Raw genomic sequence first — 144,179 nt, 5'->3', positions numbered from 1 at the left:
ACGACAACGCCATACGAGTCGGTGTAAGCTCACCCAACTCCAATTTCTCATACAACGAATATGGCATAAGATTAATACTCGCACCCAAATCCGCCAATGCTTGACTCATCATATCACTTCCGAACGTAAATGGGATTGTAAACACACCCGGGTCCGATAACTTTTCCGGACCAGATTCAACACTACCGCCGAACAATCCCCGCTAAGTGGAATAGACGAAACCTCTCCCAACCGATCTTTTCTCTTGAGCAAGTCTTTCAAGAATTTCGCATACTTTGGCATGTGTTGGGGGCTTCAACAAACGGAAGATTAATCTTCAACTGTCGGAACATATCCAGAAAATGCCCGTATTCCCTCGTATACTTTTGATGCTTGAGATGAGCGAGATACGGAACATGGGCAATATCAATATCGGGTTGTGGCCAAAATTCAACCGGCTTTTTCTCAACTTGTGGCTCAATAATTGGTGTTTTAACTTGTGACTTACCTGGAGCTTCTATCTCGATCTCTTCATCAACCACTTCCTCTTCTTCAACTCCAACCCTTTCTTTAACAACCTCAGGACCCAAAACTCATCCGCTACGAGTAGTAATTGCTTTCAGTTGAGCAGCCAGATTCGGCTGAGTAGAACCTGAAAACTATCCTTGAGGCCTTTCATCGAGACGACGAGCAATATCACCAACGGACCTTTGAAGGTTAAGCAAAGAGGATTGTTGATTCTTGAAGATCAAATCGTGTTCGGTGAACTTTTTCTGTGTAACTAGATCTCTCTCCAAGAATTGCTTCATTATCTCCTCTAGACGTTCCATTCCTCCATTAGAATTATGCACATTTTTTGAACATTAGTACCATTGTTATTATTATTATTATTGTACTGACCTTGTCCTTGATTATAAGAATTTTGGAAGCCGTATGGTACGCCCACCGGACGCCAATTGGAGTTGTTCTGATTTGGATTCTTGTAGGTGTTCCAATTCTGACCAGCAATAAAATCGACCTGTTGATTCATCACGGGACACTCCAACGTACCATGTCCACCTCTACAAAACTCACACTTGTCCACCTTAGTCTTAAGTTCCTTCACCTCTCTAGTTAATGATTCCAAAGCAGCAGCCACAGTAGTATCCAGATTAATCTGGTGTACACCTCGAGAAGATGAGGATGTACTGCTAACGGGGGTGGAATTCCCGCATTGTGGCCCTTTGGAGTAGTCCGATTGAGCGAAGCTTTCAAACATCTCGTTGCATTCGGTGACATTTTTTCTTGCCATTAAATTACCTCCCACAGCCGTGTCAAAACGAACTTGGGTTTCGTAGGTTAGCCCATTGCAAAATTTTTCCACAAGAGCCCATGGCGTAAGACCATTCTGTGAAATACGGGCAAGCGGGTTCTGAAAACGTTCCCAAGCATGGCAATATTGTTCATCTGGCTCCATGTGAAACGAGTGAATCTGATCACGAAGAATAGCCGCTTTAGACAGTAGGAAGTATCTCTTTATAAATGCAGAACGTAGTGCTTCCCAAGTGGTGAACGTGTCAGGCGGCTGAGTGTCGAGCCAGAAAGCAGCTTTACCTGCAAGTGAAAATGGAAAAAGATGTAAGAAAATAACATCTTCAGTAGCACCTTGTAAATTAAAAGTTTTCAAAACGCGGTAGAGCCGGTTAATGTGTGCTGGTGCATCTTCGTCATCACGTCCATGAAACTGATTAGTTTGAATGATATTTTTCATGACGTATGACGGAATCTGCCACGAGTTGGGATTGTTTATTTCGGGGATGATGATGCATGATTGGTTTCCGGTTAAGCCATCGAAGGCTTGAGTAGCAATTGTCCTGTCGTCGGCCATTTGAACTTCTGTTTGACTTCTAGGACTTTCTGGTGGTGAACTGTGTGGTGACGATTTTGGTGTAGATGTAGCTTCTGATGGTTCTTTCTCTGCTGACGAGCTAGCCTCGGTTTTGAACGGAGAAAAATCTAGATTATCCAGCGGTGGTCCTTGCGAACGAAGATGTGGCATATACCTGAAAAACGCAACAGGCCAAGTAAGTAGACTAAAAATAAAAACTAGAACAAAAATAAACTAAAATTTAATTAGATTCCTACGACTCAAACGAAAATAAAACAAATAGCACGTATGTAGAAAATAAGTCCAATTAAAGCTAATAACGCAATCGCTAAGAGTCCCCGACAATGGCGTCAAAATATTGATGTGCTAAATGTTGTTATAATATTATTAACTAAAATTATGCCAATCTAGACACTAAGTAATAATTCTAGACCCTTAACTTAACTAAAACTACTAACCGGCAAGTGAACTGGTAGACTCTAGTACAGCTAAGTAAGTCCGGATATCGAACACACGAGACTCTTTAAATTACGAAACTATCAAACAAGACTCAACTACAAGACACGACTATTTAATAATAATAGTTGAGGGGGAATTTTTAAACTAATTAATAAAAACCCTAAATAATAATAATTAACTATTAATTAAAACTTAATAATGATTACTTAACTAAACTAATTATTAAACTAATAATTAGTTAATTAAAACAAACCCTAATTAATAAAATAATAATAAAACATAATCATTGCCTTTAAACTAATTAATTTAATATATAACTTAACCCTAATTTAATTATAACTAGCAAAAGTGCCCGCACGTTGCTGTGGGTTCACGCAAGTTATCTTTTCGTTTTGGTTTGTAGTGTTTGGTGTGGTATGTAATGGGTTATCAGTGCGAGCGAGCTGCCACGTGTACATATGGTTTGGTGGATTTTTTTGGAGGGGTTGCGCACTAAAATATCAACATATCCATATACATCGGATACATCGTATTTTGTGAAATATTTGTTAATAAAATAGGTTTGTATCGGTTTTGTGAATTTCAATCAACATAAAGGATTGAATGTGTGTTAATTGGTAAGTAGTTAGAGTTGAAATTTAATCGGCTGATAAAAAATGTTCAAATTAAGACCACTAAGTTGTCGGTCAACGAATCATAGAAAGGGTAAAGTGGTGGACATACGTGATTTTATTGTGCACATGCATAATGGCATATACATATATCTATTGGATCAATTGTGTTATAAATTACCTGGTACACAAGTTCTAGAAACAACTTTTATTAACACAATGCGTTCAATATATTGTTTTTGTAACTGTGTACCGGCCACTGGGTATATACCAAGAATGATCTTAAGCTGTCAACAAGTAAACAATAGCTAATATATTATGACAATAAGAGACCACCAGCATAGCATGGGCAGTTGACCACAGAAAATTCAACGTAAATTTTGACTTAAAAATTCAAAATTGACCAAAAAAATAGTTTTGATCATAAAAAGCCAATGTTAATACTGAAATGACCATTTGTTAAAGTGACACCTTTTGACCCACCGATCCAAGCGTACTCTTTTAAGTTGACTCGTTTCGAACCGAACCAAATCGACACTTTTTCATCATGACTCGTCACAAAGCAAAAAATGACATCAGAAATTTTTAGTTTAACATATACCCATATTGTACTTCCAAAAATTATATGTTGGTGATAAACATATAAAGAAAATGAGTGCTCAAAGAAACAGCCAAAGTGATAATATTTGTGTGATGATGAATGAGAGCGTGAAAATTATAAAATTGAAATTTGTATATTGACTTTTAAAAGTCAAACTACACAATGTTAAACATATATCCCGTAATGTAAAGTATGAAGCCAAATATGGCACAATTGAAACTTAGATACTAACAAACTGAGCATCATACTCATCTCACCAACTTCTCTTCTCTGATTCAATCTATCTCTATGATTATTCCATAAAAACAATTATAAGACTTTTTAACTTTTTTTAACATCTTCTCTGATTCAATCTAACATCAACAATATAGTTATACATATTTTTTTAACGGTCTAGCCGGAAAGTCATATATGTTTATAGAACCATGCGAAATCACATCTGAGTCAATTAAAGTCAAACTTACCATAATTATCACAAATGGTCTATAAAATTTCTTTTTCCAATTTCTTTAAAATGACAATAATACAATTTCTTCATAACCAGTCTAGCTCTCTGTACTCTTCAGAAACAATATCATACTCCTTATTATGATCACTTGAAGTATGGGATTCCATCATAAAGAATTTACATACCCCTGATTATGGGTGTCCAAATACTCGGACCCGATTATCCCGACCTAAACACAAATAAGATAATTAGGGTCGGGTTAAATATGATAAAAAATTATAATCGAGTCATTCAGGTTAGCCCGATTAACCTATATTATTATTAAGGCCGGGTCACGGGTTCGTGTTTGATAAAAATCACCATATCAGTTTGTAAGCGAGCCAAGACCGATGCTTGCTCCAAGAAGCCTTGTTTTTAAACGATCCGAGCAATCCAACTTGGTTTGTAAGCGAGCTAAACCAAATTGGGTTGTAAACAAGCCAAGACCGAGGCCTGCTCGAAATCAGATTGTTTGCAAATGAGTCGAGCGGAGCCTGCTTCATTTGTAAGCTAGCCAAACTGGATCGAGTTGTAAACAAGCCAAGATCAAGGCTCGCTCATAATCGGCTTCTCTTAAATGAGCCAAGCTAAGTGTGCTTGGTTTTTAAGCAAGCCGAGCTGGGTCGGTTTGTAAACGAGCCAATACCGACCTAAGGTAAGCTTAGCTTGTTGGCTCTCACCTACTAGTATCGTTTAGCTGGCTCGTTGGCTTGATTGGCGGCTTGTTTAAAATTTTTTGAAGATGGAGGTGTTCTACAATATACAAATTAAAACACAATATGACATATTACAACAGATCGAATACAAAAACAGCCCCTATAGAAAATTTAAACCGACACACAAATTTATGGTGACTTAAAACAGCCAAGCCAAACAATATCGTTGTGATTAGATTTTGTACTTTAACCATCTAGAAAGGTTTGTCGTGATCTCGTACTGCATAGAGTGAGTCCTGTTCTTGAATCTCTTTGCATTCATCTGTTACCAAACATGCCACATTGAAGAGAAAATAATCAAACCAATATACGCCTACCCAATTGGTCATCCGGCTCATTCTCCACCTCCAAAAATTCTCAAATGAATCCAGGCCCGTTAACCCGATTAATAGTTAACTTAAGCAACCCAACTAAAATATTTTTAGCTTATGTATATATTCAAAATAGATTTTGGAAATATATGTTAGCTTCTGCATATATTATATATTTGTTGGCTTTTGTATATATTCAAGATTGATTATACTTATGTATTCTACCATTGTCTTGTATAATTTGAAACATTAGTTGTTCAGATTGTCTGATGTTTCACCAATCTATTTATGTTTTTCTTTGAGTAAAAGATAAGGAGGAATATTATCGATTGACATGAGTTTTCTTATAACGGGAAACCACTGCAAGAATTTTAGTAAAATAAAAACATTTTTTGGGTTTAGGTTGGCAAATTTTTTATAGTTTCTTTTAAGGATAATTGTTCAGTGATATGATTAAAAGAGTTATACTTATTTGTAGCCCATTGTTTAAAAAAAAACGAAAAACTAAGCAAAACATTGTAGGTTTGTTACAACCCAACTAAACCGAAACCCGAACTCGATCTGTAATAGGATTGGGTTGCGGGTTAGTTTTTTATTTAAAAAACATGAATAACCCAACATGATTAACCCAAAACCCGATCGGGTTGACCCGATCAACACCCCTACCCCCCAATGCAATTCAAAAGGTTTAGAAGTGCAGTTAGATCCCCACATAACACCTTATGATCTTTTCAAATTTACATAAGAGTGTGTCTTCCATAAAAAAAGTCAATTTTAATTGTAATCATGTAGCTCATCATCCTACTTATTAGCTATAGCAAAATGGCGGCAAAGAAAAATCCAAGAAAGAGACAAAGATAGCGGACTAACAATGTAATCAAATTTCGGATATCGTCTCTGGTTGATCCATATGAACTAACAAGGTCATTTAAGTGTTTTGATAACGCATTAAAGAAGTATAAACTAAGACACATACTGCCTTAAACGAAATTTAAATATGAATTCAATCTGAAGATGTATCTTATAGGTATTAAAAGATAGTCACCAACATTTCTAGATATTAAAAAGATAAAAAAAATATTTACCATGTTTGCATTAATTTATAATAAATATTTCTTTTCATTACATAAATAAACACCCTTGTCCCAAGATTTGAATGAAAATTAAACACCTCTACCCCAAGATATGAATGAAAACCAATCAAACAAAATAAATATTTAAATGTGATAAGTCTACTATAAAAGTAACCTCCCTATAGTCATAGTATTACATTAGAATGCTAATGAACAAACATTGAACAAAAACATATTCATTTTTTTAACAAACGAACATTAGTAAGAAAATCCCCTAAAGTAACAACAATCACACATCACAACCAACAACCCTATAAGCTCTGATGTGAATCATACACAATCACACACAAACCCATTTCAATTCCTCGCCAACTCCATCCATTGATGAACAACCACAAAAAAAACTACTTCTATGTGGGTGTGAGTTAACCAATCATATTTGTTAATAGCAAATAATGGTTGATGGCGACAAGCTTCTACCCAGCAATAGGAAGTAAATAGCACCCGATATTTCATGTTTAGAAATTCTCTATGTGTATGATATGTGGCTGCTATAGCGCCCGCTATGGATTCTATTGACAACTATGTATGTAACCAATAATGTTTACATTCATAATAAGGTAATCGTTGATTAAATATTAAATAAATGTAAACTTGCAACTTTTTAAACATCTCACTTGTAAACTCAAAATATACTACCAATTATAATAAAAAGCACAGGAACTGAAACATAAACGACTTTGTAACACACAGGGTGATAGAGACCTATATCTACAAGGAGGAGAATGGCATAGACAGAATGCATGCTAACATCCAACTTAATATAGAAAGAAACTAAAAAATTAATTCAAATAAAATTAAAAAGAATAAATAAACACATGTAACAGAATGAATTCCTACCCTCAAAAGAAATGCAAAACATACACTTGAACGGGCTTCCATAAGTCGGCATGAAGAAACAACTGATTTACTCGTTGACCTCGTCAAGTTCAGATCCTGAAGGATCTTCTCCGGGGAGAATATTAATAATCTGCGACACAGGTAAATTGATTTCCTCATCTCCATACATCCGCTTGAGAACCTGGCCCCCATTGTCGAGTGCCTCATTCACCGCTGTAAATGGTGGTTAACTTATTTTCCTGGCTGTAGAGAATGCTTTCAAGATCATTAAGCGATTTTCAGCTTTTGATGCACTATCTTTTTCAACCTGGCCATCAACCAAACATAAGTATTTACATATTACATATAAATTTATAAGCCAAACAACATTTGTCATCTATTAAACCTCCAACTTCTCTAATATTCTTTGTAAACACAGTGCCTTTTTTTATCATAACTCTTACCTTTTAGGCGCTCCTGATCTTTGCGATCGTTATCGATGCTCTGCAACTCCTCCAATTCCATGCTAATTCTTCCGCGACACCATTTCCATGTTCTTCCCTTCACAAAGCTTCTTTCGTCCCTGTAAACAATTAAGTATGAGCAGTTTCAGAACCTTGTTTGAATATAATATTAATTTTTAAAAGCATATTTTAGTGTTACTCTGCAACTTAAAGAAGTCTTGTTTAGTATACAAAATTCATCTCTGCAACATTAAAGAAAAAATTAATAACCGAAACATTTATCATCCAGTTTTAAGCATATATTAACAAGCAAGTAAAGAGAGATGATATAAGCAGATGGAATGAAAGCATACATGTTTCGTGATGGGATGGTTGTGGTGTTGGAACCTATGATTGCAAACTTTGGTGATAATTATTATAGGAAAAAGGTTGGCGGTTAGTAATCTTGAATGGGCAGTAAGCTTTTATTGCATCATTATTAACACCAATTAACACCTATTTATGCATGCATTTAATGACAATACGTTTTAATATGACTTTAAGGTATGAATTTAAATACATACTTGGTATTGTAAAAATACGAACAATAATTAATCTATCATGAAGATGATAACTCTTTTGGTGTGTTGTTAGTTGGTAATTAAATAGGTGTTAATTGGTGACTTCATGATGTGTGGGTTTTATTATGAATTTAAATACATACAATATAAAGAATATAAGATGAAAAGACATGTCATTTATTATTAAATTAGTAATAACCTAAACAAACGATATTATTTTAAAACCAACAATAGATATGACTTGTGTTTTAGCGCTTTAAAAACTTGGGTTGACAATACTCTCCACGTACACCATGCCTCGATGCCCGTGAAACCAACTGACTGGGTAGAAGCATTCCAAGGTGTTGGTGTCGTCTGTTATTTCATAGATCTTCCTTGTTCCACCCATAACAAACCATTTGCCGTTTGTCATGTAGTGTGTGATGCCTAGCCATTAAATGGGTTGTGTTCATATTCTATATATAAAACAATACGTTATATTTTGAAAGTTATAAAAATAATATACAGTTATATAAACTACTCTTAATGGTTTAAGTGCAGGCTGTGGATGAAGTATAACCATGTGTAGTAGAATTTTTAAGTGTTATGACCAGGAATAATTATGTATTTATGAAGTAATGTAGATAGCCTTTAAATTAATTTTATAGTAAGGTGTTGTATAAAACCATTTGAGTGTGTGTTTTTTTTCTAAAAAGATTGTTTTAGCAATTTGCGATCAGTATACTTCGTATGTTGTATTAACGTCGACGTTGATGTATATCGGTTAATGCATTATTCGTCTTCTTTTATCCAACTACAATATATGTTTCTCGGGGACTTACCTCTAAAATCTATATCCGGATTGTTAGTATGTCTATATTGTATCAAGTATACATAAAAATAATGGTACAAATATTCATATGCATCTGAAGAACAAACAAGCATATTAGGGGTGTTAAAATGTTGCCGACTGAAACGGTGCGTACGGTTGGCACCTGGCCGGGTTAGTGACGTGTATGAGTAATCATGGTTCCCCACTCAATTGGCACGTTGGTTGGCACATGGCCGGGTTAGGGACGAGTATGAGTAATCATGGTTCCCTACTCAATTGGTGTGTTAGTTGGCACCTGGCTCGGTTTGGGACGTGTGTGTAATTACATTTCCATACTCAATGTTTAAAATCGTGTTTGTTTTGTTTTCAAGGTTTGATTGTTAAACGGTGCGTAGGGTTGGCACCTGACTGGGTTAGGGACGGGCATAAGTAATCATGGTTTCATACTCAATTGGTGCATCGGTTGGCACCTAGTCGGGTTAGGGACGTGTATAAGTAATCATGGTTCCCTACTCAATTGGTGTGTCGGTTGGCATCTGGCTGGGTTAGGGACGGGTGTGTAATTACAGTTCGATAGTCAATTTTGAAATCGTGTTCTATACCTGATATATTTTGGGTATACCTTGTATTTTGTTTAAAATTACTAATCTAAATTTTATATAATTTTATTACCCTATAAATTTAAAAATATGAAAACTAAAAGTTATTGGGTTAGTAGATTTCTTTTATTACCCAATTACAAAAAAATTAAACAAAAACCGTTTAAGGTATGGTTTGAGTAAATGAGTATGTATGTTTCAGATAACTGAGTTAGATATCATCTATCATAGCCGTTTCATATTTAATTTTTTAATATCATATCATGCACAATCCCACTATCGAATAACAGACCTCACAATGTTCATTTGTCAGGGGCTTGATTTGAAACTTGAACCGGAACTTAGTTTTTGCGTGATAATTGTAATCTTTAAAATATTGGTACAAACGTATAGATCATTTCATATCAATTAAAAAGTTAATCATGTCAATCAATTTATATTTTATTTTTGTATGTAACATTAACAAACTTTTATGTAACTTCTGTCATGTACATCTATTTACATGCCAATCTTGATATATAACATTGTCAGTAACACTTATTTGCGTTTCTTTTCCTTCACACCTCCACTTGGGATCTTTTTCAACATTTCAGCATCAAATCTCTTAAACATTTTCATCGCATCTTTCCGTCATTTGCTAATAAGATGATCGATCTCCTTCTCATACTCTTCGTACAATGTCGGTAAAGTCCCAAGACATATAGCACCTACATTCAAAGAAACCGCTCTATCATAAGATCAACTTCTAACGTATAGCGTATGTTTCAAAACTCCAAAGTCAAAACCGACGTTGAGCTTTCACAATATTCATGCATTATATAGCATCTTATTCCTTAGCCCAAATGGCCGCAACATTTCCTTATTACATCCTTCGAACCTAGATAAATAGTGTATAGAGAGCATGATAAGTAGAGAAAATGGAGGTTGTTATTATTCGTTTGTATGTATGTATGTATGTATGTATATCTAATACAAGCACAATAAGCCACTATATATAAGCTAACAAAGTTAATAGAAACATAATGAAACATGGGAGTTAAGAATGTGGATAGTCACCATAATAATAACATATTTAAACCATAACCTTTTGTTTTCTAAAGAATTGAAGAGTAATCTCACAAAAAGTGAAGTTTCAAAATGTTGTACTAAAAGCTTTAAGAATTGGTGGATACATTGACAAATTATTTTTCTTGCCCTATTATGAAATGTCGGTTTTGTCCTTCGCATGCAATTATGAAAAGACGCTTGTTCCTTTATATATAATATAGATAATAAACTAGTAAGAAAACTTAGATTAATTCAGATGATAAAAACAACTACCTAGGCTAGAATCCCCAAAAATACGGTTATTAATTAACTGGAAAAATTAAGTTATGGAACTGGGATCATAAAATAGACCCTTGACAGAAAACCCGAACAGGACCCTTGAACCTCAAGAAGACGCCTATGGATTTCTAACAAGTTTTAAGACTCACCAGTTTTATGAATTAAACTTCCTTACGGTTATTTAATAATTTATGTCTAAGTATCTTTAAAACGAAATCCTACCTTACAGCGTGGAAATCAAAGATAGCAAAGCAGACTCAATTGACTTAATAGACTAAGCTGACAATCAAACCTAGACGGACTCCTTACGAAGAACTAAATCTAGCAATCCTGATCAACAAAGATCTATCAATAACCTATCACCTTACAGCTTTCTAGGCTAGCAGCTCACTTTTATCTGTTTAGTTAGTTTTATTGTTTCTATGATTTTAATCGATAACAATCATAAACTAGTCAAGAACACAGTAAGGTGTTGTTTGTTTTTTAAGACAAAAATTGTCTGCAATCTGATTTCATCTAATTTAATGTCTGCAACTGAAGATGTGGTCTAAAGGTCTGCAATCTGAAAATATAATACTGTTTTTTTTATAAATTGGAAATCGTCTGCATAAGCTAAAAATTAGTTACCTATCATATATATTACAGTAGATAAAAGTCACTTAACGTTTGTAGACTGCTAAAATAATTGGTAGTGGTGTACGAACTATGAAAGTGGGTGGTGGTAGACGATTGTGGTAGGCGGTGAACGGTGGGTGGTGGGGATGGGCGGTTGTGGTTGTGGTTGGTGGACGGTGATGGTGGCCCACAATGGGTGGTGGTGGTGATGAACGGTAGTGATGGATGGTTGTAGCGGGTGGTGGTGGTGGCGGCGGACGGTGGGTGGTGGTGGTGGTGGCGGTGGATGGTGGTGGCGGGTGGTAGTGGCGACGGACGGTGGGTGGCGGTGGTGGATGGTGGTGGTAATGGACGGTGGTTGTGGCTGACGAGGGTGGTGGTGGTGGTGGTGGTGGTGGTGGGTGGTTAACGGTGGAGGTAGTGAGTGGTTGACGGTGGTGGTGGCGGACGGTGGGTGGTGGTGGAGGACGGTGGACGATGGTGGTGGGTGGTGGTGGTGGTGGCAGACGGTGGGTGGTGGTGGTGGTGGGTGGTGGTGGCGACAAAAGGTGGTGGCGGGTGGTGGTGGCGGCTGACGGTGGGTGGTGGTGGACGTTAGACGGTGGTGGTGGCGGCAGAAGGTGGTGGAAGCGGCGGATGGTGGATGGTGGTGGTGGCGGACGGTGGGTGGTGGTGGTGTTGGACATTGGGTGTTGGTACTTGGTTTGATGTTAAGAAGTGTGAAGAAGTGTGAATATGGTGAAAAAAGCTTATTTTTTAAGACTATAAAAGTAATTTTCAGATCTTTTTTTTTCTTTAAAACAAACAGTCTTCAAGAGCTTATGTCTGCACGCCCGTAGACACTCCTTGCAGACCTTATAAGAAAAACAAACATAACCTAAATGACCTAACAAAACCCTATCCAATGAAACAATAAACAAGGGCAATGTGAAACAATAAATCCAAGTAATAAAACCAAGCAATCATACGCATCAATTAATTCAAACTCAACAATTTACTTAGAACATAAAATCCATAACGAACAAAATCCCAAATAAAATCAAACCGAACAAAGGTTCATCACGACCTTGGTAGTTTATGGAGTTTAGCCTAGCATCATATAGTTTAAATCAAACAAAACAAATAAAATTGAAAACATGGTGAAAATATAAAGAACGGGAAATCAGAGATGATAAACCCGTAATCTTCAATCGCGAACGTCCAACTCTTCACCGGCTGTTCTCGTGCCTTCAAAATCACCACAAGACTCGAAATTATGCTCTCAAAAACTCCAAATTCGTCTGGTGGTAGCAGGGTATGTTCAGGTTTAAGTTAAATATGTTTTTATACCGAAAACAAGGCCCAACAAGTAACAAAAACGAAATAAAATCCGATCAGGTATTAGTAGGCACCGCGCGACCAGGATATGGGTTCCTGGCCGCGCGGCCCAGTGTGTCACAATAAGGGGGCGGTCAGAATGGCCCGGTCTGATCGATTCTCTGTCCGGTTCAATCCTGACGCGTTCCGGATCTCCGTTTTGGCTCTTTTTAACTCGTTTTTCGCCCTTTTGATCACGATCAACTTCCATTGCCTACGAAACATAAAAGTGTTAGTAGTATACAAATCTCGACTAAAAACAGACAGAAACTATTAAAATATTAAGTAAAATATGCACGGGAAACATAAATATTTAGCATTATATCATAAATGATTTAGGGTTTAAAGAGTATCTATACTCCCTAATTCCATGGACCTTAGACCCATTTTCATTCTATGTCCATGATATAATTCTATCTATATTATCCTACCATCCTTATATCGTTATTTTTATTTATTATTATTTTTCTAGTAACTAAAATTAATTCTTTCGGCGTAATTAATATTTAATATTATTCATGGAAATTCCGTGATGTTACATCATATGATCGTGGTAGACTCACTCAACTATTATTCAAATGCATGTGGTCGGTTCTCCGACTTCTAAGCATGACTAAGTCTACTAGCCATTTTGTAATTAATCTACAAACGTAACCTACAAGCATATCACTTACTAAAAATAAATTGAGTTTCACGATATCGAACCTTTTAGGGATCCTAGGCGGCAAAATATCTTTCAGTATCCTAATAAAGATTTTGACCCACAACAATACCTTCTAGGTTGATTTCAACTTTTACATTGTTTAAAAGCACTTTAAGAAAAAGAGAAATATTACAAATAACTTATAATAATTTTGGTGTGAAGGGTCATGCTATTGTCCCGTTTGTAGTTGATGACTAGTAAAATATTAAATACTAGGTTAGTGTCAAGGGTAACACACGGTTGAATAATATAGAAAACGTCATATATACATATATGAATTACATAATTAACATTATAATTTTATAAATTATAAGGCATTACATAATGAATATTAATGAATGGGTAATTTCATGATTGAAATTAAAATTACCGCTCTAACATTGTTGTTTTTATTAAAAAAACAAAGCATTAAACAAAATAAAAGCATACTAATAAAAACTTTCATCATCTATTAGGTAATCTTTAGGTAATGAAGCGTATGCTATAAGCCTCAAAAAGTATGCAACATCCAAAAAGTCTTGTTTCTTTGACAAACATTGGAATAGAAATACATATACAAGATGATAAATTCTAAAACAAAGAAAATTAGAAAAATAATAAGTTATAAAAGAATACACCTTCAATATATAAAGTTATAAAGTTTGAACATCCATTGATTCCGTAATATGAAAATTTATAAAACATATCAGTTTCAAAATTGATGCATCGTCTAAATGGCTATCAAATTCGCAACCTGAAGTTTGCGTAATGTGTCATTTAGCTGATATCATGCACATTATGCTAGACTATTTTGATAAAAGCGGTGATCATAATTCCCATTTTAGTAATGATTATTGGAGTAAGTGCTACGCGCAACCAATGTTACAAAAAAATTGCTTTTGTCCAAGGCAATGAACAAACGTCAATGACTGATTGCAGATCCAATAATCATTAAAGCAAAAGTTCATATTTGCATGTTAGAATATGTGTTTTTATATGTTGTAATATAATTTCACATTAGGCCAATAAGTTATAATACTCCTCCCTATTACAATTGGTTTCGGTATGGAACCAAATACATCCCATGTATAGTTTCTAAAAGTGTGGTATACATTGCAATTACTCCACCACAATGCACAAATATGAGACCGGAAGGTTGGAAATATATGTTGGATATGAAAAAGTATTGATAATCATGTATTTAGAGTCATAAACATGGGATTCGTTTACGACTCAATATTGATTTTTACTTAAACAAAATAATATTTCCAACATGAAGGGGAGATAACAAGCAGTTGGAAATCAAAAGTTGTAATGAATTATCATATTGATCCTCAAGTCAAAAGTGTAAACCAAAAGTTCAAAAGATAATTCATTTACAAGAACGAATTAACTACCAGATGCATTCGTTGGCCTAAATAGAGTGACTGTCTAAGTCACATATAACAACTGCTAGTGCTCCAATTAATTTTATTTATGACAAACCATAATGTAAAAAGTAAAGGAAATAGAAGAAGGAAAATTCCATCCCACATTGGTGGAGGAAAGAAAAGGAGAGGACTCCACCATGGTATAAATAGGAGTGTAATTACTTGTCCCACATCGCTAGATTATAAAACTAGTGAGCTCTTTATAAGAAAGAAAATTCATATGTTAATGTTCTTATAAGACATATCACACCCGGTGGTCCTAGCGGAGGGTACGAAGCACCCGAACGCGCACGGGCACGTGACTGGGCTCGGGCGAAGTGCGATGGGCGCAATGCGGCGCTTTGATGGCACACTTTGCACTTCTTAGTATTTTTGTGGAAAATTAAGATTTTTCCTTCCATCGCGATACGCGACATGTTTGGGTTAGCCTCATCGCATACCGCAATGAAGTGGAAATTATCCGATAAATATTGCAGCGTAGCGATACGCAATGAGTTGTTAAAGTCACACATCGCGTATCGCGACGTGGAAGTTACGCAGATGACACGTTTCATGCCACGTGGCGTGCCACGTTGCATGCCTAGGGCTAACTCGACCAAGATACGAGATTCTTCGCGATACGCGACGCCCATTGTGTATGGCCATCGCGTATCGCGACGGGGTCCAAAATCTACTATAAATAGGAAGTGAACGGGACATTCAAAATTGCTCAAAACTTCTTTTCTCTCTGAACTCACACACACATATAAGTATTTTATAAGTATAATACCCAAGTTATCGTAGCGATATCCTATACGATCGAAAGAAACATACACGAATCCAAAAGCTCTGCCTATTAAGGTAAGACATTGTGCCATCGTGTAAAGTTTCTAATCTCGTTATTATCGTTATGATTATTGGTTTATACTAATCTAGGTATACTACATTGTGCTTATCCTAGGTGTTTAATACCAAGAGGCGTTTTCTTTAATTGTAAACTTGCAAGGTGAGACGTTCGAGTTTTTATAAAACTCACATTTGCGTGTGACAACTATTTTCCGACATTGTCATGATAATTTCAAAACCTATAAAACTCATGGCAAATGACCTGAATGTATCCAAATATATTTTTAAAAGTATTTAAATACATTACAGTGATTAAGTCTTTGTAGACTTACGGGATGGTTACTACTAGTATTGTGGGGTTTTGTATACAAGGTTTGCCTACTGGGCTATTACACGTTACTTATTGGACAAGTGTTAGCCAATAAGTAATATGACCACAGTCATAGATACGATCGAGTTACAAGTAACTTTCGGTAATTTGTAAGCAGGCAGATGTAAAAACATCTTAATGATGTAACTGTAAAATATGTCATTTACAAATGAATGTACTCACCAGTATTTTTTGCTGATCAAATAATTTAAACATGTTTCAGGTGACCTGTTAGAGACCAAGGAATGATGCATGCGGGCTTCCAATTTAAATAAGTGGCTTGTCGCCAGAATAAAGAAACGTGTTTTGTAAATTAGGGTTTAACCTTATAAAACTTATTTTTATATTAAAAGGGATTAAATTCTCGGTTTATCATAATAATAATCATGGTGTTTTATAACTCTGATCATTTTTCCTAACTACGGTTCTGATGAAATTTTCTGCTGCAAAATAATTTAATAAACACCGATACCACCAATCAATGTTCACGGCTTCCCTCCTGGGGTATAAGGGTCGGGGGCTGTGACAGCTTAAGTGGTATCAGAGCCACTAGTTTAAGTAATATGGGTATTTTAATAATACCTAATCTTAAAATTAAGAGTTAGGAAATGCATGCATTAACCTGTGTGTTAACCATACATATAAGATTTTAAACACACGTGAAAATAAATACTATTTTCGTTTGGAGTTCGTTGTTTTATTGTTTTTGATTAACAGCATGAGTGAGCTAGTTGAAGCTTTCGAAAACATAGTTGTTAACACTGCGGGTATAGAAGAAGGAGAATCTAGTCAACAACACCCTGAACCCATGGTCTTTTAAGCACAGCCTGTAGAAAAACCAAAACCAAAAAGAAGAAGAAGGCTCAAAGACTGGCAACGGGGGTTGAGAAAGAATAAGAAAGGAAGAACCACACAACCAACTCAACAACAACTAACTCAGCCACAACCAACTCAACAACAACCACAACCAGTTGAACCACCACCAACTTTACCACTACCCCTGTCAACAATACCAATGGAGGAGCGACTAGGCAGATGCCTAGATGAATGTGAAATATTTCAACCGATATTCAACGATATGGGTGCAGCAAGTTCCAGCAACCCTAATATGCCATCCCAGGACCCAAATAATACACTGCTCTCTGATGATATTATCAGTCAAGCTCAACTAGAAGAATGGTGGACCAATGATTGGCAATATCAAACAATGATGAACAACCCGAATGCACCATTCCAGGCTGAAACCTCCAACTACCCCAACATGACACCGGAAATGGCGGCTAAGCTCCGCCATTTGTAAGACCCCGTTACCGGTAGCCCTACTTTCGTGTTGGATTTACTCATAAACACAGTTCTAAATATCAGAGTTAATTAAAACATTTACGCGGAATATAAAACTTTCATAAAACATTACATAATTCATAGCTAGTCTCAAACATTCTTTGTCTTTCAACATTAAAGCATTAAAATTAAAGCATCATAAGTCTTCAGATGCCAGACTCTTGTTCAATGCCACGTGTCTCCTCAAGCGAGCTGCCTCATCCTACTCACCTGCGTGCATACTAAAAGTCAGCTACGCTGAGTGAGTTCTAGTTAATCATACACTATACAATACACATAAACTCATATTCTTTCATTCATACTTTCATACTTTCTTACTTTCATATCTTACGTTATAAAAAGCATTACGCCCTACATTCCTCGAGTATTATTAGGGCTCGGTACCCTCCTTCCTCGAGTATTATTAGGGCTCGGTACCCTCCTTCCTCGAGTATTATTAGGGCTCGGTACCCTCCTTCCTCGAGTATTATTAGGGCTCGGTACCCTCTTTCCTCGAGTATTATTAGGGCTCGGTCCCTCTTTCCTCGAATATTAGTAGTGTTCGGTTCCCTAGTTCTCGAATATTAGTAGGGTTCGATTCCCTCTTCGTTACCATACAACCATACATCATACCTCGAGTATTATTAGGGCTCGGTACCCTTTTCGTAACCATACAACCATACAACCGTCATTTCCTTCTTTTATTAACTTTATCACATTCATACACATAAGCATACATATCATACTTACCTTATACAAAGCGCTACAACCTGACAGTACGTGCAATATCCGAAGATCGTTCACGTACCATCAAGCAATCATTCATACATATCATATCATTCACATAAGGCATACACTTATCTCTTAGGATAAGCGTATTAACAAACATATCGAGTATGCACACAGCCCCGAAAACATAACACATAAATGGGGCTAGAAACTCACCTGAACACGATTACGTTCACTGTTAATCGTAATCCCTTTCTTCAGTTGTGCACGGCTGACTGTATAACAAGTATACGTATCAATTAACTATCACTTCTCATAATGTATTTCTATCTTTATATGACCCACAACGAACGGGGGTCCTGGGGCAGCGCCCCTGGCAGCGGGGTCTAGGGGCGGCAGCCCCTAGCAGGGTCCAAGGGGCAGAGCCCCTGGCTGGGGTCGAGCTGCCAGGTCAGCTTGGAAAAATTTTATTTCCATTAACTGTCTTAACACATTTTTCATTAGATTTTTAATTTATTTTCTAATCGAACTTGACTTTAAGCGAAGTTAAACCTTAGGCGAACTTAGCTTTAGGCGAAGTTATCAGGCGAACTTGGCTTTAGGCGAAGTTAAACCTCAGGCGAACTTAGCTCTAGGCGAAGTTATCATCAGGCGAACTTGGCTTTAGGCGATGTTACCAATTAGGCGAACTTGGCTTTAGGCGAAGTTACCAGCTAGGCGAACTTAGCTTTACAGCGAAGTTGCCGTCAGGCGAACTTGGCTTTAGGCGAAGTTGTCATCAGGCGAACTTAGCTTGCAGGCGAAGTTCATCAGGCGAACTTAGCTTGCAGGCGAAGTTAGGCGAAGTTGCCCAGATCAGCCGCTGTTTTAGTTTCTGACCAGCATTTCGAGCTATTTTAACACCCTTGCTATGGTTCAACATCACCCACTACGCTTCCCGACCATTTTCGGTCGTATCTACACTATAAAACTTGGATCTTTAAACTTCAAAGATCAAGAATCATACCTTTCTTGAGCGTGTTTGGATCTCGGTTAACTTGTTAGTCACAACTAGTCTCTCTCTCTCGCTCTCTCGGATCTCGATCTCCCTCTCCCGGCCGCCGGCAAAGTTATGGTGTGTGGTGTGTGTGTTTTGGAGTGTTAGACAATAATAAGATAGAATGAAAGATATTTTGGGTTTAGGGGATATCTATATCCCTGAAATCCCATGGATCTAAGGCCCATTCTCATTTAACCCATCTCAATTAATCCAAGTCCATGACCCGCTCCTTACCCGATATTAATTAATTACGCGAAATCACTAAACATAACTTCCTTTACTCGACATTAAATTTTAGGATGTTACACCATTACGGGGAAGAATAATTGATACCGGGAATAGAATAAGAAATATGGGGGAGAACTTAACCTGGAAATACTACGACCGAGAACCATACATATAACCTATATATATAATATTTATATGTTCATTATCGTAATTTCGTTGATAAAAAAAAGAGTGTATGTATGTAAGAAAAGTGTGTAGTGACGCATATATGTATAGTGTGTAGATGTAAAATATAATGATGCATATATATATATATATAAAGAGTAAATGTCGCAAAGATCGACGATTTTGACATATTCTGTGCCTATGTGTTATTTATGCTTATGTGTTATTAATATCTTGCTTACCTTATTATTTGATTACGATATTAATAATTCCTTTCTCATATGTAATTCAGATGTCGAATGAGCACAATCACGAAAATGAGTATAATCACGAAAATGAGCACAATCGCGAACATGATCACAATCGTGAAAATGAGCACAATCACGAACATGAGCACAATCACGAAAACGAGCATAATCATGAAATTCATAATCAAGAAACTCATCTGAATATGAATGCTATTGAAAATATGATAGCTCCGAAAATCACTGAAGCAATTCCTTTAATTGTTGATGCCATTAAGCAACCTGTGTCTATAATTAGGCATAAGACAGAGAGTAATAAACAAAAATCCAACACTTAAGCTAGTAATAGTGTAAATGGAGGAAATAGCAAACCAATACCCAAAAAGTCAAAAGTTCACGGTTTTACTTACAAGGATTTCTTGGCCTGTAAACCAACCGAATTCTCTGGAAAAGGACCTATTTCAGCACTACGTTGGTTAGAAAAGACAGAAGCTATTATAAGAATCAGTAAATGTGCAGAAGAAGATAAAATATTATATGCTTCTAACCTCTTCATTAATGAAGCAATGGAATGGTGGAACATGGTCCTCCAGTCAAAAGAAGTCACATAGTTTATACTATGATTTGGGAAGAGTTTAAAAAAATAGTAGAAAGGAAATTTTGTCCTCCTCATGAAAGAGAAAAGATTGCTACTATGTTCTTAAACCACAAGATGGAAGGTGTTAAGTTTCGTGAGTATACGACAAAATTCTTCGAATATGCAAGAATGGTTCCAGATTTGGCTTCGCCAGAATCAGTACTAATTTCTCGTTATATTTGAGGATTAGTAAGTGAAATCCGTGATCTGGTAAAGTCAGCTAGACCTCAGACTATTGAAGAAACAGTTGAGCTAGCAAATACCCTGACAGACGGATTAGTCCGAACTCAGGAAGAAAACAAAAAGAAAGATCTAGCCCAGAAGATTACCCAACAGTTTCAGAAGAAAGGAACAGGGCAATCCTATGCTCATCCTTTCTGTAGAACTTGCAAAAAAAGGCATTCAGGAGATGCGCTTTTAAGAAAACTAAGTATTGCAGTTATTGCAAAATGGCTGCACATACAAATGAAGAATGTAGAAGAAAGGAAAGTTGTGTTTGCTATAATTGCGGAGAACCTGGCCACATCCATCCAGAATGTCCAAAACTGATAAAGGTGCCTGACAAAAAAGCAAAGAACACAGATGGACCTAAGAAGAATGCACGAGCTTTTCAGCTTACTGCACAAGAAGCAGCAATGATTCCAGACGTCATTGCGGGTACGTTCCTTATTAATAACGTTTACGCTAAAGTATTGTTTGATTTCGGAGCAAACCAAAGTTTTATAAACACGAAGTTTTGCCAAGGCTTAACTCAACCCTTAACCAAACAACATCAAGTCTACACGGTAGAGACGGCAGATGGAAATTCCATTCATATTCATGAAGTACTTCAAGAAGAAAACATAAATTTACTAGGCCACCAGTTTAAAGCAAATTTACTCCCAATGAATCTGGCTTGATTCGATGATATATTAGGAATGGATTGGTTAGCAGCCAATCATGCTCGAATCCTATGTAATACAAATTCTGTTGAAATTCGCACGCCAACAGGAGAAATTATTACAATTCAAGGAGATAAGATGCTCAAGCCTAGAAAGTTTATATCAGTAATGAAAGCATTAAGCTATCTAAGGAAACAAGGCGTAGTATATATGATATCTGTAATCATTAGCGCCAAAGGAAAAGAGCTAAAATAAATTCTGGTGGTATTGGAATATCCTGATGTTTTTCCAGAAGATTTACCTGGACAACCGCCTGATTGTGAAGTTGAATTTAAAATTCATATAATACCAGGAATAGCGCCAGTTGCTAAAGCACCATATCGATTAGTGCCAACAGAAATGTTAGAATTAAAGAAGCAATTAGATGAATTGCTAGAAAAGAGTTTCATACGCCTAGCTCATCACCCTGGGGAGCACCAGTACTGTTTGTCAAAAAGAAAGATGGGTCAATGCGTATGTGTATCGATTATAGAGAATTGAATAAAGTCACAATTAAGAATCGGTATCCCTTACCGAGAATTGATGATTTAATCGATCAAATCCAAGGAGCTCGATATTTTTCTAAAATCGATTTGCGCTCAGGATACCATCAATTAAAAGTGCAAGAAGAAGATGTTCCTAAAACAGCTTTTAGAACAAGATATGATCATTATGAATTTACAATCATGCCATTTGGTCTAACTAATGCACCAGCTGCATTCATGGATATGATGAACCGAATATGTAAACCATATTTGGATAAATTTGAATCGTTTTTATAGACGATATACTTATTTATTCCAAAACCAATGAAGATCATGTCAAACATCTTCATACACTTTTGACACTATTGAGAAAAGAAAAGCTTTACACTAAATTCTCGAAGTGTGAATTTTGGTTACAAGAAATACAGTTTCTAGGACACTTGATTAACCATGAAGGTATTCACGTGGACCCTTCTAAAATAGAAGCAATTACTAATTAAGAAATTCCTAAAACTCCTACAGAAATTCGAAGTTTCTTAGGATTAGCGGGAAATTATAGACGCTTCATTCAAAATTTTTCCCGAAGAGCTGTTCCGTTAACTAAGTTAACGTGTAAGAATGTCAAGTTTGAATGGGGACCTAAGCAAGAAGAAGCTTTTATAACTTTGAAGCAAAAGTTAACAAATGCCCCAATACTTGAGTTACCAGAAGGAACTGAAGATTTCACAGTTTGTTGTGATGCTTCTAAATCAGGATTGGGATGCGTATTAATGCAACGTGAAAAAGTTATTGCTTACGCATCTAGACAATTAAAGAAGCATAAATATAATTATACAACACATGACTTAGAATTATGAGCAATAATTTTTGCCCTAAAGATCTGGACACACTATCTATATGGTAGTAAGTTTACTGTATTCACATATCATAAAAGTTTAAAATATATCTTTGGGTAAAAGGAGCTTAATATGAGGCAAAGACGTTGGATGGAAATTCTTAGCGACTATGATTGAAAAATCCTATACCGTGAAGGTAAGACAAATATAGTAGCCGGTGCATTAAGCATAAAAGAGCATGAGAAACCTAAAAGAGTGCGAGCTTTAAGGTTAGAACTTCAAATCAATTTAATTGATGAAGTAAAGAATGCTTAGAAACAAGCAATAGAAGAAAATAATATTGCTGATGAGAAAAGAAATTGTACTATTGATCTACTTGTCAAAGAAAATGATGAAATTCTCCGAATGGGGAACAGGATCTAGATACCAAATATAGGAGGGTTATGAGAAAAGATTCTCGAAGAATCCCATAAATCCAAATACACAATGCATCCTGGAAGAGATAAAATGTATCAAGATTTGAAGAAAATATATTGGTGGATAGGAATGAAAAAGGACATAACCAGTTATGTTTCATAATGCTTAACTTGTTCACAAGTTAAAGCAGAACATCAAAAACCATCAGGATTACTTCAACAATTAGAAATTCCATAATGCAAATGGGAATTAATAACAATGGATTTTGTTACCAAATTACCTACCACAAGAAGAGTTAATGACACAATCTGGGTGATTGTGGATAGATTAACAAAATCAGCTCATTTCATACTAATGAAAGAAACTTTTAAAATGGAACAATTAGCTAAGTTGTATGTAGACAAAGTTGTCTCGTTACATGGAGTTCCATTATCTATTGTATCGGATCGGGATAGCCGTTTTACTTCTCATTTTTGGAAAAACTTCCAAGTAGCTATGGGAACAAAATTAAACTTGAGCACAGCATACCATCCACAGACTTATGGTCAAAGTGAAAGGACCATACAAACATTGGAAGACATGCTAAGGACATGTGTAATAGATTTTGGTGGGAATTGGGATGACCATTTACCACTAATAGAATTCTCCTATAATAACAGTTATCATACAAGTATTAATGCTGCCCCATTTGAAGCCCTTTATGGACGAAGGTGCAGAAATCCAGTGTGTTGGGCAGAAATAGGAGGAAAACAATTATCAGGTCCTGAAATCATACAAGAAAGTACTGATAAGATAAATCAAGTTAAGGAAAGATTAAAGACCGCATGAGATCGTCAGAAAAGTTATGCGGATCATCGACACAAACCATTGGAAGCTACTAAAAGTATCTCCATGGAAAGGAGTAATCCGATTCGGTAAGAGAGGAAAGTTAAGTCCAAGATTTGTTGGACCATTTCAAATTCTCAAACGAATTGGGCCAGTAGCCTATCAGCTAGAATTACCAGAGGAAATGTCAGGTATACATGATGTAATTCATGTAAGTAAATTAAGAAAATGTTTAGCTGATAAATCACTAAAAGTACCCCTTCAAGATATAAAGGTAAATGAAAATTTGAAATTCGTTGAGAAACCCTTGCAAATTGAAGATAGAAAGATCAAGAATCTCAAGCATAAAAGAATAGTTCTGGTTAAAGTAAAGTGGGATTCAAAACGTGGACCAGAATATATTTGGGAATTGGAATCCGAAATGAAATGGAAGTACCCAAACTTATTCCAACCAAATCTCGAGGACGAGATTCGAAATAAGGAGGGGAGACTGTAACAAACCATAAAATAAAAAGTAAAGGAAATAGAAGAAGGAAATTCCATCCCACATTGGTGGAGGAAAGAAAAGGAGAGGATTCCACCATGGTATAAATAGGAGTGTAAGTACTTGTCCCAAATCGCTAGATTATAAAACTAGTGAGCTCTTTATAAGAAAGAAAATTCATATGTTAATGTTCCTATAAGACATATCACACACAGTGGTCCTAGCGGAGGGTCCGAAGCACCCAAACGCGCACGCGCACGGTCTCAGGCGAAGTGAGATGGGCGCAATGTGGCGCTTTGATGGCGCACTTTGCACTTCAATCTCGAACGTCCAACTCTTCACCGGTTGTTCTCGTGCCTTCAAAATCACCACAAGACTCGAAATTATGCTCTCAAAAACTCCAATTTCTTTTGGTGGCAGCAGGGTATGTTCAGGTATAAGTTAAAGATGTTTTTATACCGAAAACAAGGCCCAACACGTAACAAAAACGAAATAAAATCCCATCGGGTATTGGTAGGCGCCGCGCGACCAAGATATAAGTGCCTGGCCGCGCGGCGCGGTGTGTCACAATAAGGGGACGGTCAGACCGACCCGGTCTAATCGATTCTCTGTCCGGTTTCTTCCAGACGCGTTCCGGATCTCTGTTTTGGCTCTTTTTAACTAATTTTTCGCCCTTATTGATCACCTCAACTTCCATTGCCTATGAAATATAAAAGTGTTAGTAGTATACAAGTCTCGACTAAAAACGAACAGAAACTATTAAAATATTAAGTAAAATATACACGGAAACATAAATATTTAGCATTATATCAGAAATGATTTAGGGTTTAAAGGTATCTATACTCCCTAAGCCCATAAATCTTAGGCCCATTTTCATTCTATGTCCGTGATCTAATTCCATCTATATTATCCTACCATCCTTATATCTTTATTTTTATTTATTATTATTTTTCTAGTAACTCAAATTAATTCTTCCGGCGTAATTAATATTTAATATTATTCATGGAAATTCCGGGATGTTACATCATATGATCGTGGTAGACTCACTCAACTATTATTCAAATGCATGTGGTCGGTTCTCCGACTTCTAAGCATGACTAAGTCTACTCGCCATTTTGTAATTAATCTACAAGCTTAACCTACAAGCATATCAGTTACTAAAAATAATTAGAGTTTCACGATATCGAACCTTTTAGGGATCCTAGGCGGCAAAATATCCTTCAGTATCCTAATAAAGATTTTGACCCACAACAATACCTTCTAGGTTGATTTCAACTTACATTGTTTAAAAGCACTTTAAGAAAAAGAGAAATATTACAAATGACTAATAATAATTTTGGTGTGAAGGATCATGTTATTGTCCCTTTTGTAGTTGATGACTAGGAAAATATTAAATACTAGGTTAGTGTCAAGTGTAACACACGGTTGAATATTATAAAAAACGTCATATATACATATATGAATTACATAATTAACATTATTATTTTATAAATTATAAGGCATTACATAATGAATATTAATGAATGGGTAATTTCATGATTGAAATTAAAATTACCGCTCTAACATTGTTGTTTTTATTAAAATAAAAACTAAGCATTAAACAAAATAAAAGCATACTAATAAAAACCTTCATCATCTATTAGGTAATCTTTAGGTAATGAAGTGTATGCTATAAGCCTCAAAAAGTATGCGACATCCAAAAAGTCTTGTTTCTTTGACAAACATTGGAATAGAAATACATATACAAGATGATAAATTCTAAAACAAAGAAAATTAGAAAAATAATAAGTTATAAAAGAATACACCTTCAATATATAAAGTTATAAAGTTTGAACATCCATTGATTCCGTAATATGAAAATTTATAAAACATATCAGTTTCAAAATCGATGCATCGTCTAAATGGTTATCAAATTCGCAACCTGAAGTTTGCGTAATGTGTTATTTCTCTAATATCATGCACATTATGCTAGACTATTTTGATAAATGTGGTGATCATAATTCCCATTTTAGTAATGATTATTGGAATAAGTGCTACACGCAACCAATGCTATAAAAAAATTGCTTTTGTCCAAGACACTGAACAAACGTCAATGATTGATTGCAGATCCAATAATCATGAGAGCAAAAGTTCATATTTGTATGTTAGAATATGTGTTTTTATATGATGTAATATTAATTCACAATAGGCCAATAAGTTATAATACTCCTCCCTATTACAATTGGTTTTGTTATGGAACCAAATACATCCCATGTATAGTTTCTAAAAGTGTGGTATACATTGCAATTACTCCACCACAATGCACAAATATGAGACCTCAAGGAAGCTTGGAAATATATGTTGGATATGAAAAGTATTGATAACCATGTATTTAGAGTCATTAACGTGGGATTTGTTTACGACTCAATATTGATTTTTACTTAAACAAAATAATATTTCCAACATGAAGGGAGATAACAAGCAGTTGGAAATCAAAAGTTGTAATGAATAATCATATTGATCCTCAAGTCGAAAGTGTAAACCAAAAGTTCAAAAAATAATTCATTTACAAGAACGAATTAACTACCAGATGCATTCGTTGGCCTAAATAGAGTGACTAAGTCACATATAACAACTGCTAGTGCTTCAATTAATTTTATTTATAACAAACCATAATGTAAAAAGTAAAGGAAATAGAAGAAGAAAAATTTCATCCCACATTGGTGGAGGAAATAAAAGAAGAGGATTCCACCATGGTATAAATAGGAGTGTAATTACTTGTTCCACATCGCTAAATTATAAAACTAGTGAGCTCTTTATAAGAAAGAAAATTCATATGTTAATGTTCTTATAAGACATATCACACCCCGTGGTCCAAGCGAAGGGTGCGAAGCACCCGAACGCGCACGGGTAGGGGCCTGGGCTCAGGCGAAGTGCGATGGGCGCAATGTGGCGCTTTTGTGGCGCACTTTGCACTTCTTTGTATTTTTGTGGAAAATTAAGATTTTTCCTCCCATTGCGATACGCGACAGGTTTGGGTTAGCCTCATCGCGTACCGCGATGACGTGGAAATTATCCGATAAATATTGCGGCGTAGCGATACGCAATGAGCTGTTAAAGTCACACATCGCGTATCGCGACGTGGAAGTTACGCGGATGACACGTTGCATGCCACGTGGCGTGCCACGTTGCATGCCTAGGGTTGACTCGACCAAGCTACGATCGTTGTGTATGGCCATCGCGTATCGCGACGGGGTCCAAAATCTGCTATAAATAGGAAGTGAACGGGACATTCAAAATTGCTCAAAAAATCTTTTCTCTCTGAACTCACACACACATATAAGTATTTTATAAGTATAATACCCAAGTTATCGTAACGATATCCTATCCGATCGAAAGAAACATACACGTATCCAAAAGCTCTACCTGTTAAGGTAAGACATTGTGCCGTCGTGTAAAGTTTCTAATCTCGTGATTATCGTTATGATTATTGGTTTATACTAATCTAGGTATACTACATTGTGCTTATCCTAGGTGCTTAATACCAAGAGGCGTTTTCTTTAATTGTAAACTTGCAAGGTGAGACCTTCGAGTTTTTATACAACTCATATTTGCGTGAGACAACTATTTTCCGACATTGTCATGATAATTTCAAAACCTATAAAACTCATGGCAAATGACCTAAATGTATCCAAATATATTTTTAAAAGTATTTAAATACATTACAGTGATTAAGTCTTTGTAGACTTACGGGATGGTTACTACTAGTATTGTGGGGTTTTGTATACAAGGCTTGCCTACTGGGCTATTACACGTTACTTATTGGACAAGTGTTAGCCAATAAGTAATATGACCACAGTCATAGATACGGTCGAGTTACAAGTAACTTTCGGTAATTTGTAAGCAGGCAGATGTAAAAACATCTTAATGATGTAACTGTAAAATGTGTCATTTACAAATGAATGTACTCACCAGTATTTTTTGCTGATCAAATATTTTAAACATGTTTCAGGTGACCTGTTAGAGACCAAGGAATGATGCATGCGGGCTTCCAGCTTAAATAAGTGGCTTGTCACCAGAAAAAAGAAACGTGTTTTGTAAATTAGGGTTTAACCTTATAAAACTTATGTTTGTATTAAAAGGGATTAAATTCCCGGTTTATCATAATAATAATCATGGTGTTTTTATAACTCTGATCATTTTTCCTAACTACGGTTCTGATGAAATTTTCTGCTGCAAAATAATTTAATAAACACCGATACCACCAATCAATGTTCACGGCTTCCCTCCCGGGGTATAAGGGTCGGGGGCTGTGACAGCTTAAGTGGTATCAGAGCCACTAGTTTAAGTAATATGGGTATTTTAATAATACCTAATCTTAAAATTAAGAGTTAGGAAATGCATGCATTAACCTGTGTGTTAACCATACATATAAGATTTTAAACACACGTGAAAATAAATACTATTTTCGTTTGGAGTTCATTGTTTTATTGTTTTTTATTAACAGCATGAGTGAGCTAGTTGAAGCTTTCGAAAACATAGTTGTTAACACCGCGGGTATAGAAGAAGGAGAATCTAGTCAACAACATCCTGAACCCATGGTCTTTTAAGCACAGCCTGTAGAAAAACCAAAACCAAAAAGAAGAAGAAGGCTCAAAGACTGGCAACGGGGGTTGTGAAAGAATAAGAAAGGAAGAACCACACAACCAACTCAACAACAACTAACTCAGCCACAACCAACTCAACAACAACCACAACCAGTTGAACCACCACCAACTTTACCACTACCCCTGTCAACAATACCAATGGAGGAGCGACTAGGCAGATGCCTAGATGAATGTGAAATCTTTCAACCGATATTCAACGATATGGGTGCAGCTAGTTCCAGCAACCCTAATATGCCATCCCAGGACCCAAATAATACACTACTCTCTAATGATATTATCAGTCAAGCTCAACTAGAAGAATGGTGGACCAATGATTGGCAATATCAAACAATGATGAACAACCCGAATGCACCATTCCAGGCTGAAACCTCCAACTACCCCAACATGACACCGGAAATGGCGGCTGAGCTCCGCCATTACGGGGAAGAATTAATTGATACCGGGAATAGAATAAGAAATATGGGGGAGAACTTAACCTGGAAATACTACGACCGAGAACCATACATATAACCCATATATATAATATTTATATGTTCATTATCGTAATTTCGTTGATAAAAAAAAAGAGTGTATGTAACTGTAAAATGTGTCATTTACAAATGAATGTACTCACCAGTATTTTTTGCTGATCAAATATTTTAAACATGTTTCAGATGACCTGTTAGAGACCAAGGAATGATGCCTGCGGGCTTCCAGCTTAAATAAGTGGCTTGTCACCAGAATAAAGAAACGTGTTTTGTAAATTAGGGTTTAACCCTATAAAACTTATGTTTTTATTAAAAGGGATTGAATTCCCGGTTTATCATAATAATAATCATGGTGTTTTTATAACTCTGATCATTTTTCCTAACTACGGTTCTGATGAAATTTTCCGCTGCAAAATATTTTAATAAACACTGATACCACCAAGTTCACGGCTTCCTCCCGGGGTATAAGGGTCGGGGGCTGTGACATTATTGAAAGGACAACCATACATTGGTGATGAGTCTATGGCACACCTGAAGCGTAATAGATTATTTGGTTAAAAGAATAAAATCCTTGAAAATGGAGTAAGTAATGAAAATGGTCAAGTCGAGGTATAATGAAAAATTCTCTTTAAGAGACGATAGACATGATGGTTCTAGAAGAACCTCAGGTACCTGAAAATAAAATAGATCTCAATAAATTATATCATGTCTAAATATGTATGGAGTCGATTAATTGACGTCGTTGATAATTTTGTATAGCACATGAAATAATGAAAACGTTGAGGATCAAGAACTGAGTTTTGCATATGAATGAAATTTGAAATGATTGGCAAAAAGAAAAGACGCAAGTGAGGTAGAATTTTGAATCTCTCGCGAATATAGAAGTTTGGGCCATTGGTCCTTACAACTAAAAGTTGTAAAATATGTTAGACACAAGTGAGCCTTTGCACATAAGCGTAACGAGAAATGTGACATTATGTAATATAAGGCATAATTTGGGGCACAAGTATTTACGTAAAAACTCATAGTTATTTATGAGGAGACTTATACTTTTGTGGTGGATGCAATTTTTTTTAATCTGGTAATACTAGAGAGATTTGATATGCGTCTAACGCATAATATGATAATGATATTATATGAAATTCCCGAAGGATTAAAATTACCAAAATCATATACAATAAGTTCTCGGGTATGATATGATTGTAATATATAAATTTATATCCAAGAACATATTATCCTTGTGTACATTGATGAATGAAAAATATATGGAACTCCTGGTGAGTTTCCTAACAGGATTTATGGGTTAAAAGTAAGCATCTTAAGGATGTAATTCATATGCATCAATAAGCATATGGTGATATTGAATAAACTGTATACAAGAATGGTACAATATGAAATGAAATTAAAATAATTGTTGATGACATATTTAAATATGACATAGAAAATAATGTGCTAACCATATGAAGTTTATGTGCCAAACTAACTGTTTAAGAGTAAATTGCATACGTGATTGGTTAACATGGAAGGAAGTCCATGATAGATTGCAAAACCTTTTGAGTAGTATATTGTATACATGATTGGTTAACATAGAATGAAGTTCATGACAATTTATATGTGCATGAAGCATTTAAGCTAAAAGCTCAAGAAATTTTTTATATAAAATTAACAAGTTCTATACGTGAACTATAAATCCAAGTCAGAAATGATATAAGCAACTTGGTCATTATCTCTTGGAAAAGAGATATCAATATGATGTATTTGATCCATGTATGGAGTATTTTAATATTAAATCAGTAATATCATGTTAATGATTGCATTGTATCTTATAAAGAGATGGTATGCGCGTAGAGCATTTCTTTAATGATTTTTATCAATCCAACTTCAAATATAAAATGTTGGAGCATTTTTAATATAAATGTATCTCATATAAAACAGATTACCCTAATTCTAATTCAAAACTCTTGGTCAAGAAGTACTATAGTTTATTGCAATTGGTGCAATATTTTTTACTAGTTATACACAACTGGATATATCATTTATTTATATTATTGATAAGATATAACTTGTTTCAAGTGAAGAGACTTCGAAATGAGCTAAACATAAATATTATGATACCAAGGTATGAAATATATGAGTTTATTTTTTACTAACCCATAAAAAAACAAAGTTTGGTTAGTTATGTTGATTTAGGGAATGTAATATAGTAAAGTCATAGATGTTGTGGTACTTATTTACAAGATGAGGCACTACAAGTCACTTATTTACAAGATGATGTACTATTAGTCATACACGAAGATAGTACGTAATTCCTCCAAATAATGAAGTGTACGCTACAAGATCATGCGGCGGATTGTTAACTATAAAAGTCTCAAACAAACTTTCAAAGAAGATCAAAACCCATAACTTACGGATGTATAAATGAGGGGGAGTATTATACGCGTTACACTCTTTTTCCCTTAGCTATGGTTTTGTCCCAATGGGTTTTCCTAGCAAGGTTTTTAATGAGGCAACATCATCAAGCATGTTTCATCATGTCGATAGTCAAGGGGGAGTGTTATGAATACATTTTAATATGGTGACTCTTCACATGCATAACCTCCATTTATTCATTTCCTTTGTATTAATGCAATATACTTATACATAGATGTATCTTGTATTTGGTCATGTACATCAATAAGACCAATCTTCTTTCACTCTATTCTCTCTATTATATATATGTACTATGTATATGGATCTTGCTAAGAGGTGCATGTTGGTTGCTATTAGGTTGCTGTTTCACAACAGTATATGATTTAATGTGAAGACATTATATTTACATATCATTAATCTTCTTCGTCAAAACTTTCGAAAATTTCCTTGTAGACAACATGTGTTGTATGTCCTAGAACCATGTTGCCTTATTCCAACGATGAACAACTTTTAATCTAATTGTGGATTTTCTTTAAAACAATTTCATACCATTCGATAAGCTTGAATCAACCAATTTTGTGAATCTAAATTATCTTTAGATATTTAATTATTTTCATTATCTTGGATATCGACCATTGATTCGACGTCACTGAAAAAAAATATTAACAAATGTAAATTGAGATTGTAGAAAACTTTTTCTATAGGATTGTAACTAAAAAAATATTAAACACATCAAGTTGAATCGTTCATATCGAAAATCAGTTTGCCGATTTTTGAATCTAAAATTTCCTTGTAGACAATTTCCTTGAAGACAACATGTGTTGTATGTCCTAGAACCATGTTGCCTTATTCCAACGATGAACAACTTTTAATCTAATTATGGATTTTCTTTAAAACAATCTCATACCATTCGATAAGCTTGAATCAACCAATTTTGTGAGTCCAAAATTATCTTTAGATATTTAATTATTTCATTATCTTGGATATCGACCATTGATTCGGCGTCACTAAAAAAAAATATTAACAAATGTAAATTGAGATTGTAGAAAACATTTTCTATAGGATTGTAACTAAAATAATATTAAACACATCAAGTTGAATCGTTCATATCCAAAATCAGTTTGCCGATTTTTTATTTTTTATTAGTGTCACAGATGTAGAGTTAAGAAAACTAAGGTTTAACAGCTATTTAGTTGTGTGGTAAAAAAAATATGATTGTATATAATAGTAAATATTAATGAAACAAATCCCCTTTACACAACATAAACAATACATATTGAACAATATATAGAACATGCATACCAAGATGAATCCGATGATAAAATAATATAACATGATAATAAGTACCTTGATATATGGAGGTTGAAAATTGAAGAAGTTGTTTTGATCAAAAATTACCAAAGCAATATCATAATCAAACTTAGAATGTGACATAGAGTGTTTTCCAAAGTGAGTGATAACGAGTTAAATAAAGTAACCATGTGACATGAGATATACGAGGAAAACCTTTGATCCTTGTCAGGATCTCGGCACAATACCTCGGGAGGAGATAAATATCTGCTTGCCTTAAAAATATTATTAAGATAAAAAGTTGAATACAGCTCAAGAACTAGTTGCCATGGCGTCTAAGTTACAGAAAGTGTGAGTAAGGGTATGTGAGCATATGTGTTACTATGCCATGCAACAAATTCATTATATAATAACATAAAATAATTGGTATCAAGAAAATTACGCTTATTTACTAGGTATTCAACTTGGGCAGCACTTATATAGCCGTTATAGATCATTCTTCACATGCAATTTACTAATACTTCGTATTTACTGCAAGACTTTTTCTTATAGCCGTTGCATTATTATCCAAATGAGTTGTCTGCAAGGATAATTATTCAAAAGAATATAAATAATGGCAACTGCGTTCGAGGATCCTGCCTATTTAATAGGTCTTTAACTGGGTCATTACTCCTAGCTGTTATGGACCCAATCTACACATTTTCTTTAGTTACTTGGCGAGCCTTGAGGGTTAATTAAGTTACCAATGGTCACCTGCAAGAATAAGTCAAAACCAAGATCAAAACAAACCGTTAGTACTCAGGATCCTAGAAAAAGTCAAAACCGGGATCCCAAAAGCCAGAGATATCTAAAATGTGCATTTGCTTCAAAGTCCCTTTTTTCTACTAGTGGGAAGGTTTTATCAATTAGAGGGACAAGGTTGACTCCGCAGTGGTGAAAATATGCATTTTCTTGAAGGATCACTTGGACGCGATGAGATATATCCAAAATCCTGCAACTCTGGAAACAAAATACAAATGGAGGAAGAAATACATGGTGTGGAGATGGCCGGACGAGGGACTCCAATTTCCATTGAAGAACTCTTGTACTATTTGTCAATACGCTTGGGCGACGCCGAACATCAAACACTATTACATTAAGACTAAAGAAGACGAAAGCGCGCCGATCACCGGAGGCAAAGAATAAATATAAAAATTGTATTTTGTGTCATAATTTCTAAAATTATGTTTTTTTAATGGTGTACTTCCAAAATTGCAAATTAAAACATATGAATTTTATGTTGTTTGATGACGTACTTCGTAGAATTTTGAGTAAAAATATTTTGTACACATAAAACAGGTCCCGAACTACCCCTAATCAATTCTAGCATTTTCAATTTTTAGCCTTTGTAAACTTGTTTCAACCTAAATTGGTTCCACTAAGGAACCAGTTTTGAACTAGTTCACTATAACTTCAAACCGAACTAGTTTAGGTTAAAACCAATTTTTGCACCTCAACCACCATACTATCAATGTGTATAGTTTGTGCGATGCTTATAATTCTTTTATTTAGCTTACTAATTTATGAGTACGATTTAGTGCTAGTATTATTGATACTGACCGAATTCACATCAGTTCGCGCCCACAATGGCTAGTTTTGTTTTTTTATTTGGTTCTAATAGTGTAACCCAATACTGACCAAATTAGCATCGGTTTGCCGCCATAACATTTTATTGTGTTTTTATAAGGGAAAACACTATAAAATAGTAACCAAATTTTAAGTTTTTTTCCAATTAAGTCACTCTGTAAGGTCCCGGTCTCGGTGCCCTACATTATCGTTGGATTTACTCATAAACACAGTTCTAAATATCAGAGTGAATTAAAACTTTCGTGAAAACATTAAACTTCAACCATATATTACATAATCATTCAAATATTTTTATAACAATCAAACTCTTGTCTTTAAACACAATATAAAAGCCATATTAAAACATCATTACATTTTCCTCAAGATGCCAGCTTCTTCAGTGCAATGTCATATGTCTTCATTTAAGGCAGTCTATTCACTCGCGTGCATACTAAAAGTCAACTACGCTGAGTGAGTTCTAGTTAATTAGACAACATACTTTACATTCACATATATATACATACCTGAAGGTACATATTACATACTTAACTTGTTTATCATTTTTCCGCGCATACATACATTCATTCTTTCATACTTTCTTGCTTTAACGTGCGTAGTACATGCATAACTATCCTTACGTTATAAAGAGCATTTTGCCGTACATACCTCGGATATTATTAGGGTCTGGTGCCCTTCATCCTCAGATATTATTAGGGTCCGGTTCCCGTCATTTTCAGATATTATTAGGGTCTGGTGCCCTTCATCCTCGGATATTATTAGGGTCTAGTGCCCTCCATACAACATACAAGTATACATTCATTTCATTACTTTTATATTTATATACTTTCATACATACTCTTAACATTTTCTATATCATTCATCAAACATTCACATATCATACACTTACCACTTAAGGTAAGTGTATCAACTAATCACATCGATTATGCACACACCGCCGAAAACATAACAAGGAAATTGGGCTAGACACTCACATGTGTCTTATTGTTTTCCGAGTTAACGGTAATACCTTTCTTTAGCTGTGCACGACTAACTGTGTAATAATTATACGTATCAATTAACTACTTCTAACTATATCATACTTCTAGGTTAGGGAAACCCTAGCTCAATAGGTTCTAGGGGCGGCAGCCCCTAGATTGGTCCAAGGGGCAGAGCCCCTGGCTGGGGTGGAGTTAAGTTTCAAACCAATCGAATCGAGTTTTCAAACCAATAGAATCGAGTTTCAATTCGATTCGATTCGATGAGTCAAGTTTTTCCAGGATTCGATTTAAACATGGTTTTTCGTCTATTTCCATTCTATATCACTTCCTCGCATCCCGTCAAGCCCGTTTTACTGACGAACCAAGTTTAGGGCCATAATAACTTCATTTCCTCTCTCTAACATGGTCCAAACGTCACCCATTTGTCTCGTTTCATTCCAAACATCTTGTTTACATTCAAGTTACATTTTTCTTAAATAATAAGGCCCGATTTGCCTTAGTATCAAATCCTAGGGCAAATTGACCTCAAAAACTTAACCTTTAACCTAAAACATACCTTTTTGGTTCGGTTTTGCTTAGGCTCGGATTCAACACTTGAATCTAGAAATGTTTCTCTAGTTGTTTGATGTCGATTCAAGTCGAAGTCTACCCCTTCTTTACTTCGGATCTGGTCTGAAAGGTAGGGAGTGTTTTTGTTTGTTTTTTGGTATGTAGAGGAGGTTGGATGAAAGGAATGAGGATTTTAAGATTTTAGGGACGTTTAAGGGTGTTTACATGCCCCTAAGCCCATGGACCTAAGGCCCATCACCATTCCTTATTCCATCTTTCATTGTCCAAGCCCACACTCTATTACTTTTTTACTTAACTTAACTAAATAATAACACAATATTAAGTTAACGAAATCCTTATATTTATTATTATCAAAAGTTGGATGTTACACACTCATATTTTATTTTGTCTCAATTAGGTCACCTAAATTTCAGTTTGTGTCAATTAGGTCACTTAACTTTCAATTTGTGTTCTAAAACGATAGAGACAGCTACTATATTGTCGTAAGTGATGTATTTACTAATAAAAAAATAAAAAAAATTGGTTTTAATAACGTTTTAGTTATTTATGAGCACATAATATGAAGGTAAATAAGATAGTATTAGAACATTTATTGAAAGTTAAGTGACTTAATTGAGATAAAATTGAAAGTTGAGTGACCTAATTGAGATGCATTGAAAGTTGAGTGACCTAATTGAGACAAAATAGAAAGTTGGGTGACCTAACTGAGACAAAAAAAAATATAGGTGACTTAATTGAAACAAACTTGAAACTTGGTTATTATTCTATAGAGCTCTCTGTTTTTTAATTGTGTTAATTTGTTGTATTTTGGGTGTTGATGAAATTGTTTTTTGGCTTAGTTTTGGTGATGTAACCCGATATTGGTCGAATGCACGTTGATTCGCAGCCGCACCGCGCATGTTTTACCAACCAACTACACATCGTTTTAAATTTGTTTTTTATAACCATGACTATACACATGTGCGAATGCTATTTTGGGTGTTTATTTTTTGGGTTTATTTTCGTTATCGGTACGAACCTAAACAAGACCGACCAAATTCGCGTCGTGATGTCGCAACGCAACGGGTTTTGTTATCTAGTTTTATAATAATATATGCTGTTCATTAAGTAATTGTTGCTCTGTGAACGATCATTTGAAGTTGTGATATTAGGCCATGTTTGGGATTGAGTTTGAAAATAAGTTATTGACTTATGACTTTTTCAAAAAGTCATTTTAAAAAACCCGGATTTGTGACTTTTATAAAACAGTTTTTTAACATTTTTAAAAAGCCTAAATAGAAAAGAACTTTGTGATTGCCAAATATATTTTTAACTTATTGATTTTTTAACTTTTTGTAAAAAGCTAAAAAGACCTTAGGTAAACATTTGGTATGCAGGAATGTGAGAGAAAACTGAATGAATTAATGTGACAGAATGAAAGAATGAGTGTTTAGTTGGTCAGAAAAAAAGAAATCAACCATTACACAAGAAATTCATTCCTTCAAAACCATTCTTTCTCAGTCCTCTTCTTTTTTTTCCATTTCATTGCTCATTCATGCTACTTTCTAGACAACAACACCTGACAACTACCACTGCCACCACCTGACCATTGTTGCTACGACCACCACCACATGACCACCCGACACCACAACAACTGCCACTGCCACCGCTAGCATCTTCATCGCTTGACCACCCACTACCGCAACCACCACCATCGTCATCACCAGTCACCACTACCACCTAACCGTCGTCTTATCGTCGCCACCGCCGACACCATCAACATCGTTCCACCACCACCACCATGTCGTCTCCACCATAGTTATCGCCACTTGACCACCATCGCCACACCACCACCGTCACATTCGCCATTTATTTTTGTTAATTTTGTTTATTTTGATGTATGTATCTTTGTCATCTGTATTTTATTCCAATGGTTTTTTTTTTCTACCAAACAAAATAAAGTAATAATTCATTCAATTATCATATGTTAACATAACAAGACAAAGGAAGGTAATGATCAATTTAATTCTAATGTCCATTTTATTCCCTCATCCATTCTATTCCCCCTCCATTCTTTTAGCTCCTATTCTATCCTTGTAAATTTATATGATATTCTTTGAGTAACTTCATATTACACTTGCATGCCTTGACAGGTTGGTTTAATGGTTTTAGGCAAGAGCAAGATTAAAATAAAAAGAGAGACAAATGAAAAAAGTGTGAGAAGAATTTGCGGCCTAAAAAACTCCTATAAAAAATTCAATAAAAGTAAAAAAAAAAATCATAACTTAAAATTTAATTGAAAAATGAAAAAAATAAAAACTAAAATATTTCTCCTGATTTTCTTGTTAAAAAACGTACCCACACATAAAAAAAAACACAATGTCTTCTGACGGAATATAACGTCTTCCGACGATAGAAATTAGAAAGCATTCGTGACAACTGGCGAATAGCTATTGTTTTAAAATAAATGAGTTTGATAAAGTTTAAAATAGGAGCCGTATTTAAAGAATTAATGATGATTTCGGACAAAATCTTCAACTTAACGGACGTTTAGGAATCTTGCCTAGTTTTAATGTTCAAATATGTACGATATTGAATGACAAAATTTTTTTGTCTTTTCTTTATCATTATGAATAATTTTATATAGTATAGTACACATCAAGCTATAATAAACATTTTCTACATTAGTTTTAAATTTCTATACGCATGGTATTAAACATTAAATTTAATATGTCATATATCAATTTGTTTCAACTATTTTGTTTATAAATAACGAGTTTTTCTACCCAGCGCGTTGCACCGGGGCAGCTAGCAAAACTCCATCGTTGAAACCCGAGCGTTATGACGATGAGTTAACATGAATTCGGTCGGTGTTGCGTTTATTATAATATAGACACCATTGGTAAAATTTGAGCGTTATAACCCAAAAATTAATTCGTCAAATTAACATATAAAAACATTAACATATAAGAAAATAAAATAATTAAGACGATGTTTATTTGTTTGGCAAACCTCGGCGGTGGTAAACTCAAACGTTGTCAGTCTTGAGCATTGAGGCGGTAACTTGACACGAATTCGATCGGTTTTGATTACGTACCTTACGATACCGGAACTAAAATACGAAAAAAATATAAAACTTGAGGTGAACCAACGACCAATTTGGGGGGGGGGGTCAGTCGGTAGCACTTTCAGTCATGGGCTTTATATAAGGCATCGAGTATGCGCGAACTCGGTCGGTTTCTTTCAAATTTGTTTTGGTACCATAACTAAAACAAAAAAATAACGTTTCGTCAGTTTTGATTACGTTTATTTTGAAATTGAACGAAAAAAATCACCGACTAATACGGTGCCGACAAGTGGCCTAGCGGCACCAAACTCCTTAATTATATATAGTTATAATTCATCTTTGTCAAAGGTTTATCTCGTTTTCAATAATACAGTAGTCCTCATACCTAAAATTGTCAATTACTAGGTTTCTTGTATGCTCACTTTTAAGTCTTATAATTACTTAATTAGACCGATTGAACAAAACTGATGAACTCAGGCAAATATTTAGTCTGTCCCGTACTCAAATCTTAAGATAACTCAAGTGTAGTTCAATTCCATTTTAGTTCAAAACGAATTTCTTGATTGTTATATTTTGAGTTGTAATTGCCTTTGACGTTCTTCCTTCAAATTCTAAACTTCCTTGTAAATTTTCATTTTCTTTTAAACCCCTGTCCTGAAGATGCGTAAAAACTAGGTTTTGAGCCAAATCCACCAATTTGAAACCAGATCAGATCGAGTCAAATAAAGTTAAAATTGGTTTGGTCAAAACCATGTTAGTTAAAAACCAGTTTCTAAAGGAAAACCAAATTTGATCAGGTCAGATCTTAAACCTGAATCAAAACCGATTTAATTCCAAAAGTAACTCCTCCATGTGAATTCATACATGCGCTCAACTCAAATCAAAACCACTCTAATAATTTAGTTACATCACTTCATGCCTAATTTCATCTTAATAAATAAACATAAAGATGACAAATAAACTCTTCACCATATCCTCTCATAAATAAATTTCTTATAATAAAAATCGTCACACTCCTTATTTTTTAAACCTCTATGAGTCATGAAAGCAACTTGAACCAATTCTCTCTCTTAATCATGCGGAAGACTTTGAGGTTTCTGTTACATGATATTTTCCTTTTATTCACTTAAGTGTTATCTCCAATAACATCAAAACAAAAAACACTCACCACATATTTCACTTACAAACAAGTTTCTTGAAAACCTCTTTGTCACATACCCATCATACGTGCCTGTTTTTTTTTTTGGATTTATGCATGGTTTATGTCTTATTAGGTCCTGTGGCTGATATCTATCAACCCATATTCCAAAATCATTTTTTCTAATGACTGTAAGATAATTGATTGAGAAAGATTGTGTTTTTGTTGATGGGTTTTGTTTGGTTTGATTGATTGATGATTGGAATGAAGTGAATTTTGATGGGTTGTTGAATTTTGGTTTGAAGTTGAGTCATGGTGAGTGATATGGAAGTGGAAAGTACAAATGGAGAAGATGAGTCAAAAGGTGGGATGTGGGCTTTGGAGCAGAAGATTGATCAGCCAATGGATGAAGAAGCTGGTAGGCTTAAAAATATGTATAGAGAAAAGGTTTGTTTTTCTTAGCTCTTTTTGTCTAAGTTTTTATTGGTTCTTGGTTGAAATTATATGAAAAAAGTAGTTGGTTTGAGGGGTTTTAACTTTTAAGTTGGTGGATTTGAAATTTGATTATTGTCAGTGTCATTTGAAGCTTTTGAATGATGGTTGACTGATTATGATTTGTGGTTGACTAAATTGATCAAGAAATAAGGTTGCACATGCTTCTTTATGATCAAGTTAGTTCATGACTTTTTAAGATTAGCCTTTGGCTGAAATGATCATCTTATTTGGTGTGGAATTTATATGATTGTTGACTAATTATGGTTGACTGAATTGATCAACAAATAAGGTTTGACATGCTTTATTTTTTGATAAGTTAATTCAAGGCATTTGACTGATTTGATGATATTGTTAAGTGATAAAAGTGCATACCGGGTTTTTTGTTACAACTATTACCATTGACCGATAAGGCTAATGATAATTTGACCATTAACTCCTAACTTTCATTTATGTTGTCCGCTGTCCCATTCCCACGAAGAAGTAATTTCGTCTTTTGTCTGCCAGGATGACATGGCATCTATTTGGCACGTCATGTGTCACGTTATCAAAGACAGTCATAGTTATTTCTCAGTTAGAATTGTATTGCTATTGGTAGTAAAAATGAAAGTTAAGAGTGTCACTGGTCAAATTATGAGTATGGGTCAGTAGTTCATAGTTTGTGATGTTATCATACAATCTGCCAAAAAAAATTTGAAAAACTTTTATAGTTTTACCTATGTACTAATTCAAAACATTCGGTGCAGAAATTCTCAGCAATATTGCTTCTTCAGCTTGCATTCCAAAGTCTTGGAGTCGTCTATGGAGATTTGGGAACGTCTCCATTGTATGTATTTTACAACACTTTTCCTAAAGGAATCGATGACACAGAAGACGTCGTTGGTGCACTTTCCTTGATTATTTACTCCCTTACGCTTATACCACTCATCAAGTATGTTTTCATTGTTTGTCGCGCAAATGACAACGGTCAAGGTACATATCCGTTAATCTGTATATGAGTAGATAGATGTTAATAGTTATAACTGGACTCCTTACTGGTGGCTCTATATGCAGGTGGGACTTTTGCTCTTTACTCATTGTTGTGTCGACACGCAAAAGTTAATACAATTCCTAATCAACACAAAACCGACGAGGATTTGACAACGTATAGTCGCAGCACAATTCATGAAAAGTCGTTTGCTGCAAAAACAAAGAGATGGTTGGAAGGACACGTGTTTAAAAAGAACGCGCTTCTTTTACTTGTCCTAGTTGGCACTTGCAATGCCATTGGAGATGGAATTCTAACTCCCGCTATTTCAGGTAAACTCGAGCAATTAAATGTTGATTACTCTTCTTAGGGGTTGTTTGGATGTGTCTTTTGAAAGTTATTATGTGATATTCAGTAATTAGATAAAATAATTTTATCCTTTTGTAATCAGTTTTGTTGATAGTATCACACTAGTTATCTAAGTTTCGTATGCGTTATAAATTATCTGACTAGTTAGTTTTTTCCTTTTCAGTCTTATCAGCTTCCGGTGGCATCAAGATAGACCACCCTGGGATGAGCAACGGTATGTCACAAACATTAAGGGTGTGCACTGCATGGGTCGGTTTTGGACTCAAACTGAACCAAAAACCGAAAATTCGGTGATTTTTTGAATTTTGGTGTCTGGTTTTTGGTTTTCATGATGGGTCCGGTTTCGGTTTTCTCAGTTTGCCATTAAACCATGTGTTTTTGGGCCGAAAAAAGTTGGGCAAAATTAATGAATTTGGGCCTAAAAGTTTTTGTTAGTTAACGATTATTTAATTATTACATATTTGGGCTTAAATATTTGGGCTACATGATTTGTTAATTTTCTATAAATTAGTTAAAATTCATTAGTTAAATCTATAATTGATAAATTCAATAAAAAGTATTAAAAAAATAAACGTTTTTTTTTGGTAATTCAGTTCTGTTTATTTCGGTTTTCGGCAAGTACAAAAGCGAAACCAAACTGTAAAATTCAGAGGAAATACAAAACCAAAACCAAAACCAAACCATAAAACTCGGTTTTCAGAAAATACTAAACCGAACCTTACCTTTTTTGTGTCGTTCGGTTATTTCAGTTTGATTACGTCAGTGAATTTGGTTTCAGTTCGGTTCTTTATGGTTTTCTGGTCACGCCTAACAAACATTGAACCTAAACTTTTTGTTTTACTTTTATTCTGTCTTGTTTGTTGCAGATGTTGTTATTATTGTTGCGGTTGTCATACTACTAGGTTTGTTTAGCCTACAACATTATGGTGTTGACAAAGTTGGATGGCTCTTTGCACCAATTGTTTTGCTATGGTTTTTATTCATTGGAGGAATTGGAATAATTAATATCTTTAAATACGATAGTGGCGTATTACGCGCTTTTTCACCTGTTTACATATTCCGTTACTTTAAAAGAAGAGGGAAAAACGGTTGGATATCACTTGGCGGGATCATGCTCAGTATAACAGGGACGGAGGCACTTTTTGCTGATCTGGCACATTTTCCCGTGTCAGCGATCCAACTGGCGTTCACGGTGGTTGTGTTTCCGTGTCTTCTTTTAGCCTATTCGGGACAAGCAGCATATCTTATGTATAACAAGGAACAAGTGTCTGATGCGTTTTACCGTTCTATCCCAGGTATATGTTTGCTTGCAGGTTGTGCCCTTAAATTATGCTAATTACTAAACACATCATTTATTTGAAAAGTTTTAACATGTTATGTTCTTTTAACTAATTGGTGTTAGAAGCTGTAATTACTTTTTACAAAATGACTATTTTGCCCTTACACCTCAAGGACAAAATTTGTTATTTTCATAATTCTTTGCTTTTTCATTAATTTCTTTCTTTTAGTTTTTTCTGTTTCTGTCCTTTCTCTCTTTTCTTTTATAATTTTTTTTAGAATTTTATTAATTAATTAATCACCTTAATTTATTTTATAAAAGTATATTTTTATATATTTTTTTATAGTTTATTTATTTAAATTCCTGTTAACGAACTGAAGTACTGCACGCCAAGTGAATTCACATTTACTTTTAATTAGCTTAATTAAGTTTGATCATTTATGTTTAGTTATGTTCGTTTGTGGACCGTTCGATTGTATTGTTAACGACCTGGCATAAACAAACACGAACACGTTTATTTTCTTAACGAACGGACATGAACAAGAAAAGCCTGTTCGTTTAATTTTTCGTGTTCGATAGTTTGGTCGTTTTGTTTAAAAGCCTGTTCATCATTTTTTTTTACTAAGTTATTTACTATTTTTATTTTTTATTATTATTATATTCCAAACAAATTAATTAACCGCTTTATGGTTGTAAACGAGTCTGACCGAGCTGAACCTGACGTCGCCAAAACTCAATCTCGGCTCGTTTAACTTAAGACATATTGAGGTCTGTGTGACATCTGCCCCGATCCGACCCGACCCAGGTACCCGTTTCTTTGACCCGATCTCTTTCTTTTATAATTTAATATTTATTTATACTTATATTTTACTTTTAATAATAATAATATATTTTCCTTCCCGCCTCTTTCTCTCTCTTTCTTTCCGCCGTCCCGTCCCTCTTCCTTCTCTCTTTCCGCCTTCTTTTCCCTCTTGTCGCCATCCCGCCCTTAAGCCTTGGTTCCTTCTTTTTCTCCTCTCCTTGTCCTTTGTTTCTTCCCGCCTAAGGTTGTCTGCGCAGCTCCACGCGCCAGACTCCTTTCAAGGAAGCCTGCGTGAAGACCATCTGTTCCAGCGATACGCGAGACGAACTCTTCTCGCAGCGCGCTAAGAATTGTAATTCTTCTCGCAGCGCGCTAAGAACGGTAGTTCTTCCCGCGACGCGCTAAGGATTTGTAGTTCTCGCAGCGCGCTAAGAATCGTAGTTCATCCCTCAACGCGCGAAGAATTATAGTTCTTCCCGCGGCGCGCTAGGAATTGTAGTTCCTCCCGCGGCGCGCTAAGAAATGTGATTCTTCCCGCGGCGCGCTAAGAAATGTGATTCTTCCCGCGGCGCGCCTTAGCCTTCTCGCGCGCAGCTTTCTCGCGCTAGACTTATCTTTTCTTCTGTTTTGTTTGCTTTTGTGTTATCATATCTTTTGTGCTGTTGACCTGACCTATCTTATGTCTGAAAAGTTACTTTCGGCGCAGCATGCGCACCAACCCCATTGGTTGACAGAAAAAGTGACTGACATTATCTTTGGAAATCTGCTTTTTCCTTGCTTGACCAGTACCTTTATCTGATCCGCCCATACCTTTTTACTGTTAACCTGTCAGCTTTTTCTCTTTTTCCCTGCTACCATATCTTTTGATATCTTTTGCTTTTGGAATCTTTTACTTTTTGAGATCTTTTCCCCTTTTCTAGGGATTGTGTTCCCTAGGGTTTCTCTATAAATAATAATATTATTTTTTCCTAAACACTACACACACAAGCACTTAATCTCTCCTGTTCTTCCTTGCTCTCTGCCGTTGATCCTCTGCCGTCTCTCTCCTTGCCTTCGTCTTCCTCCCTGTTCTGCCCTGCTTTTTCGGTAATATATTATATATAATAATTTACTTATTAATTATGCTAACTTATAATCAAGACTTAAAACAATAATCTTATTTATAGGTTAACTTGTGCTTGTTTAAAGTTGGTTCTTGCTTTATCTTACACCGCATCGTTTATCATGTGAGTAATCTCGTACCTAATCCCTTTTTGCTTTTAATGTTTTGGGATGTTCATGTGTTCGTACAAACTTGAGTCTTAACTTGTTTATGAACTTTAGTCGCGCAGTATCCCATGTGTTGAGGACGTTTACTTGGCTGTTTATTTGTATGTGTGCATCATTAACCGCTTTGTTCGGCCTATTCCGCAGTTTTCATGGATCCATTAGATGAACACGGGAGACCTATCGTTTACGGTTTTCTTTGTTTACACTTGCACAGATGTTTTCTTGTTTTTGTGCTCAATTGGGAGCACGGATTGAACTATGAACTATGAGCTATGATCTATTTAGGCTTGATCACAATCTGATTGCACCCTTGTTAAACACCAGACATACACGTGTTGCGCGCAGATTTATTGTTATCTATTATCTATTAAACTTGATTTCTCACCAACACGCAAGTGTTTGACGTTTATTTTAACACATGTTCAGGTTTGCTGTAGCTACATTTGGAGCTTGTGGACACGTAGGACGTTTTTACTTTTGGACCTAGATTAAAATGTATCAAGACAAGTTATTGTTGTTCGAATATTTTGCCTTATAATATATTGATTTATGTCGATTTATGTTATCTTGTGTTTACTTTGCGCGTGCGCGAATGAATGTATTTATTAAATATTGACACCCAATAGTGTCACGAGTAATGAAACAATATGTGGCGCCCCGATGTATAATCCGCCTTTGGTCGGGGTGTTACAGATTGGTATCAGAGCTCGTTGACTTTAGGATAGGTGGTTAGACGTAACGGCCTAAAATACCTAAGAGTCCCTTCTCGCGCATGAGAGAAATCTCATGTTTGCGCGCTTATTGTTAAATTACTCGTTATTTATGAATATGCTCGCGCTTGCGCAGTATATGATTTTATGTTTTATTTCGCGATATTTCGATTTTTGTTGAATTTCGATTTTTATTGATTTTACTTACATATTCGTTTGTTGGACTTGAAAATCCGAAAAGTCATGGTGATACATGAATAGTTGATTTTCAATTTCCATTTGCGATTATGTTCTGAGGTTGGAGACTTGAAAAGTCATGGTGATACATGAATTGTCAACCTCCAATACTCATTTTCTTGTATATTTTATATTGAAGATTGAAAAGTCATGGTGATACATGAATCGTCAATCTCCAATACTCGTTTGCTCGTATATTTTAAATTGGGAATTCGGAAAGTCATGGTGATACATGAATTGTCGATTCTTGATTCGAATTTGTTACCTTTATTAAGTCTGCATTTAGGGTCATTTATTTTACTTTAACTTTGGACAGTAACTGACTCCGTGAAACCAAGCTTTTCGAGGTTATACTTTGCGCTAAAACCAAGATATTAACTAAAATTAAAACTTTTATAGAATGCCTCCACTATCAGCTCGCCATCTCAAGAAGAAAGAAGCCGCGCGCAGACGTTCGCTGCAACGTTCCCAGGAAATGGCCGCCGCAATAGCCCAAGCCTTAAACCAAAACAATGCTAACACCTCTGGTTACAACATTAAGTCCTTTAATGCGGGTAACCCTCCAAAGTTCACAGGCCTTGAAGGAGCCACCGTGATGCTCCAGTGGCTAGAGAAAATAGAAAACACTTTCCTCCACACCCAATGCCCCTCAGACAGACGAACCCTATATGCTTCCAGTGTCCTGGAATCTAGAGCGCTTACATGGTGGAATGGAGTAGCTCATGCGCGTGGCGCAGAAGCTGCTTCTAGTATGACATGGGAGGAGTTCAAGGAAATTCTAACGCGAGAATTCTGCCCTCCCAACGAAGTTAAGCGCTTGGAGGAAGAATTTTGGAATCTTAAGCAATACAGTGGTGAAGCGCGCGAGTACGCGACGCGCTTCCATGAACTAAGTTTGCTTGTCCCTCACCTTGTTACCCCTTCCCGCCGAGCCATAGAGAAATTCCTTGGGGGTCTCCCCATGGAAATTCAAGATTCTGTATGGGCCAGAAACCCAGTAACCCTCTCTGACGCCATCGAGTTGGCCGCTCTGCTCAGCGACAACCATGTCAGAGCAGGAACCCTGTTCCTGCGGGGAACAGAAAAGACCAAACCCACCAAGACTGTTCCTGAACCAACAGAAACCAAACCAGAACCCTCAAACCGTAACAACCTCAAGCGCAGGCGCAAAGCCTATGCGCTTACCAACTCGCCCATTGTCCAGCAACCCATCTACCAACCTCCAGTTTACGCGCCTAACCCTCTGTCAGCCTACCCAACACCTCCTATAGTCCACAACTATGCCTTAACCAATCCAGCACTCCCTGCCCCGCCACCTAAGAAACCTTACACAGGAAATCAACCCTTTTGCCCAACCTGTAGACTTCACCACCCAACCCAAACCCCGTGTCGACAATGTAACCGATGTGGCCGTGTTGGTCACTCTGCCGAATACTGTAGAGTCCCTCCCGCCTACCCAATTGCGCCGACACCACCAGTCTACCCGCAGAACCCTCAACCAACCTACCAAAACCCACGACCCAGGTCGTGCTTTAACTGCGGTGATCCCAGTCATTTCCGGAACGCGTGCCCAAGGCTACAAGTTCAGATTACGCAAGCAAATCCGGTGAACCAGATTTCAAACCAAGTGACGCGTGGACGAGCTTTTAATATAACCGCGCACCAAGCGCAAGCGAATAATGACGTAGTTAATGGTACATTTTTGCTTAACGGATTTTATGCTTCTGTACTTTTTGATACTGGCGCCGATCGAAGTTTTATTTCTCGCGCGTTTGAGCAGAAGCTTGCGCGACCGCGCAACGACTTAAAAGAAGATTTTTCAGTTGAATTGGCTAATGGCGAAACTGTTTTAATTAACTCGGTGATTAAAGATTGCACGCTTAACCTTAACGAAAACGATTTTCTGATCGACCTCATCCCCATGCCTCTTGGAAGCTTTGATGTTATCATTGGTATGGACTGGCTCTCGAAGAATCGCGCCGAAGTTATTTGCGCCAAGAAGATGATTCGCATACCTCGAGAAAATGGTGATCTTCATATCTACGGCGAAAAACCCTCCCGCGGTCTTAAACTTATGTCTTTCGCCGAAGCCCGAAGGCTCATGCGGAAAAGGTGTATTGCATTTTTAGCCCATGTGGTTAAACCTGCTGAAGAAAAGAAGAAGCTTCGTGATATCCCCGTTGTGCGTGATTTCCCTGAAGTTTTTCCTGATGATCTTCCTGGTATCCCTCCCGCTCGTGAAGTCGAGTTCCGTATTGATCTTGTCCCTGGTGCTTCCCCCGTAGCTAAATCTCCTTACCGTCTTGCGCCCGCTGAGATGCAAGAATTGGCAAGCCAACTTCAAGAGTTGACTGCTAAAGGATTTATTCGCCCTAGCTCTTCGCCCTGGGGTGCTCCGGTGTTGTTCGTTAAAAAGAAAGATGGATCGTTTCGCATGTGTATTGATTACCGCGAGTTGAACAAACTCACCATTAAGAACCGGTATCCCTTACCGCGTATTGACGACCTCTTTGATCAACTCCAAGGTGCCTCTTGTTTCTCGAAGATTGATCTCCGCTCTGGCTATCACCAGTTGCGCATCCGCGATGAAGATGTTCCGAAGACTGCTTTTCGAACTCGTTATGGCCATTTTGAATTCTTGGTCATGTCCTTCGGTTTGACCAACGCACCCGCCGTTTTCATGGATCTAATGAATCGGGTGTGTAGGCCTTTCTTGGATAAATTCGTGATTGTGTTTATCGATGACGTTCTGATTTATTCTAAGACCAAGGCCGAGCATGAGCAACATCTTCGGTTGGTGTTGCAAAAGCTTCGAACCGAGCAGCTCTATGCTAAGCTTTCCAAATGTGAATTCTGGTCTGATGAAGTACAGTTTCTTGGTCATGTTGTAAACAAGATGGGTATCCATGTCGACCCATCCAAAATTGAAGCAATCAAGAACTGGATTACGCCATCCACTCCTACCGAGATCCGTTCCTTTCTGGGCTTAGCTGGTTACTACCGGCGATTTATTTCGAACTTCTCAAAGATCGCATTGCCTTTAACAGCTCTAACGCACAAAGGTAAACCGTATATTTGGGGCTCGAAGCAAGAAGAAGCCTTTCTAACGCTCAAGCGTTTGTTGTGTGAAGCTCCTGTTCTTGCGCTACCTGAGGGTAATGATGATTTTGTCGTGTACTGCGATGCCTCCAACCAAGGTCTCGGTTGTGTTCTTATGCAACGAGGCAAGGTTATCGCTTACGCATCAAGGCAACTTAAGGTTCATGAAAAGAATTATACAACTCACGACCTCGAACTTGGTGCAGTTGTTTTTGCCTTGAAAATCTGGAGACACTACCTTTATGGTACTAAGTGTATCCTCTACACTGACCATAAAAGCCTTCAGCATATCTTTGATCAAAAGGAACTCAACATGAGGCAACGCCGATGGAACGAACTCATCAGCGATTACGATTGTGAGATCCGGTATCATCCTGGTAAGGCTAATGTGGTAGCCGATGCGCTCAGCCGAAAACCCTGCCAACTTAACTGTATCTTGCCGCACACCCAGCTTCACTTCGCGCCGATTCAAAGCAACCTTGAATCGCGTATTCGTGACGCGCAGCGCGCATCCATCAGTAATGGTAGCCTTCGCGCCGAGTTAGCGTGTGGCGCAGAAGCGCATTTTGTGCCCAATCTGAGTGGAATTCTCTGCTATCTCAATCGCATCTGGATTCCCTTTGATGAGAATCTTCGCGCCGATATCCTGAGTGAAGCGCACAAATCTCGGTATTCTATTCATCCTGGCGCTGATAAGATGTACAAGGATTTGCGCATTACTTATTGGTGGCCCGGTATGAAGAAGGATATTGCTGTGTTCGTAGCTAAATGCCTGACTTGTTCTAAGGTAAAAGCTGAACACCAACGTCCATCTGGTTTGCTCGAACAACCAGAAATTCCTATGTGGAAATGAGAAGGTATAGCGATGGACTTTATTACCAAGTTACCTTTGACAGCAAGCAAACATGATAGCATTTGGGTAATAGTGGATCGATTGACTAAGTCTGCTCACTTTCTGCCCATTCGTGAAAACTACCGTGTTGAGCAACTCTCGCAGCTTTATGTCAAGGAAATTGTCTGCCGCCATGGCACTCCTTTGAGCATCATATCCGATCGCGATGGCCGTTTTATATCTCGCTTTTGGAAATCTCTCCAATCTGCGCTAGGAACTCGCTTGGACATGAGTACGGCATATCATCCTCAGACTGACGGTCAGTCTGAGCGAACTATTCAAACTCTTGAGGATATGCTCCGATCTTGTGTTCTTGATTTTGGAGGTAATTGGGATTCACACCTGCCTTTGATTGAGTTCTCTTATAATAACAGCTATCATTCCAGTATCAGTATGGCCCCATTTGAAGCACTTTACGGTCGTAAGTGCCGCTCCCCGATTTGTTGGAGCGAAGTGGGTGAAACTCAAATCACAGGACCCGAACTTGTTCAAGAGACAACCGATAAAATCGCCAAGATCCGTGATCATCTGCTGACTGCCAGAAGCCGACAGAAGAGTTACGCAGATCGTAGGCGGAAGCCTCTAGAATTTCAAGTTGGTGATCTTGTTCTCCTCAAAGTGTCGCCCTGGAAGGGTGTTGTCCGCTTTGGGAAGAAAGGTAAGCTTGCTCCTCGATATGTTGGACCATTTAAGATTCTCGCGCGTGTAGGAAAAGTTGCCTACAGACTAGACCTGCCGCCCGCGCTCAGTAATGTGCATCCAACGTTCCATGTATCCAATCTCAAGAAGTGTTTAGCTGACGAGAACCTTCACATTCCACTTGATGAAGTTCAAGTTGATGAAACTATGCATTTCGTTGAGAAGCCTGTTGAGATTATGGATCGCGAGGTAAAGCAAACCAAGCGCAGTCGCATCCCTATCGTGAAAGTTCGCAGGGAGTCCAAGCGCGGAGCCGAGTTTACATGGGAAAGGGAAGATCAAATGAAGATCAAGTACCCGCACCTGTTCTCTGCGCAACCTACTTCGAGATAAATTTCGGGACGAAATTTCTTAAAGTAGGGGAGACTGTGACATCTGCCCCGATCCGACCGACCCAGGTACCCGTTTCTCTGACCCGATCTCTTTCTTTTATAATTTAATATTTATTTATACTTATATTTTACTTTTAATAATAATAATATATTTTCCTTCCCGCCTCTTTCTCTCTCTTTCTTTCCGCCGTCCCGTCCCTCTTCCTTCTCTCTTTCCGCCTTCTTTTCCCTCTTGTCGCCGTCCCGCCCTTAAGCCTTGGTTCCTTCTTTTTCTCCTCTCCTTGTCCTTTGTTTCTTCCCGCCTAAGGTTGTCTGCGCAGCTCCACGCGCCAGACTCCTTTCAAGGAAGCCTGCGTGAAGACCATCTGTTCCAGCGATACGCGAGACGAACTCTTCTCGCAGCGCGCTAAGAATTGTAATTCTTCTCGCAGCGCGCTAAGAACGGTAGTTCTTCCCGCGACGCGCTAAAGATTTGTAGTTCTCGCAGCGCGCTAAGAATCGTAGTTCATCCCTCGACGCGCGAAGAATTATAGTTCTTCCCGCGGCGCGCTAGGAATTGTAGTTCCTCCCGCGGCGCGCTAAGAAATGTGATTCTTCCCGCGGCGCGCCTTAGTCTTCTCGTGCGCAGCTTTCTCGCGCTAGACTTATCTTTTCTTCTGTTTTGTTTGCTTTTGTGTTATCATATCTTTTGTGCTGTTGACCTGACCTATCTTATGTCTGAAAAGTTACTTTCGGCGCAGCATGCGCACAACCCCATTGGTTGACAGAAAAAGTGACTGACATTATCTTTGGAAATCTGCTTTTTCCTTGCTTGACCAGTACCTTTATCTGATCCGCCCATACCTTTTTACTGTTAACCTGTCAGCTTTTTCTCTTTTTCCCTGCTACCATATCTTTTGATATCTTTTGCTTTTGGAATCTTTTACTTTTTGAGATCTTTTCCCCTTTTCTAGGGATTGTGTTCCCTAGGGTTTCTCTATAAATAATAATATTATTTTTTCCTAAACACTACACACACAAGCACTTAATCTCTCCTGTTCTTCCTTGCTCTCTGCCGTTGATCCTCTGCCGTCTCTCTCCTTGCCTTCGTCTTCCTCCCTGTTCTGCCCTGCTTTTTCGGTAATATATTATATATAATAATTTACTTATTAATTATGCTAACTTATAATCAAGACTTAAAACAATAATCTTATTTATAGGTTAACTTGTGCTTGTTTAAAGTTGGTTCTTGCTTTATCTTACATCGCATCGTTTATCATGTGAGTAATCTCGTACCTAATCCCTTTTTGCTTTTAATGTTTTGGGATGTTCATGTGTCCGTACAAACTTGAGTCTTAACTTGTTTATGAACTTTAGTCGCGCAGTATCCCATGTGTTGAGGACGTTTACTTGGCTGTTTATTTGTATGTGTGCATCATTAACCGCTTTGTTCGGCCTATTCCGCAGTTTTCATGGATCCATTAGATGAACACGGGAGACCTATCGTTTACGGTTTTCTTTGTTTACACTTGCACAGATGTTTTCTTGTTTTTGTGCTCAATTGGGAGCACGGATTGAACTATGAACTATGAGCTATGATCTATTTAGGCTTGATCACAATCTGATTGCACCCTTGTTAAACACCAGACATACACGTGTTGCGCGCAGATTTATTGTTATCTATTATCTATTAAACTTGATTTCTCACCAACACGCAAGTGTTTGACGTTTATTTTAACACATGTTCAGGTTTGCTGTAGCTACATTTGGAGCTTGTGGACACGTAGGACGTTTTTACTTTTGGACCTAGATTAAAATGTATCAAGACAAGTTATTGTTGTTCGAATATTTTGCCTTATAATATATTGATTTATGTCGATTTATGTTATCTTGTGTTTACTTTGCGCGTGCGCGAATGAATGTATTTATTAAATATTGACACCCAATAGTGTCACGAGTAATGAAACAATATGTGGCGCCCCGATGTATAATCCGCCTTTGGTCGGGGTGTTACAGTCTGCTCACAAGTAGATAAATGATTAAGTAGGCCTATAAACGAGCCAATTGACTCACTAAAATAAGTTCACAAATAATGTGATTAATACAAATAATTTTATGACATATCATATTATTCTAACATGAGTTATATATTTCTTTAGATGGTGTATACTGGCCGATGTTTGTTATTGCAACACTAGCTGCTATTGTGGCGAGTCAGGCTACTATTTCTGCCACATTTTCGATCATTAAGCAGGCAAACGCGCTCAGCTGCTTCCCAAGAGTGAAGGTCATTCATACATCAAGTAAATTTCTTGGGCAGATATATGTTCCAGATATTAATTGGATCCTTATGGTTCTCTGCATCATTGTCACTGCTGGATTCCAAAATCAAAGTCAAATTGGCAATGCTTATGGTAAGTATGATTCATATAACATTGTTATTATTGCAATAACAAGGTTGGATGGTTTTTACTGAAAATGATACGGGTCGGAAATAACCCTTCTTTTAACTTTTACTATCCTAAATAAATAGTCCTTATATTTATATGAATAGTTATTTACATAAATTGTCCCTGTTGAAAGTATCAAAAGGTAAAAAGGTCATTTAGTACAAATTTAACTAACATCTTAACAGAAGTTAGTGTCAGATCCCAACTCTGTTTCAAAATGAGAGCCACAAAACCACATGGACCATTTGTGTAATTAACTCTAAATTATATATAAACAAACAAATTATTTATAAAAAAAATGTTAAAAATTTGACGAAAGCGTTTCAGGTCAATCCAACCCATTTTGACTTTTGACCCATTGCCCGACCCATTTTAACAACAATTAACATATTGTTTTATGTGTTTACAGGGACCGCAGTCGTCATAGTCATGCTAGTAACAACGTTTCTCATGATCCTAATCATGTTACTAGTATGGCGATGTCACTGGATTCTCGTCTTCATCTTCGCTGCCTTATCATTAATCATCGAATGCACGTACTTCTCCGCGGTCCTATTTAAAGTTGACCAAGGTGGGTGGGTCCCACTTGTTATAGCCGCCGTCTTCCTTTTCATCATGTACATCTGGCATTATGGAACCGTGAAAAGATACGAGTTTGAAATGCATAGTAAAATTTCAATGGCGTGGATTCTCGGTCTTGGCCCAAGTCTCGGGCTTGTGCGGGTCCCGGGTATCGGGCTCGTTTACACCGAGCTCGCTAGTGGGGTCCCGCATATCTTCTCCCATTTCATCACCAACCTACCTGCCATCCACTCGGTCGTGGTTTTCGTGTGCGTTAAGTACCTCCCGGTTTACACGGTTCCCGAGGACGAACGGTTTCTCGTAAAACGAATCGGGCCGAAGAATTTCCACATGTTTAGATGCGTGGCGAGGTACGGCTACAAAGATTTGCATAAAAAAGACGATGAATTTGAAAAGAAACTATTCGATAATTTGTTCACGTTTGTGAGACTCGAGTCGATGATGGAAGGTGGGTCAGACTCGGATGATTATAGCTTATACGGTCAACAAACTCGGGGTTCTAGAGACTACTTGCTACGCGATAATAATAACAACAATAGTATTAACAATAATACGTTCTCTTCAGTTGTTGATCTTACTGTGTCGTCTTGTGATTCGATAATGCCGGTCAAATCGCTGGTCAACGTGGTCAACTCGGGGATGTCTTCGGGGCAGGTGAGTAGTCATACAGAGGTTGATGAGATGGAGTTTTTGACAAACTGTAGGGATGCTGGTGTGGTGCATATTATGGGGAACACGGTTGTTAGAGCGCGAAGGGATTCGCCGTTTTATAAGAAGTTTAGTATAGATTATGTTTATGCTTTTCTGAGGAAGATTTGCAGGGAGCATAGTGTTATATTTAATGTTCCTCATGAGAGCCTTTTGAACGTTGGGCAAGTGTTTTATGTGTAAATTATAGTATTGAATTCTGTTATATAATTTGTTTCTGTTGTTTCATGTTGAACATGACTGTTGGCATATTTGGTCCCCATTTGTTAATAATGTACAAATGCGAAAATAAAAATGAATGTGATAAAAGACGGTAGACGAAAAAAGGTTGTTTAGAAACATGTGTCACAGGTTGAAATAAGCGGGTATGATCAGTTCAGGCTTGACATGACTTGAAGGTTTGACGGGTAAGAGTAAGACAAGATTCATTTTTTTAAAACGACGATTTTCTTGTGTTTAGGCTACTGCACTTTTTGAATTTTGAGAGTCCGTTGCCTCACTTTGGCCAGGCTGTACTGTCTTAACCAGGCCTACACTGGCTTCAGAGTTTGGCTTGGGCGTTCACCCAGGAACCATACCAATGGCTACCACTTGACAGTCAGTCTGTGTGCTGCTACAAGAGCGTAACTCTCTGCCGTAAAACACGACGACCCTGGTGAGATCGGGATTCGACTGACAACCTCACAAGGCCTAGCCAAATCCTTCATTGTCATAATCCATCAAAAGTGACATAAGCGAGGATCGAACTTGAGTCTCCACTAGAAAACCCAAGCCTCCTACCACTTGGCCACAGGTGATGAATTAAGACCGATTCGTTGACACCCCTAGTGTTTTCGTTAATCAAAAATCAATAAAATAAAAATGACTTAAGTGAAAAATACGCACCAAAGCATTGTATACTCCGTAAGAAAATGAAATGAATAGATTTTCTAGTTCATGTTCTTTCGTCAAGAGAGTGAGTGTACTTTGTGTTCGTTTATGTTCGTTCGTTAATATTATAAACGGTTCACATATATATAACCTAATATAAATGAACAAACATAGTTGGACCTAAAAAATTTACAAAACTAGACCAAATTGCAATTGATGGCATTTTAGTTTCATAAAACAATACTAAATTGTAATGGACTTAATGAATGGGCAAAGTTTCTAAAGTAGCCTATTTTGACTAATATTTTCCAGAAATAGCCTAATTTTTCAAAAAAAATCCTCAAAATAGAACCGATCTGTGATATTAGTATATCCTATCAAATGTTGACACGTATTCAAATCTTCCGGTGGATCCAACGTTTTTTTAAGCTATCCGATGGATTCATTTTCTATGTGACGTAATAATAAATAGTCGGTTCTGACGGTTCATTTCATGCTTCCGTCAGATCCGACTGTATAATTTGTTCGCCAAACCCTAGATTTTCAATTCGGGGGATTTTTGATTGAGTTTTAGAGTGAAATTAAACACTATGGTTGTGTTCTCATAGAAAAACTAAGCGATTTACACTATTGGTTTGCTTGATTTGGTGAAAAAATAAGAAAGATGGAGATTGGTTAAGGAGGTTTAGGGATTGAGAGGTAGAAGATGAATTCTGTCGGATCCATTAAAATTTCGCCTAGACATTCTTTAACGAATTGCGTCGGACCTATTAATACGTTGACACGTGACGCGATTTTAAAGTTTCACAAATTCTGTCGGATCGGACGGAATAAAATAGGTTATTTTGATGATTTTTTTGTAAACCTATGCTATTTTTGGAAAAAGTTTGTCAAAACAGATTATTTTGGGAATTTCCCCTTAATGAATACATAAACAAACGAACATAAATGAATATAAATTTTCGAACAAAACAAATTTCAATGAACAATTGTAAACATGCATAAAATAACAAACAAATCGTGTTCATGTTCGTTCGCTTAACAAAATAAAAATTGTTTATTCCGTTTATTAAATAAACAAAGTATATATAAACGAACTTCTGATTATGTGCCTGAATAAACTCCTCCATTTCCATCGGGAGCTTTTGCCACGTGGAACGGAGTTTTCATAGTAAATTTACCATCTTTTAAACACAAGGTATTGCGTCTTGTAACAAAAAAATATATGTAACCTAAAACAAACTGAAATTGCTTAAAAAATATGTAAATTACATACCAAAAGTTAAAAGCCTATAAAAACAAATGCAGATTGACCAACCATTAATTTGTGTTGATGGAAATAAAGAGGGTTATTTGCCACAATAGAGGCAATTTGTGTGGTTGATCATGATCAAAACCCGACATCAGTCACTGAAAGAGGGGGGGGGGGGGGGGGGGGAAATACAAACGCAGACCGACCAACCATTAATGCACTAAAACGTTATAAAACTCACATGAACGCATACATAGTATCTATACATGTGTTGAAGCTCCAATAATGCTATCACAAATTTAGGTGATGATTAATGGGATATTGGTTTTTAATACTCTCAACTTTCACTCATCGGACAATAACACTCCCAACTTACGATTTGTCTCTCACCACTCCCAACTTGTAACTTGTTTTCTTCCATCACTCCCGAACTTAACGGACCCTAACTCCGTTAGTTTTTTTTTGCTGATATGGCATGTATTCGCTGATTTGGCATCCTACATGGAAAATACATTATTTAAAAAAATAGAAAACCCAAAAACACAAATACTATGTATACACACACACACAAATGTCTATGTACACACACACACACATATATATATATGTAGACACAAACACCACCACCGTGTGTACACCGCCACTGTCTACACCACCACCACCACAAAACTCCACCACTTCTGGCCTATATTGCCAGTTTCACACCACCGTCAGCCTCACTGCCTTCATTACCAGCAGTGGTTGTTGCCGGAAAAACGCGGGTGGCGGTGGCGGCGGAACTCGCCGGTCTCTTTAATCTTATTATGCAGTCTTTGTTGTTAAAAAAACACCGCCATCAACTACATGCGAATCTAACAAGTAATCTTCAAGTGTCGCCACCACGTTTTTCCTGTGAGTTTTTCCGGTAACGATAGAGTAGAAATTCGAGGTAATAAACATTGTGTTCTACTTGTTTCTTTATTCCAATTAAAAGCCCTATACTAATGTATTCAAATCGTAAACAAAAGAACTGAAATTTAGCAAAGTTTGGTCTAGGGTTTGGTGGTGATGGTGATGGTGAAGGCAGTGGAGGCTGGCGGCGCTGGAAGAAACCGGCGGTGGTGGAGGCCGATGTGGTGGTGTAGGTGGTGGTGATGGATTTGTAGTAGTGTGTATATATGTCTATTTGTGCCTGTGTGTGAACACAATATTTGTGTTTTTGGGTTTTCTATTTTTTTTTAAATAATGTATTTCCACATAGGATGCCAAATCAGCGAATACATGCCACGTCAGCAAAAAAAACTAACGGAGTTAGGGCCCGTTAAGTTCGGGAGTGATGGAAGAAAACAAGTTACAAGTTGAGAGTGGTGAGAGACAAATCGTAAGTTGGGAGTGTTATTGCCAATGAGTGAAAGTTGAGAGTATTAAAAACCAATATCCATATATTAATGTCTCATACACAACTAATGTAAGGTCTCATTACCGGTGCCTCATTTTGGACGTTGGATTTACTCATAAACAACTAATGTAAGGTCTCGTTACGGGTGTCTCATTTTGGATGTTGGATTTACTCATAAACATAGTTCCAAACATCATAGTTAAATAAAACTTTCACGGAATACTAAATCTTTCGTAAACATTACATAATAATTTATAACTTGTCTTAAACATCTTGTCTTTCAAATTTATAACATTAAACATAAAACATAACAATCTTCCTTGGGATGCTAGTCTCTTCCTTCCTATGTCATGTGCCCACGTCAAGCGAAGTGCCTCATCCTACTCAACTGCGTGCATACTAAAAGTCAGCTACACTGAGTGGGTTCTAGTTAATCAAATAACATACAATTCTTTCACATACTTATACATACGCATCCGAATACACATATTATATACTTAACATGCTTATCCCCTTCATTCCGTTCTTTCTTTTATTCTTTCATTCCATTCTTTATATCTATTAATACTATACATACTCATACGTTTTAAAGAGCATTACGCCCTGCTACCTCGAGTATTATTAAGGCTCGGTCCCTTTTCTACCTTGAGTATTTTTAGGGCTCAATCCCTTTTCTACCTCGGATATTATTAGGGTCCGGTCCCTTTCTACCTTGAGTATTATTAGGCCTCAATCGAGTATTTTGAGGGCCCAGTCCCTTTCTGCCTTGAGTATTATTAGGGCTCAGTCCCTTTCTTCTGTACCTAGCCATCCCTTTACATTCATTTATAACATACATATATCATCCATACATTACATATATCATTCATATCTGTATTTATAACTTGACAGCACGCGCAATATTCGAAAACCTTTCACGTACCGACAAGCAATCATTCATCTCTATCACATATATCATATTTAGCATACACTTACCCACTTAAGGTAAGTGTATTAACTAATCACATCGAGTATGCACACAGCCCCGAAAACATAACAAGGAATGGGGCTAGAAACTCGCCTGAACTCGGTTACATTCATCGTTAATAGTTATTCCTTTCTTTAGTTGTGCGCGACTAACTGTATAACAATTACACATATCAATTAATTATCGCTACCCATATCGTGTTTTTATTTTTTATAACCCTCAATGAACGGAGGTCCGGGGGCAGTTCCCCTGACAACGGGGTTCTAGGCAGGGACGCGTCTTAGTTGGGGCCAGGGGAGGCCCCGGCCCCCTCCGTTTTTTCGCTCGACAGTGTAAATTTATACTTTTGCCGTTGAAATTTTTTATACATCGTGTAAATTTACCCGTTTATGACCGAAAATTTGAGTCCGGCCCCCTCTGTTTTTTCGCTCGGAAATGTAAATTTATCTTTTTGTCAGCCGAAAATTTGTATACAGAGTGTAAATTTACCCGTTTCCGGCCGAAATTTTGAGCCCGGACCCTCCGTTTTTTCGCTCGATAGTGTAAATTTATCTTTTTCGGGCGAAAACTTTTACACATAGTATAAATTTACCCGTTTCCGGCCGAAATTTTGAGCTCAAGCCCCTCTAGTTTACGAATTTTTGTATGCATACCGAGTCCGGCCCCCTCGACATTTATGTTCAAGCTTCGCCACTGGTTCTAGGGGCGGCAACCCCTAGCAGGGTCCAAGGGGCAGAGCCCCTAGCTGGGGTCGGCTACCAGGTCAGCTTGGAAAAAATTTATTTCCATTAACTGTCTTAACAATTTTTCATTAGAAATCTAAATTATTATTTTATTTGCTAACTCATAAAGTTCGAGGGCTTCTTTGTAATTAATCCATTTTATCGTAAGTTCAGAGACCTTTATGTCATTCCTTCAAACTTTAGTTCGTTATCCAGTTCGTCATCCAGTTCTTTAACGAATTAACTCCTTCGTTATTTCTTAACGAATGGACCTTTATAACGAACTAGCTTCTATAATGAACTGGCTTTTTATAACGAGTTGGCTTCTATAACGAACCGGGGGTTCATTCGTCAGTTCTCCATTAACGAAATACTTAACGAATGGCTTAATGAACTGCTTCTAATTTGTTATCTCTTCTTAACGAATGGGCATAACGAATTGCTTGTTAATTCGTTATGTCTCCGCTAACGAACTAAGGTTAGGTCAGAGAATATCAGGAACATTCTCTGACATTCGTTAACCTTTCCGGCGTCGTCATCGCCAGAAAACCGGGATCTCGCTGGAAAAGCGAGATCTCAGTTACTTTCCGCCGTTTTTCGTCCCGTGCGATCCAGATCTGAGCTAGGGTGACCCCTAAGGTCATCTTTTGATCGGTTTATACCCGATTCCACCCGGATCTCGTGACTTTAACGGTTTAAGGGTGTCGGCTCGTCGTTTCGCGACTAAATCTAGCGGGTTTGGGTCCATACAATATCATAATATCATTACCTCGGGTCCGGATCGATTCTTCTTCTTGATTTCGGTTTAGAGAAAGAGAGGAAAATAGAAAGAGCTTAAGTGTTTGTTTTGGGTGGTGTATAGAATGTATGAGAATGAATTAATTAATGGTAATTATGGTATTTATATCATCGGTCATGGGCTTAAGCCCATGGTCTTTTCCTCGTTTCCTTATTAACCCAAGTTCATTATCTATATTACTTAATCCAACACAAACCCGACTCATAATAACTCATCTTTTATTTTATTAACCGAAACAAGAAAACAGAATATCACAATTAATGGTATCATATAAAAATAAAAGTGTGATTATTAATTGTCTCCCACATACCCAATTATTAGTCCTATTTCAGGTGTTGGTAGTATATTAACGATCCACAAGAGCACACCATCTTACCCATGGATAGTTGGATACCATGTTTATAATGCCCACATATTATACTATATGTTGAAGAAATTTTCTAAGCAATTCACTTATATTTAGATCAACTACTATTACTTTGAAACCATGACCGAAAATGATACTAAACATTTACAGTATTTCATGACAAATATGAATAGATCACCATATTAAAAAACAATTTTTGGTAATTAGAATATATGGTACAAAATAATCATTTAGCCAAAGTATAGAGGGGTTAGAAATATTACCAATTTAGAAACTTTCAGAAACCCATGATTTTTCATGTTTATGCTCTACATGGCATTCGGTGCTAGCCTTGACCTACATTGTTGTGCTCCAAACTTGTCTCAACCCAACTAGAAGAGCCCCAACTCCCTTTTCATGTAGGCATGTAAATTAACTTGTTTTTGTCTTAAAATTTTTATACATACTTAAAAATGTGTTATCTTTTTACGATCATGATTACGATAAGTTTAAGTGTAAGTCTTACATTGTGTTCCCAAGTCTCATTTAACGAGGGGAGGGGAGGGAATTATGACAGGAAAAAAAGCTAGTAGAAGGAAATGCATGATTTTATTTCGTGTTTCTGAGTTTAATGAAAAGGAAAGGAAAAGAAGAGAAATTAAACATTTTAGGTGTTCCCGAGTTAAGAAAAAAAAGATACATTTTCCTATTATACCCTTTAAGTAAACTATTACATGGATTTAGACATAAGGGTAATTTAGTAATTGATAAAGGTTATAATTAGACATAAATATTTTCTCTCATAATCTATCAAATTTGAAAGGATGATAATATGTTTAAATTTTTTAGACTTTTCCCTCCTCTCCTCTTGCCTCCCCTCCCTTTCTTACAAAATCTCTTAAACATAATTTTTTTTTATATTTTTATTTCTTTTTCTTTCCCTTCCCTCGTTAAATTTGACTTAAAACACAGTTTAACGAGTTACAACCCATGCATCATTAAATATGCAACTGAACACGAAACAAACAATTCAAACGACAAATTAATACAAATCCAGAAACCACAACAGTTACAAAAGAAAACCTTAATTCAATTATATCCAATTCAAGAACCATACAATTTCAACTTCAATAAACATAAACCTTTCCTTTAAATAACATTTATAAAATAACTAATTAATACCACCAGCGTTAAAGCAACTGTGACCATTTTGCCACACTCGGTACACCCTGGTAAACAACGAACACCATATAATATCCCGGCGGTGCCACCCTCCCATCCGGTGGCGCCGTGCATGCAAGCCGAAAAGACCCGAGTCTAACCGGCCATGCAATCGACACATCCAGCTTCACCAGCCTCTGCCCTTGCGAGAAAGAATGCAAAGCGAATAGTGCACTCGCAATATTCACCTCCGGCAAACCCATCACCGGAAGCACCCCGGTCACCTCTACGTAAAACACATTTCCATAATGTATCTTTTCCGGCAACTCGATTATTATCGGTCTTATGAACTTATTAATCGGCGATAAATATTCCGGTGAGAACGCTTCGATTTTAAGCTCGGTCGGGAACTCGGCGGTGAAATTATAGTAGGAATGTGGGTTGCTTCCCGTGAGCAGAACCTGCCCATCGGGAAGCAAATTAGCGGTTGAATAATACAACCTGGGCACTGAACCCGGTTTCTGCATAAAAAACCGGGTACCAGCCAGTTCATCCGGTTTATACAAAACCGGATATAAACAAGGGTTTGAAGCCAGTTCAAACCCTTGACTACCGGCCTGTGCTCCGTTGATAATAAACACGTCACCGTCGGTAGCATGACCATATCACCCATGATCCGAGGAACCGGCTTGTCCTCCATTTCCCAAACCGGGTTTTTCCCGGTCGCCTCTATCCGACCACAACTGCTCTTAGCCGGAGCAGATGTGGTCATATTATTAAAAGCTCCATGTTGCGCCCCGCCGCAAATGACAATGGTAGCCGAGGAATAATCTCCGGTTAATGCTAGCATCACCCAAGAACCCGCGGACGGGTAATTACTAGGGCCGCCTTCTAATTGCGGGTATTCTTTTAGTACAATGTTGTTTGCATGGTCATATAATACGGATTTGTTGTTGGCAAATACAAATAAGTGACCATTAGGGAGAAGATGAACATAAGGGTAAAGATTATCCATTTGATCATCAGCTGAGTTAGCAAGGAATGGGAAATTAACGACTCCGCCGCGGGTTTTTGGAGGGAAAAGCTCTACGCTAACGGCGTCTTTACCGCCTATTATGATAATAGATCCATTGGGTAGTATTTGATTAGTGGAATACCATCTACCTTGTGTTAACTCAATGTCTTCAAGCTCTTCCCAATCGCAAAAGGATGTCGAATCACACGGAGTGAATTACGTATCTTTTTGAACCCGTCATGGTCGCCGCCCGTGTGGAGGAGCGTGCCGTCGGGTAGAAACTGGCCCGACGAGCACCATGTGTCCGTGGAGATGGTTAGGGCTTGTGGGTTAGGGTTGACTAGGTCATAAATGGCGGAGTAGGTGAAGCAGTCTGGTCTAGGCTTGGGATCTTCAGGTTTCAGTACTGGGTTTATTTGGCAATGGTAACGTTGGTACTTGTGCTCTGTGGGGCCTAGGTCGGTTCGGTCAAGAAGGAGGACGGTGTTGAAGCGAGTGACGACTGTGTGCATGGAGGCGATCCTGGAGTTGTGTACCAGGACTTCCCACGTGCGTGGGAGGTCCTGGTGTGACTCCATGATGGTGTGCATGCATATCACTAAGAGGAGAGTAATGTGTGATGGTTTCATAGGCAATTGAAATAGATGGACTACAAAGATAGTGAGTTTGAAAAGTTAAGTTAAGAAGTGAACGGTTTTGAGTTGCATTAATATATATAGTGAACAATGTTGTTTCGAATATAATGTAAGAAGGGGGGTTAGGTAAGGTTTGGTTATAGGCATTTAATATGTATGGGGTTTCATAAGCATTTTGACTGAGAAAGCAAAAACCAGTATTGGAAACCATGTGATTTAAGGAACCGATCATGTGTACTAGATTACTTCATAACCAATGTGTGTGTACGCTAGGGATATAAATTTTTGAAGGTTAGTGAGTTAAGTGATTTCGGATTGAAAGATTAAAATAGAAAACCAAAACAACAACCATAGTTTATTTGTGTCGTGTTCATGTCAGAAGCACTTAAAATCAACTCGTGTTATGACTAGTTTAATCTTGTTTTACGAATACAATTGATAACCATAGTAGCATTTTTTTTAACCAATAACTTAATCTCAAATGAATTTTCGTAGTTAGGGTAGAACCCGGAAGGGTATTGATCGATAAATTGATAGTTAGAAGTAATAAAATAAGGTTATTGTAAAATAATGTTGTTGTAAATTAAGAGTCAAAAGGAAATCAGTATATTAATATCTTTTAGATAGACAATTCATTAATTTTCAAAAAAAGAAAAATAGACAATTCATCTCTCTTAATATTTAGAATTTTAAATAAACTGAGACCATAAATTAAAGTTATTTTTTTAACAAACTTTTAAGTGTAATATCTATACTATATATAATACATCAGATAAGGACAAATTAAGACACTTGATTTAAGAGTTTTACAAGTGTTAATGCATAAAATACATGTGTAATTAGGGGTATACTTGCATTTTAAACACAAATCACCCAACTTACAAGTTTGTCCCCTCATCTTTAACCATATTCTATTTTTAGTTTCAATTTTAAACCAACTTCTCACCCACGATTTTTAAATAAGTTTTTCATACGTTAATATTTTTGTAAAAATATTGCACCACAAAAACGAGTATTTTATTCTCTTTAATTTGAGTATAATATTGTTATAAATTTTTTCATTAAAAAAGTTAATATGTTACGTAGGGATGTTAAATGTCGGTTTTGATTGTTTTTAAGTTATAAGCTTGTGAGTCCAATCGCTAGTACCCATCTTTTGTCATCCAAAACCAAAACTAAACCATTAAAAATTGAAACCAAACTGTTATTAACTGTCCGGTTCTGGTTTGGTTTAACAGTTTAAGCATTGATAATAAAATTTGTTTAAAATGATTATTAATTTAACCGTATCATCAATTCCAACTAAGTCAAAATATGATACTTGAAATGATAAAGGAAGTAAAAAACAACCGACTGAAAGTAAAAAACTCAGCGGTGAAACCAAACCGATGACCGGTTCAAGGTTTTAAACCGAACTATGAACACTCATAATTGTTACGTGATTAACAGGGTTCGCGTTTAAACACCCGCTGCATTGCGCGGGCACTCGTCTAGTACTTTTTAAAAACTTTTCCGCTGTGTTCACGAGCTCACTTAATGAAAGAAAGGAAAACATTTCCATTCCTTTCTTTTCTTTTCTTTTCATTTTCCTTTCCTTTCCTACCAACCAATTCCTTCCAAAATGGAAAGAAAGATTTTACACTACAAAACCTCCACTTTCCTTTCCTTTCTCACATTAAATGAAATTCGGGAACACACCTTTTTCTTCTTTCCTTCCTTTAGTGAAACTCGGTAACACATCACTTCCTTTCTTTCCATCCCTTTCATTTCCATTCCTACCTTAAGTTGAACTCAGAATTCGTCTTCATAACTGAATTTCTTTTTCTCATACTATAGACAACCAAAGTATTTAAAAAAAATATGTAAATTGATCCATACACTAGCTTGCAAGTGAATCAAGAATTACAAAAATTATCAACTTTTAGATTATTTATATTTTAGTTTGATTCTTGATAACTTTAGTAAAAACATTTGTTTCAATATTGGTTAATAACATTTTAATTTTTTAAATTTAAGAGACCAAAAATTTTAGTAGTACCAATACCTAATACTAAAAAAGGTTTATACAGTGACTGATTGTGATCTGCATAAAAAAGTATTGAATATCATTCGTGGTTTCAACTTTTAAATTCTCATGCCACGTTCGTTGTTTGTTCTTTCATGGAAACATTAGTTAGGATCTTAATATATGTATATGGATGTCCTTTTTGTTTTTCTTTTCTTTCTATTTATTATTAACTTTTTTTAGATATATGTTAGCGCAAAATGCATTTCATTTAATATCATAGATACATCCAAATGATTTACAATGAAGCGGCAGGTAAGCGGGCAACAAGCTGCGCCGCAGCTCCCTTTTGAATAGCAAACCCAATTCTAATAAAAACAAAGTTTTAGTTCTTATGGGTCGATATGTTAAATGCATTTTGTTGAAAAACTTTCGTAACTAAACTTGTAAAGGGTTAACTTTTTAAACATTAGTTCTTTGTGCATATTTTACAACCATGTTAAAAATGAATTTAAGAAAATATAATATTTTAATATTTATAGAAGAGACATAAGAATTTCAATGAGTAATTATATATATACGTATATATATTAAAAGAGAACTTCTTTACGCATCAGTGGTTGTACTCTCTGCAGTGGTAGTTGTATACTTGCTCACAAGCTTACACGTTTTGTAGGGTTACACCTGTTGGCTTTTTCTCTCTCTATATCTGATTACGATGAACCCAACACCGCTTTATGAACCCATCCATCTCTCTCAGTTGTTTTGAGATATCGCCCGCCACCTGTTAGTTGTCGGTGATTTGTGGTTTTTTATGGCGGCGGAAGCAAGACAGTCACCGATTTCCATTGTTGAGACTCCGATTCGTAACCCCAGGCGATGGTCATAGGCCACGGTGACATGCGGTTGTTTATGGCAGCGTGGTCACGGAAGTAACATGGTGACCGATCTCGATTGTTGCGGCTCCGATTTATCTCAGTCGCCGATTGTGTGGTGGCGGTAGCATTTATACTCTGTGGTTTCGTGTTTGAAAGGCTAAAACGTGGGATACCGATTTGGATGTGGCCACCACAAAGAAGGCATGACAACATTTGATGGATGACTATTTTTTCTTTTGAATTTAAACATATGATCTGCCTTTATTATTTAGCCGCATTAGATGCCCTAATATACTGAGATGTTCGTCATCAGATTATCATAAACCAAAACTATGACTAGATTTTTATATGACTTCTATTTGTGACTTGGTGTGGCTTTTTACAGGTTCGAGTGGTGTACACTTATTGATGATTATGTTTGGAAACTCTAGGCGGCGATGGTTGTTGGTGCCAGTGGTCCGGTGGCCTCTTTCCGTGTCTCTCCTTCGGCGTAAGATGGTGAACTGCACTTTTTGTGTTGCTCTGTTATGACTTACAAATTTATCTTCAATTTCTCTTTGCTTTGTTGTGACTTTGAATGTATTTCATTATCATTCAACTATAACTTGAATAATTTGAGGGAGTTGACTTTGACCCGGCAATGATGTTTAACTGATCCTGTGTTGTTAACTGAAATGTATCGGTTGTTGATAGAAAGGGATGCCACCTCATTACAAATCTAATGGCATTCATTTATAGTTGTGATGATGTTTCGGTTATAGGCATTGCAACTTATGTTGCAGCCATGGTGCGGAGCTGAACCTATTGTGATTCCGCTTCTCAGATCGGTTTATGGCTATGATGATGTTCGGTTTTTGGCGCATCAATCTATGATGCAGCTGTGATACCGACCTGAGCCTCGAGTTGACTTTACGTTTACTTTTTAATTGCGTCATCATATTTGTTTATGGTTGTCACTTTATTAGAACAGATTGACTTTGATTGGCTTTCAGAAGTATAATGGTTATGTATGCGATTTTCTCTCTTTAGATAGATTTATGGAAATGACGATGTTCGTTTTTTGGCGTAACAATGTATGTTGCATGTATGTTGCAGCCGTTGTATCAACCTGAGCCTAATCCTAGATTCTTTTACTTAGTCACATACTCGGAAACGCTTACGTTAACTTTAATACATGTTGCATTGTTATTCTTTCTAACCAAGTTTGTTTTAGTTCGTTATGGAAAGTTAATATTGTGTTTTGTTTCTTGAGTGTCACCATTACCAACGAACCAACATTTGGCGAACCAGGTTTTTAGTGTTAGATGGGACAAGTCGGTCTTTCATTGAATCATCTTTTAGAAGTGGCCCACATAAATTATCCACTTTTCTGAACATGACTTCGCGGCCCGGTCGACATGTGTTCCTGTGTCCAGGTTGAGATGCAGGATACGTTCTAGGCTACAATGCAACTTCATCAAAGACCAGCCAAAAACAATTTTTTGTAATCTACTTGAAGACTGCTACAATGACCCTATAAATATAAAGTTTTAGGCTACTATTGAAGTTGGGTCTACAATATGATGCACCAAGATAACTCATTTTGTAACAATCACTAATATTATGACTAATAATGAAGTTCACTTACTACTTTAACGTACGAAACTCTCTTCAAAACCAAGCCGTTCAAAAGTCTACTCGATCACCATGATCTGAGCTTCGTTTATGGTTTCACAACCCCCTGCTACGGGGGGGGGGGGGGGGGGGTTCGAAATCCTAGTTAACACTTAAATGATAAGATTGAAATCATTTAGTTAATGAATTTTTTTTCTAGAAGAGCAAAATATAAAAATGTAACATGATAAGATTGAAATTATTTAGTTAATGAATTTTTTTTCTAGAACAAAATATAAAAAATGTAACGTAATTATTATTATACTACAACTAGCTTGGTCTAGTGACAAAGATAAATAATAGTTAAAAAAACGTAATTTTTAGTATTAAACCATACTATTAATACCCGTTGGGGGAGAGAGAGAGGGGTTCGGCTGAGTGAACTTCATTGTCCAGCTTGTGTGGGGAGGAGAGAGAAATTGAGAAAAAGAGGAGAGAGGTGGGTGTGGTGCTGACATGACGGTCCGGGTTAGTCCGATGTTGTGGGTGCTCATACGTGCCATTATTATAAAACTTAAGGGCATTGACCTTATTATATTATTCAAGATTTAAAAAAGAAAAAACCTTTTAGAATATTTCACAATTTATACGTACGAGTTAAAAGAAACAAAACAACCATAAGCGAAAATTTCGAAAAGCATGGATCATTGAATTATTGATCTAGTTCATCAAGCAAACCACATGGGTCTATATATTATTATGAGATGTTTCTCTTATTTTGGGAAGAGTATTCTTCGATTTCGTCACCATAATAAAGTCTTGATGATGGACACTAGCTTTCCTTTTATCAGCCAACATTGATATGGATTTCACACATCGACCAAATGCCATGGTTCTTTGAAGCCCAAAGTGATTTCTCTTTCGCCTTCAAGCTTACCTACTACGGTACCAGAACGAATGTGATCTTCACTACGCATATGCAACGCTTTAGCTAGTACACGGATCACAAGTGCATACCATGATTCTTCTGTTTATCAATAACGGATCACAAGTGCATACCATGATTCTTCTGTTTATCAATAACTGGGTCACATTAATAGAAATTATATTTATATTTGTCTCAACTCAAAGTAATCTACCTTTTCTATTTCAGTTAACTGGGAAAGAAAAATATGCTCTTATGCAATGTGCAAAAGAAATAGGAATCCAAAACTCAATTATTCTTCTTAATTCATAATTGTGGTAATTCGTTGATTCTGATCAAATATTGTACTAAAAAAGATTCTGATATCAAGATGTTTACTTTTGCATGTATTCTTGCTTCGTTCTCCAATCTCCATGAATTTTCATGTACTTGGTGATATTTACGTGTGATGACTATATTATGATATAAGGTTGTGATTTTTATCCATGGTTACTTACTTCAAGTGCTAAAAAGTTTCTTCAAGATTCTGACATAAAAAAATACTTTTGTGGTACTTACGCCTGAATATTACTCCCTCATAAAATTTTGATCAAGGTCACCGATCACCCCTGGTGAAAAGAGATCCTAAGTCTGTCGTTGTTGATGGACCCTCGAACGGGTTAGATAGCCTATACAGTAAACAATAAACAAAGAGAAATACGGTGAGAGTGTACAAGTCAAAGAGTAAACATGAACATGCAAAAACTTATTTAAAATGAGGGTCTCAGGTTCAGGTTTTATTTGTGATAAAAAAAAATTTGTTAGGCCAAGTAATTTTCTCACACATGGTAGGTTTCTTCTTATGATGATCTCCAAGTCAGAGAATGAAGATAATTGGGTGGCTCAGTGACCCACTAATAATCCAAATAACTGTTAAAAAGAAAATAAAATAAAAAACGGAGTGAGTATGTTATTGACCTCCCCGTGTTTTCGTGTTGACTAATCCAAATAGAGATTGGGCTTCAGAATTTGTTCGCTTGGGCTGGACTAACCCGAGCCGTATCAATCATGGTATCATTTAACCAAGTCAATTTAATATATAAACCGAAAACCAAAATTAACCTAATCTTAATCTAAACGAACAATTCTTCCGGTTTCAACGTTCCAGGTTAGAATATATTTCAAGTTTTCGTGAGTTGCTCATGAAAGCTGCTTATGTTTTCAGTAGCAAAAACGAATCCAATGACCATACATACATATTTATTAATTATTATAATATATATATATTAATTATTAATACATGCATATATAATTTAATATATATTATTAATTATTAATTAAAATAGAAGCCAAACGAACAACAAGCTTGCTGCGCCCAGAGCCGTCTTCAAGAATACAAAAAAAAACCAAGGCCTGGGACATGAAAAACAAAAGATCTTAAAATACAAAACAAAATGTTTTTTTTAGCAAAATGAACTAACAAAAGTACTTAAATGAATCGTGATGCTCTTTTGACATTTTTGGAAGCAAAGCCCTCGATTAAATCTTTGTAATCTATGGTCTCTAAAACATCGTTTTCAAAAGCAATAATCGCCAATCGATTGATATTTGATAGTTATTTAGTAATTAACTATCAAATATTCAATTATAGTATCAAGTATCAATTGAAAAAAGTTAACAAATATTAAAGTTAACATTAGCAAATATGAAATAATAACTTGGCTTTGATAAACTAATAAGTACATGTACATACACCGTGAACCTAATTCCCTAATTGATCAAACATTCTCATTTATTTGCAATTTATCATATATATATATATATATATATATATATATATATATATATATATTTATATTTGCTATATGCACTTTTGATCATGCAAAATAGTCATGACATCAGACATGTTTGATGTTTCAAATGGGATTGAATTGATCTACAATATTATTTTATTTGTATGTTGCCACTTGCAATATATACAGAAACTGAGAATTGAGAGACAAATCGGGCAATCGACACTTTTGTTACATGTTTAATGTTTTTCACTTTTTTGATTTAAGAATGTATCAATGTAATCGGCTATTTTGAAATAGAAAATTAAAATAAGTTTAAAACCTGTAATAGGCGGACTCCAATCACCGTCACGCTGGCCGGAAAAACTCTCAAGGTCGCCGGAAGTCAGATAGTCGCAGGTTTAGAAATTACAACTTGTACGTTAGAAGTTTAGAAAAACCCTGGTTATTTGTTTTGTTATTGGGCCTTCTTTTAATGTAACTGGGCCTAAAATACTTATATATAAAAAGAAATTTAAAAACTGACGGTCCATATAAAAGTTGTGGGCCTGGGGCCTAAGCCTACCTGCCCTGCCCATGGGCCGGGCCTGGCTGCGCCACAAGACCTTTTCAAATAGCAAACCCAATCCTAAATACTACATTGATAGATCTTGGAGTTATAACATTATTATACATGATCTCAATCTTTTAAACCCAATCTTTTGATGTAAACACTATTTTTTTCATATTCTAAATTGAATTTAAGTTAATGCATACATACATACATACATACATATATTATTAATTATTATATATAATTTTTATAATGTATATTTATTAACTACTAAATAATATGTTCGAGCGCTCGTACACATACATATATATTATGAAAAAATAAATAAATAATATATATTATGTGAGGAATAAAATAATAATTGAAAATATATATAAACAATAATTATAATTATAAACATATAAAAATTCAATAGCAAATGAGTTGAGGCGGAGCCAAGCTCGAGCTTTAAAATAGAGATCTAAACGAGCCGAGCTTGAGCTCTGTGTAAGTTAAATGAACTGAGCACGGCTCGTTTGCACCCCTAGCCTTGTATAAGATTATCTCTTCGTGAAAGATGATACTGAATCATTAAGTCTATGAAAAACTTGTGTCTCTAATGAGATTACTGCATATTTTCGTTCATTATTAGTTACTATGTTAGAACCTGTGTGATACATAAGTTAGTAAAAAAATATATAGTTAAAAAAAACAAAAACAAAAACACATGTAGTAGACATGGTAATAATAATACAAAAACGATAAAAAATGATAATATAAACAATTAAAAACATTTTTGTTAATATAATAAAATTATCAATAGCATACACGTAATAGACATTAGTGTTTTGTAGTAGTTAACAAACATTACAAAACTTTAAAAAAATTTATTGGTAAGCTTTCATGAAAACCAAATCTTAAAGTTGTCTAATACTTTGATTGTTCCCTATCGATACTAAATCTGAAAAATTAACAAAGAAAAACATATAAAAAACCCAAAGAGGTCCCAAACTCTGAAAATATGTTTTGAACAAATAACTTGTAAAAAATTAAATTAATAAATAGATACTCATTTTATTTCCAAAATCGAAACCCTGTTGTTTTTGACAATCTGCACAAATTTTTAAATCATGTTACCAATTAGAATTGTAACAATCAAAAGTTTATTTGATTAATTTATGACACAGAATTAGATAAACATGATAAATTTTGATGAATCGAAGCCATTTCATCATCGTATCGATTGAGTCAAACTTAGGCCATGTTGTACAATGTTATATAGAAATCTTTAATTTCAAACCAAAGTTATAAAATTTGAGAAGTCCCATTTCATAAATTGGATTTAATCACAGAACCAAAAGAATATAATTAATTTATCGAAACCCATGTTTTTACCAACGAATCTCCTATGAATGTTTTGATTTTGTGTTGCATTCGATAAATCAATACCCATTTTGATGATTATCGATTGAAACACATGTACAAAGAAAAAAAACAAGCAAAACTTATAATTCTAATGTAGAAGACGAATGCAAAAGCAGATGACGATCGTTAATTGAATATGTTTAATCTAATCGTATTTATACTTTGAATTAGGGTATAATCATTATAGAATTAGGGTTAAGGATTACATATGAATATTTATATTCCAATAGAATCTGTAAATTGAATATGCATAATGGAATCGTTTAAATTGAATATGTATAGTCCTATCGGATTACATCAGAATACGATTAACGATCTCATCATAGAATTAGCGTTGAGAATTACATATCAATTCTGTTTGTCATCAAAGAATTAGGGTTAAGTATTACCTCTAAATTGAAAACATTGATTACAAATGAACTCTGACTGAGAAGAGCATCGGCTAATGGGAATTGTTAGGTTTAAGCATGAAGGATGGAAATGGAATTACTTTTGACATAGTCTGGTTGTTTACATAACCCGTTATGTGAATTCAATTTTAATTTTAATGAAAATAAAAAAAAATGTCAAAATGTCATGTGACAAATTAAAGAGATTTGATGATGAAAAGTATTTTAATGAAAAGGAAAAAATAAAAAAAAATGCCAAAATGCCATGGGACAATTTAAAATATTTGATGAAAAGTATTTTAATGAAAAGAAAAAAATAAAAAAAAATGCTAAAATGCCATGTGGTAATTTAAAGAGATTTGATGAAAAGTATTTTAGTGAAAAGGAAAAAATAAAAAAAAATGTCAAAATGTCATATGACAATTTAAGGAGATTTGATAAAAAGTAGAAGGAGATGTTTGCTTGAAAATCCACTCTTTTATGATATAGGTAGATATAATGTGTTTGATCATCGAGTTAAAGACCTTGTCCTAATCACAGCCTTTATATGTTGCACATTTGTGCTACAACAATTCTAGAATAGGATGGTTTATGAATACCATGCCTATTTGTTCCATTATTTTATGTTTATGATTAATGCGTGTCTTCTTTAGAACAATGGAACTCATTCACGAAACACATGAAGCATCCATGTTTGCACCTGAAGATTTTATTAGCAGCATGCCAGATAATGTAATAACTAATATTCTGGATCAACTGCCATTATATATTGCGATGAGGACTGATATCTTGTCGAAAAACTGGAGGCATAGGTGGAGTATGCTTAGCCAACTCGTATTGGATGGAAGCTTCTTTAAGTGTATAAGAGAAAAGGGAAACAATAATAATCAAGTGAGAGCTATAATTAGTAGTCTTCTAGTTCAGCTTAGAGGAACCATTACAAAGTGTGCCATCTTCATAGACCATGATTTTCACTTCTTACTGGATGCCGAATATTTAATTATTTGATTTCGTTCTAGACAATAAATGGAATGACGGATCTCACTCTTGTGAAGAGCACAGGAATACCACTTAAGCTGCCTTCCAATCTCTTCTCTTGTTTAGGGTTGAAACATTTGAAGCTTTCTTATTGTTGCTTTTGTCCTCCAACTAGTTTTAATGGTTTTCCAAATCTACTAAGCGTTGACTTGTCAAATGTAGAGTTTGAAAGAACCCAATTTGGAGAGTTTATTACAAAGTGTCCCGTACTAGAGATTTTGAAAGTGGGTGATCCCGGTAAAGTTAACCTACAAATAACAATGAAAGTAGATCAGATTGCAAAACTTGTAAATCTCAAAACGCTATCGATGTGTTTGCGTGATTTTGAGAATAATGCAATTACAAGTTTCACTACTATCTTTGAACTTCTGGGGTGTCTTCCAAGACTTCAAGAGCTTCATTTGGATTGTCTACGGTGTAAGGTAATACAGGCAACTTTATAACATATGTTATTCATCACATTTGTAATATTCTCTAACCACTTTTCAAATAGGTGACAGAAGCTGGTGGTGCTATAGAGAGAATTCCCACCACCTTTTCATGCCTCAAGGCTCTTGAATTGTCACAAATAGATTTAAGCAACGTGATCATTCTATCGTGCGTTTTTGATATGATTAGACACTTCCCAAATTTGCAGACCCTTAACATCAAAGCACATAATTGGGTACGTATGTGTTGATCATATCGCTTGTCATATTATCCGTACATATATAGAGTTTGCATTTGAATACTAGCTATTATATATTCTTGCAGATTGCTGACCCAGTTCCACTACCTGAGGTAGAGTACAGCACAACGAGGCTTCGACATGTGGTGTTTACAGATTTTCCAGGTTCAGAGAATGAAGTGTGCTTGTTAAAGTATATACTTGCGTGTTCTCCTTTCTTAAGAAAGATTGTTATGCGTCCCTTGTGGCGTGTAACGACTGGGGAACAGTTGATGTTTACTAAGAAGTTGTTGAAGCTCCATCGAGCCTCCACTGCAGCTGAAATTGATTTCAACTAGTTTTAGTTGCTTTGAGCTTCTCTATTATTTCCCGTTGACCTACAATCCTTTCATCATTTGTCTTTGACAACTTCTCTAATTGTTAAGATTAGCTGTTTTTAACGTAGAACTAGACGAGTTTGACCTATTTGCTTCCCCTCTTACACTTCGACAATACAACATCAACAAACAAACATACCCAGTAAAAATCCCACAAATAGCAAAGTTATTAGCAGGTTTGGGGAGTGTGGGATGTTGGCAAACCATACCTTTATCCCGAAGAATAAAGATATTGCTTCTAGAGAGACCCCCGGCTCGAAAACCATACGTTTCAACCCAAATAAAAGAGACAATGTTCAAACAATATAACTCTGGCCATTAGAGAAAGAACAAATAAATACAATAAATAAAGAGGTAGTAGTAATAATAATATCAATAGTGATCATGCTAATTGCTAACTAATAGATAGGTAAAGATACTAATAATAGTATTGTATAATGGGATAAAATAATAATAATTATACAACGTTAAAACGAATATATTGTTTAGCGCTAAAAAAAGGCAGAAATAGGTGAAATAGACGTTAGAAAATGGGTCGACCGCTTGATCTAATCGACCGAAAGTAGTGTGAAGAAGATAGGTGAAATAGGATCATAACATGGATGTTTTAATAAAAAAAAATTTACACATTTAGTAAGCATATCATTGTTATTTCAATAATTTTTAGTTGTTAATTCAATACTGTTTTTCTATTACAATTATTAGGTGATAATCTTGGGTTTGTTACTTGTACTTCATGCAGAGAAAGTTCTACCTCTGTGGCACGAAAAATGTGGCTTATTCAAACACTCATGGCTTGAAGCTTGCTCAAAATAGTTTCTTTAATAAACTACATGAGTTCGCTTGGTTTGTGAAGGCTTCAAGCTTGAGTCAAGCAAACGCTCACTAATTTGACTCGTTTAAGTTAATACCAAGTTTTAAAATTTATAAGTTAGCCATCAAACCCACATTTCCATATGCAATCAAACACGTCAAGCTTGCAAACGGAGTCAAATGAAGAAAAAATGTGTGTTAGCATTTTCATGAATAACGTAATTACGCTACAACACAAAAACCAACTTGCATGATAAAATTATGCTAGAGTTTTACAGCTAACGTAATTTTTTATGCTACAAATTTGAAAGTAGCTTAATAAAATGATGCATGAACCCTCCAAAGACCTCCCTAATAATAGGTTTCTTAGTAAACATTTTATTTAAATATTAAATTTTAATTTTAATTTAAACGAGCTGGCTCAGCTCTAGCTGAAACTCAAATTTTAGCTCATTAGAAATAAGTGACCTCGTTTAAATTCGAGCCTAGCCGAGCCCAAGCATGAGCTGGCTTGGCTGATGACTCGATTCCTTTGTTAAGCATAAATACAGAGGATAATGCATGATCCATTATAAAGATCAAAATGATCAAAGAACCACACAACCAAAAGCAAACATAACTTAAAACAACTTTCATAACGAAAACACGAAAACCATCCCAATCCTGAACAACAAAGCAGCACCTGAAAAAGCCCGAAAGCCGAGCCTCAAACTCACAACATCCTAAATCTACATTCGAAACAGGTACTTGAAACGAACAAACAGCAGAAACATAAAAAGTACTTGTGTGTGTATTTAGATATCGAGCAGTTGATAAGTTAAGGTGTATTCAGTGCATGCTGGGGCGAGGTGCACGTGGGCGAACCGGAGTTTTAGAAGGGCTAACGCTGCAATTTCATAAGATAGTAAGGGGGTGTTTGTTTTTTCTTCAAACATCTTCAAGGGAGCTAATGTCTGCAGGCGCGCAGACATTACCCTTGAAGACTGTTTGTTTTTTTTCTTAAAACAGATCTGAAGTTATCTTCTTTCATCTTAAAAGAAAAGCAAGGAAATCTTGCTTAAAACATCTTCACAAAAAAACCCTACTCTTCTCCCTTTGCAGCCACCCTCTCATCCACTGCTCCTACCACCGTCCGCCAACACCACCACCCACCGTACGCCGCCACCACCACCCCCGTACCCCGCCGCCACCGTCCACCACCATCCACCGCCACCACCACCGTCCACCACCCACCATCCATCACCACCACCGTCCACCACCCACCATCCATCACCACCACCGTCCGCCACCACCACCACCATCCATCACCGCCACCACCACCATCCATCACCCACCACCACCACCATCCATCACCGCCACCACCACCACCATCCATCACCGCCACCACCACCGTCCACCACCCACCATCCATCACCACCACCGTCCACCACCCACCATCCATCACCACCACCGTCCGCCACCACCACCACCATCCATCACCACCACCGTCCACCACCCACCATCCATCACCACCACCATCCATCACCACCACCACCATCCATCACCGCCACCACCACCATCCATCACCCACCACCACCACCATCCATCACCACCACCGTCCACCACCAACCAAAACCATCCATCACCACCACCATCCACCGCCACTACCCACCGTCCGCCGCCACTACCACCATCCACCACCACCACCTTCCACCACCCACCAAAACCAAATCGGCATGGCAAGCAAAGACTAAAAACTAGATGTAACTTAAATAAATGACTTCTATCTTGTGAGATAAGTTTGACAGTTATGCAGACAGTATCAGCTTATAAAAACAAACAGTCTTATATTTTCAGCTTGCAGATCTTCAGACCACATCTTCAGTTGCAGACATGAAAACAGATGAAATCAGCTTGCAGACAGTTTATGTCTGCAAAAACAAACAGCACCTAAATCATGTTTTCCAAATTGAAAATTGAAAGTTTAAAATGGAAAAAACAATAAATATAATTACCTTATGGGCAATGATCCCAACACTGCACCACTACAGTTCAGTGCTGCAATGGCACTCTCGGCCTACAAAATTAATACCAAAAGTTTAGAACTAATAACAATTCACAAAAGAAGAGCAAGAATCATTGTTCATTATCACCAACCAAACGGTTAAAACAAACAAAAAAAAAAGAATTTGCACCTTGTGTGCTTTTGACTACAATGGTATTAAATAAATTAACCAGTAAAACCGGTTACAAATGATGGTGTTGACGTGAACACCGCATAGGGCCTGTAAACGAATAGTGTTCAGTAAACCATTCATTAACCGTCTGGCAGGAATCTCGTTTATATAATAAACGATCAAACATAAACAAAAGATTTTGTTTATTTAGCTGAAGAAGGAACATGTGCACATGTTTCATTCGTTCATCTATGTTCGTTTATGTTCGTTACTTTACGTTTGTTTAAGTACATTTGTTTACGTTTGATAATATATCCATTTAATGTTTTAGGCCCATTACAATTTAGTCTACTTTTAGTAACTTTTAAGGCCCGATATTGTTGTTCACATTTACTTTTAATTGGTTTTAGCTCAATTATGTTCGTTCGTTTACACGGTTAACGAACGAACAGAAACAAACAAACACACACAAGAACCCCTGTTCGGTTAGTTGTCCGTGTTCGATTCAAGTTACACGAACGAACACAAACATGCTGTCCGTTTTCATTCGGGTAGTTTACAAGCTTAACATTCCATCAACATATGTAACCAGTATTACTAGTCTAGAAATGATTTCTTCACATAAATTGAAATCCTTGTAATATTGACAAAAATATTGATATAATTAATTTTGATTCACAAGTTAAACAAAACAGTGCATGGATTTAAACAAACAAAAGCAACTAATGAGTTTATAAAAAAAATTACCATCACAAACTCCACAAAGGCGATACGAGTTGAATGATTATAGTCTCCTAGCAACCTCAAGCGGTAAACCTATAAAACAACAATTCAATAATAAACAAATAACAATCATAGTTGTTAATAGTGAATAGCGGTCAATAGCGACAAGTTACCTATAAGCTACGTAACTAAATAGCGGGCGCTATTTGATGTTTAACGTGTTAGGAAGTTTTTTTAAAAAAACATTAGGGTTTATTCACAAATTTAGGTTTTTACGATGCAATTGGTGAAAATCGGTGCTGTTTGGTCAATTAAAATGCCTAAAAATTTGGTTTATAACATTAAAACGCAAAAAAAAAACCTAATTGTCGCTATTTCACGCTAAACATCAGATAGCACTAGATCATCGCTTCGCTACGCTATTAAAAAATAGCGCTCGCTATGAGCGCTATTAACAACTATGATAACAATTAATAATTAATATATATAACCAACGAACCTCTCCACAAAATGATTCAAAAAACAGTTTCACATCTGCCTGCGTAACCTGCTTCAAACAAAACAAAGATCACACACATTGACCAATAATAAATTAGCAATTAACATCCATACCAAAATAAAAAAAATCGTCTAAATTACCTTCTTATCAATGTTAGTACAATAGGTAGTCCTTGCACACATTTCTCTTTCATCTTCCGACTAAGCACAAACAAACACGAAAAATTAAATGATTTAGCAAAACCATTAATCATAATTTGTAAAGATTCCATCACTAATGTTGCAAAGAGAATCTCACTCTGGGCAAAAAAGTCGGATTGACAGGTGCAATTGCGGTTTTTGAAGGAAGAACCCTAACGGGATAATACCCAAGCATAGTTCCAGCTAGACTTAGCGCGTTCCTTGCACCCTCTGCAGCCGCAATATACACACATGACGTAACACAAAACAGAAATTATACATATTTAATACTAACGGTTATATCAATATATCGCGTACCCTCGTCGGTGAACTCAATAAATGCGAAACGAAGAACGGAATTCGGGTCACCGCATATACGACAATCCACAACCTAAATGCACCAATCAAAACAAAGGGTCGTAATAAATAATAATAACAAATCACTAACAAAAGAGTTTCCATATAAACATATTTTTTATATATATTCACCTGTCCACAATTGATAAACAGGGTAGCAAGCTGTTCTTCGGTCACCTGCATCCACGCCAATAAAGTAAAAAACTGTAACTATTGTACGTTACTTGTCACTATATATTAGCGATAGTTTACAACTTCCGTTATCAGTACTTTCGTACGACTGTTTACTCCGACTCTCTTAACCACATTTTATGTTACCTTGATTTAGTTACTAAACTTTAACTAAGTATACCATACACACGAATATTCAGCTACATCACTTACAAGGAAACAATATCACTAAACACATTTTCAGCTTTTTTTTCTCAGTTGTGTAAAAATCTACGCGTTTTCATCCAAAAAAAATTATACGTGTTGAACCCCCCCCCCCCCCCCAACCCAACAGTATACAGACACAATTTAAGTTCACCTGCTGATCGATATTGGACACATGAACAGTCCTCCAAATAAAATCTTCGCGTTGCGCCATGGTGGTTCGATTATTCATCCGGCGCTTGGCGTGACCAAAGTTCCCCTTCTAGCACCCAAAACATACAAAAAAAATAATTCAAACATCTTTAAACCATAATAAAATATCACAAATGACAAAAACATAAAAAAAATGGAAACTTGAAGATACCCTTCTGGAATTAGGCCCAGAATTGGCATTCCCAAAAGGGTTTTGGTTGGGCTGCAGCATAAACTCATTAACACCTGAAGAAGCGTGTATCGACTTACTTGTATACGATCAACGTTCCTCGGGTACGAGTGTGCTATATCACCGATGATTTTCCGAGATACGAGTTCTTCCACCTACAAAACGAACAGCACCGTGAGCTTACCCCTCAGAAAGGGACAGAGGGGTCCTCTTTGGGGTAACCCTCCGGTGTAAGAATCAGGTATTGTAGGAGAAGATAATCAGGATGTAAAAATGAGTAAAGGACTTAGAATGTATTTTCTTGCCTCTTTTTGCACTGTTGAGGTGGTGTGGTATTTATAGTATTAGGGTTTCCAATGATTGGGCTCAGACCCAATTAGGGCCTTTTTAGCCTCATCCTATTGCTTCGCGCCACGTGTACTTAGGACACCTGGTGCTTTTTCATTGATTATTCTCTGACCAAGGTATTTCACCTGACCCATGTGCCATCACGTGGTGGCACATGGGCTTTGCTGAGTTGTCCACCCTTCATTGGCAGCTGTCAACATCAGCACATTCTTTATTCCTTAAAAGATACATTCTGGAAGGTTGCCTGATGTTTACAATCATGGTTGTCCTTATCCTGATTTGGATTAGACTATTGTCTCATTTGTTGTGTGTCGCTTACGCGCGGCCTTTATGCGCCTATCCCGGGGATGCGCAAGGTCTTCTCTTTATTCTCACAGATGTTTCATGCGCTTGCGCGTATGTGATATGCGCCACGCGCAGATGTTTCATGCGCTTGCGCATAGGTTTTGGCTTTGTGTCTTCATGACATCCTGATTTCAAGCCTCTTGTCTATATCTTGTGGGTTGACCCGCCCCGCTCGATGTTAAGGCGGGTGCATACCCCTTCAAGCCCCCCCAGTCTAATGTGTGTCTTGTCTTGCGCGAGCGAGGTAAGATAGATATTAGACTTAATAGTTTGCTTTTTCAATAGGGCTTGTTTTTTCTTTTTCTTTTCTTGTATGCGCGTTGCGCGAAATTCCATCCCTTTGGTTAAAACGAATCGTCAATGCACGTGGTTGGTTGGTGTTGACATGCATCAGAAATAGAGACGTTATGTGTCAGACCTTTCGTGTGCTCGAGGTGCTACAGTGGCCTTTCACGTCTCCTCATGCAGTGTCAGGAACACGTGTCGCGCTTATGTTGGCCTACGCTTGCGAGTGGGGGCGCGTGAGCGTATATCTGATTATTACTTGTTTCTCTTTCTCTCCCCTGGGCCTATAAAACCAAACCTTTTGAACGGTTTTTTCTTCATCTCCACTGTCATTTTCAGAGCTTTTGCTTATCATTTACATTCCAATTAAGAGCTTTCGTCTTCGTCCCAGAATTCCGTGCTTAAAGTAACCATATTGTTCGATTCGCAATTGTATGTCTGATAACCCAAACACCACAATTTCCCCTAGTAAAGGCCGTGTAAAATCAGTGGTTATGTCTACTTTGAAGAAAACCGGCAAGGGTATTCGGGTTGCCGAGGCTTCGTCAGAGGAGGGGGGAAAGAATAAAACGGCGAAAAGATGGGACGAGATCCCCTGCAAGTTGAAACAGCCTGAGTTTGATAGTCTCATTGCTTCACAGTGTTTTCTCCCTGAGTATGGTTGTCTGCTCCCGGCAGCCGGGCAGACGGCGGCGGATCCTCCCGCCGGCTATATCTCTTTATATTCTCACTTTTTCACCCGCTGTAATCTTCGTCTTCCGATGACGAGGTTTATAGGTGCGCTCCTCCAATTTTACGGGATTCATATATCTCTAGTCCATCCCTGTGGATTAGTGCGCATGACTCATTTTGAGTTCATGTGCAAAGCTCAGCGCGAGGAGCCCACCCCTCGGCGCTTTCAATTTTTTTATAAGCCGAAAATCCAAGATTCTTGGTTCTCATTCACACCGCGCAGTCAGAAGGTTAAGTGCTGCACTGTTACCTTCAAAAGCCTTCATGACTGGGCTGAAAAATTCTTTTATATCAAGGCTGGTGTTATTCCCATTCGTATAACCATGCGCGCGATTACTTCTGCATCCGCGGATGATGACGTTCTTAAGAATCCATCTGGCGCGTGGGTTAAAAAATTAACTGCTGAACCATCCCCCGCCAAGAATATTTGCGAGGAAGCGTTGGTGGGAGTTGGTATGAGCAAGAGGTGGACTGACAGCGAGACTGAGCCTGTCATCCATGTTGATGGCTCAGGTGGGTTGTTTGTTCATTGCATTAATTTTGCGCGAGTATAATTCGTTTTTCTGATATCACTTGTCTTGTTTTATGCAGAAAGCAATGAATACATCCACGCTGCCTATGACGAGCATACAGAAGGTGGCTCTGTCACCCTGAAAGCTAGGGAAGTTGCTTTCCCTGATCGCTTCGATGATCTGTCGACATAGAATTTTTCTTTGACAGCGATGCGCCTGGTAAGCCCTTGTATTTGTGTTTAGGCCCTTAGAATACCAAATTTGGTTTTAACATTTCTGTTGCGCGTATTGTAGATGCGCTCGATAATTATGAGTTGGAGCCTGTGGAAGAGGAAAGGGAGGAAAAAGAAGCTGAAGCGCGAAAACTCAAGCGCAAGGCTAAAGGCAAGACTGGCGCAGGGGCCAGTAAAAAACAGAAAAAAGATGATGCCTCTGTTGCCCAGAATCTTCCCCCTACTCAAGTGAAAGGACTTGAGAAAACCAAGGGTTTTGCTTCCAAGTTTTCTTCGTCTTCTTTGCCTCAAGGTGTGGGCAGTCCTCCAGTCCACACGAGGTATGGTGCTGCCACCTCATCTCTGCGCGCGGCAGACAAGGGAAGCGGTGCTGCGCATGCTGTTTCGTCTTCTCCAACAGGTATACTTTGTTTATATTTTGTGGTTTTATGAGCGTGATTCCGATAGAGTTATTAATGAATCTTTGTTCACTCAAATGTTTGTAGAGTCGGCAACGTTGGTGGCTCAACCTCAGGCGCAGCAAGGTGCCAAGGCTATGCCAAAAATCGTTTTGAAGTCCTCTGCTTTGCCCACAAAAAGGGGGAAAATGGACTTCATGGCGATGCTTAATTCGCGGACTGCGGTGCGCCAAGGTATTTATTGCGCTTTGATTGTCTGATTTTTTCCTTTAGTTCAAGTCATGAATCATTTCTCCTTGTTGGTTTTTTCATAGGAATTATAGCTGGCACACAAGCTGCTGGTGGCACTGCTAGAGCTGGCGCTGTTAGTTCTGCTCCTGCTCCAACAAGTACCGAATCTCCCCTCATTGGGATCACTAAGGAGCAGGAGACTATATTTCGCGCTACTCTAACAGCGTCAAGACCTCCCTCACCTCCTCCTGCGCGCAGCCCTCCTCGCGAGACTATTTTTGATTCTTCCAAGTCGCAGGAGAAGAGACCTGTTATAGAGGATGACGAGGAGGTTAATTTTGAAAATTCTGATGGTGGCTGCGTAAGCCCTATAAATCTCGTGGCGCAGCCTTTTTCTCATGGGGCAGGCAGGAGCTCATCAGCTGGCGTTAATCTTTCTGCCGGTTCACCTCAGGTATAAGTTTATTTTGCTCCGCTGTGCAGACTTCCGAGTTAGTGTTTAGATAACTAAAACGTTTCTTTGCGTTGCTTTGTGTTTGTAGGGAGCCGATCACATATACCGCCCGAGCTGGAGTATCACTGAAGAGAGCTCATTCCAATCCTTGGGCGTATGTGAAGACTTTTGGGCTCACTCTGTTCCTCCAGCTGAAAGGAGGTTTCAAGAGGACCGCGCTCGCGTGGATTTGCTTAATGACCACCTTTTTGCTGGGTCTGCGTTTTTTGCTGCCTCCCAAGAGCTTCGCAATGATTATATAAAGGTACGTGACGCCCTTGCGGAGGCCAAGCAAGAGGCTAAGATTTCTGCTTGGAATCTTTTTGATGCCCGAGAGAAAGCTGAGAAACTCCAAGCAGAACTTAGCGAGAACCGGGCAAGTTCCAACGCTGCTTTTGTGAAGCGCGGGCTTGAGCTGCAAGCTGCGCGGGAGAAACTGCAAGTGGCAGAGGCAGATGCGGCCAAGTACGCGCGTCAAGCGCGTGACCTGGAGTTGGCAGTGGAGGCGCGTGACCAAACTATTACGCAGGTTAATACTGAAAAATCTTTATTGGAGACTGGGGTTGCGCGCCTGAAGAAAGAGCTCAATGCTGCGCGAGCGGAAAAGAATGAAGCCTTGGCGGCAGCAGCGTCTGACAAAGAAGAGCTATAACAAGTCAAGGAAACTGTTAAGTTATTAAACTCTCAAATCCCTGCTCTTGAGACATCTGTTTCTTCCCTCGCGCAGGACCGTCAATGGCTGATTTCACAGGGTGTGACTCGTTGCGCTTATGCCATGAAATACTCAGACGAGTTTCAGACCCTTGTGATGGACTGTAATGCGGCGTCGCGCTTGGTGGGTCGGGCTGAGGGGTTTAAGGATGGCTATGAATATGGCATGCTAAAGAAGAATCCATCCGACTACCCTTATCAGCTCAACGCTGTCTGCGCTGACATGGCTGAGGTGGGGGAAAAGTACTTGAATACTCCAATTCCCATCCATGAGAAGGTATTTTCACCTTAATGAGTTTACTTGACTTATTTTCATAATCTTTTGTACTTATACTGTTCCTTGTGACTTGCAGATAGCCGCGCTTGCTGACCAGCCCGATCTTGGCGCTATAAAGAAATTACTTGATGAATGTGAAGGGATTGGTGGCAATGATGATGGACCGGCAACGCTACCTCTGCCAGCGGCTCTGGCGTGGCCAAAGGACCTACTCCTGACGCTATCATGACAGAAGACGACTATATTCAAGACGAACAGCTTGATTATGGTAAGTTTGGAGATGACGAGGAGCGGGCTGCGCCAGATGCTGAGGGAGGAAATAATGATGAGGAAGATGAAGAGGCTGATATTAACATAGAGACTTGAAAAACCCTTCTTGTTTTTTTTTTTTTTTTTTTTTTGTGTTTGTAGTTTTTACCTCATCATTTGTAAATTTGTAAACTTCTATGTTTCGGAATGAAAGTTTGTTTTTCCCTTGTTCACATCTTGCGCATTCCCAATTCATCTCTTTATATTGCATGTGTGTGCTTGTTGAATATAAGGTATGCTTACAAATTGAAACTTGAACAAGGTTGTAAGGAAATTATTTTTACTTAATCCTTAACAGTTGTCATATTTCAAGTTTTTTTTTTTGCGATATTCTGAATATGCTGACACGTGCCTTGGCATTTCATTATTCCTCTTTTGCGCGACGTTATCGTGCATTTATTATAAGGAATTATGAATGAGTTTTTTAGCCTTTACGTGTCAGTATGTGTTACTCTGCTTATATCCATTATAATCCTATGCGCGGCCCTGACCTGAGACCTTAACAACTATGCTTTGGCATGTGCTTTGCCTTAGTTGTGCTTAGGTATTTTTATGGTCCAGCTGCGCAATACGTAGGATGGATGCTATGAGTAATTTGAGCTAAGGCTCATATTATTGGGCTAAGGCCCTGACGTTTTAGAGTTAAAACTCGTTAACGAGTCTGAGCTTGAAGCTCGCGCATGTATGTTTTACTTCGTTTTATTTTTAGTTTGATGTCAATACAATGTTGTCATATTGCTCAAAATTAATAAAGGGAAGTGTGAAACATGTATGCAAAAGGTAATAGAACGCATATAGAGCGTATCATTATTCATAATGGCTTAAAAGGCCTTGATTACAAACTTGACAACTTTTACATGAAACATTTTCTAAGTTGTGCTGCGTTCCATGTGCGCGGGATCTTCTTTCCATTTAAATCTTTTAAAGCGTATGCGCCTTTTCCCAATTCTTCCGAGACTTGATAAGGTCCCTCCCAGTTGGGAGACATCTTTCCCGGGGGTATTGCGCGACTAGCTTCATTGTTCCAAAGGACAAAATCATTCTTCTTGAAGTGGCATTCTTTCACGCGCTGATTGTAGTATTTTTCTAGCTTTTTCTTGTATTTGGCTTCACTGATGATAGCCGCCTCTCTGCGTCCCTCAAGCAAATTGAGATCCAACCTCCTTTCTTGCTCGTTATCCGTCTTACTCATCATGAGCACTCTATAGGATGGGCATCCAATCTCTGCTGGAATCATAGCCTCCGTTCCATAGGTTAGGCTGAACTGGGACTCGCCATTGCTGGTTTTTCTTAATGTCCTGTGTGCCCACAGGACATTAGGTAACTCCTAGACCCATGCATGGGACTCTCCCTCCAACCTTTTCTTCAGCCCATTCAGCAAGCTTTGGTTCGCGCGTTCCACTTGACCATTCCCTTGAGGGTGGTATACTGAAGTGAAGACCTGATTGATGTGCAATTCCTTGAACCAACTGGATATCTTCCTGTCAGTGAATTTTTTGCCATTGTCGCTCACGATTTCCATGGGCAGGCCAAAACGGCATACGATGTGGCTCCAAATAAATTGCTTCATTGCCTCGGCTGTAATTTTTGCCAGTGGCTTGGCTTCAACCCATTTTGTGAAATAGTCTAATGCCACTACCAAAAACTTTACTCGCCCTGGCGCTTGTGGTAAGGGACCCACAATATTGATTGCCCACTTGTGGAAAGGCCATGCAGAGGTTACCGGAATCAAGTTGTTCTTTGGCCACATGGTATTTGGCGCATAGCTCTGACACGCTTTGCATTTTTGGATCGCTTTTAACGCGTCCAAGTACATGCCTGGCCAATAGTAACCTGCGTTCATTGCCTTGGCGACCACCATGCGCGGGCCAGCATGTATTCCACAGATTCCTTCGTGTATCTCTCTGATCACATAGCTTGCTTCCTCAGCGTCTAGGCATTTCATGAGTGGTCCAAGATAAGAGCGTCGATATAACGTACCATCGAGCATTTCGTAGTTCTGCGACTTGTGTCTTATCTTCCTCGCCTGTGCGCGGTCGTCTGGTACCTTTCCCTCCTTTAAGAATTCCATTATTGGAGTTATCCATGATGAAGGTGTTGTATGAATTACAAGAACAGACTTCGCTCCCACTGACGGGTTGCTCATTACTTCCACCCTGACATCTTTGCCAAAATGATCGAAGCTGGTTGATGCCATCTTGCTTAGCGCGTCGACAGACTTATTTTCACTGCGCGGAATGTGTATGATTCTGAAAAAGTCAAATTGTTCGGTGAGTTTCTTCGCCTGCTCTAGATACAGAGGCATGGTGTTCTCCTTGGCATCATAAAGGCCATTGACTTGTGCTGCTACCAGGTATGAATCTACATGAGCCTCTAGCTTTTTAACTCCGAACTTGTGCGCGATGCGCAAACCAGCCAGCAGGGCTTCATACTCAGCTTCATTGTTGGTGCTCTTGAAATCCAACCTGATTGCGTAAGTATACTCATGATTTTCTGGATCCACCAGTTTGAGGCCTGCGCCGGACCCTTCGTTGTTTGAAGCTCCATCAGTGAATAATCTCCAAACGTTTTCTTCATTATTGGCTTGCGGAGGGTCTACTTCGCGCTGAGCCTCTTCGACTTTTCCTTTAGGGATTTCTGCGATGAAATCAGCTAAGACTTGTCCCTTGATTGCTGGACGAGGCTTATAGGTGATCGTGTGCTCCCCTAATTCCAGCGCCCATTTTGTCAGCCTTCCTGAGAGCGCGGGACGTCGCAAGACTTGCTGGATGTTGTAATCAGTCAGGACTTCAATAGGATGGCCATTGAAATATCTGTGAAGCTTGCGCGACGCATGCGTTAGTGATAAAACTAACTTTTCTATGATGGTGTAGCGCGTCTCAGGATCTGTCAGCACCCGACTTACATAATAAATTGGTGTTTGGATTCCCTTGCGATCCACCAATAATACTGCGCCAATGGCGCGCTCTCCCGCTGACAGGTACAACGTTAAAGTTTCACCAGGTAGTGGAGCTGTGAGCGCAGGCAGATTTATCAGACATTCTTTTATCTCACTGAAAGCTTGCTCGGCCTTAGGCTTCCACTTGAATTGGCTTTTCTTTAAGCAATTTCTCAGTGTGTTAATGAATGGGGTAGATTTGCTTGCATGGTTTGCTAGGAACCTGTTAATTGATACCAATCTACCATTCAACTTTTGAACTTCCTTCATGGTAGATGGTGAAGGCATGCCGAGGATAGCCTCCACCTTCTCTGGGTTCACCTTGAAACCATCCTTGGTGACCATTACGCCGAGAAATTTCCCTTCTTCAACACCGAATGTGCATTTGCTCGGGTTGAGCTTCATGTTTACTTCCTTTAGGCGCCGAAGGGTTTCTTCGATGTCTTTGAGCATTTATTTTTCCTTCCTGCTTTTAATCACCAAATCATCCACGTAGACTTCTAAGTTTTTTCCAATCTGCTCGTTGAAAATTGCATCCATGAGTCTTTGGTAAGTGGCTCCTGCATTCTTTAAACCAAAGGGCATTTTTGTGTAACAGAAAACACCCTTGTCAGTTCTGAAAGCAAGCTTGTCTTCATCCTGTGGTGCCATTTGAATTTGGTGATAGCCCTTATAGGCATCCAGGAAACATTTGAGCTTAAATGGCACCATAGAGTCCACCTTCATGTCAATGTTTGGGAGGGGTAACAATCTTTTGGACACGCCTTGTTGAGGTCCTTGAAATCAATGCACATTCTCCATGACCCATTGCTCTTCTTTACCATCACAGGATTGGCTACCCATGTTTGATATCGTATTGGGCGAATGATATTCGCGCGCAGTAGATCTTCTACTTGCTTATTCATGGCCTTTGTCTTCTCGTCTCCCATGACTCTTTTCTTTTGAGCAATTGGCTCCACGGACTTGAATGTGTTGAGAGAGTGCTGCGCCAGGTCTCGCGGAACCCCAGTCATATCAGAATGTTGCCGCGCGAAGACTGACATATATGTTGTGAGCAATCTTTTCATTCTCACTCTTGTGTCATCTGATATCGTAGCTCCGATTGTGATTGTTTGTTCTGGGAATTTTGGGTTGAGAATCCATTCCTCTGGCTCGTTGTTTGCCACTGGAAGCTTCATTCTCCCCTCTCGAGGTATACTTATTACTGCGCATAAGTGATCTCGGTACACAAATGTTACTCCTGTTGGTGTTGGGAACCCCAACGCGCCATGCGCTGGTGACGGTATGGCGTTGAATTGGGCAATCGTTCCTCTGCCCAAGATCATACTATGGCATGAAGTGGTGGGTAAGACCAGGAAGTTGAAAATTTCAGCTCGCTTGTGCTTCTCATCCCCCATAGTTAGTTCGAATTGTATCTGACCTAGGGGGTGAATAATTTCGTTTGAGACACCCGAGATTGGTGCACTCACAACTTCAAGCCTTGCTTGGTCTTCTGGATCCAACTTCCTGAAACATTGCTCATACATGATGTCTGACTCACTACCGGTGTCCACCAGGACTCTTGACACCTCATAATGAGCGATGTGTGCAGTGATGACTAGAGGGCTGCTGATAGACGGGCCTCCTCTGATTCTTGGAAAGATTACTTGTTGCTCGCGCCAATCCCCTTGGATTTGCGCGCTTCTCTTCCTCGATCTTTGCCCTTGCCTTCTTCCTTCAGCTACACAGATTCTTTTGAATTTTTTACTGGCTGAGGCTCCGTCTGGTTGTTCGTTCTCTGGTCTTGGATTTTTTACCAGGTGAGCCAACTTGCCTGATTTCACATCTTTTTCGATAGCATCCTTCAAATGATGGCATGCATCAATGTTGTGCCCTTTGGATTTGTGAAACTCACAATATTTGCCACTGTTCGGTGGTCCCTTATGGAGTAATGGCCTGTGGTTTTTAAACTGGACATTCTCTGTTCTTAACACTTGCGAAGGCGTTTTGGTGATGGGAGTCCATATTCTTGGTAGAGGTCTGTTAGGCTCTCTGCCGCCTTCCTTCTTGTCACCTTCTCCGCGATTAAGAATTTCTTTTTGGGGTTGGGGTGAACTTTGTTGCGCTTGCTTTTCTGTAGGAGAATAATTGGTTTGTTGCAACCTGGACCATACGGAGTTTTGTTTGCGCCTCTTTTCATTGTTGCGTGGTGCTTTTGTTTGATGCCCTTTATCTCTTGCTCTGTCTTGGGCAATTTGTTTTTCATTTCGCGCGAAGACTCGCGATGCTTCCATAAGCTTAGCCCAAGTGGTTGGCATGCCTTCTCTGCTCACGAGAGCTCTGCGGAGTTGATCACTGCGCGCACCTTGTATAAAGGCCACGCGCAAGAGTTGTTCAGTGATGCCTCCAATTGCAAGAGATTCCTGATTGAAACGAGTTATGTAGTCTTCAATGGTTTCATCATTCCTGCGTACGCAGTGCATGATGTCATCGGGGTTGCGCGTGTGTCTGCGCTGCTGTACAAAGTGAGCCTGGAACTTTTCCAATAGCTCTTCGAACCCATCGATTTGTCCTGTCGGCAAGCTTTCGAACCAGACACGCGCTGCGCCCGTGAGGCAGCGAGCAAACATGTGACTCCATGTTGGCATCGTCCAGCTTTCTAAGTTTCCAATGTTATAAAAACCGTGTAAGAAATCATCTGGATCTGTTGTACCATCGTACTTGCCTAAACCACTTGGCATCTTGGTTTTGTGTTGAATGGGAGCCTTCGCAATGCGCTCAGCGAACTTTGAATGTTTTACCAAGATGGCTGGCCTATATGGTGTGGTTACTTCCACTTGCTCTTTCGCTTGTGGGTTGTATGGTGTGTATAAATCCATATCAGCTTTGGCTCCAGGTGCTATGTGCATGTGTGCGCGAAGCTGTGAACCTCCTGCATGAGTATCTCGCGTCTTCTTCATGCTGTGCACCTCTTCCTCATCACTAATATCAGCTTGTTCGGTGTGAACAGAATGACCGTCTTCCAGCGCGCGCGTCTTTTTTGTTGTTCCCTGAATGGTTTGTTTATCAAATGCGAGCCTTTATGTTAAATCGGCTAACTTTTTGTGTTTTACCAACTCATTGTATTTGTCCATTAAACGCCGTTGTTCGTTTATGAGCCATTCTTTAGGGTCATTGATTTCAACTTCCGGGCCCATTGGTCCTTTTTGTTTTGCACCAGTCAGATTTTGGAACGTGAGATCGTCTGGGGGAGTTTCAGTTTGACTATGAGGTGTTGTGTTGAAGGGATGGTTACTGGTGGTGCGCGCAGTGTCACGCGGCGCCCTCAGAACCTGATGTCCCTCATTAACATCCTCAAGCTCATTATCCTCCAGAACTTGATCATTGTTTCGAACACCGGAAACCATGGTGAAGAGAAAATTGATGAAATAGTAGTTTTGTTGCCGTTGTAACAGGTGATGGCGCCAATGAAGAAGGGTGTATCGACTTACTTGTATACGATCAACGTTCCACGGGTACGAGTGTGCTATATCACCGATGGTTTTCCGAGATACGAGTTCTTTCACCTACAAAACGAACAGCACCGTAAGCTTACCCCTCAGAAAGGGACAGAGGGGTCTTCTTTGGGGTAACCCTCCGGTGTGAGAATCAGGTATTGTAGGAGAAGATAATCAGGATGTAAAAATGAGTAAAGGACTTAGAATGTATTTTCTTGCCTCTTTTTGCACTGTTGAGGTGGTGTGGTATTTATAGTATTAGGGTTTCCAATGATTGGGCTCAGACCCAATTAGGCCTTTTTGGCCTCCTCCTATTGCTTCGCGCCACGTGTACTTAGGACACCTGGTGCTTTTTCATTGATTATTCTCTGACCAAGGTATTTCACCTGACCCATGTGCCATCACGTGGTGGCACATGGGCTTTGCTGAGTTGTCCACCCTTCATTGGCAGCTGTCAACATCAGCACATTCTTTATTCCTTAAAAGATACCTTCTGGAAGGTTGCCTGATGAGTACAATCATGGTTGTCCTTATCCTGATTTGGATTAGACTATTGTCTCATTTGTTGTGTGTCGCTTACGCGCGGCCTTTATGCGCTTATCCCGGGGATGCGCAAGGTCTTCTCTTTATTCTCACAGATGTTTCATGCGCTTGCGCGTATGTGATATGCGCCACGCGCAGATGTTTCATGCGCTTGCGCATAGGTTTTGGCTTTGTGTCTTCATGACATCCTGATTTCAAGCCTCTTGTCTATATCTTGTGGGTTGACCCGCCCCGCTCGATGTTAAGGCGGGTGCATACCCCTTCAACACCAGCAGCAGGAGGAGGATAAGCAAAGGGCGGTAGAATTAAGGGCGGTGGGTTAATACTAAAACTATTGTTAACGGCGAGTGAGGGTGGGGCAAACTCTTCAGCCATGGGGTTCAATTTGGACAACATTTCAGCCAAATCCCTAATTTCTTGACTAAACCCTTGATCACTACCATCGACGGCTTTGCCGTTGGGTTTCCGATCAACGTCGGCTGATTCAACAAGTGTCATGGTGTGGGTATGGGTTTAGGTGGTGTTGTGAGCTGTGAAATGAAAGAAAGATGTGACTTTATATTTATATTTATATATATATATATATATATATATATATATGTGTGTGTGTGTGTGTGTATGTGTGTGTGTGAATGATGATGAAATATGAATTGGGTGTTTGGTGAGGAGATGAATTGGATTGATAGATGATTATTGATTGTTATTGTTACCTGGTGGTGTTGTTGAAGCAAGGAGGCTAAAAATGGAGTGAGTATGAGATCATTGAATTGAATGAATGAAGGAATTCAACTTTGAGATCGTCAGGTGAGAGAGAGAAAGAGAAGAGGTGTACAATTACAATATTATTATACCAAAAATGTTGTTATTGTTATACTATTGTGTTTCTACTTTTATTTATGTGAATGAACTAGGTTAGGAACCCGTGTATTACACGGATTGGATAATAAAAACGGTATAATTAATAAATGTTTTTAAATACGTTATATGATTAAACTTACATATTACATATAATAATGAAAAGTTCATAAATCACTAAAATTACAAATAAATTGCAAGTTTTATATATACAAATAAATTGCTACAATTTTATTGAAACATTAACAAACCATACTTTGTATAGCAACAAAACATATACAAATCATATACAATTTTTTTTATTTAAACTAATTGCTAGTTTTCCTAACCATTGATGAGACCATCTGATGGCTAATTATTGCTTCTACTATTACATGCAATTCACAACAAAAAATAGACAAACTAACCATGATTTAATACCCAACACTTGTCTCATTTATTCAGTTTAATTTGTACATTCATAATCAGTCAAATAGATCAAAAAAGATAGACAAAAAAAAGATTAGCTAAATTCATTTCAGCTCGATTACAAAATAATAAGGCTTTTGTATTCATATGTGACACCCATATTGCTAATCAAAATATTGGACAAGGAGTGTTCCGGTTCCAACCGGTCCATACGAAATTAGTCACTTTAACCTTCTACCCAGCCCGCTTATGTTTTTGATCTTGTAAATAAGGTTTTTTGGTCAAAATAACCTAGAATAATATGATCAATTGGTTTCTATCCAACTCGCTAATGTTTATGATAATGTTTTTATCATGGTAACATCCAAATTTGTTATTAACAAAGGGGATCTATTGCACACAACTTGGAACAAAATATAAACCAAGAGTCAATATATTTTATGTTTGTGAGAAGAGTAAATAAGTCATTTGGGCAATCATAATCAATAAAATGGGTGGTGCAATAAACATGACTTTATAATATGAATCAAACTCACTTAGTTATAATCCACAATAAGGCTAGATAAAGAATAGATAGGATAATGATAAGGCTAGATAAGTAATGTTTTAAATCTTAATTAAATTTTAGCTTTAAATTAATAAATTTAATTAGAAATTATAGGTTAATACATGAGAGTGCCACTTGGCAAACTATTAGACCAATTAAGAGGTTTGTGGTTCAACCAATATTTTTGTTTATTATAATAGTAGATATCACAATTCTCTATTTACTTTTTATTTTTCTTTCCCCTTTTATGTTATTCTACTTCAACTACTATACGGGGTTAATGAAACGGAGGATATGGTCCAACACGTTTTTGTTTCATGTGGGCTGTTTTAGAGGGTCTGGCAAACAATTTTACTTTAGTGTAAAGTTTCTTACACTAAAAATAAATATATATATATTTTTTAATTAAATAATATACTATATACTTTTATCATTATCATTATCATTTATCTTTACTTCACTTAGAGCATTCCCATCCAGATCTCCATCCCTATCTTTATAATTACAATACAAAATATTATATTTCTCTTCCTGTTCAATTAAATAATATTATTTTATACATTTATCATTACAGCTTTCTCTCTCCTCTACTCACAACTAATTCAACAAATATCAAAAAATAAATAAGGACAAACAAAGTTTCCCCAAATTTATAAAACATCATTACATTTTCTCTATTCACCCTATAATTTACACTAATAAGAGCATTCCCATTAGGTTCCATATTTCTATCTCCATCTCTAAAATTTAAAGAAAACATCTAAAAAAATGGCTCCAATCCATTCCCCATCTCCAAACTCTATCTCCAAATTTTAACAAAATGCTATAGTAGATCTCCAAATTTAGAGCAATGTCAAAGCACTCCATTTTCAACTCCCTCCTTAGTAGTTAAGATATAAATGGAAGAAAGAGAAATAAATAATAAAAAAAAGAATATAAAGATATAAATGGAGAATGGGTTGTGGGAGGTTTTTAAAAAATGGTGTATAAATTTGAGAAATTGTGGTTTTTGGTTAAATTTTAAAGATGAGGATGAAGAACCCATTGAGAATGCTCTAACCACTCAAAACCTCACCCCATAATTTACAAACTCTTCTCACAGTAATATAGGGAATGGGTTGGGAATGCTCTTACAATTACTTTTAAAATATATTAAAAAATTTATAGGGTATGAACAGTAACTTTTTAAATATACAAAAATCACTGGATTTCTCTCGCATTCACTCACAACACCCTAAACCACTTTCTATATTATAAAAATTGTGTTCACATTTTATGATGAATTGAATTTAAATGTCTCTGATATCCATCATACTCTTGAACTACATAACTTACTAATACTGAACTACATAACTTACTAAGTTCTTTTATTTAATGAATCACAATTCCCTATATACTTTTTTAACTATTTTCTTTGTTATTTTATATTTTCTTTATTATGTTCTTCTTTAACTACTATCTGGTGTTGGCAAGACGAAAAAGGCCGAGCACATTTTTCTTCTCATGTGGGTTGGCTCAAGCGATGCGCTTATGGCAATTTCACTTTGGTGTAAATTTTCTTATATTTTTGTCTATATTCGAGATATTCATAAACTACACAAGTTCACTAAGTTATATAGGAGAAAGGCAAAGTCTTTTCATGTCGTTTGTCTAGTCTCATTGTGGTGCACGGATGCTTATGGAAGGCGCACAATGATAAGGTGTTTAATGATCTGGCAGTAATGGTAGATATTGTGGTGAAGTGACATTAAAGGTTTTGATTATCTTTGGGTTAAAAATAGGTTGAGAGGATCTCTTTTGATATGGACTAATTGGTGTGGTGGTTTCATTTTATGATGGTGTTGATTGGCTTTTGGGTTGTGGGTTAAATTCTGTACCGCCTCGTTTGTATGTGGTAATATATGTTAATAAATTGCTTTTGTTGGTTGTTAAAAAGAATGTATCTGTATATGCCATAAATAATCAAGAGTTTTTACTTGACATGAGGTGAGTTTTTACTTGACATGAGGTGTTTCTATTTTAGCAACACATGCATTTTTAGGTATGTTTCAACCACATAATTCCTTAAAATAGGACATGGTATCCACTAAATTTTTATTGTTTATCTAGTTTATTTTAGTGTATTAACTTTTTGTTTATTTAAAACTAGCACAAAGTTATGCGTGGGATAGACGTACCCCCCCTTACTTCATTTTTACTAAATATACTTCCCCCTTGAACTTATTACATAAATTACAATTAGCTCTTAATATTATTTATATACATATTAGTCCCTACAACATTACTTTCATTTGATAACTTCCACTACATATATCAAATTAAAAACTATCAAATATTACTATTAATTTATTTTTTTTTAATATTAATATTATAAATATTTATATATCTTTTTTTTTTAATTTTAATAGTATATATATTTATAATATCCTTATTTTACCACTTTATCTTTTACAAAATAAACCAAAAATCCAAAACCCTAAACCCGAAAACCTAAACCCTAAACCCGAAACCCTAAACCCTAAACCCGAACCCTGAAACCGAACCCTAATCTCTAGACCTGAAACCGAACCCTAAACCCGAAACCGAACCCTAAACCCTAAAACCGAAACCCGAAACCCGAAACTGAACCCTAAACCCTAAACCCGAACCCTAAACCCTAAAACCGAAACCCGAAACCGAACCCTAAACCCTAAACCCGAACCCTAAACCCTAAAACCGAAACCCAAAACCCAAAACTCGAAATCATAAAAAGAAAACACAACTTGTAAAAAAATAATATTAAATCCTTACTTTCGTGCTAATTTGGTAATTATATGATTATAAGGGTTAATATGAAAGTTGGTTTTTCCAAGGGGAGGGAGCGTATGACAAGCAACCAGGGAGGGTAAATTTAGCCTAACCCGTTGTTTAATTTATATTCTTTATACTCGTGTGTGTTTTATCACTAATATATCCTTTTGAAGTGCAAAACTAAGAGAAACATTGTTACGCCTCATATCTAGTAACTTTTGCACTGTATAGATACAACTAACGTTGATACTACCTTTAAAATTAACTTCATACATAAAAATTCAATCAGTGTATAAGGATATAATATATTCCTATATGGTTGAGGGTCGTGATATTTAATGTCAATTTTCATATGTAACATTTTAAAAATATTTATTTCTACTAAATAAACAAATTTCTGTTTGATTTTTTTTTTGTAGTGAATCGATATACACCATTTGTGTAAGAGCATTACTAGTTCATTTCATATATTTTTTTATATAATTTTAATTAAAAAACACAATTACAAAAATTTATCCATCATTTTTCAAAAATCTTTCACATTCTATTTCCTATTCATATCCATAAATTCTTGTTTTTATTATTTTTTCTCTTTTGTCTTGTTATATAGTATATGGTGATTGTGAGATTGTTGATATATTATATGATATTGATCAAAAGTGAGACTCTAAATTTAGATTTTTTACTTTAGTTGTCATATAACTCATTCATATAACAGGGAATAGATTGAAGAGGTGATTTTGATGGTTTTTTCAAAATTCACCATAAATTATATGAGTTTAATAACTTCATAGAATGAACTGAGAATGCTCTAACGGTGAGTTAAAAGTATTATTTGATTTACGAGGGTGAATAATCTAAGTCTTGCTTCTAATAACTTAAATGATTAAACAACGTATAACTCTACAAAGCTTCTAGAAATACCAAATGGGATGTGTGGGTCCCGCGTGAGAGAGGAAAATATATTATAAAGTTGGGTGTGGAAGATGAACCTACGAGTTTTGAAGGAGAAGCAAGAACAATAAATCAAGTGAGTATTTTTCGATAAAAACTTATTTCCATCATATTTAAGTGTTTAGAATGAAGATCAAGATGATGGGTATGTGGAGTTTTTTATTTGTCCAAGTGTTTTATTTAATAACTTTATGACCCAAGTTGTTATTTATGGAGTTAATCATAACAAGACACCATATATATTATGAATGGGAAAAAAGTCTCAAGAATGTCTTTTTTTTGCTAACATAGGTTTGTATATTTACAAACTAGATGGAATATTAAATACGTTTAATGGAAACCTTGGGTTATGTCTACAATCCCACTTAGAAACGTGTTAGTTGTCTTGAATTACTAGAAAATGAGTTTATTTTGTCGAATAATAAGGATAACATTTGAACATCAAAGAAGTTCAAGAGCGATAAAATAGCAAAACCTCATATTTAGACTTGTTATCAACAAATAGTTTTCCTAAGTGATGTGTCTAGTCTAGTATCTTGTTAGTCTAGTTGTAGTTTTTGCTCAATAAGACTGGTTATTGGAAAAAAAAATTCAGCAAATAGTTGTTTGAACCTAAACAGAATAAAAAATTCTCAAACCAACAATTACATGGCTATACAAAGTTTACATAGTCTTGCATTTTGAAAGAAAATAAATTAATTTTTCACATATATGTAAATAGTTATGCGTCATTGCGCATTCTGAATTTTAAGGTTTTGATAAGAAAGTAAAAGAACTATGAGAATAAATTCTTGCATTTATAAAGCCAAAAATCTATATTTTGTAGGATCACAAATGGCTAAGAACTTTGAAACACATTGTGCTGCGTGATAATTTCCAATGAAAAAACACATGATCATAAATACCCAAAACTCATATAGTCATGTAATATATAGAACTTTTTATTTCTCAAAGACACAATTGCGTGATGTGCCACCACTACACCACAATACATATAGGTTTTTTTTTTTTTTAATTATTATTTTTTTTTTATTTAAGATTTTCATATTTATCACTTAAGCAGTTTTCGTTTGTATTTTATAGTGTTATACTTTGCAGTTGTGTAGTTCTAAATTCTTTGATACCTGATACATTGCATACACAATGAGATTTTTCTTGTTTATTTTGTTTCCTTATTTTTGCAGTCGTACTACCAGCTTTGGGAAATTTTAAGCAACAAGCGGTATCTAGTAATCAATTTGTTAAAATCAGTCTCTGTTATGTGGATGTCATCTACATCTATAGAATCAGTTGCTAATGCCTTGTTCATTTTGGTGGCTTTTGCAATTGAAGAAGCCATGGATGCGGGTGATCGATGCGACTGCAACTAGTAGAACAAATAGAAGTAGAGAAGTTTACACAAAACAACAAAGAAAATCATTAAGGAAGATAAAAATGATGAAATGTGGGATGATATGCAATGCGTTGGGTTTATATAGAGTCCGATATTTAATATATACGAACCTTAAGTAACCCTAAATTAATACTGAGGACACGTGAGTCCACCAATCAGATGCACCCACATAATCTACCAACCCAAAGTGGACGACCCAATAGTTTGATATGTCTGGAATGTCAATTTAAGCGTCGGTTTTGGGCATTCAATGTTGCATTAATGAAGACTCGACTAACAATCATACATATTCATTTTAACGCAGACATACATCCATGTGACAATTTCTCCCACTAGAAAGGAAAATAACAATAATGCAAGTTGTAATGCTATGCTTGGGACATTCAAGCTCTCATCCGGGCAACAAATGGTACATGTTTGTTAAACTCAACCTCTAACAACCTTATGTGGATCACAACCACATTTATGGAATCAGTTGCTAATGCCTTGTATGGTGGCTTGAGAAATTTAGGAAGCCAAGGATATGTGCAACCAATGCAACTAGAAGAGTATGTAAAAGAAGAGAAGTTTACACGCAACAACAAAGAAATTCTTAAGAAAATAAAAATGATAAAAAATGAGATGACAGGTGATGCATTGGGTTTATGTAGAGAATCGATATTTATTACAAACCCAAAGTATACCTAAAGGAATCATGAGTATATAAGCATGCCGCCAATCGAATGCCCCATATAACCCACCAACAAAAAGTGGACGACCCACTAATCTGACATGTCGAAAATGCAGTCCAAGAGCAATTGTCGACATTTAATGATGCATTTACGAAGACGCAACTAGTAATCATACAAATTGTTTTGGTCAAAAGTCGGATTCAAGGATAATGTAACCAAATTAGTTTTGTGAGGTAGAGTGCTTGAATAACAATGGTGATTATACAGGTTAAAATGGAGATGAACACAAGATTTACTTATAATGTAAAGTTTCTAACATTAAAAACAAATATATATTCTTTTTTATATTCAATTAAATAATATTTATATATACGTTTATTATCATTTATTTTTGCTTCACTTACAATTACTTTTAAAATATATTAAAAAATTATAGGATATGAATAGTAACTTTTCATATATACAACAAATCACTGTATTTCTCTCTCATTCACTCACAACATCCTAAACTATTCCCTATATTATAACAATTGTACATACATTTTTTAATGAATTAAATGTGAATGTTTATGATATTCAACATATTCTTGAACTACATAAGTTACTAAGTTCTTTTATTTAATGAATTACAATTCCCTATATACGTTTTAATCATTTTTTTTGGGTTATTTTATGTTTTCTTTATGTTGTTCTTCTTTAATTACTATATGGTGTTGGCGAGACGGAGAATGCCAAACACATTTTTTTCTCGTGTGGGTTGGCTCAGGCGGTGTGGTTATGGCAATTTTACTTTGGTGTAAACTTTCTTATATTTTTGTTTTATATCCAGGATATTCTTAAGCTACACAAGTTTACTAAGTCATCTAGGAGAAAGGTGAAGTCTTTTCATGTCGTTTGTCTGGTCTCATTGTGGTGCACGGATGCTTATGGAAGGCGCGCAATGATATGGTGTTTAATGATTTGACAGTAATGGTAGATATTGTGGTGAAGTGATATTAAAGGTTTTGATTATCTTTGAGTTAAAAATAGATTGTGAGGATCTCTTTTGATATGGACTAATTAGTGTGGTTGTTTCATTTTATGATGGTGTTGATTGGCTTTTGGGTTGTGGGTTAAATACTGTACCGCCTCATTTGTATGTGGTAATATATGTTAATAAATTGCTTTTTGTTGGTTGTTAAAAAGAATGTATCTGTATATGCCATAAATAACCAAGAGTTTTTACTTGACATGAGGTGTTTCTATTTTAGCAACACATGCATTGTTAGGTATATTTCAACCACATAATTCCTAAATAGGACATGATATCCACTAAATTTTTATTGCTTATCTAGTTTATTTTAGTGTATTAACATTTTGTTTATTGATTGGTTCATAAAATAGTAACTAACTTTGAAAGTTATTTCAATTAGGTTACTGAGAAAAACTTTTGTTTCAATCAGGTCACTAAATTTTCATTTTTGTTCCAATCCTAGATATTTTACCTGGATAGCAGGTAATCTAGTTTTTTTTTAATTTCTCAATGTTTTTACTTTGCATAATAACTTTTAAAGGTTGCAAAATTAGTAAAAATGCGAAATATAATTTTAAATTTCTGAATATTTGCAAAAATTGTTCGGAAAATTGAGGTTCGGGTTAAAACGGGTCAAGGTCAGAACGGGTTTCGGGTCTTTTTTTTTAACCGACGAATCAGCGCGTTTTCAACACGTTACAACTCGTTTTAACAGCAAAAGCTCGTTTAAGCGATTATTTCAGTTCGTTTCAGCACTTAACAGCTCGTTTAAGCGATTTTTCAGTTCGTTTCAGCACTTAACAGCTCGTTTAAGCGATTTTTCAGTTCATTTTAGCACCTAACAGCTCGTTTAAGCGATTTTTCTGTTCGTTTCAGCACCTAACAGCTCGTTTAAGCGGTTTTTCAGTTCGTTTCAGCACCTAACATCTCGTTTAAGCGATTAGGTGCTGAAACAAGCTGTTAGGTACACGAGCAGCCCACCAATCGTATGCCCAAACACAATCTACCAACCAAAATTGGACGACTCACTAGTCTGACATGCCAGAAATGGCAATCCAAGCGTCAGTTGTCGGTATTTAATGTTGCATTTATGAAGACTCGACTAGTAATCATACGTAGTCATTTTGACGTAGGCAAACAACCATGCGAAAAAATTTCTCTCACCAAAAAGGAAAGCGACAATATTCAAGCTGTAACACCATGCGTGTAACACCCCAACCAACAACGAAATATGTCGAAGCGATACGGTTGCTCATAGCTCATTACATTAAATTAAAGTGACCATATATTTGAAATACATATTATTAAAATCCATCACAAAACATGCCATAAATCAAACAAATTCAACAAAACTTAAACAAACAATAATCCATGTCTAATATTTATTAAGTAGATACTAAGGTCCAACCTGCTGGTTGTAGAAAATACTATCAACACAAGATTTGTAAGAAATCATAGGTTTGATACAATATAATAATTGAAAACTATACGAATAAAAAAAACATGGCTAAAGATCCAACAATATGTAAAGAAACAATCGTATGAAAACTCTTGTTCTTCTCGTATAAGAACTAAACTACTTGGAAGCATAGGTTCGTTTAAAGAACTGTTAGGGCACATATATTTTGTGCCGAGGATATGTTATCCTTATGTGACTTCTGGATCGAATATCCTTAATAGGACCAAGATCAGTGGCGGACCCAGGATTTTTGGACAATGGGGTCCCATTTTTTCGATGTTCAAATTTTTGGGCCTATCGATGTCCGGGTCGGGTCGAGGGGGAAAACATAAAAAAAAAGCAATATCATAATAAAACACATAATACGATGTGATTCGAAAAGATAAAAATACATATTACAAATTCTTAAAGATGTTTCCTACGACTTTTCATGTTTTAAAAACGAACGCAAGTAGCTCTCTTATTATATAACAAATACAAGTATAATTCATATAATTTCATCTCTGATATCTTTGATTAACATGATATGCACACACTTGCATATAATTTAAACGAGCCCTTTTATGTTTATATCTATAAAAACATAGCTACTTACGTGTTTATTAAAATTTAAACAAACGTAAATAAACGAACATTAATGAACGAACAAAACGCGTATTTGTGTTTGTTCGTTTATTTAAATGAAAAAGAATTTGTTCTTGTTTGTTCGTTTATTAAATAAACGAACTTTTAACTTAGCAGTTCAAGAACGTTTGTTTCGTTTACAGGCCTAGATGTCGGTAGCTACAGAATGCTTAAGTTACCATATTGTCCCTCCTCTAACCGACTAGCCACTGCTTTACCTAATACAGATATTGCTTTGGGGGATAAAGTATGACCATTCTGATAGTTGTCTAGTAATCAATTAATCATGTATTATAATTTTGACATTAAAATGGTTACTATCAAGCAAGTGCAATAGAAAATATAGTGTTTGGGTGAGCCATATTAATACTGTTTGATTTTGGTTTTGCAACATTAAGGTGTAGAAAGCCCAAAAAGCGGTAAAAAAACTCGATGCCCAAATTTGGATATGATCAGCAACCTTCCTCAAAACATAATCAAAAATATTTTAAGTCTAATGCCACTTCGAGATGCACTGGTCAAATTACTACCATCTAATTCTGGTGGCACATAGTTGAAGTCTAAACTAATATTAAATATGATTTAAAAAAAACAAAAAAAAACAACAAAAACCGGACCTAGTGAGGATCAAACCAGGGACCTTTCAAAGAAATATAAGGGAACTTTCCACCCAACCAGTTTAACATTAATAGTATGGGTTCCAAGTTCTAATTTTTATGGGGTCCTTCAAAAATTTAATATACCGTTTCTAGTAAATTTTTTAAAAACATTGGTGTCCCGGGACCCCGATCCATACTACGTGGGTCCGCCCCTAACCAAGATAAATGGCTATTCCGTATGTCTATAAATAGATAACAAGACCAAACATATACAAGTATATGTCCCTTAAACTTGAGTAACCAACATAATTTTCAGCGAAAGAGTGCAAAAATGTTATTATATATATATATATATATATATATATATATATATATATATATATTCTACAACTAATTAAAATAAACTCCCATTCCCACACTTAAAACGAAATCGTCCTCGGTGAGAACAAGGAAAAGAAATAAAATAAAATAAAAATAAAACTTAAAATTTTCAAGAATAAAACAGAGAACGGGTTACTCCCCTTGTTTATATGCAGAACTTCACCAGCTGTGTATCAATTGAACGACCGTATAGCATTTCATTCGCGGCCATAACCTCGGGAGAACCAGTTTCAAAACGCCATCAGAGCTACCATGCGCATAATAATACCTGCAATAACTCAAACTCGCTCGCATGTAGCGGCGTACAAAACAGAAAACAAAACATAAGAAATAAACATATTTTTGTTTTTTTTTTGTATTTTATTTATTTATTTATTATTATTTTTTTAAATAAAATACGAGCGGAGAAATGGGGATTAAGTACGAGCGGTTTCAATTTGGAACATCCTAATAAAGGCAAAATAAGCAAAACAGATAGCAAAAATAATAAAACTACACACTCTACAACTCGGGCTATCTCCCGAGTGATGCATCCAACACGTCTATGCCTCGGTGAGTAGGTCAAGGTAGAATACCTCGACTGTCTGATCAGCAACCGAATCCCCTATGTAATGCTTCAACCTGTGACCGTTCACCTTAGATTTCCCGCTCTTATCTTGTATCTCAATAGTGCCATACGAGAATACCTCAGTGACTGTGAACGGTCCCGACCATCGGGATTTCAACTTTTCTGGGAATAACCTCAACCGGAAGTTATACAATAAAACCAGATCCACAGTTGAACTGCTTATTACCCTTCAATTTTCTATCAGCAGTTCCTTCGTCCGCTCCTTATATCTAAACGATTGCGCGTACGCGTGATCCCAAAGCTCCTCTAACTCATGGAGTTGATGGAAATGAGTGCTGTAACACCCCGTAACCGTAGCGGAAACGTAAACGGGATGCAACAGACGCCTCTGATATCAACCACATTGTTTACAAAGAAAATTGAATGCATTAATATACTTCAAAATTACATTATCTCGTATTTCATTACCGTCTAGGTGATACACACATCATACAATACGATACAAAATTCTATTTATTATAATGTATCCTAACATCCCGCACGCAAATCTTACACACATCAAGCACTTAGCACGTAAGCAATTACTTCATCTTAGTTGTACCTGAAAAGCATGTGAGAAAACGGGTCAACTACGAATAGTTGGTGAGTTTCACAATTTGAGTAAACCATGATAAATCCATATCAAAATATAATATTATCTGGGGACACTGTTAACCCAGTACTGTACTCATTCCGGGGGCAATGTTAACCCAGAATTACGATGTAATTATGCTGAGCCCACAAGTGAAACCTCTGACTATCCACACACAACCACGCGGCATACTCCGCCCACGAACCTGCCCCAAACCGCTATGCCTAACATTACATAGCAAAAATATATATATCACCCAAAATAGACATGTGCAACTGGCTGGGAAACATCAGCAAATCCATGCCGGACCAGTTGGGTTTGTCAGACCAATAGTACTATTCACACTCTACCGGCTTTCAGTTAATCACTCGTGTTCCGGGGCCTTAGAATGTTAGCAACTCAGACAATTACCATCTTAGTACATTTCCGTACGATTCCCGTACAATAAAACATATATAAATACACGCAAATCCATGCGTTCAGTATGTACTTAAACATTTCAATAATAACATGCTTTCCGCCCCGGGAAAATATTTAAAAACAGTTCAGAAAAAGGGCTCGTGAAACTCACCTTAGCACATGCAAGCAGGTAACAACAATCATTATCAGTTAACACGTCCAATCTGTAATATGATTCCTACGATCGTTACTATACACTCATTATTAATATACTTTAACCGTATCAACCGGTACATCTGGGGACACTGTTAACCCAGTACTGTACCCATTTCGGGGGCAATGTTAACCCAGAACACTTCTCCGGACTCAGATTGTGATGTCGTTTAGAGTTCCAGGGTCACAATTACTATTAGTCGTTTTTCTCGTTTTGCGTGCCTAGCACGGTTATCCGTTTTTACGTTTCAAAAATGAGTTTGGTCACACACGACCCGAAAGTGGTGGTTGACTGATAATTTAATTAAAGTTGTGAAATTAAAGCTCGGTTTAGACGCCCCGGTTGGCCGCGGGACCCGTTTCCGTCTTTAGCGTACCGGAAATTGTTAAATCGGACAAAAATTACTCAAATCATCCGAATTATTTTCGGATGATTTATTTTTACTTGTTTAACTCAATTATATGAAAAATAGTTCATTTTTAGGGTTTTTATACACCAGTCAGCTCGCTTAGGCGAACTTTACTGGTTTACGCGTTTTAAGCTTTAAAAGTTTGTTTTTATTTCCTTTTTAGCACAAATAATTATCCGTTTATTCTCGGATCTTGAAATTTTGCACAAATCACTTTTTGACAGTGGGGAATTTTATAAAAATATTTTCAGAATTAATTTCTATATTTAAAATTTGTTTATCTATTTTTAAACACCATTTAAACACTAAATATGTCGTAAATACCAAACGATCTTAGAAAAATCCCGAATTTTTCCTGGATGTCCCCTGCCATCTACATAGTCCCCTGTAATTTTTGCAGAACTAAAATTATTCTTTACATGCCATTTTCACTAAAACCGAGCTAGAAAACCCTAGAACTCGTTTAACCGAAAAGTCTACTTAGACTTCTCCAACGGACCTCAAATTTTGTGTGTGACTTATACATGATATAAAAAGCTTATCTGCAATTTTCCAAAATTTTTCATGATATTTAACTATTTTTCTCCATTTTTGGCCAAAACCGAGCATTAAATTAACCAAATATTCATCCTTTGTCCAAAAATTACCAAAGCTTCACAGAACTCATATTTTCATGTGTAGAACATCCCTGTAAAATTTCATGACCCAACTCTAAACCCTCAACAATCTGTCCCAAAACACATTCACCGAACATAACCGAATATACCTTTCGTTTTCCGCCACTACAAGCTACAAACTCGTCTTTCCGCCTTATCTACCACTAAACACAGAACCTACAACCAACATACCACAATACCAAGCAAGTTACACTCACGATCAAGCCTCTTACACTATAGTTTCGGTTATGATTCAAAAACAAAGATTTAAACCGTAAAAATTCATTCTTGGTTCGTTTAACTCCTTTCTTTGGACCAAGATCCCTGGTATAACCCGTATACATCACTTGATCATGCAAGAATCGGTTTTCATCTTTGAAACCTCATTTTCTTGCAAATAAACTCAAGAAACGAAGATGGAAACGCGATTAACTCGATTATTTACCTTGTTTTCTTGCTAAAAACTCTCGGTTTTGGATCATGATCTTGAAAGAATTGATGGATTGTTGAATGTGAGTTTAGAAAAAAGAAAATGATAAGGGTATGGAACCCTTGAGTTCCGATCGGTTTAGTTAGGGGGGGTGGGGTGGGACCCACCCCTACATTCTAGGCCACATGATTGGATTTCGGATATCCGGATAATGTTTTGGATAATCTGGTTCAGTTCGTTTTTCGGTTAAATGTTTAATTCGGCTTAAAACGAGGCTAAAACGGTCGTTTTTCGGCTTAAAAATGAAATTTATATAAAACCGATTTAAAAACTTTAAAAACTTAAACCATGACATTTATTAACTTAAAACATCATATTATTAATTATGGCGCATCTTTTTCGGCTTGATCGATCATCTCTTGCTCGGTTTGGTATTGAATGTTTCGTTTAATGTACCGACGTACCATTAAATCGAAATTCTTTTTCTGTGCCGTACTTTACTTATCCCGAAGCATTAATGCTTCGTAAAATCACTAAATATTATAGATATCGTCTATAATTGAACCCTGGATTCGTTCGGGTTTCAATAACTATCGATCGATTAATCGCATATTCAATACGATGAATTATATATTCACGTACAATCAATACAGTGAACCATGTATTCTCGTATAATTACTATGGTAACTCATGTACCCGACATTAAATATGACGTAACTATTGTCTACCGGTTAGGGTATACCGGGTTTCGTCGGAATCGTTACATTCTCCCCCCGTTAAGAAATTTCGTCCTCGAAATTTTACACGTCCACTATCCCTTTCCGAGAGAAAGGTGGGGGTTTTTCCTTCAGAATTCACCCTCGCGTTACCAGGTATAATCTGGTCCTCGCTGTGAATTCCTCTTAATCTTGATCAATAAAGCTTGGTGTGTCCAAACTGTTTAGTTTTCCCGTCTACTTTCTCTACGGAATATTTTTATCATATTAAGCATGTCTTCTATGAGTACCTCCATCACTAGTATTTTCGTTGCCTCATCGCTTAGGTACTTTTCAATCCGTATACATGGCAAAACATCATGTATCGTATTTAGCCCCTGGAGTACTTTAATCGATAAACTAAATGACCAATCATGGAGATAGTCTCATGAGGCCCAATATATTAAGGAGCCATTTTTGGTTTTGTCAAACCTCATATCACCTCTCGAAGGTGATACCTTAAAAATGCCTTGTCACCTCCTTCTCGTGACAATGGTTTCCTTTGAATGTTGGCATAAATCCTTTGCCAATCTCGTGCTACTTTCAACTTATCTTAAATATTATAAGTCCGATTGGTTGTTTCTCGAATCAATTCAATTCTTATGGCTTGATTGACGCCCATTTTCAATTTAACAAATTGGTGATAATCACTTCACTCATAGAAAGCTTCAAGCTCTCGATGCTTCCTTCCCCGCCTTCCAATAATGGAAGTAGGATGACTATTTCGATCTGAGATAATTGAAAATGGTACTCCACGACGAGATACCATTTCACCATCATGAATGTGGGCGAGAATTCATTGTGGTAATCGTCATGGATTGGGATGAAATGCGAGGATTGGTTAATCGATCCGCGATTACTCAATTTACCTCACGCCTTTGATATATTTTGGGAATTTGCGTCCCGAAACCCATTGTAATTTATTCCCACTATCATTGGCGAATTTTCTGTCGTTGTGGCGTTCCCCAGGGTTTTCGGTGTGCAGCCTTATCTCTTGTATAACTTAAATATTCACCAACACACGTAACCATATCTTTCTCCAAACTCGGCCATTAACAAAATCCTTTCAGATATTCGTATCATCAATAGTCTAATCCAATCCCGGATGTATGGAATATTTCGATCTATGCGCTTCGTCCATGATTAATTCACGAAGGTCATGGAGGGTCGGGATCCAAACCCGATTTTTGAAATAGAGAATTTCGTCCACGCGCTGTTCGAAATTCTTCTCATTGCCGTAAAGTCCTTCCTTTTCCAATTGTTCCTCTTTCTACGCCTCACGTTGAGCGACTCGAATCAGGTCCGAAAGGTTCGACTGGACTATCATCCCCAGTGCTCGCACTCACAATGGCTTAACCCGATCTTTCCTACCAAGGCATCGGCTACGACGTTAGCCTTGCCGGGGTGATAACGGATGTCACAGTCATAATCGCTTAACAACTCGACCCATTTTCGTTAAATATGAGTCTGCAGTCTCTTATCATCTATAAAATTTGTACATTTGCGTCGTACAAAGGATTATGAGTTGGGTAACGCTAAAAATTTTTCAATAAACTGCTGATAGTCTCCGGCTAGTCCTAAAAATTGGCGCATTTCCTTTGGCGCCTTGGGGAACTGCCAATTTTAATGGTTTCTATCTCACTTGGATCTGTGTGAAATCCTTGTTGCTTTACAACATGACCAAGGGATTATGCTTTCTGCATTCAGAGTCACATTTCGAAAACTTCGCGTATAACTCCTCTTGCTTTAACACTTCCACCATTTTCCTTAAACGTCGTTCGTGCTCTTCTTTACGTTGCAAATATATCAAAATATCATCAATGAATGCTATGACAATTTGTCAAAATAAAGTTTACAGACTCGGTTCATGAGTTCCATGAACACTGCCGGCGCATTTGCTAGCCCGAACAGCATAAATAAGAATTCATAATGGCCATAGCGAGCCCGAAACGCTGTTGTTGCAACGTCCTCCTCTTGGATTTTTCATTTGGTGATAACTATATCTAAGACCAGTTTTCTAAAAATAAATCGCCCCTTGCAGTTGGTTAAACAGATCATTCACTTCGAAGAAGTGAATACCTATCCTTGATCGTCACTTTATGCAATTCTCTCTAATCAATACATATCCTAACACTTCCGTCCTTCATTTCCCAATTAACACTGGTGCACCCCATGGTGACTAACTAGATCGTATAAAACCTTTATCCAATAATTCTTGCATTTCAGTTGGTGCAAGTCGGTAAGATGCTTTAGCAACAGGGCCAGCTTGAGGTATTAAATCGATTCTGAATTCGACCTGTCGGGTTGGCGGTAATCCAGGAAGTTCTTCTGGGAGAACTTGTGGAAATTCGCGTACCATCGGAATATCTTCTATATGTTTTCTTTTAAATACTTTGGCAATCGCGTTTGTTAAATACACCACGTCGTCTTGTCGTAAATATTATAACATCTCAAGATGAGATTAGAGTGGTAACATAATACCGTACACTTTTCTCTGTATCAAATCGCTTCATCGTCCGAAGGAGATCTTCTAATCATCTTCTTTTCATATTTGATTTCAACTTCATGTTGAGTTAGCCAATCCATGCTAACTATTACGTCAAAACTTCTTTACTTTACTGGTCGTAGGTCAATAAGGAAAGGTTAATCGTTCAGAATAATAGGACAATTCCGAACAATTTAGTTAACCATTAGGGGTTTACCGTTAGCGATTCTACAGTATAGGGTTCTATAGTTTCACTAATCGGTATCTTTCCAAATGATGAGAGGTTAACAGGAACTAACTTCTATCGACGACCGTAAAAATGTCACTGAAGCCTATTGATTTAAAACTACAACATACTTAATACCACCTTGGGATCATGACGTGCTTTATTCGAATTTTCGGCTCCTTGCTTGTTCAGAGGTTGATGCTTGTTATGAGGTTCGTCTTCCAATGACACCTTGGTTCAACTTGGGGCAATTTCTCTTGAAACGTTCTGTACTGCCACATTCATAGCAAGTACAACTGTTTGGCATAATTTGATTTCTTTGGATGGATTGTTATTGGAGCTGTTGAGTTCAGAGTGGTTGTACACGAATGGGTTGGGGTTGCCGGTTCACATGGCTATAATTGGTTCTACAATTAGGGCATTACATCCAGCTTTACCACACCTGTGGCCTACTATCACTCGACATTCTTCTTCCTGCCGATAACCATATTTTCCACATTTAGGGAAGGACCCTTCATGCGGTTCATATTTTCACACCAAAACTAGTCTTAGTATATTTCTGGGTTGTAGGACATACCTACTTATTCAAAAGCCTATCTTGCACTATACCTTTATCATTTCTCTTCTTTAACACTCGACGTCTCACCTAACGTCCTTCCAGTCCGCTTCCCATAGAGTTAAATATATCAATGCTGGCGTGTGACACAATCCTTCCAAAGGTTGTATATTTTACAGGATTGACTATACTCCTTATCGATGGAGTTAGTCCCCAATATAGCGCTCACTTCGCTTAGTTTCAGGAGTAATTAGCCATGTTACCAGACATGACAATTCCTTTAAACGATTAGCGCGTTCTAAGTGATCAGCACACAACATTTCTATCTTCCATAGCTCAGTTTCCAGTCTCTGAACTTAATTATTCGAATAAAAGTGCTCTAGCACAAGAATTTTAAATCCTGACCATATCATCTGAGCAAAAATTTTCTAACTATAATTTTGTACCATCGTGTTCCATCACGATACAACATAATCTACCAACATATCTGTAGCATATTTCACTACACAATGTTCTAGACTCTTACCAACATCCTTAACCATTTCGATCTTTTCTATCCACTCGCTAATCTATTCCTCTCTTTACCATCAGTACACTATTAATAATTTCCTTACCACAAACAACAAACATATCCTTCATACCGGATCTAATTCATTACGACTACTATTCATGTTTAATTTATAACTAATACTTGTAGTCACAATAGTATCCGGTGGGACAATATCACTCTTAGTAATAACACTAAGAATTGAAATATTCATAATCGTGTGATTGCTCGATCTATAATTCTGCGATCACATTTGCATCAACACTAGCAGTGACCTGTGATATTACATTCAGTATCATCATCTGCTATTTTTGAGCAATCAACTGAATCATATCAATCTCCATCATTGGAGTTACTCTTCTTATGTCCTTCTGCCGTACTCATCCCGTACGCAGTAATCAATACTAATCTCACCTTATAACTCGTTACCAGCTCAATCATAACAGCAGGTACATATACACACCAAATATTATCATACATATTACACATACCAGTATCTAGTATATATGTCCCACAAATATAATAACATATGGACTTAACCTGACGTTGGTTAACGTTTAAATATATTTCATAACCCTTGTCACCAACTGACATATAGATCTTTCTCAACAAAGATTAATGTTTAATATACTTGATTTCAATATCCTTCTGCATGTCAGCATAACCGATACATGCTCACCGTGAGCACCAAACGATTACGTACCACAGAGTTATAATTTCCGTGTCTATTCGTATATCCGGCATACACGGTATACCACCTACGAACGAATAACCAACTATGCTATAATGATTCCAACACCTCTTTGTGTACGGATAATCATTCTATTCGAGTATACATGGGTATAGGCATCTAACGGATGTAAGGATAACATAGAGAGTTGCAAGGTTCAAGGTAATCGCACCACATGGGTTGCCTTCAAATATTATTAATTACTATTATGGGAAACTCTATCGCTTGCTCAGTCAATGTCCTCCGGCGTTCTAGGTTCGCTAAAATCGGTAATTCCCGATCTGGAGGTGGTATGACTCATATGTTTGAGAGTGAGAAATACATATATATGTTTCTATATATTATTTTCATCTGCTCATTCATTATCAATTTTTTTTTCACCTTAATGGAATAATAATGGGTTCAGGTACAGGGCCGTCCGTACGTGAGGGTCGGCGGTTCGGGTGAACATAGGGGGTTATTAGGATATACGGTACCGGTGTTGGTAGGGTAAGGGATTTACCAATTTTGGTTGGGAGTGACGGTTACTAGATATTTCTGGTTAATGTCAAACGGGAGATCTAACTTGGTACTCTCATAACTATGGACCGATAAGTCAGACTCATTATCAACCGATGCTCTAAAAATTTCAGCATCCTCGGTACTTTTATTATTTCATCCCCCGGTTCCTTATCCGGGTCCTATTTCTCAATACATGAAACCACAAGATATATATACATATATATATACACACATTAGCACGCATAAATAATATTATATACTTTACACATATGTTGCCATTTTTACCTATTAATGTTCCCCGTGACTTCCCCTGAGTTCCCTCGTGCGGACAAGTCTGTTATTATGTTCCGGACCATAATTACTCACTTGTCCGTCCAAGTTCATCCAGCTCTCGTCACTATAAATTATTAGTTGATATTCAGATCCTATAATACTTGAGCTACTGGTTATATTTTAGGTATCTTTTAAAGATATCCTAATTCTTTTATAACCAATGGCTCTGATACCAAGTTCTGTAACGCCCCGTAACCGCAGCGGAAACGTAAACGGGATGCAACAGACGCCTCTGATATCAACCACATTGTTTACAAAGAAAATTGAATGCATTAATATACTTCAAAATTACATTATCTCGTATTTCATTACCGTCTAGGTGATACACACATCATACAATACGATACAAAATTCTATTTATTATAATGTATCCTAACATCCCGCACGCAAATCTTACACACATCAAGCACTTAGCACGTAAGCAATTAATTCATCTTAGTTGTACCTGAAAAGCATGTGAGAAAACGGGTCAACTACGAATAGTTGGTGAGTTTCACAATTTGAGTAAACCATGATAAATCCATATCAAAATATAATATTATCTGGGGACACTGTTAACCCAGTACTGTACTCATTCCGGGGGCAATGTTAACCCAGAATTACGATGTAATTATGCTGAGCCCACAAGTGAAACCTCTGACTATCCACACACAACCACGCGGCATACTCCGCCCACGAACCTGCCCCAAACCGCTATGCCTAACATTACATAGCAAAAATATATATATCACCCAAAATAGACATGTGCAACTGGCTGGGAAACATCAGCAAATCCATGCCGGACCAGTTGGGTTTGTCAGACCAATAGTACTATTCACACTCTACCGGCTTTCAGTTAATCACTCGTGTTCCGGGGCCTTAGAATGTTAGCAACTCAGACAATTACCATCTTAGTACATTTCCGTACGATTCCCGTACAATAAAACATATATAAATACACGCAAATCCATGCGTTCAGTATGTACTTAAACATTTCAATAATAACATGCTTTCCGCCCCGGGAAAATATTTAAAAACAGTTCAGAAAAAGGGCTCGTGAAACTCACCTTAACACATGCAAGCAAGTAACAACAATCATTATCAGTTAACACGTCCAATCTGTAATATGATTCCTACGATCGTTACTATACACTCATTATTAATATACTTTAACCGTATCAACCGGTACATCTGGGGACACTGTTAACCCAGTACTGTACCCATTTCGGGGGCAATGTTAACCCAGAACACTTCTCCGGACTCAGATTGTGATGTCGTTTAGAGTTCCAGGGTCACAATTACTATTAGTCGTTTTTCACGTTTTGCGTGCCTAGCACGGTTATCCGTTTTTACGTTTCAAAAATGAGTTTGGTCACACACGACCCGAAAGTGGTGGTTGACTGATAATTTAATTAAAGTTGTGAAATTAAAGCTCGGTTTAGACGCCCCGGTAGGCTGCGGGACCCGTTTCCGTCTTTAGCGTACCGGAAATTGTTAAATCGGACAAAAATTACTCAAATCATCCGAATTATTTTCGGATGATTTATTTTTACTTGTTTAACTCAATTATATGAAAAATAGTTCATTTTTAGGGTTTTTATACACCAGTCAGCTCGCTTAGGCGAACTTTACTGGTTTACGCGTTTTAAGCTTTAAAAGTTTGTTTTTATTTCCTTTTTAGCACAAATAATTATCCGTTTACTATCGGATCTTGAAATTTTTCACAAATCACTTTTTGACAGTGGGGAATTTAATAAAAATATTTTCAGAATTAATTTCTATATTTAAAATTTGTTTATCTATTTTTAAACACCATTTAAACACTAAATATGTCGTAAATACCAAACGATCTTAGAAAAATCCCAAATTTTTCCTGGATGTCCCCTGCCATCCACATAGTCCCCTGTAATTTTTCCAGAACCAAAATCTTCCTTTACATGCCATTTTCACTAAAACCGAGCTTGAAAACCCTAGAACTCGTTTAACCGAAAAGTCTACTTAGACTTCTCCAACGGACCTCAAATTTTGTGTGAGACTTATACATGATATAAAAAGCTTATCTGCAAGTTTACAGAATTTTTTATGATATTTAACTATTTTTCACCATTTTTTGCCAAAACCGAGCATTAAATTCACCAAATATTCATCCTTGTCCAAAAATTACCAAAAATTCACAGAACTCATATTTTCATGTGTAGAACATCCCTGTAAAATTTCATGACCCAACTCTAAACCGTCAACAATATATCCCAAAACACATACACCGAACATAACCGAATATACCTTTCGTTTTCCGCCACTACAAGCTACAAACTCGTCTTTCCGCCTTATCTACCACTAAACACAGAACCTACAACCAACATACCACAATACCAAGCAAGTTACACTCACGATCAAGCCTCTTACACTATAGTTTCGGTTATGATTCAAAAACAAAGATTTAAACCGTAAAAATTCGTTCTTGGTTCGTTTAACTCCTTTCTTGGACCAAGATCCCTTGTATAACCCGTATACATCACTTGATCATGCAAGAATCGGTTTTCATCTTTGAAACCTCATTTTCTTGCAAATAAACTCAAGAAACGAAGATGGAAACGCGATTAACTCGATTATTTACCTTGTTTTCTTGCTAAAAACTCTCGGTTTTGGATCATGATCTTGAAAGAATTGATGGATTGTTGAATGTGAGTTTAGAAAAAAGAAAATGATAAGGGTATGGAACCCTTGAGTTCCGATCGGTTTAGTTAGGGGGGTGGGGTGGAACCCACCTCTCCATTCTAGGCCACATGATTGGATTTCGGATATCCGGATAATGTTTTGGATAATCTGGTTCAGTTCGTTTTTCGGTTAAATGTTTAATTCGGCTTAAAACGAGGCTAAAACGGTCGTTTTTTCGGCTTAAAAATGAAATTTATATAAAACCGATTTAAAAACTTTAAAAACTTAAACCATGACATTTATTAACTTAAAACATCATATTATTAATTATGGCGCATCTTTTTCGGCTTGATCGATCATCTCTTGCTCGGTTTGGTATTGAATGTTTCGTTTAATGTACCGACGTACCATTAAATCGAAATTCTTTTTCTGTGCCGTACTTTAATTATCCCGAAGCATTAATGCTTCGTAAAATCACTAAATATTATAGATATCGTCTATAATTGAACCCTGGATTCGTTCGGGTTTCAATAACTATCGATCGATTAATCGCATATTCAATACGATGAATTATATATTCACGTACAATCAATACAGTGAACCATGTATTCTCGTATAATTACTATGGTAACTCATGTACCCGACATTAAATATGACGTAACTATTGTCTACCGGTTAGGGTATACCGGGTTTCGTCGGAATCGTTACAAGTGCCTTCTGCGGTAGACAAATCAAGATTAACCTTTTGGAGGGCCCATGAAGCACGGTGCTCCAACTCAACAGAAAGATGACAGACCTTCCCATAAATCATCCGAAATGGCATGGAGCCGATCGGAGTTTTATAGGCTGTACGGAAGGCCCACAAAGCGTCATCCAATTTGTCGGACCAATCCTGACGAATTGAACCAACCATTTTCTCAAGAATACATTTGATTCCCCGATTACTCACTTCTACCTGCCCACTAGTCTGTGGGTGGTAGGCGGTCGGATGCCGATGAGTGACCCCATAGCGCTGCAACGCCTTCTCCATCTTCGCATTGCAGAAGTGGGTACCTCGATCACTGATCAAGGCTTTCGGGACACCAAAACGAACAAAAAGACTCTTAAGAAAATGGACTACAACTCGGGCATCATTCGTGGGTAGAGCCTTGGCCTAAACCCACTTTGAGACATAATCAACAACCACGAGTATGTACTTGTTCCCATGTGAACATGGAAACAGTCCCATGAAATCAATTCCCCACACATCGAAAACTCACAAACCTGAATAGCATTTTGGGGAAATTTCATTTCGCTATGAGATGTTGCCAGCACGCTGGCAACGATCACAACTCCTCACAAACGCATGCGCATCCTTAAAAATCGAAGGCCAATAAAAACCAGACTTAAACACCTTCTTCGCCATTGAACTCGCACCATGGTAACCTCCTGTCGGTCCTACATGACAATGGCTTAGAATCTGCCATCCCTCCTTAGCATCTACACACCTCCTAATCAACTGATCAGCACCGATACGGAAAATATACGGGTCGTCCCAAAGGTAGAACTTAACATCAGCAAAGAATTTATTCTTTTGCTGATGAGGCATCTTCTGGAGGTACCCGTCCGCAAGATAGTTCGCGAAGTCAGCGAACAATGCAAAACCCTCCTCCTGCGCTATAACAAACATGAGAATCTCTATCGGAAAACGGTCAATGATCCTGACCCCCGAATCTCCTAACTCTGATCCCTCCAGGCGCGAAAGATGATCGGCCTCCACATTCTCGGCCCCCTTTTTGTCACGCATTTCAATATCAAACTCTTGAAGCAACAAGATCCATCGAATAAGACGAGGATTAGCATCCTGCTTGCTGAAGAGATATTGAATAGCAGCATGGTCCGTGTACACAATCGTCTTGGACAAAACTAGATAAGACCTAAATTTATCGAATGCAAATACCACATCTAAAAGCTCTTTCTCGGTGGTGGTATAACTCTCCTATGCACCATTTAAGGTCCGGCTAGCGTAGTAAATCGGATGGAAGTGTTTATCCTTCCGCTGCCCAATACATCAAATCGAATGGTAACGACCAGTCGGGAGAAATCATGATCAGGGCGTTAACGAGTTTGTCTTTTAAAAGATCAAACGCCTCGATACACAACTTAGAAGAAATGAATGTAGCATCCCTCTCTAGAAGTTTGGTCATGGGTCTCGCGATCTTAGAAAAATCTTTGATGAAGCGGCGGTAGAACCCGGCGTGACCTAGAAAACTCCGGATGGATCTCACAAAAGTGAGCGGGGGAAGATTAGAAATGGTCTCGACCTTTGCGTGGTCAACCTCTATCCCCGCACTCGAAATCCGATGCCCCAGAACAATGCCCTCGCGCAACATGAAATAACACTTCTCATAGTTAAGGACTAGGTTAGTGTCAACGCAGCGGGCCATCGTCCTCTCAAGATTAGAAAGACAATGATCAAAGGAACTCCCGAATACAGAAAAATCGTCCATGAACACCTCCATGGAGTCCTCGATCATGTCGTGGAAAATAGCCACCATGCATATCTGAAATGTGGCTAGAGCGTTACACAGCCCGAATGGCATACATTTATAGGAAAACGTTGTGGTTTTCTCCTAGTCATTGGGAGCTATCGGAATCTGAAAATACCCGGAGAAACCATCTAAAAAGTAGTAGTACTACTGACCTGCCAAACGCTCCAACATCAGATCAATGAAGGGTAAAAGAAAGTGGTCTTTTCTAGTGGCATCCTTCAGTCTGTGGTAGTCGATGCAGACTCTCCATCCAGTCACATTCCTAGTGGGAATGAGTTCGTTCCTCTCATTGGTGACGACAGTCATGCCACCCTTTTTAGGAACCACTTGAACTAGACTCACTCAAGCACAATCAGAAATGGGGAAAATGATCCCTGCATCAAGGAGTTTAATGATCTCCTTCTTCATAACCTCCTGCATTTTCGGATTAAGCCGCCTTTGCGGCTGAATGACAGTTTTGAAATTATTCTCCATAAGGATTTTATGAGTGCAAAACGAAGGGTTGAAACCCTTAATGTCGATAATCATCCATGCAATCGCCTCCTTGTGCTCTCGTAGCACCCTCAATAGCTTCCTCTTCTCGACCTCCGTCAAAGCATATGCAATAATAACCATCAACTTCCTCTTTTCATCTAAACGCATACTCCAGATGGGTAGGCAAATCCTTAATCTCTAAGGAAGAAGGAGGACTCTCGTTGGAAGGTCGGTCCATCGGATCGTCTCGTACGATCCCAGCAGACACGCCAGATTGGCGTTAATGTTATATACCTAACTGATAACAACTGAATTCGCGTTATTTTGCCACCATAACGCGAAGGGTTTTGTTACGTAGTTTGATTGAATAAGGTAATTCATAAGTGCTAATAAGTATTCTCCCATGGAAGTTGGTATCAAAATGATGTACATACAATTAGACTAGACAAGTGCCCGCGCGATGCCTCGGGTGTTTAAACGCGAACTATTAATCACGTAACAATTATGAGTGTTCATGGGTTTAAAACCTTGAACCGGTCATCGGTTTGGTTTCGCCGCTGAGTTTTTTTACTTTCAGTAGGTTGTTTTTTACTTCCTTTATCATTTCAAGTATCATATTTTGACTTAGTTGGAATTGATGATACGTTTAAATTAATAATCATTTTAAACAAATTTTATTATCAAAGCTTAAACTGTTAAACCAAACCAAACCAGAACCAGATTGTTAATAACAGTTTGGTTTCAATTTTGTTTAGTTTTGGTTTTGGATGACAAAAGATGGGTACTAACGGTTGGACTCACAAGCTTATAACTTAAAAACAATCAAAACCGGCATTGAACATCCCTACGTAACATATTAACTTTTTTAATGGAAAAATTTATAACAATATTATACTCAAATTAAAAAGAATAAAATACTCGTTTTTATGGTGCAATATTTTTACAAAAATATTAACGTATGAAAAACTTATTGTCGTTTAAAAATCGTGGGTGAGAAGTTGGTTTAAAATTGAAACTAAAAAAATAATATGGTTAAAGATGAGGGGGCAAACTTGTAAGTTGGGTGATTTGTGTTTAAAAGACAAGTATACCCCTAATTACACATGTACTTTATGTATTAACACTTGTAAAACTCTTAAAATCAAGTGTCTTAATTTGCCCTTGTTTGATGCATTATATATAGTATAGATATATATTAACATAATTTATAACCCGTTTTTGTTTATTTTCTTGTAAACTTGGATAAAATATTTCTAAACTAGTTTGCTTTTTTATTTTTAGGACATTCAGGCCACACGATGACAAAAGAAAGAAAATAGAAAACGATTACATTTAATAAGTTTCTAAGAATGTGGAGTGAACACGGGTCGTGCACACCAAGCAAGCCTCATGGCTCCCACTCTGGAACAATACAAAAGGCCTTCTGGTCCCAAAATGGTTTGTGACCGACAGGCACGCCTCGTGCCCTACATCCGGAACAATACAAAACGCAAAAGTCTTTAGGGCCCACAATATCTGATCACGCTCGTGATTAGTCAAAACCTTTCGAATGTTACGAATAGAACCATCGTTAGTAACTACCATACCAAACACTTGTCGCCAACTAGACGTGCAACACCTTTTCATATGAGTCAGTCAAACAACCACGACCCTTTTTCAAAACTGCCACCCAATGGAATTGTTAACATGAATTTGAATGTCGTACGAGCCACCAACCATTGAACACACTCTCATTAAACTAATAAAAATATATATATAGCCAGCAACCCTAGAGCATTGCACTATATTTAAATTGTAAAGCACTATATCATCCCTAATCTCTTCTTTCACTTTCAACCCAAAATCCAGTTTTAAAACTTTGGTTTTATAATCCCAGTTTGAATGAATGCATCACACCCACAGATTTTGTGTTTCTCTAAAGCCGAATTAGATGAAGATGTTGCCGGAGGTGGAATGACAGGGTATGTGATTTTATTTAAGGGTTAGGTTAGATGATTGAAACGTATTCAGGTTTTGGTTATTTAATAACTAGTTTAACATCCAAACATTATTTGTTACAACTGTCTTATGGTGCATAATAATGAACATTTATATGTTTTACTTTGTCCATGCAATAAGGAACGGAATCAAGAACTAGTGTTGTAATCGAGCCGAGCCGAGCCGAGCCGAGCCAAGCCATCACTTACTTATGTAATAAGCTTGAACCAACTTGTTTGTTTTTAAAGTTTTGGATTTTCTAAACATTGGTATATGTTAAAACAAAAAATGATATTTTTAATTTTTAACATACACATGATGAAAATTTAGGCCTAATGATGTACTAAAATTTTGGGATATAATTTATATTTTAATTTGGGCATTAATTTAAACGGGCCAACGTAGTGTCTAACAAGCCAGCCAGTGAGCTTACCTTGGTTTTCCCATCTCAGCTCGTTTACAAACGAGTCGATTTCGAGGAAGCCACAAGTCACGAGTTTTTTGAACAACCCTAACTGTAAGGGTGTAAGGCTCACATTTTTACAATCCGGTCGAAAGCAAGTGAGCTAGAAAGAAACTAATTTAAAACGGGTTCTGTTTTTGCTCCTATGGAACCCTGATTTTGACTGTTTTCCCCAAATTTCATGACACTTGTTTATTTAGTAATTTACTTTTAATCCTAGCCTGTCAAGTTTGATTTTTTAAGATTTGACAATAGCCATCAAATTTAGAAATAAAATTACCTCATTTTGTATTAAAGTGTTATTTGGTGCAATCTTGACTTCATCGGAGTAGATCAAAGAGATTCTTGGAAATTCAAAAGCTGAGAATATGATGAAAAAACCATAGTCTCGTTGCTGTAGCAAATGTCAAGCACAAAATTTATAGAGGGTGTAGAAGCACATTTCCGTCTTAATATATCGATCCAAAAATATAACGACCAACTGCTAGGAGCAACTGTAACTCATCAAATATGCTATTTGCCATATAAATCTATTATATATGTTTAAAAAAATCTAGTGTTTTAAATCGTTGATGTAGGTGAATTTGCCCAAAGGCACCGGGAGGTTGTTAGAGTTGCTGTTCTAATTCAAGGTTTTTTTTTTGAACTATTTATTTTGTTGACATAAAAATATTTTTATAATTCTGACATTTAATAGTTCTATGAAGCAAAAATATGCGGGAGCAGATGTAATTGTTGGGGGAGGACTTGATAGTTGATAGAACAAATTAAAGGATGATTTATGGAATTTGATAAAGTTGTTGCAACTCCTAATATGATGCCTAAAGGTTTTATATTCATAATTTTCTTTTAAAAAATTATGATACGATTCAAGTTATTATGTTGATATGTTGTTATATGTAGTTCATTTTAATTTAATTAAATTAAAAGATGTAACTAAATTAAGTGAATTAATTGTTTGTGGATTATTTTGAGTCTGGGGATGATTTTGGGACCGCGAGGACTTATGCCAAACCCAAAGGTGGGGACCGTTACAACCAAAATACCTCAGCTAACGTGTAATTAGTAATTTTTTTAACGACTAACAAAAATATTTATCTATCTATTTTAATAAAAGACTACCTATTTTTGCCACTTGTCAATCTCATAACCTCCATCACCATTTTTTCACTTATTTCAATATTTGGTCCTTATCTTTTAAGTCATTTCAATATATGAATTAAAGTTTGTTTTTATCATATGTAAACCCTAATCGATTCATTCATTAACATTAATAGTGAAATAGGAAAATAAAGAATACTAAAATTGACGTTGCAGGTTTGTTAGAATGAAAATTTAAAGTCACATGTAATTGCAAATTAAAGCAAATAAAGGTGCATCATTGTCGAAGAATTTGGATTTCTATGGTAAACTACAAATTGTTTTTTAAACTAGGATTCGAGAAACATGGCATAATTTTTTATATAAGATTGGTTTCAAGTTTGAATTTAAAATTTTCTCATATGCATTTGAATTCAGGAAATGTGTATTGTCTTAATATTCTTCAAATATTTTGTATAAATATTGCAAACACGAAAAATACATATTATATATATCTTGGTGTGTAGCATTAAATTATTGAAGTTGAATATTATAATTATAATATATATGTATAGCGATAAACTATATGAAGTATATGAGATTTATTTATATGATTTTTTTGTGTAGTATAAAGGGTTTTAGCAAAAAGAAAATCAAAATTTAGTTTTAAATATTTTCTTTTATAACTCAGACCAAAATGTTTCAGAAACATATATATATTTTCACATTAATTTAAAAATTAGTTACTCCGGTTAAAAGTCATTTATCATGCTTCCAACAAATCCGGAATCTTTGCTTTTTTTTTCTATAAGTTGTTAAAATATCTATATCTATCTCTCTCTCTCTCTCTATATATATATATATATATATATATATATATATATATATATATATCAATTAACTAAATTCCAACAGCTCCCAAAATTTAAGTATTTCTTATCCGGTACTTATAACTATTATAAATAAGAAACACTATCTTCACTTTATGCAACTTTAAATCTTCTAATATTCTGCTAACTCTGATTAATCATTTTTATTTGAAAATGGCTTTATGGTTAGTATGTCTTTGTCATTTTCCATTAACATGAAATGGAAAAAAAAATCATTTTGTTATATTTTAATTTTCGCTTTTATATGTTACTTGATTATACAATTGTTAATGGTAATATATAAAATCAAGTAAAAATTTGTCATAAACAAAATATTAATGACACCAAATTTATCATGATCAATCAATTTAAACTTTTTAAGATTATAAGGATGACTATATCATCAAAGTTCAGATAATCTGATTTTTTGAATAATGTAAGACCCCGTTACCAGTGCCTCACATTTGGGAGTTGGATTTACTCATTAACATTATTCTAATCATCAGAGTTAATAAAAACATTCGCGGAATAATAAAACTTTCATAAAACGCTACATAACTTGTCTTAAACAAACATCTTTGTCTTTTGAAGTAAACAAAACATTAAACATAAACTGATAACGTCTCGAGTCTTCCGATGCCAGCCTCTTATTCAATGCCACGTGTTCCCCTCAAGCGAACTGCCTTATCCTACTCACCTGCGTGCATACTAAAAGTCAGCTACATTGAGTGAGTTCTAGTTAATCATACAACGTACAATACATTCATTTATTACATACTCTCGTACGTACTTTATATTCTCATACTTCGTACGTGATATATATATATATATATATATATATATATATATGTATGTATATATATACTTACCTTCATACTTTATTCTGATTTCTACTTTACATGATTCTATTCTGCCTAGGATATTATTAGGGTCCGGTCCCTATTTCTGCCTTGAGTATTATTAGGGCTCAGTCCCTTTTCTTCCTCGAGATTATAAAGGGCTCGGTCCCTTTTCTGCCTTGAGTATTACTAGGGCTCAGTCCCTTTTCTACCTTGAGTATTATTAGGGCTCAGTCCCTTTCTTCTGTACATGGCTACCTCTTACATTCATTCATAACCTACGTACATATCATTCATACATTATACATAGCATTATATCCATAATCATAACTTGACAATACGTGCAATATCCGAAGATCGTTCACGTACCGACAAGAAGTCAATCATATCTTTCACATAATTCACATAAGGCATACACTTATCACTTAGTATAAGTGTATTAACAAATCACATCGAGTATGCATACAGCCCCGAAAACATAACAAGGAATGGGGCTAGAACTCACCTGAATGTGGTTATGTTCACCGTTTATGGTTATTCCTTTCTTGAGTTGTGCACGACAAACTGTATAACAATTACACGTATCAATTAACTATCACTACCCATATCGTCTTTCTAGTTTAATTATTACCCTCAACGAACGGGGGTCCGGGGGCAGCGCCCCTGGCAGCATGGTTCTAGGGGCGGCAGCCCCTAGCAGGGTCCAAGGGGCAGAGCCCCTGGCTGGGGTCGAGCTGCCAGGTCAGCTTGGTAAAATTTTATTTTCATTAATTGTTTTAACACAATTTTCATTAGAATTTTAACTCATTATTAATTTGCTAACTCAAAAGTTCAAGGGCTTCTATGTAATTAAATCATTCTTTTCTAAGTCCAGGGACTGTTCTGTCATTTTATTAAACTTCTAGTTCGTTTCTTGGTTCTTAACGAATTGACCTATTATAACAAACTAGACCCTTTAACGAACTGGTCCTCATAACGATTTGGACCTTATAACGAACTGGACCCTTGACGAATCAGTCCATATAGCGAACCAGTCCATGTAACGAATCAGTCCGTCTAATTCGTTATCTCTTTTAAGAATGAATATAACTAATTAAGGGTAATTCGTTATCTTTTTCCCTTAACAAATTGGATACGAACTAGAGCTAGTTCGTTAAGCTCTCTTAAACGAATCAACTAGCGAACCATCCCTAGTTCGTTAACTCTCCGTTAACGAATTAGGGTTAGGTTAGAGAATGTCAGAACATTCTCTGACATTCCTCTTAACCTCGTACCATTTCCGGTTCCGTCGCCGTAAAAACGCGGTTTCGTCGGAAAAACAAGTTTTGACTCGTTTTTCACCGTTTTTCGCCCCGTTCGATCCAGATCTGAGCTAGGGTGATCCCTAAGTTCATCTTAGGTTCGGTTTATACACGATTCCACCCGGATCTCGTGACTTAAACGGTTTAACGGTGTCGGCTCATCGTTTCGTGACCTGTCTAACGGGTTTAAGCTCATACAACATCATACTATTATTACCTTGGGTCGGTGTTTGGTTTCCTTCTTGATTTCGGCTAAGATAAGGAGAGGATTAGAGAGAGGCTTAAGTGTGTGTTTTGGATGGTGTAAGGAATATTTGTAAATGAGGAATTAAGTGGTGATTATGGTTTATATATTTATGGATCATGGGCTTAAGCCCATGGTCTTTCCTCCTTTCTTCTAACCCAAGTCCATAACTCATCTTCATTTAACCAACCAAGCCCAACTCATATTCTATTTATCTAAACCGCTAACGACTCACTATAAAATAGACGAAATTCATTTTATTATTATAACCAAAAGTTTGATGTTACAAATAATCATGTTTTTAGGATAAACATGAGCAGATGATCTCAAATGACATTATATTAATTAATTAAAATGTATGATATTTTATGTGTATTAATATTTTTTTTTGTTTCATGGATATATTATCATTTATCTAGGGTTGGTATTTACTTAAAGAATCTTATTTGTCACACGGACAACTATACGTGTCTATATCCAGAGTTATAAGTGTACCTATATGTTACTTTGTCAAGAGTTACAATCAGGCATGGACTAAAGATTTTGATTTGTGATAAACAATGTATACCAACCAATACAATCACAAATGTAGTATACAAAGAGGGTTTTACTTATTTGTAACATATTTGTGTAATCTTAGTTATATAATTTCTGTAATTTTAATGTAAATTGTAACTGTATAAAATATATGATCATTTTGTTAACTATATTTCACTTAATGATTTAAGTATAAAATTTTCATCAATTACCCGTGTAATACACGGGCCTCAAACTAGTATATCTATAAAAATTGGTAACAAGAAAGCCACCAAGGAAGTAGCCTCTACCAAACACACTGCAAACCACTAACAAAACCATCTGAAATAAAACAGACCACGACCTGAAAAAAAATAAAAATAAAAACCCCCATCTCAAAACTACCCCGAATTGAATCTTCTCCAATCCTCCCAATTAAAAGCACGTACTCTTGGGGCGTGTTTGGGATTGAGTTTGAAAAATGCTTATTGACTTATTGGCTTTTTCAAAAAGCCATTTTGAAAAACTAGGATTTGGGGCTTTTGGAAAATTGCTTTTTAACCCTATCAAGAAGCTAAACTAAGAAATATTTTTTTGATTGTCAAACACATTTTAACTTATTTGCTTTTTGAAAACACTAATAAGCCAATAAACATTTTTCAAGCTCAATCCCAAAGATGCAAACATATCAACAATCGACGAAGCATGCTTTTAAGCCAGGGTTCATGGAAGCATGCAAACAATCCACGAGCTCGAGTTATGATGCAAACCGAATGATCTTTAGCATCTGGGAGAGAACTGATATCTAACCCTCCAAACTTGACTGGGGATACTACTTTATTCCAAGAAACCCAATTAACCTTAGCCTTTTCTTCTGTACCTCCGCAAAAGAAACCCCATCTAATCCGCTATAAAGAATCCAAGACTCCTGCCAGAGCCGATAAAGCGAGAAGTAGTAAGATTGTAACGCCTTCTCAAAGATCTACAATCGGATCCCAAGATTTAATCAGATTCATGTTCGCGCCAACCTATAATCCGAAATGTTGCTCCCAACTTTACCATGAATACAGCCGCCATTTGAGATTTTTCCAAACTATCCACACTCACCACTAAAATCAAACACTTGGCTAAACTAGTCTTCAGACCGGAAACAAGGTAAAGACAACGAAGAATTCTGCACAAGTTACGAGTGTTCAAACGAGACCACATACCAGTGAAGATAACGTCATCCGCATGCATAAAATGGGATAAAACCGGTCTATTAAGTATTAATTCCACACCTAATCCCATGAAACAAGCCATTCGAGCTCGCCTTCTTCATAATCCCCGTCATAGCCTCCATAGCGATTAAAAAAGAGAAGGGACATTTTGAAAGTACCTCATATTCTCTTCCCCATAATGCCCACTTGACCCTTGACATTTGTTGTAGATCCTGTTGCCTAGTATGATCATAAATACTAACGAACGGAAATCCGCCAACATTTTAACATAACAGCCTTCTTTATAATCATTATTATGTGTATAAAACTATAATAAAAATAGTTAAATAATATGTATTGTCTTATATAAAAATTCTATAATCATAAATGTATATAAAAGTTCTTATATGTATAAAGTAATTTAACAAAAGAATAAATAATAAACGACTCGAGCTTGAAAAAATGCTCACGACCCGAGCTCGAGCTTTAAAAGTCGAACTTTTAACTAGTCGAGCTCGAGCTTAGACGAAATTAGGCTCGCTCATTCACATCCATAGCAAGAAACTCTAATTGTCATCGGTTCAAAAGAAACCCCATGAAATTTTATGTAGCAAGCCGTGTTTTTTTAATAAAAACATAAATTTTAATATGGACTCTCATTCGAGAGATGCTCGGTTGTGTCACTTTTGCATGAATACTTATATTGACCATGTAATACTGTGCAGACTGAAGACGAGAAGAATTTAAGAAAGGGAAAGTGGAATACAGAGCAGACAAGACAAGACAAGACAGAAATTGTTCACTTCCCATTTGGGAAGGCAAATTTCTCAGAAAATCTTATAATAAATCTTCTTGCTGCAGTGGTAAACCTAGTATTGTTTTTATTAATTTTTTTTCTAAACATAGCACACGTTTTTTAAATGTATTACTAACACTAAGGCGAAATTAATTTGGCAGAAATCGGTTGAAAAAAATCGACCAGCCAGGCGAAAGGAGTATATTGGAAAAGTGCCCATATGTTCATCAATGGGGCCGTCAATCCGGTTCAATATGAAGGACATGCTTGATTTTAAGCTTCAGCAAATCACTTGGTTTTAAAAGGCGTGGCCGATATTTTTTTTTGGTAGATGCAAACCATATAATATATGTAAATGAAATCATATGCTTCTTTGCATCAACGTTATCATTTGTGTTATAGATGTTTATTATTTTGTGTCTTAAATGAAGTCTAATTTTTAGTTTTGAGACTTAACCACTATTTATATGTGTTCAAATTAATTGTTTAAATTAGAGGAAGAGTATTTTTATGGGCTCTTGCTAATTTTTTTGGGTTCAATATAACTCATCAAAACATATTTCTGAATTGAATATAACTCATCAAAACGTAAATGTTGAATTTGAATCAAACAACTCTCAAACTATTATAACTAGAAAGGTGTAACTCAATAACTGATGCGGGTTTAGGAATTAACCTTAAAAATCTTGATGGCATATTTTTGTTATGTGGTTGTGGTTGGTTGATGCTCTCTTGTATATATACTTTTTATTATGGGTATATTTTTGGTGTAGTCATGGGCTCATTGCTAGTTGGGGATCATATACGGATATAACTTTTTATGTGTGATATAAATTCAATTTTTATATTTTCCTTTTCTTGTGCTATGTGGTATAAAGAGACTTGGGTGTTACAGATTATTGAATGTGTTTAATCTAACTATACAATTAAAAAAATAGGTTTTAAGTCCATTTTCTCTCTTCCTATTGGTTGTTGATTAAACCTTCCATGTATATCAATCACTTCTCTAATTTCCATCTTAATAAAATAAATCAAAAATATATTTAAATAAGATACAATAAATTCTCTCTAATTATTCTCTATCATATTTAATTTAATTTTAATCTTGAATCTTTTATAATTATTTTTCAAGTTAATAATTATAATTCATAATTTTGACTCCGGCTAACTAAATTCATTTTGGGGAATTTCTAGGCAATTAATGATATTTACGAAATTATCACTACTAAATTATATGATATTAAAAATTTATTTCATCACATGTCAAATACTCATTTATTTGGGCGAGGTATTTACTATTTAACATTTCTCTTCAAATAATTATAAATATCATTAAGCAAACCTTTAGGAATAAAATAATAAGAACCATCCACAAATGTGAATATCGTCATATATACCGTTCAGAAAATTTAAATTTAAAACCTTTTAATAACCTAACAAAAAAAAATATTTAATTATGGAATTTCTATATTCTAATTTATTATTAATTATTATTTGATTATCTATTTGACTAAGCATCCATAATGCTTAATATAAATACTAATGTTGACCGAGAATAATTATTCATAATTTAGCAATTAATGATTTAAATATATGAGGTTGATTTTAAGTTACGGAATTATTTAATTAGGAATTATTTAATTACGGAATTTGTATATTTTAATTAAAGGTGGTATATCATTTGATTAAGGATTTGATTAAGCATCCTTAATATTTACGATACATGTTTACTATAAATACCGATGTTGACCAATTGAATGATTCTAAATTCAGCAAATATTGATTTAAATATATGGTGTTGATTTTACTGTTCAATTATATTAAAATCAAATCAGTAACTTATTTTTCCACACCTTATATGAATTACTTAATTATATAAATGCTGATTAATTATATTATGTTGAGTATTTTTATTAATAATTCATGTGGATAAATTAATACACTAGACAATCAATAATAATTCATGTGAATAAAAAATTATAAAATAAATTAAAATACTAGACAATCAATGATTATTAATAATTATTGAATATTTTTAAAATCTGGTCAAACATCATAACTAACATATTAATGTAATTATGATATTAATTATTCTAATTTAATTATTCTAATTATTATAAGAATTCAAAAACTTACTAAATCATCTCATTTACATTATATAAATCTCAAGATTGAAATCCCTAACCATTTTAATCTCTCTCTCACTCTCTCTCCATCTCTCTCTCGGCTTATTCCTCAACTGTCTTCTATATTTCGGTAATGGCCGATTTCGGTAAGGTTCTATTGTTTCCGGTAAGGTTTTTCGGTGATGTTTTATATTTATTTTAATTGTTATACGATGTTTTTATAATCTCTTTAGGTTGTAAATCAAATCCAAGATTGAATTGATATGTTGAAGTTATTACGGTTTTCCGGTAACGTTTTCCGGCAAGGTTTTATTTTTATTTTAAATTTTATATTACTTTGTTATAATATCTTTAGACTCTATATCAAAATCCAAGATTAAACTGATAATTTTCCGTTTTTGTTTGTATTTATATTAATAATTATATGATTTTTTCTTATAATCTTTTTAGGTTATATATCAAAATCGAAGATTCGGTGGAGATCTTCACTGTTTAGTTTTTCCGGTAAAGCGATTTAAATTTTCCGGTTGTAAGTTATAACATCAATTTTACATTTTTTTACATGATTCAAATCTTCCATAATTTGTAATATATTTATTATGTGATATTAATATTAATATTTAATTTTATCATTTCAGGTTATTGTCCCCAACTTTGTATAACTAATTTCATGGATTGAGAATTGTTTGATAAGATGTCTTTTATCTTTGTTTAATATTGATTTATATTTTTGTTAGTATTCATGTATTTATTTATTTTTCATAATTTATGTAATTCAATTGATTATTGTATAATCACGAAATGAAATTTAGCTGATTAGTCTATAATACATTAAATTATCTATAGTAAGATAATCAATCTTATATTGTTGTTGGTCAAAGTCCAATTATATTGAATAGGTTTAAATATCATTTACATATTTGATTATATTGAATATGTTTAAATAACAACAATTTGAATAAATTAAAGATTTGACTCAATTTGACCATTTATATTGAATAGGTTTAAATAAAATTTACATATTTAAACATAATTCGCATTCCTAATTTGACTAATTTTTTCAACCCTTTTTATTTTTTTGAATACCATCCATACATATAAACTCATTTCATAATTATTCAATATTCATGCATTAAATAAAAAAAGTATTAGTTTCTTTTAAATATTTCAAGTTATTGTGAATTTAATGTCAATGTCAACTAAATTCCTTAAGTGAATAATAAAAATTATTTATTTGAACCATTTTGAAATTCGAATTCTTGACCACTTATATGAAGTTTACAAAAATATGTTATACAACTAATAATCCCGTGCTCACGTACAATATAGAATCTTTAATATATTTTACCAATTTAATATGTCTTTATTATAATTTTTTAATTACCGTGTTTTAATTAAGGTGACCAATAAATTATTATTGTTAATTAATTAATGTATTTACGTTATTATAAAGATTCTTATAATACATGTTTTAGTTAGGTTAGGTGATATAATGTTTTAAACACGATTAATTACAATATAATTAAAATTGATATGTTTAAATCTACACCATATTTCAAGATAGAGCATAAAATTAGTAATGTACAATAATAAGTTAGTAATTGATATTTATTATAATTAATATAATTAATCATATCAATTAAATGAATTTTGGTAACTGGTATGAATTGTCAATTCCCAAACATCTAAAATTAGACCTAATTAACAATAACATAAATAATTAAGCCTAGAATATAACTTTGTTTAGCTTTATAAAAAAATAATGTATGCTAATTAAGCCTATATATTATAATAATTTTTACTACAAACGGGATATGAAATTGAAAATTTTAATTGAGTCAACTAATTAAAAATAAATGTATAAACTAACTTCAAAGGATGTTTATTATACGGGATATGATACAATTAATTAAGCCTATGTATATACTATATTTCTTTATTAAAATGATGTTTACTAAAGTAGGGATAATATAATATTCATGTATAATATAAGATAATAATAGACAACCAGAAATATAAGATTTTTAGTTTAAGATATACAATATATTTTATTATGTTGTACCATATTTGAATCTCTGAATATTTGATTTAATAGACAATTATGATAATTAAGCCTATATATTAAAATAATGTTTAATGTCAATTAAACTAAAATACTTGCGTAATAATAAATGCAAAATAATATAAATTAATTAACAGAAATTATTAATCATTTAATAGAATTGATTGTATAGTATTTTAATTTATTTTAGAATTATTTTACTATTCTAAAGATAAATTATTATTATTATTATTAATAATTTTAAGTGTTTTAGTTAGCTAGGGGTTCAATTTTTTTATTTGACCAATTTATAGTTATGTTTAAATGTCAAGATGCATGATTAAAAAAAACCACACATATTTTTGATAACCATTTTATAATCATAGCTCATTGTCTCTTGAAACTAGCAAAATTCAAATACGAGCCAGTCATGAACAATATTTAACGAAAAACTAACTCAAAAGAAAGTGTATGGAATTTATATAATTTACCGAAACAAATATGACCTTTTAAAGTTAATAGTTAGACATTTTAATTAAAAAAATGATTTTTTTCCTTGATGGTAAGTTACTAACTATATTTTTTTTCTAGTTTGACGTTTGTTATAAATAATTCGAATTTGTAGCAGCCAAATCCAAGAGATTCGCAATACAAAGTTTATCATTCATTTCAAAGTTTATACTGTTTGGATAAATGAGACGAATGTTGTGGGTTATTAGTTTACTTGTAATTGTCTTGGTATACACACATATAATCTTAGATATTCACTATAATTGATTATTTATGCTAAAGAATCATCATCTTTAATTTTAATGATACATTCCAATCATTTATACATTTATTTATTTCTGTTTTTAAGAATCGAATATGACAACTCTTTGTAGTTTTTAATAGTCTCCAATCTCAACAAAGTTTCATCTTTTATATTTGAACAATTTTTTAATTATGCATAAATGTCAAGATTATTGTATACAATTGAAAAAAGAATTATATAATGAAATTAATTTTAAATAAAGTAATGATGTTAAATAGTTTGAAACATAATTTACTGGAGATTGCAATCACTTTAATAAAATTTTAATTTGGGAATGACTTTTATGTAATAAAATTAAAATTAACTGGTTTAATTTTAATTATCTCTATATTATTTTAGTTATACTTAATTATTGAAATTAGTAGAATAAAAATTTGTTGGTTCGATTTAACTTAATACATTTAACTAAAATGTATTTGAATCGAAATAAAACAAAAGTTTTATTAAAAAATAATTTATAATAAAATATACCTTTATTTATTTATTAATGTTGAAATGAAACTCATAATATCTTAAGAATTTAGTTGTATATTTACTCAGGTGGCTATGATTTATTTTGTTTTTTATATTGTGAAGCAAAATGATTTTTTTAATAATATATCGAAGAAGTTGATGGTGGCTAATATGATGATAACATGTTCATGTATTCGTTAGGTTTTTTAATTTAGGTATAGTAAGTTTGTGTAAGTATTAACTTTTTGTGTATACAATCTAAATGTTTAATATTTTGGTTACAAAGTTATGCTAAAATATTTGTGTTGGTTTAATATATTATTTATGAAATTTTATGGTTGCCTAATGTATATGGTTGTTTCTACGTTTTTAACCCATGTGTAACATGGACGACTATTATAGAAATATATTAGTGGGTTAGATACTTTTACATAAATGAATTTCTGAGCATCTATGTCGATTCAAGTTAGCCGATAATCTTCATATCCAGTTAAAGTTGTGTTATTGTTGTTTTTTGTGTAATCTTTCTAATTTTCACATTTTAATATCTATATGAACACCAAATATAAATAACCTACAATTTTCAGTAAAGTTAATAGTACTTGGTTTCTCGGTATTCTAATTTTTCTGTTTTGTAGATTAAAATCCTCCATTAAGTCAGCAAAATTGAAACATCATGCTATATAAAATTCTGTTTTTATATTTATGTTGTTCATCTTTTTCATATACTAACCATATTATATTCTATTATAGATGTCTTCAAATTAAAAACAACGTAATTTTTGGTTAATCAACGTCTTTCAATAAGAGGGGTAATTCAAACGGTTAGTCATTTTAATATTTTTTTTAGTTACCATTTAAATGTTTTTTAAGAATGCATTTTTTTGTAAGGTGCAGCTTCAACGCCAAGAGAAATACTTACTAGCATTTTGAACGGTAAAATTTATTTTAAACGCGTTAATACAAAATATTGTATTAAAATATAATTTTTATTAACTAAAATACAGTAAATAAAAATTAAAATTTTATTAACTAAAAATTAGACACTTGTAACAGAAAATTATAAACGATTTTTATTATATTTATTATTAACTACATCATACCTTTTTGATAAACAATTTTTTAATAACATTGAATGTATATCCAATCCTATTTTATTTTCTTAAAACCAATTAAAATATATGTTTTAATTAAGATGTGTATACGAATCAATTTATGTTAATTAGAGGCGTAAAGATATTTCTTCATTATTTTTTTACTTATATTTGGTTAAGTCAACTTATATTGTTTCCATACTTTGCAACAAAATTCACAAATTTAGTCATGGCCATATAAAAAATTAGTTTTTTGGTTTTTAAGTAAGATCATACAAATTATTTTTTTATATTTTAATTTGAATTAAAATTTTCATAAACACATTATGCTAAATAAAATCAAAAGACCAAAATTATTTTGACTCATAGATTGGTTCTAAAAGTCAATGTGCCAATAATGTTACTAAGGAATATGGATTAGAAGAACGGTTTGTGTGCTGGAACTAGATTGCGAGTAATTAATTTGGGTAGGTGTTTTGTTGTAGTAAAAGTTATTTCGAGTACTAATACTGGTTGTCGCACTTATATAATTCGTTGTGGTCTAACACCTTCAGATAAGAAACTTTCGTTTAAATTGAAAATAAGGTAGTTTTTTTCAGTTGTAGTCTATTTTGCAATGACCATTAACAAAAGTCAAGGTCAATCTCTAGCAAGAGTTGACATATATCTCAAAGACCCGGTGTTTACACATAGACAACTCTATGTAGCTTTATTAAGAGTGAAGAGTGGTGTTAAAATTCTCATATTAAACAAGGAAGACAAAGCTACAAATAAAGAATAAATCTGGTTTATAAAGAAGCCTTTTTAGTAGCTTATAAATTTTACATTTTTAACTTTTGATTATATTTTCAAAGATTGTAATTTGAATGTTTTTTGGGTTTATCTTTGTATTTCACAATCATTGGTTTTCGTACCAATATTATTTACAAATTAAAGTATGTTGTCGTCCCGAATAACATATAACAACTTATGTTGTCTTTTCAAATGACATGTGTTTGTTCGAAAATTTCAATATTTCCACCCGTGTCGTACACGGGTTCTAACCTAGTATAGAGAAAACAAAGTAAATACAACTTATTATTAGCACATAAAATAGAAGAAAACATGAAACGTGAATGATTTCAGTTACAAGTGACAATTTTTGTCAAAATATAAAATAATTAGATTTTGATTTTGATCTCTAACGTTGTTTAATAAATCAACTGTGCTAGAGTTAACCTTCATGTCAGATCTGTCAACAAAATTAATTAAGAATGTCAACATGGTAATTTTTACAAACTAGTAACACGTTTACAACTTAAGTACTACCCATCAATATGTATGACACGCTTAGATAGATGCATTAACGGGATCATGTTTGATTTCACGATATAGTTATAATAGATTGTTGGCGCATTCGGAATGCCAGAAATGATAAACTTTTTTAAAACAAAGTGGCAGAGATTGAAGGAATCATAAATAATATTAAATCTTGGGGTTTTTTTTGGTTCAATAATAGATAGATATGTAAATCAATAGTTTAGTCTAATTGGCTTAAAATTCATTTGATGTAAGTTGTTTACATTCCCCATGGCTTGTAGAGGTTTTGTTAGCTCAGGCCTTTGTTCATAGCCTTTGTTTATAGAAGTCATAAACAGTTAAAAGTAAAAACAACAAAATCCAACAAGCCCATTGTTTTAAATAATTTATTTATTTGGTAAAAGTGGGAGTCAAGATCAAGAATAAGCATTTGACGAATTATATTGAAAAAAAGACAACATTGGGCGTTATTTAAACGCAGCTTTTATATTTGGAACCCCCCATACCATACGTTTATAAAAACCCATCAAACCCCAGATCAAAATCAACAGACATAATAATAAAAATTAAAAAAATGCAGATATTCGTGAAAACCCTAACCGGCAAGACCATAACCCTCGAAGTCGAAAGCAGCGACACCATCGACAATGTCAAAGCCAAGATTCAGGTTTCGATTTTTATATTTATTCATCGATTTCATAATTACCCTTAATTTATTTGATTTAGGTTCCTCGGGTTTGTTTCTAATACTCATACTCGACTGTAGTCCCTCCGGGTTCGGGTTTTATGAGAACGGGTTAATCGGGTGACCTAAAAATTATCAAACCACATAATCCAAAATATACAATCCTCAAACAAGTGAAATTGAAAACCGATTGATTGAATTGAATAAATTTGCGAGTGATCGGTGGAATTAAAGTAGATTAGAATAATAAGCGATTTGATGGGGTTGGAATGTTGGAATTGGAGTAGTATGTGTATATTGGAATCCGTGATATAATAACATATAATGGAGCAGAATATGAATCAGCGATATAATGGCATTTGTTAAGGTCAAATAGGTTATTCAGGTTGGTTTTTTTGGGTTTACTCGAAACCCACTAATAAGTACTCAGTACTCAACTTGAATTAGTACTGGTGGGGGTTTCATGGGTATGGGTACTTTCGGGTTCGGTTTGGTTTCGGGTTGCGGATAAACATGACAACACTAAATTTTACGATTTCTGAGTTTAGGGTTACGAGCAGTTTGATGTTGTTTTGGGTTTGGATGTATATTATTATGTTGATTGTATGGTTGATTTTTTGAAGGACAAAGAAGGTATTCCTCCGGATCAACAGAGATTGATCTTTGCTGGGAAGCAGTTAGAGGATGGAAGAACACTTGCGGACTATAATATCCAGAAGGAGTCAACACTTCATCTTGTTTTGAGATTGAGAGGAGGAACCATGATCAAGGTCAAGACTCTTACCGGGAAGGAAATCGAGATTGATATTGAGCCGACTGATACCATCGATAGGATTAAGGAAAGAGTTGAAGAGAAGGAAGGGATTCCGCCTGTGCAGCAAAGGTACTTTGATCAATTATGATTAAATCTTTAAATCTTTTAGAAGTTTATTTTGATATCAAGTTATTCAAGCTTATGATCATTAACTGATAGTTGCTGGTCACAACTAGGGGTGTAAACGTGTCGGGCCAAGTACGAGCTTGGCTCATTTATTGTTTGTTAATTTATTTTTTATATGTTCATTACCATAGTTGTCAATAGCGAAGATGGCGTTCGCTATGGAGCGAAGCGCCAATATCCCATCATTCTCTGTTTAGCGGCAATATAGCGAGGAAATAACGATATTTAAGGGGTTTTTGTTTCTATTTTTATTTATTTGCGCGCTATGGAATGAAGAGCCCATGTCCAACCATTTTTTGTTTAGCCATGTAGTGAGGAAATAGCAACATTTAAACACTTTCCTAATAATTTTTAGCCAACAATTAAGTGTTTTTTGTTTTTATTTATTTTCTTTCCTAATATAAATACTGTTTTTAGTGACAATTAATGGTGTTTTTCCAACAAACTTCACCGATCTTCAGCAATTCCAACATAAAAAGTGATCTTTTGTATATGAAATCTCTATTTTTTTTTAAAATAATTCATAACCTTATTTCTAAACATGAAATATCGCCTGCTATTTCATCGCTATCGCTACGTAGCATCTTGATAGCTTGTCACTGTTGACAGCTATTCACTATTGGCAACTGTGTTCATTAATAAAAGCTTTATATATTACATAATATATATTATTTAATATAAAATTATATATATAGCAACTACTGTACAAATTATATTAAGTATAATAAATTTTAATTGTATAAATAATTGGCTCGTTTTAGCTTAAGCACGGCTCGCTTAAGCATCAACTTTATTTGAGCTTTTAGCGAGCTGATTTTGAGTAGCTCACAAGTGGCTTTTTGTCGTTTACACATCTAGTTACAACCGACCTTATTCTACTTATAAGTGATGATTGGGCCCATTCAATACATAACCAGTATTAAGTAGAGAACCAACATCACTTGCACGTGGATATCGAGAAAGAGAGGTGGTTACGTGACCACATAACCACTTTAAGTGTTATAGTTAAAGCAACAGATGTAGGTTTTTATGTGGTTCTCAGTTTTTTATTAATGATGTGTTATGTATTAAATGACACTATATCATTAAATGACTATATTAGATGATATGTTACCGATGAATGACTATGTTAGTTTATTTTTTGATATATGGGCACCATCTCTATGTTTAAATTTACATCCACTATGAAAGTTTATCACTCGGTTTTTCTTAATTTTTTTAATAAAAATTATTGATAGTTGAAGTTGTGCTTATGTTTGATGACAGGTTGATTTATGCTGGAAAGCAGCTTGCAGATGACAAAACAGCTAAGGACTACAACATTGAAGGGGGGTCTGTACTTCATCTTGTTCTTGCATTAAGAGGTGGATGTTGATTTTTTTATTAAAAAAGGATGCAGCCGTCACCGCAACCTCCTCATCTGGCTGCGGTTGCTTTCGTGTTAATGCTATGCTATACCTAATTGATGTTGCCTTTGATGATATTCTATATGTTGAGACATGTCTTGTCTGATTTCCCCTCATTAAAGATGTTATTTGTGTTTCTATTTGTACTTGATTCTTTTTTATCCTGTTTTTGCATTTGAATAACTTGTCTTGTCTTTCATGTTTTATCGCGCTAATGTTCATGATGTGAGAAAAGGTAGGCAACAAAACCAATTCATGATCTGAAATCGATTTGAAAACCGGTTACTGGGTTGATTTTGAACCTGAACTGTCGGTTTTGACCAGTTTGGGATACAAGTCGTCAATACTGCTTTGGCATAAGCCGTTTTTAATGGTTAGGAAAGCAGTTTAGACCCAGCTTGAAAAACTAGCCGTTTTTTAAACGGTCAGCGCCGTTTTGCCTAGCTTTTTTTACCTTAGTCACCCTGCTCCTCGCTTGTTCATCAAACCACTCGGATCTTTCAAAAACACTCGAATCTTTCGAAACTCAAAACTTCTCTTTCTAGTAATATCATCCCAAAACACTCGGATCTTTCAAAACTCAAACTTCTCTTTCTAGTAATGATCCGAGTATACAGGTAAAATGCAACAATGTGATTCTGGATCCCATTTACTGCATAAGAACTCGTTTACAAAGAATGACACGATAACTTTGACGATGACTAAACTCTAGACGAAGACCATAATTAATAAAGACCAAAAGTACTACCAAAACTACCCCAATGCCTATTTCCAAGTAAAAACGTTTTGCTTTTAAGAACGCAGTGCAATTTTTTTTAAGTTACAATTGGTTCGGTTCCGACCCTAGCTGTCTGTTACCAGTTTGGATTATTTCCATTGAAAACCAGATTGGATCCGAACCAATTTGGTTTAATCCAATGCTTCTTGACCAAATCCAAACTAGTTTCTAACTAGTCCGGTTTAGAAAAAAACTCGAATGTGCACCTCTAGTTGCAGGTATGACCGTATGAGTGTGGTTCAGTAGTGGAAGTGGAATCACAAGATTCATTTTGATTTGATTGCCTGGTGACATAGTTCATCACATTTGTAAAGGCTATTTTTTTATCACCAAACTTGAACATGCACACTTTCAGTAACTTCTAAAACATAACAACCTTTGCTAGTACCTCTTTATTCTCAACAAATAATTTGCTTTCACGAAACAGTATACATTATAGACACACACACACACACACACACTTTTTTAATTCCATACAAGTTGGATCAAATAATGATACATACATGAACATGTAAACCAATATTCAGTATTCTATAAATAACTGGACAAGTTAACAAAAAAAAAAGGACGAGAACATCCTTCAGTCTGTAATATTGAAACACAACTTTGCTTCATCCCATGGACCATTAATCTCAAACTTATACTCTTGAATCCTAATCAACCAATAAGGACACACCAAGTTAACAAACACCAACACCCCCAACAACACCACAAACAACACTTTATGCAACCTATAAACACACCCCAATGTTATTACCATCAACACAAAAGACACCAACAAATGCAACCGAAACGAGTACTTTTTAAGACAATAAGTAACCAACGGCGCAAAAAGAAAAACCTGCAACGAAAATAATATTATAGCAAACACAAGAACTCTCGAAGGAAGACGCGAAGCAATCAAAAGTGATGCCACAATCGACGCGTTTAACGAAATATTACTCGTCAAAGTCGGGTTTTCCAACGCACCGGGAGCTCTTATTGTTGACCCAGTATAGTTATGCAAGAATAAATGGAGAATAACGAGTGACGTGGTCAAGGCCCATATGGAATCTGAGCTGATTGACCGAGTCAACGTGTGGTATATCGGCGACAACACATACAAACCAGTCGTGAAAAACATGATTTTGATCGCGTAACTGAGTAAAAGATTCAACGAAAGCATTTTGGCGGTTAAAACAAGAATAAAAAAGCCCGACCCCACAAGGGTAACATCAAGAGCAATAAGAAACTTTTCAGTTATTGTGGAGTTAAGCGTGTGCGCCCACACCAAAACAACTAGTGACACAATGCAAAGGTACTGAGAAATGGAAACCGAATCGAGCATTACTTTTAACATGTCGCGTTTCACAACGTTTGCGTTCATGACCATTTCTTGAAGGAAGGTGTCGTCGGTGTGATTATCGTCGAACCCGGGCTGCATACCTCCATAAGCAACTTTTCTCCATCTTGTTTGTGTTGTATCCATTGATGAAATGAAATTACCTATTTGCCCATTGCAAATCATTAGAACATATTTATAAAATTATAATATTCATTGGGTATTATTATCCCCAAATAATATAAACCCTAATGCTAGAAATATATCAAACGAACATAGATTGCACAAATAATGAGTTAATTAAACTGCAAATAAGAATCTACAGTGAATCAAATGACTAATAATCCTTCAACTTGAAAACGGGAAATCGAGTAATTACAACCAGATGGGTGTTTATTGAAGAATCAAAGCGTAACTGTAGAAACAATTGCTGACTGATGATGGTTACCTGTTGTATCGAACAGAAGCTGAGCGAAATCAATTTCCTTTATACGTTGCGGGTTATCGTCAGCGGATTGAAGGATTTGAAACCCTTTTTTGGTGTCCGTTTGGATAGATCGAATAGAATGTGCAAATTATAAGAAATAATTTCTAACTTAAAATTAATATTGACCGGTTTGTTTCAAACTGAAAAAACATCGTTAAAATTATGTCTAAATCATTTGTTGTTGTTGAATGAGATATAAGCTCGTTCAGATCTGAATAAACTAAACAACCCCTAACTTATTAATCAAACATTTTATGTTACAGCTTACAGCTACGAACATTAGGGCGGACGGGGCGGTGCGTGGTGGCCTCCCCATCACGCGTGATGGGCTTTTCAACACCGCCGCCGCCACCTTGTCACGCTGAAAAAAGGGAGTTTGCGTGATGGGTGTCACACGTGATGAAGGGTTGATTCAAAGAAAAAGAGCCGTTGGGAGGGGGGTGGTTATGACCGTTGGGGGGCAGCCGTCGCCGGAGGTGATGGATTGCCGGAAAATTAACAGGGAAGAAGGAGTTGTGCTGTGGGTTTTGTTAGTATTATTATTATTATTATTATTATTATATTTTAAATACAATTTACACATTTAACCCCTTAACTTTCACATTTCTTTTAAACAGAATTTAGAATAATTTACGAATTAAACCTTGAACTTTTGAATGCTATAAAAATGATATAAAAGTCGGCTAAGTTAGCGGAAACGTGACGAGGCCTATATCAACCATTTCTTTGTCGGTTTTTATTTATTTATTTATCTTTGTAACATTTAATCTTGCAAAAAAAAAAAAAAAACAAAACAAAAACAAAAAAATTCCATCACACACCACCACACCACACCACCACCCCTAGTAAAAAACCATCACATGTGATGGATTTGAGGTTGGTGATGTGGCACCATTTGATTGGGTGGGGTGTGTGATGAGTGATGCCACCACATCCACCCCCCCTCCCCCCTTATATTCCACGACCACAAACTTTATTAAAAAACAAAGAAAATATTATAAATAGCAATCAAGTTTTAGAAGTATTATAATTATGTTACTCATGCAATTTTTCTTTAAATTCGGTAACAAAATCTTCAAATTGAGTCTCACCGAATAATTTTTTTGACGTCAAGAAAGAAACAAAGGATAAGTTGTGGGGGCCAGAATTTGCAATACATGTAGATAAATTTAAAAATATAAAAAAACGTACTTATATTAAAATTTAAAAATAAAAAAAATTATGTCATC

The 144,179-nt window shown here is 36.0% G+C and overlaps 5 protein-coding genes, 1 long non-coding RNA gene and 2 pseudogenes across 7 annotated transcripts; 5 read left to right on the top strand and 3 right to left on the bottom strand.

Annotated features, from left to right (window-relative positions):
• Positions 1-40,556: 40,556 nt before the first annotated feature.
• LOC143542086 (potassium transporter 11-like) lies at positions 40,557-55,635 on the top strand. The gene is made up of 7 exons (XM_077034751.1): positions 40,557-40,967; positions 41,759-41,984; positions 42,066-42,311; positions 42,512-42,562; positions 43,215-43,643; positions 53,806-54,060; positions 54,506-55,635. Exons 1-7 carry the CDS (start codon positions 40,833-40,835, stop codon positions 55,567-55,569), a joined length of 2,406 nt encoding a protein of 801 aa, XP_076890866.1. The 5' UTR covers positions 40,557-40,832; the 3' UTR covers positions 55,570-55,635.
• A 7,105-nt stretch (positions 55,636-62,740) lies between these two features.
• On the bottom strand, positions 62,741-64,615 carry LOC143542070 (aldehyde oxidase GLOX pseudogene; annotated as a pseudogene).
• Positions 64,616-74,704: 10,089 nt separating this feature from the next.
• Positions 74,705-76,093, top strand: LOC143542069 (F-box/FBD/LRR-repeat protein At1g13570-like). Its single transcript, XM_077034740.1, has 3 exons — positions 74,705-75,505; positions 75,592-75,752; positions 75,842-76,093. The coding sequence occupies exons 1-3, from the start codon at positions 75,082-75,084 to the stop codon at positions 76,091-76,093; spliced, it is 837 nt and encodes a 278-aa protein (XP_076890855.1). The 5' UTR covers positions 74,705-75,081.
• Positions 76,094-77,575: 1,482 nt separating this feature from the next.
• On the bottom strand, positions 77,576-93,999 carry LOC143542084 (polyadenylate-binding protein-interacting protein 11-like). 2 transcript variants are annotated; one of them, XM_077034750.1, is made up of 11 exons: positions 93,715-93,999; positions 81,599-81,673; positions 81,389-81,493; positions 80,992-81,036; positions 80,821-80,893; positions 80,621-80,733; positions 80,464-80,523; positions 80,324-80,371; positions 79,849-79,917; positions 78,940-79,001; positions 77,576-77,831 (listed from the first exon to the last, which is right to left on the bottom strand). In XM_077034750.1, exons 1-11 carry the CDS (start codon positions 93,943-93,945, stop codon positions 77,774-77,776), a joined length of 939 nt encoding a protein of 312 aa, XP_076890865.1. In that variant the 5' UTR covers positions 93,946-93,999; the 3' UTR covers positions 77,576-77,773. The 2 variants fall into 2 exon arrangements, with proteins under 2 accessions (XP_076890865.1, XP_076890864.1); XM_077034749.1 differs by having other exon boundaries at positions 81,389-81,496; positions 81,599-81,672; positions 93,717-93,999.
• Positions 81,598-94,283, top strand: LOC143542085 (uncharacterized). Its single transcript, XR_013136848.1, has 3 exons — positions 81,598-81,684; positions 93,732-93,948; positions 94,134-94,283. It is a non-coding gene; the product is annotated as an uncharacterized LOC143542085 (long non-coding RNA).
• Positions 94,284-122,103: 27,820 nt separating this feature from the next.
• LOC143542078 (large ribosomal subunit protein uL1c-like) lies at positions 122,104-129,808 on the top strand (annotated as a pseudogene).
• Positions 129,809-137,851: 8,043 nt separating this feature from the next.
• Positions 137,852-140,500, top strand: LOC143542083 (ubiquitin-NEDD8-like protein RUB2). Its single transcript, XM_077034748.1, has 3 exons — positions 137,852-138,000; positions 138,642-138,901; positions 140,225-140,500. Exons 1-3 carry the CDS (start codon positions 137,908-137,910, stop codon positions 140,331-140,333), a joined length of 462 nt encoding a protein of 153 aa, XP_076890863.1. The 5' UTR covers positions 137,852-137,907; the 3' UTR covers positions 140,334-140,500.
• A 1,150-nt stretch (positions 140,501-141,650) lies between these two features.
• LOC143542082 (phosphatidylinositol N-acetylglucosaminyltransferase subunit C-like) lies at positions 141,651-142,919 on the bottom strand. Its single transcript, XM_077034747.1, has 2 exons — positions 142,912-142,919; positions 141,651-142,627 (listed from the first exon to the last, which is right to left on the bottom strand). The coding sequence occupies exon 2, from the start codon at positions 142,608-142,610 to the stop codon at positions 141,723-141,725; it is 888 nt and encodes a 295-aa protein (XP_076890862.1). The 5' UTR covers positions 142,611-142,627; positions 142,912-142,919; the 3' UTR covers positions 141,651-141,722.
• Between the last annotated feature and the right edge of the window lie 1,260 nt (positions 142,920-144,179).

This window comes from Bidens hawaiensis, unplaced genomic scaffold (genome assembly GCF_021521415.1).
Source record: "Bidens hawaiensis isolate Kalapana, Puna unplaced genomic scaffold, B.hawaiensis_p1.1 tig00012747_1, whole genome shotgun sequence".
In the NCBI taxonomy this organism is placed as follows: domain Eukaryota; kingdom Viridiplantae; phylum Streptophyta; class Magnoliopsida; order Asterales; family Asteraceae; genus Bidens; species Bidens hawaiensis.
The sequence above is the reverse complement of the archived record's forward strand: the minus strand, read 5'-3'. Positions and strand labels throughout refer to the sequence as shown.

Excerpts from the sequence above, each read along its gene's own strand:
- LOC143542086 (XM_077034751.1), top strand. The coding sequence starts at position 40,833 with ATGGTGAGTGATATGGAAGTGGAAAGTACAAATGGAGAAGATGAGTCA. Across the intron at positions 40,968-41,758 it reads AAAATATGTATAGAGAAAAG|AAATTCTCAGCAATATTGCT; the intron begins GTTTGTTTTTCT and ends CATTCGGTGCAG. Across the intron at positions 42,312-42,511 it reads TCTAACTCCCGCTATTTCAG|TCTTATCAGCTTCCGGTGGC; the intron begins GTAAACTCGAGC and ends TTTCCTTTTCAG.
- LOC143542069 (XM_077034740.1), top strand. The coding sequence starts at position 75,082 with ATGACGGATCTCACTCTTGTGAAGAGCACAGGAATACCACTTAAGCTG. Across the intron at positions 75,506-75,591 it reads TCATTTGGATTGTCTACGGT|CTGGTGGTGCTATAGAGAGA; the intron begins GTAAGGTAATAC and ends AGGTGACAGAAG. Across the intron at positions 75,753-75,841 it reads ACATCAAAGCACATAATTGG|ATTGCTGACCCAGTTCCACT; the intron begins GTACGTATGTGT and ends ATATTCTTGCAG.
- LOC143542084 (XM_077034750.1), bottom strand. The coding sequence starts at position 93,945 with ATGACACTTGTTGAATCAGCCGACGTTGATCGGAAACCCAACGGCAAA. Across the intron at positions 81,037-81,388 it reads TGTCCAATATCGATCAGCAG|GTGACCGAAGAACAGCTTGC; the intron begins GTGAACTTAAAT and ends GCGTGGATGCAG. Across the intron at positions 80,524-80,620 it reads ATCCGACTTTTTTGCCCAGA|TCGGAAGATGAAAGAGAAAT; the intron begins GTGAGATTCTCT and ends GTTTGTGCTTAG.
- LOC143542083 (XM_077034748.1), top strand. The coding sequence starts at position 137,908 with ATGCAGATATTCGTGAAAACCCTAACCGGCAAGACCATAACCCTCGAA. Across the intron at positions 138,001-138,641 it reads ATGTCAAAGCCAAGATTCAG|GACAAAGAAGGTATTCCTCC; the intron begins GTTTCGATTTTT and ends GATTTTTTGAAG. Across the intron at positions 138,902-140,224 it reads ATTCCGCCTGTGCAGCAAAG|GTTGATTTATGCTGGAAAGC; the intron begins GTACTTTGATCA and ends GTTTGATGACAG.
- LOC143542082 (XM_077034747.1), bottom strand. The coding sequence starts at position 142,610 with ATGGATACAACACAAACAAGATGGAGAAAAGTTGCTTATGGAGGTATG.